Source organism: Amblyomma maculatum, chromosome 10 (assembly GCF_055883805.1).
Source record: "Amblyomma maculatum isolate TAMU_Amacu chromosome 10, ASM5588380v1, whole genome shotgun sequence".
In the NCBI taxonomy this organism is placed as follows: domain Eukaryota; kingdom Metazoa; phylum Arthropoda; class Arachnida; order Ixodida; family Ixodidae; genus Amblyomma; species Amblyomma maculatum.
In genome coordinates, this window is record NC_139353.1 from 37,460,573 (window position 1) to 37,601,468 (window position 140,896).

The following is a 140,896-nucleotide window of genomic DNA, read 5'->3' on the forward strand; positions in this document are numbered from 1 at the left end:
CCTGGTACGAGGCTGTCAAGATATATTGATGTGACTTGCCTGTTAAGGAGGTTCAGGTTGTCCGTAGGTTGTTGTGGCACAAACAAGGCAGTATGCACCACTGCACGACGCTCCGTGATGACCGTTGCCGAGCATGACGATGACGACTCGGAGGACTGTGTTCGCAATTTGCGCTTGGCCTTCTTGCTGACAACTTGCACGAATCCGTCGTCGTCGGCCGAGGACTCATCGCTTTTTGCCGAGAACTCATCACTTGCTGCCGAGGAGACATGTTTGTCCAGGCTGCTCGATTCGCTCATCTGGTACACCCGCTTTCTCTGGGCGTTCGCTGCCGACGCACTGGGAGTCAAAGGAGGCCCAGTGGTCTCCACATTCATCGCTGTGGCATAAAAGTGCGAAATCTGAATTGTTATGGCACAAATATCCGAAACAAAATGCAAAGCTGTGAAGCTAGCGTTCTGGTGCAGAACAACTTCTTCCTCTCCCACGGGTCGTGCTTTCGGGACGTAAGTGGCAAACATGCCTGGTGTATCTTGAAGACATGATAATGTTTTCGGTCACATTTTAAGAGCATCTACGCCGTTTGCTAACTGTGTTTCAGGCCATACGATCTGCGGGTCTCACACTAAAACCCCAGAAATGCGACTTCGATTACGAGGAGCTACAGTTTTTAGGTCACGTAGTTAGCCAAGAAGATGTCCGGCCTGATCCTGAAAAGCTCTCCGCAGTCGCCAAGGTCCCAACACCTACGGAAAAAAAGCCATTGCGGCGCTTCCTGGGTCTTTGCGCCTATTACCGTCGGTTTATTGCTGGCTTCTCACGAATTCTCTGGCCATTAACTGCACTGACGTGTGACAACGCTGTCTTTCGCTGGAATGAAGAAAAACAACACGCTTTCAATGAGCTGCGGAGGCGTCTACAGACACCACCTGTCCTGGTACACTGTGATGACGACGTCCTTCACTGCTTTATACGGATGCCAGCAACGTGGGCTTAGGTGCTGTGTTGGTGCAGCGCCAGGATGGAGAAGAAAAAGTAATTGCTTACGCCGGCAGGACTCTATCTAAATCAGAAGTGAACTGCTCGGCCACGGAAAAAGAATGCTTAGCAGTGGTGTGGGCGGTTATGAAGTTTCGCCCTTATTTGTACGCTCGCCCCTTTGAAGTCGTTAGCGACCATCACTCTCTGTGTTGGCTGACGAACTTAAAGGACCCTTTAGGGAGACTCGCGCGTTGGAGCCTCCGATTACAAGAATTCGACATGGCAGTTATTTAAAAATCTGGGAAGAAGCACACGTATGCAGATTGCTTTTCGCGAGTGGCGGTCGAGCCTTCCACTATGACCGACGAAGTTACTGCGTTTTTAGGTGTCATAGATGACGCAACGCTTTCCCAACAGCAGCGAGAGGATCAGGAATTGCTCCCTCTTATTGATTTCTTGGAGAAGCGAACTGTGGTTGTGCCTAAGAATTTTGCCCGAGTAATTTCTTCATTCTTTATTCGTAACAACGTACTTTACAAGAAGAACTTCCGTCCTGGGGGAAACAGTCATCTACTTGTCGTCCCATCGGATCTCCGCACTCAGGTTTTGCAAGCCTGCCACGACGAGCCAACCGCCGGTCACCTAGGCTACACCCGCATTTTGGCTAGAGTACAGCACGGATACTACTGGCGAAAACTGCCGGAGGGAGTGAAACACTATGCACATACGTACGTGTATAGACTGCCAACGCCATAAATCACCCCCTGTAAAACCAGCCGACCTACTCCATTCTCTTCAAGTGGCAACGACACCTTTTAAGCAAATTGGCATGGACCTACTCGAACCATTTCCGACTTCTACTGCTGGGAATAAATTGATAATATTCGCCACCGATTATCAGACTCGCTACGCGGAGACCAAAGCTCTGCCAAGGGGTAACGTCGCCGAAGCAGCTAGGTTCTTCGTTGAGAACATTGTCCTGAGGCATCGCGCTCCGGCACTCATTATAAATGACCGAGGAACTGCATTTACGGCCGAACGTTTGGAGACCGTTCTTCTCCTCAGTGGTACCAGTCACCGTAAAACTATAGCCTATCACCCTCAAACCAATTGGTTGATGAAACGCCTCAATAAGACCATCGCAGAGATATTTTGCATGTCCTTCGACGAGAATCACAAGAATTGGGACGAAGTGCTTCCCTACGTCACGCTCGCCTACAATACGGCTCGCCAAGACACCACTCGCATGACACCATTCAGCCTCCTTCACGGGTGACCAGTAACAACTGCGCTGGATGCAATGTTGCTCCCAAATGCCGACACCGATGATCTTAATAAGAACGCCGAGGAATTCGCTCAACATGTAGAGGAAGCTCGCCAATTAGCGCGTGTGCGGATCAAAAATCAGCAGGAGCATGATGCACGACGCTACAATCATAGACACCGAGATGCAATGTACGAACCTGGCGGCAAAGTGTGGGTCTGGACGCCTATTCACCGCCGTGGACTCCCCGAAAAGTTATAGCGGTGATACCTCGGACCCTATGTTGTTCTGCGACGTTTATCCGACGTCACTTATGAGGTACTGCCAGACGGGGTGTCGACATCATAGCGACGCCAGTACCAAGCCGACGTCGTCCACGTTGTATGTATGAAGCCGTACCACTCGAGCTGACCTTAACCTCCTACTTCCTTTTGTTCTCAACAGGACGATGCTTCCTGAGGAGGGGGGCAAATGCCTCATAGAAAACGACGCAAAAGATGACGACTGGGACCACATGCGCGAGCTTGGAAGAGAAGGAAGCTTGAGCGCAAGATTCGTTCTAGTCGACTAATAAAACCGTCTTATCTTTCGGCCCTCATTGGCGTTCTATCGAGACGTGAGAATATATTTAAAGCATTTGGCTCTGGTTGACTGGATTTCAATATTTTGTTTTTCTCTATGCTACGTTTCGTAAACTCAAAAGTGAATCTGCCATCCAAAATAGGAAAATACAAAGCAACAGAAGAAAGCTGGCGCGTACATTGTATGCCAAGCAGTCTAGGTCTTTCCTTGATGATACCACAGACGGCCTACAGACGCATTCATCTCCTGCTTTTGTTACCCGGAAATTTCCATGATTTCCTCATTAGACCTTTATGGCGGGGATTCAGAACTATAGTCTTGTGGTTGTGGTACGGGAGATAGAGACGTCATTTCGAGTCACAGTGTTTGAAATAAACTAGCAATAAAATTTCTCCCTTTCGAAATAATATTGATTTATTTCTCGAAATCAGGAGTTTTCAGCAACAGACATTCCAAGGCAGCATTATTCTTTACTAAAGACGACCAAACTAAGAATAAGAATTAATTCAGCACAAAGATGCTAGTTTGCTCCTAGAAATTTTAAATACTTTTTACTATGAAGAAATGAAATTATTTTTATAAACCTGAACTCTACAGATTGCGTGAAATCTCTCTTAAAATACTAAGAAGCTATCTAAGTGACATGTTAAAATCATTTAAATAAAATAAAATAATTTAATAGTTGGCCTCTTTTATAAACAGTGCAGCAAGGATCTAATTTAAGGTCACCTAAATTACACAAAAAATATTTACAGCAGCCACTGACACCAAGGAAACAACAGGCGATGTTTTTATGCTCATCACCGTAAATGACCAACCTATTTAACGAAATTATCGGCACAAAAGTGTAAGAAAACAAAACAAAACAAAAAACGAATGCAGCTGGTGGGATGTGAAATGCGAAGGTCGTTGACTCAAACCCCCTCTAGTGGTATGTTGTCGTTTTCTGTTCCACTTTGTAATCGATTTGCTTAATGAATACACTATTATTTCAAATTGATTAGCAGGACAAAAATTTATTATACGTTCCTCAGCAATAGTTACTATGGCTTCATTTTTAAGTATATCATAACAACGCCTCGTTTTCCTTCCATCGCCTGGCTGATTAGCCCAACAATTAATTGAACAACGGCCTCATAGATGCCTGCCTTCATGTGATTACCAACTTTTGACGGTTATCACAGAGCGCACACTCTCCCCGTTACATCCTGCTCCACGTGACACTCCCGGTAACAAAGGAGGTTGAAGAAAATTAAGGAATATTCTCAGCTGAACTTTCAATATTAAACGCGTTCACTAGGGAGCTCGTTCCAGTCGTTAATCGGGTTAGAAAAAAAAGTGAAAACTCTAATACATTAGTACGAAACTCATAAGGATCTTAGTTTTGGCTAGTTGGGTCATAGTTTTTACAAATTAACACATTGCAAAGAAACCGGGCACGAGAACAAGACAACACACAAGACGAGACGGGCGTCTTCTCGTGTCCGGTTTCTTTGCAATGTGTTAATTTGTACGTCCCTGATAGGCTGTAATTTTTTTCATTGTGGTATTTTCTAGATGAGACGTAACGCGGCTCCTTAATAAACATTGTCTTGTCGATAACAGATGTATTTTCATGTATATTGGGAAGAAATATATGCCTTAGAATTCTTCTGCGTGAAGAGAGAGTTTCCTGTCCAACCCTTCCCCTATATAAGACGCTCTGACAGTGTAGCAAAAATTTGCCGTTACAAAGCGTGCTACCCAGTTCTGCACCCGTTCCATTTTATCTGTTAAGCTTTTTTTTTGTGTGTGTGCGTGCAGATCCTATGCTACGCATGTATATTCTAAAGTAGGTTTCACGCTAGACAGGCAGAAATGGATTCCAATGAAGGAGAATTCTTGAAATTTCAAAGGAAAAAAACAACGGAGAGAGTAAGCGTTGTGGGCGCCACTGACGACAGCGCCCCAAGCGGCAAGCTAACCAGGCGGACCACCGGGAGACCCCGGCATGGGAGACCGCGCCAAGGAGGGCAAAAACGGGTGCCATTACCTGATGCATAAATAAGCAGTTTTGCTTGTTATACCGGCTACGTCTACCACATGATGGCAGCGGTGGGATAACGAACGCAGTGTGACACCCAGAAGGACAGCAAGCCCAACGTAAGCGCCGCAGCGTCATGCCAGACACTCGCGGCGCGAACGAAGAGCGCGCGAGCCGCACTCCGAGAATGACGTTCAACCCGCTCGCCGTGGAACTGAGCTCGATTTCCGCAAGCCCGAAGATTGGACACGATGGCACCGCAGGTGGGAACGCTACCGACTCATCTTCGGTCTGACAGGAGAGGACGACACGACGCAGATCAACACATTACTCTACGCCATGGGCGAAGAAGCGGAGGACGGGCTCGTTCGCGACAATTACGTGAACATGATAGGACCAGTCAAGCGTTTCAGAAACTGTAGCTCCAAGGTATCTGTGGTATTGAGTAAAATATTTTTTATGCTATATGAACTGGGGAACTTTCCATTTTTTTTTGTGAACTGCACTTGATAAAATTTTTCAGTATTCAGAGTCATATGCCACCGGTTGACCAGATAGACACTTTTTGTAAGTCGCCCTGCAGAAATACATATAAGCGCGATATACTACTAAAAGACACATGGGGGGACGCAACAGTCGGCATACGGTCTAATTGTAGATTTGTGGCCTGCTACTGAATAGTTTATATAAACCAGACATAAAAGTGGCCCAAGTATAGAGCTCTGCAGCACTACCGATAGCCCATGTACTGGAGCCGATGTCACCCACTTTAGAACAATCTGTTGTTCGCGCATCTGTAAATAATCCGTTATCCAGCCAATAATATTTTCAGCAATGCTCAGGAATGATAATTTTATGGAATGCAGATTGTGTGGGACATCAAATGCTCTCCGTAATCAAGGAAGAGCATGGCTATTTGTTCCCCTTGGTTCAAATAGGCTGACACGTTATGCGTGAATTCTGTTAGTTTCGTTATACGAAAAAAAAAGGAGCAAACTCATGCTGAGTTTAGGTAAAAAGGCATTATACCTGAAAATACTTCATCAGGTATGAGTACAGGACATGCTAAAGCCGTCTTAAAGCAAACGGAAGTTAAAGGTACCGGCCTGCAATTGTCTACGTGTGGACGGTCACTACCTTTAAATACAAGCGTTACGTTGGCTTTCTTCTGCAGGTAGCTTTTGAATCTGTAGTGATTTGTTGAAAATTATAACTAAGAAATGCGCTCTCTCTCTTGGGCAGTGCTTCAAGGTATAGTTACTTTCATAAGCTTAATGCGGGTTCAGATTATTTACCAAAGTTTCTACTCCAGCCTCGCTCACGTTTTCCATTTCCGGTAATTGTATCTGAGTCTCGGAGATGGCTATGGTACAGGGTTCTGTAAAAACTGATTGAAAGTACTTGTTGGAAACTTCTGCTCTAGCTTCATCTTTGATCAGTTTTTTTTGGTTAGCAATCGCGGGAATGTCACTGTTATCCTTCCTATTGTTTGTAAATATACTTGCTTGTTAATAATAATGTGTCTTGTTAATATACAGGCAGACTTCTTTCGGATTCGTTTTAAGTTTTTTTTGATAAGGCTGATAGGTATGTATTCTTTGCAACATTGAATTCAATGTTCAGTTTTGCGCTGATATCCTTTAAATTTGTGTACAAGCTATGGTTCTTTGTCTAGCAATATATTTAATAAATCCGATAATTTTCTTTCTTTAAAAATGAAGGTAATGCCCTATTAATCCAATGTTTTTGTTTGTGGCGCTTTTCCGAAACCACTTTAGACGAAATAACTTCTGAGGCCAAAGAGAGCCGTTTTGCCTGAATATGACCCAGAGACTGCCGATGCTCTTAATCAAACATAATGCTCAAATATCAGAATGAATTCATACAGCCCATTAGCGATGACAGCATAGTTACCCCCTCCATAAAAGAATAACTTTCTTGGCCACAATATGGCAACTTGTATTTCCTTGCAACAAATGCTGCTTGCTATAACTTCATGATCACAGATTCCTGGTACTGGCGGAATCGACTCTATGATGTCAAAATTAATAATACAATCAAATCAAACACAATTCAATCTGTAAATCGAAAACGTGTCGGAAAATCATCAAACTGGATGAGCCCGTAGGTTATTATAAGCTCACAAAAAGGCATACTGAAGCAATAACCTACTATTCTGCGCAGGACATCGATCACGCCCTATAGCATCTGGCACTTCGAAATCACCGCCAAGAAGTATGATTTCAGATGACAGTGCTGATAGTGATCGTGAAAGGCTGAAGAATTGTTCAACATGGTTCGGATTCAGTGGTCTATAGAAAGAACTGACCATGAGGGTGTTTCCGTTTGAAAAACTTATCCTGCAGCACACTGGATCCGATTCACCTGGAAGTAATGGTGCACTTTCAATTGTGTCGCGTACGACCCCCCCCCCCCCCCCCCCTTGCGATCATTTTGGTGTCTTTGGTATGCAACATAGTGTGATGGGAAAACCTCACAATCAGCAACATCCGAATCTAGATAGGGTACGATGGGAATAATTTTGTTGGGCTCTGAAATCGACAGAAAGCCTGCGAAATCATCTGTTTATGTTCTTCAAGCTTTGGCAGTTTATGGCAATAAGACAGCTTTTCAGCCATATCTCTAGTAATATGGAAAGAAGTCTGTTATAGTTGCTATCGGTTACTAACCTGGACAGAATATCTAGAGGAGTTAACATTATACATTTTTCTAACCATCATGACCTTGTTATAATTAAGTGCGTACTTTGCTTTTCGTTCCTCAACTTCTGCGTGCTGGCGGTTCCTTGACTAACGAACGTATGTAGATAAATCGTCGTTTAAAGAAAAAATTCTACCTTTTAGTTTAGATGCTGCTACCAAGATCATATGTTTATATTTGAAAGCCGTGGACTTCACTATCATAGGTCTCTTTTGGTCAACCGTCTGTCGGCCATTCCTGGGGCTCATCTCTAAGAAGAGGGATTCATTTCTATGTCAAGGTCTGCCGCACAAAGAGAAATCACTTTGGACTTGGACTCATTTCATGTTTTTGTTTTCGGTGTCCTCCAAACCAAAGAAAAGTAAATTGTTTCTACGAAGCTGGTTTTGAATGTCGTCCTGGTTTGCTAATGTATTCCGTACAGTATCAGCCAGCTTAACATTTTTTGCTTGGAAATCTCCTTTTTCACTGCTCTTGGTCAGAGCTTCCACCTATTGAAGTTGTTCTTGCAGTGTTTTCTGCTGCAAACCTAAGTGCAACACAGAGGCCATAGGTTTGGGTCCTGCTGGCGGCATGTGGTTCTTTTTTCTTGTACTTTCTAATTGATTATGTCTATGAATACTTTAGGGCTTCTCCTTTATTAGCGCCAAAAATTCTCTATGCTTCTCTTGGCGTGAGTGGTAGTTGGATACCATTGTAAGTACATCCCACAAGACCTCTTCTTTTCGTCCATACTGTTTTGCTATTTGTATGTAGATGTCCGATATATGTACAGCATAATAAATATGTGCGTGTGTATACCGTGTCGTGAAATTCATGATATACATAATTTATTTATATACAATGATATGAACTTTTTTGTTCATGTCATGTATTTTGGAGATCTGGAAATAAGTTTAAATGCTTAATTTTATTTCTTCATGCTTTTAATCTGTGAGTAAGAATAGTATTTTGTGCCTTAAGCCAGGTATTTTGTACCCTGTCTATCCTGAATTTGATTAAATGCTTAATCAATTCAAATGTAAACCCAGTGCAAATCCAAATAAGTGACTTTATAGCTAAGAGTCCACAAGGCGAAGAGAATTACCTAATTAGAATACACGAATATAGATTTTGTGGGCTTCATAATTTGAACATGCTTTCATTCACTGCACTGCAAAAGTTTGCAGGTTTGCATATTTCATCAAATTATTTAAAAGTTTTGCGCCACTGTTCTTTGTTTTTGGGGATTTGGAATAGTCGTCTTTCAGCTCCCGGTATATGGCCAAACAGGTTACAGAATTTTGTTTTCTTTAGAATGCCCTAATCGGAACTGAAGTTTCAGTGAAAAAGAAGACTCCCTTCGAAAGCAAAGCAAGAACTCAATAAGTCAGATGCAGTGCCAGCGAAAACTCATCTTAGCACTGCAACGCCAACGCAAGCTTTAAGAAAGCGGAAGAAAACAAAACGTTAGCCATCTTTGATGGGAAACGAATCGGATTTTACACTCTCACGAGACACTGTACCTGTTCACGATACGGGCGCTGTTAAACTTGTCCTACATCTCCCCTCCCCTTTTTAATTTCAAACTATAATCTACTTGCTCTAATCAGACTTCCATTTATAAGGCACATATAATATGATGAGCTACATATACGTCTAGCATTATTGTAAATATCCAGATATACGGCTCAATAAGTCGGAGACTTGACTCACTCCTGTGAGAAGTAGCCTATTTCCTGTGTTCTAACGCTGCTGTGACATCTGCTCAATAACTTGGTCTATCTCATGCTACATCGTAATTTTATAACTACTGTTTCTTATTACTCGCTTGCACGTAATATAGCGCCTATGCATGCTCCCAAACTGTATACTTAGGACTCGGAAACTGCAAAGCCGTCGCCTGCTTGCAGCAGAAGACTGTGCTTACCTGACGCCAGGAAACGCAGGGTAATTTGAAGCTTGGTTTCCGCATGAACTCCACTCAGCATTACCGTTTTAGGTGCTCCATCCTTGGCTTCACATGGGCCAAGAGCTGGCGAAACTGTTCGCTGCTGACACGAAGGAGGCGCATATACTATTTTGGGTCAATAGCGAACAGCTCCTCATAATGCCGATTCTGGACTCCATGACGTTTTTGTCAGTCCATTGTTTCACCCAGCACTATGTTTTGCTGTACGAAAAACCAGCTGCGTATTTATCATCTTCCTTGATTTCAAGAATTACAGCCGAAGCTGCAAATTTGGGTCTCCTGACGCTGTTCATTTTGGCGCCCTTCTCAAAAACGTATGCGCCCTCACGTATTGGCGCCGTTATTTTCGAATAGTAGGCACCGTCGCATAAGGCCTTTGGAAGCGAGAGTATACAGCCGACTCATTTGCGTTGTCTGTTTCCTCCCATCATGTGAATGCACGCCACGGACGGGAGGATCGCACGTCAGAGCTTATGTGACCGATCGCTTAGCGAACCGTTCCATCGTGTGAATACACCTACACTGCAAAGAAAGAAATATATCAGGTGACTATTGTGTTCAATAACCCATTTTTAAATTTCGGGTTCGGTTTCTGCGTGGTAAAAGAAATAAAAATATATGACAGCAAATAATCAAAGCTGATCTAAATAATTTACACATTTATCAGCAAAACATATTTTTGTCTTTTTAAATTTTGGTGTCACGTCAAGCCTTCTTGGAGCGATTTTAGTTTTTGTTTTTAATTTTTTATAGTTTACTTTGATCGCACGGTCTACTTTGTGTGTATTTGATTACTTCGCTCTCGTACTTCTGTGGTGAGTGTAAATGATTTCTTTCGTGCTCTGCGTCCTGTGCTGTTTTAATTTTGACGTTGTGCAGTGATTAGCAAGGTACAGGGGAACTATCAAATCACCACTCCTCACCGTTTTCTTCCGCAGATTACTGGTTTATGCTTCAAAGAAGTAAAGATAGACACTCATATCTTCTACATATCACTTTTGCGCAGCTCAAGAGGACGCCTGACAGCCGCCGGCAAAACAGCCCGCCTCTATACCCGAAGGCACGGATGCGGTAAACAACCAACGTTGCGTCAGTTCATGGCGCTTACTCATTTTATGCGCTGCATCCAGTGGACCTTCCCACGCTATATAAGAAGCCTTCTCCGGCCATGCTGTTCAGTTGGCCGTAAGGACGGCAGGTTGCAAGAGACTCCTAACGCGCTACGCAACTTCCTTCTTCAGGTGGGTGGGGTTCAACTCTCTCTGCTTATATATATATATATATATATATATATATATATATATATATATATATATATATATATATATATATATATATATATATATATGATTGACCATGCATTTAACACTTCAAAAAAAAACGCCTGAAAATAAATACAGAAAACTTCTAGCAGTGGTGACTGGAAAGGAAAAGTATTTTGCCGGATTGTGCGTTTGTAAGTGAATATAGTTTCGTCTATGGAAGCGAACGAGAGGCACCAAAATTAGTTTCATATCGGCAGAATTACCGAAAAAATGTAGTGGATGTCATTGCTAGTTGCATGCAGCTTTCTAGGTTTCTTGGGCTTCTCTAAACGAAACGCCATTTGTATACAATATGTATTTGTTATCCCGAAAGTAACTAGGAATACCCCAAAATTTAGTACCTGTACATGAACTCTGTATTTAATACTGTATGAACTTTTACAATAATTTTTACAAGTTTTGCGTGCTCATCTAAGACCGCGCCCTTCCTAGAAAAACAAATAAGATCGTGCTAGAAAACTGTTTAACTTCTATGGGAAATTATTTTAACATAGACACGACTGCTAATAAATGTCCAGAACAAGAACTGAAAATAAAGAATAAACCCGCAAGCTCACGAAGTGCGATAAATAACTTGATACACGTAAGTCCTGCACCTTTTTATATAATCGATATTTTGATCACTGTTTATATATATTCATAAGCGCACCTCTTTTTTAAATATTAATGAAAACAGAGCTGTTCTTCAACCCACCGTGGAAGAATCGCACTGAACGCATGCTGTCTTTGCCAAAAGTAACCAGGCAGCACGTTTTGCTTCTATCTTGTATCATAAAGGTAGTAAGGATTCCCATCTTATCAGAGTTAGTACATATTTAGAGCACCAGAAGTGGTATAAATCTGGTCCCACATGGCTGAGAAGCAGATCCTGCAGCCTGGTTACTTTTGCCGAATTTTTTTACTCACAAAATATCTCGAAACTTTCAAGAGTAGCACAGGGGCAGAAGATCAGATAATTATTGCAGGCAAACGGTGACTCACATACTATCATGTTTGTGTTGATGGCCACATGATGCGTTTTAACATATTAACTAAGTTTTTCTACCCATGAATAAAAAGAGTCAAAAATAGCCTCAAGCATTGCATGCACCCATTAGGTCTACCATTTTTAAAAAAGAAGCATGAAATGTTGGGTAAGTTTATACGCCTAGTGCGTCTGTACTCTTTGCCAGTATAGTGAAACATTCAGCAACCATTTGATCAGGTAAGTTAGTTGACCTGGAGACGACATACAACTGTAACTTATTTCCTCTATGTTTATTTGAATATATGATCGCTAATGGCATTGTACGATAAAAACGAAAAATCAAAACAGCGTACTAACCAAGAGCTCAGGGTACTGCGCTTTACCAATGTTCTTAATTTTTTTTTCTCTGCTTTAGGAGTAGCTCTTACAGCAATGGCTTCTGAAAATCTTCCGTCTATAGAAAATAAGAATTCTTCTCTGAACCGAGTATGTCGCCTCTAATATGCTTTATTCGAATGAAATTGAAAACAAAAATTCCGAGAGAACTACAGAATCTGCAGTGAAGAAATGCGAAAGCCTGACACAAAGGCTCCGAGCACGTTCGGTACAGGCGATCTTGCCGACATAGCCTACTAATATTTTCGCATTCAAAATGATGCGTTTATAGACTTACAATGCCTCAAATCGAATAGAACAATGTCTTTGTTTTATTGGAGTCAACCTTAACTTTTTACATGGCGTAGTTATAAATAACGGATTTAAATCAAATGCAATACTCTTTATTTCGCTCTAGAATGCAACTTGATTCAAAGTAATTCTTCTGGAATATTGTATGATTGCTGTAACCCATCGCAGGTGGAGTGTTCATGACCATTTACATCAAAGGCTACAAGTTATTAACGTTTGCGCCATGTCAGGAAAGGGTTGTCGAAACCCTTCGGAGAAAAAAAAAACATTTTTGAAACAAACAAAAGCAATGACAAATAGTCGGTGATTTTTCGAAGATGAAAAAGAACAAGCGTCTATTGCAGCTAAAGCGAGTCTCATATTAGTGTTAATTTATGGAATTTTGAATTTGTAGTGTGAAAACTCAAACACCAGGTGATACTTCTTTCCTGAAGAATCAAACAGTGCGCCGGCTGGCGTAAACTTCATTCTGTTTTGTCTATCAAATGAGACAGCAGCGTGTTCCTGGCCAGCGTCGCAAGCCAGTGCTATATATAAGACTGCGTAACCCCCAGCATGTCTTAAGGCTCTCACCTGTTGGTTACGTGCGACATCGGAGATGTCCCATCGCGCGTAGCTGCTCAAGAATGGTCCACTTGAGGAAGGCGAAGATTTAAGCCAGAGACGCATTTCCCTCATGCAAAACCCCCGCGTGCGCTATCCGAGAACTACGAACGCAGTTCGAGGGACGGGCAGAGGCTGGATGTGCAGCAACAATCGGGTCGTCTTCCTATTCTCTGAAATCCGGGCTTAATAAATGCCCCTCTGTATGGCACGGATTATGTGGATTATGAATGCAGACAGCTAGCAGAGCGAAATCACATATTCAAGCATAGTGCGCTCGTTTGAAATTCAACCTCTATAAATTGCGAAAGTGTCTTAGAAGAGGTGATCTATTTCTCGCGCGGCGCGGACAAAGACTCTATATCAAAAACCATAATTCTTCAAAAACGGAACATCTAAAAAGACATGTGTGGTCATTGTAAAATTGGTTGCAGTTTTAATGCTTATTATAGAAAGTGTATGTGAATTCTGAAATGTATATTTTATTCTACGCATTTATATGACAGCGTTTAGAAGAATAATTGATATTCATGGCCCTATCATGGCTACCAGCAGTTATCACGCACAGATGAAAATGTCAAAGACGGTGCTTTTATGAAATAGTGTAGTGGTTATCGATAAAACTCCATCTTGCCTACCTTCTTAAAGGGGCTGGACTGTATAAGTAACGGACGTGCTCATTTATTTTAGTGGCCTTAAGGGCTCTCTAAAACTAAATTGTGCATTTAAAAGGCAGCATTTAAAAGAATCATCAATATCTATAGTCCTACGATGTCTTCCAGCAGTTACCCTATACCGAGATGAAGATTTCAAAGACGGCAGTTAAATGAAATAGTGCAGCGGTTTAAAACTCCAGCCTGTCTTTCTTCTTCAAGGGTCTAGACAGTTTGTGGTATGCTGGAATGGGATATGCTAGACAATGAAACTCTGTCCGTTAATTTTGATTATTATGCATGCATGACCAGATGCTTTAGCTTCTTTATCATATACGTGCTCATGGTGACAAGATATATTCATTGATATTTGCCATTCCAATTTAATATGAATTCCAAATTATTTGCTGTAGCTAATTAGGCAAAATTCTATAGTTTTCATCCGATAAAAATAAATTGCTTTAACAAGGTCAACAGAGAGACAACACACGTCATATTAGCTCACAAACCAGTTCCTTTCATTTCTTTCTGTTAAACTAACGAATACAGGGATCATAATTGTGGTCTTCTGGTGTAATGATGATACTTAAATTAGCTCTTACTACAGAAATAAGAAATAATGGGAAAAGCATCCCATGATAAATTCAACTCTGTTGTATATTATCCTTCTCATCCTTCTCAATTGCACTAATATCGAGGTCCTTCAGGCATTCATCGTTCTTTGCATAGATGTCGTGTGCTACGATGTCACTGAATCCCAGCATACGCAAGACCAGCTTACTTCCTATCATTGGTTCATAGGTATGATCTCTCAAAATAAAATATATTTTGCCCATTAAAGCGATCGATACGTCTACTGGACCTTCTTATTCATACATTCAGGGAATTGTGATTATGTATGTGTATATGTATAACTTTATTAGGGAGCCGGCAAACGACGGGTTAAAGCGTCGTGACGCCGGCCAAGCGTCTACCCGGGGTTAAGCCCTACTCTGCACTACCTCATTTTGCCCGTTTGTGGTGGGTTGTGAGGCTCGTGCTTTTCGAGCGCACCCCGGGCCTGCTGGACGACCCATAGTTGCATGTCCTTGTCTGTATTTTGCACAGCACTTTGAAGATTCGGCGGGTATGTCCTGGATGCAGCTTCGGTCGGGAACCTGGCACAGTCCCACATGATGTGCCATTGGTCCGCCGGACCCACTTGACATACACTGCACATATCACTCGTGTAGATGTCTGAGTGGAGGACGTGTAGCATTGCCGGGGCTAGGAGTGACCCGGTTTGCATTTGCCTTAGGATGACCGCCTCCTCCCGACTAAGTGCCGGGTGAGGCGGCGGCATTGTCCGTGACTGTGGGTAGCTTTTCTTTATTTTTCACCCGAGCTGTTTTGTGGCAAAAGGGGACATAAGCATTCTCACAATAATTCACGCATAGACTCTTGTGTATAGATTGCTATATGCATAAAAGGTGCGTCCCGGGAAAAGACCTTTTGCATGCCTGATTCGCTGTCCCCTTTCTAACTTCCATACAGCTTCGCGCGTTTAATGAGTGAAGTCTGCACAGCTGCGGTGGAGTCATGTACAGGCCGTAAACAGAGTCATTCTTTCTACATTGGGGGATATTTACTCCTGCACCTGCACCCTGGCTGCCGCAGCGTAGACGCAGCCTCGCACTATCAACCGGAATACCTAACCTAATAATATCCTAAACACAAGGACATGTAATCATGCCAGAGCTCGTTGGCCTGAGACGCCCTTGCGCCATTAAAATTCATCATTACCGTAAATTATCCCGCTGAGTGTTTAGTTGGCTTTTTATTTATTTCAAAAATTTGCCATAGGCACACTATACAAAATCATGTAAAGCGTTTTCTTCCAGACGTCGGTGAAGGCTCTTTCTTGTAGTGTTGCGAGGAAATCAACGGCGCACGTGCCGCAACTATAAACTCTCTTGTTTGGTTTGGTTCGGTGTATGGGGTTTAACGACCCAAAGTGACTCAGGCTATGTGAAACGTCATGCGCTACTTTACTCCCTTATAGCCTGAGTAGCTTTGGGACATTAAACCACATGACCCAAACCAAACTAGCTGCGGCAAGTGTAGCTCTTGCGAATAAAGGAAAAATACTTATTCGAATAAATAAATAAAATGAAGAAATAAACAATATTTATAGCTGTATATATATATATATATATATACATATATATATATATATATATATATATATATATATATATATATATATATATATATATAGAGAGAGAGAGAGAGAGAGAGAGAGAGAGTTTGCTTGCCCCCGTCTCAACTCCGAGCTGCAGACTTATTCGCAGCCAGTGCATTACGATACGTGTATTCATAAGCAATGAGCCTACTCCAAAAACACGCTCAGCAGTTAATGGTTTTTTGTACAAGAGCAGTAACGTGTACCTCTTCGGAGAAATCGGAGCATGTAGAAGTGAGCCTCCAGCCTTAGCGACGAGCCGTTACTCTTCAACTCAGTCCGTCCTCCACTACTTGGCCGGACGACCTAAGCTTATCCAAATCAGGCCTTACATCAGTATATAGAATTCCCCCCCCCTCCCCCCGGCTGCTACCTTCAGTCCACCGCTCTGCACGATCTGGAAGGCCATTCGCGTCTACTCGCCCATAGGCCTGCGTTTTTGATTCCGGATGTGCAGAGGACATTGCTCCTCATAATTTCACCTTAAACAAAGCCTCCTTGAGCAGGAGCCCTTAGAGCACTGTAGTGAAAAGGGGACAGTGAAACCGAGATTTAAGTTGCAGTAAAAATGCACATGTCCTCCAGACCTACTGGCGTGCGGCTTCCAGACAGCCATTCAAATCCCCCCCCCCCCCCCCCCCCAACCCCCTTCACTAGGTAGGAGGCTTTACACTTGCGTCGCCCTGACCAACCACCGACCCCCTTCATTCGCCAGAAAATTACTGCGCGTCTGTGGAGCCTCATATTGGGACAAGCACTCAAAACACTTGATGCATCGATATACTTAATGAGAGCTCATAGAAACACTCTTTCATATTTGGTGCATCAGGTATGTGATCGCCCCAAAATAGTCCTTTCAGTTTCTTTACTAAAGCATATGTCCGTCGAGTTGTGTGTTATTTTTCTGGTTGCCTCTGTTATTATTTGGGTGCAGCTTATGATTATCTTGCAAGGCCAAGACGTTTTCTGATTTTCTTATCTTTTAAGGTTTCCCAAGATATACCGAATCCAAGATGCCGGTGACACCGGGCCTGCTCCTCCTTGTTGTCATCCTCTCTGTGTTGCTGCTCATGTAAGCACAGGTTGGGAGCCATTCAAGTTAGCCTTGTTTGAGCATAGGATGTTATATTACCGAGTAACGAGCAGGACAAAGATTCCGGTCATATCCACACTGCAATCTGCTCCTGATTTAACAGTTCGGAAGGAGGAGCATTTTTCTATTTTGAACGCTCTATTTAATTATATTCCTATTGCTATTCTATTCAATTTCTATTTAAAATCCTGCAGGACACACACACACACACACACACACACACACACACACACACACACACACACACACACACACACACACACACACACACACACACACACACACACACACACACACACACACACACACACACACACACACACACACACACACACACACACACACACACACACACACACACACACACACACACACACACACACACACACACACACACACACACACACACACACACACACACACACACACACACACACACACACACACACACACACACACACACACACACACACACACACACACACACACACACACACACACACACACCCCGCCGGGGTGGCGCAGTGGTTACGACGCTCGACTACTGTTCCCAAGGACGCGGGATCGAATCCCGGCCTCGGCGGCAGCTTTTCGGTGGAGGCGAAAAGCAAGGCGTCCGTGTGCTGTGCGATGTCAGTGCACGTTAAAGAACCCCAGGTGGTCGAAATTTCCGGAGTCCTCCACTACGGCGTCTCTCATAGCCTGAGTTGCTTTGGGACGTTAAACCCCACAAACCAACCAACCAACCAACACACACACACACACACACACACACACACACACACACACACACACACACACACACACACACACACACACACACACACACACACACACACACACACACACACACACACACACACACACACACACACACACACACACACACACACACACACACACACACACACACACACACACACACACACACACACACACACACACACACACACACACACACACACACACACACACACACACACACACACACACACACACACACACACACACACACACATACACACACACACACACACTTTCCAAGTGCAGTCCGACAGCTGTTATGAAGTCTCGGAAAGGAAAAACGTCGATGATAAACATTCCTGAAGAGTCCTAGTTATATAAGTTTACGTGAACAAGGCGTTAGAGCTAAGATGCACTATGATTTAAAACGAAAACTAAGCGTTCTTCTCAATCGGAATCATGTATTAGCAACCATGTAAGGTACCCACTAGTATTTATTGTTTTGTGTACTTAAATAGCCGGTTACACGACTGGATCATTTGTTCATAATTGCTTTAAATGTAAATGTGTGAAGAATAACATTGTCGACAATGATAAATATGATCTGACTTAGGTGCTTCCGGCGACGAAGCCATAGCTGTTCGTTTTATCGGGAGAAAATGAAAACCAACGAATTTAAATAAAAACTTACCCGTGAGCGTACACTCCGTGGGATGAAGATCTTTATCACTACACTCATATCTATCATCTGTGACTTCATTCACCCCTGCCACATTTTGCGCCGCTCAAGACAAAGCTTCGCTTTGCTGCTTGTTGGCGCAAATGTGGCAGCGGACATTAACGGCGGGATTTTCTGGCGCGTTTTCTGCAGGACTGGCGCTATCTCCGAGCCGGCGTTAATGAAAAACTCTGTTCAGGGTTATTGCGGCGCAAATTTGATAGCCTTTTACTTCCAGCCTGGCAGGCGAACAACAAGGCAGCTTATTCACCACGGCGGATCTAATGCTCATAATTACACGTTCCCACAGAATAAGTTGTTTGATTTCAGAATGTGATAAAAGGAGAATATGTGCAGTGACGCGTAACTCTCTCCTTCCTTGTTTCAGATGGCGATGGTGGCACTTTTCCTATTTCACAAGACTGGGCATTCCCGGCCCAAGGCCAAATATTCTGTGGGGAAATCTGATGGAGTACCATTCTACGGTTAGATCATTTACTCGGCTTTAAAAAAAAAAGGTTTTTAACCCTAGTTTGTGTCGCAGTGACTGGCTTAACAAGGTGGAAAGGAAGCGCACCTGCCAGCGTGTCAAAAGTAGGAAACTCACAAAATATGTTCATATCTGCAGTCCTTCTCTTACGCAAAAACAAAAATAATATATATAATAAAAATTAAATAACGATGACAGAGCGGAAATTAGTGGGAGTGTTACCATGTTAGATTTTATTTGTGAGTGAGTTTCTTTGCAATCTTGGCTATTCTAAATGAATTTATGAAGCGTTCACGAGGACTTAAAAAGATGTCTCAGCAAGCCGCATCAATTCATCTATGTAATTACCTGAGAAAACACAGTACTCACACAATCAGTGAGTTTCAGCGCCGAAAAGAAGATTGCTATGAGGCTCTGTAATTACCTGAGAAAACATAGTACTCACAAAATCAATGAGTTTCAGCGCCGAACAGAAGATTGCTATGAGGCGCTAAGAAGGCAGGACATACAGTTTGCAAGAGTCAACGTACGCTGCGCTCACCCGCGCCTGTTGTAAGCGGAGCGGCCGTCCTCATCATAAATATTAGCTCTCCTGGTAATGACTGTTTTTGCCGCAGTTTTGCAAGAGAATAAGGTATACTTCACGAAGCGCTTGCCTCAGATAATTACATAGCAGCCTGTAATTACGGAATACAGCGAAAGGATAAATGACTGGAGTATTCAAGAAGTGATCTTTACTGACGTGGAGTATGAACTGTTTTAATTTTGAAAATGTGCGAACCGCTACATGGTGGCAATATACCATTGTGTCGTCATGCTTGCAACTGAACCTTAGGCTCTCTTTTTGACACTTTTGACCAGTGAAACCCTAAATTCCGTGGCGATCTGCACACACACAGTGACAGATTTCTCTTTCTTTTTTACAGGACCTGTACAAGGTAATCGGACGGTGGATAGAAAAATATGGTGATATGTTCGGGTAAGTCCTATAAACATTATTGTTTCTTCTTCGTACTTTAGGAACTAAAGCCACCCTATGCTGACTGAGTCAGTTTCATTGGAGGTCGAGTATTGCGCAACGCCGACTAGCAGCTTGGCAAGCAAGCTGCAATCTCGGCCGTGAATTAATCCAAAATCTTGGACGATAGACTCCACGGCTGTACACTTCTAGGCAAATATCACGTAGTCTTCTTCGGCAGTGTAATCAGGAGTTTTACCGACAGCCGTAAAAAATACTGCATTTTCAGATTCCTTTTCGGAGATGTAAACACTGTTTTTACTACCGAACTATGTTTGGTAGAGTCACAATGAGTGAAGCAATAATTTATTTTACATAGATGAAAAACAAATACTCCTTTTCGGCATCTATAATATACAATATAAAAACAAAAGTGAAACCTGGTGTATTTGCGCAAAAATATATTGCCTGTGCTGGAAGCGATAACTATAGGTGTTATTTCCACTAGCGAAAACACCTTTACTTTGTTTAGCCGGAAAACAGCGTAGCAACAACTATGGACAAGACAGGAAAGACCCTAAGCTCATATGGCGGGTCCAAAGCATGTATGTATACATGTATATGCGCAAAAGGAAATAGGAACGTACAAATAAACAGATTGTAGTGAACTACACGAGGATATACGAAGACGAGGATTAAGTAGGTGAGAATATCACGAAGACGAGGATAAGGACGACGAAGTGCCGCTGCGCTGCTCGTGCTCGCTTGTGGAGACTGAGACTGGCTGTGTTCTTGTGTGGTTCGCCGTGAAACTTCGACAGGGCTATTATCCCTGTTAAAGCACAGTAAAAACCCCCTTTCACTTCCTTATCCTCGTCTTCGTGATATTCTCACCTACTTAATCCTCGTCTTCGTATATCCTCGTGTAGTTCACTACAAGATAAATATTGCAACGCGCCGCTCTTCCTGCAATACTGCCACAGACGGCCTAATAATGCATTCCCTCCTGCCCGGCTATCTCGGAAGTTTCCAGGATTCTTTTTTCCACGCCGCGCTGGTGGAGAAGAAAAACTGTCGGTCGTATCTTTGTACAGGGGATGACAAGGCGGTCTCCGAGCACACTTTATGGAATGGACAGCTAGTTCGCTGTCTACTAATGCTCCAAGCACCTGCAGGCATACATTAAGACACCTGGCCATTGGACCTATAAAGCCCTCAATTTCTAAGTGAAATATCTTGGAAAATACCAAGTATTCATAGAACCAAAGGATCACATTTTTTATTGGTGTACATAGAAATCTAGTTTAAGGGCAGCTCAGTTTGAACAAACTCAGAAAGTATTTCTTTTTTTTTTTCTTCGTATGAACTAGGATAGAACCTTTTCGAGATTGTGCGGAAGCTTGTGCAGATACCAAACCAGTGACATCATTTCTTCTCTTCTCTGTTTCTTTTATCTGCCGCTTTATGTAGGTGAAAGATGGCTCACTGATCCTGCCTTCTAAAATGCATGCATTAAGTAACAGAGACTGCAATATACTTCTGATCTACAATTGCCTCCAAACATGCCGCCAGTATTTAGATGTCAGCGCTAGTCCAGTCTTCTTTCTACGCTCTTGTCTCGGTTGATGCGCTGTTTTTTTCTACCATTGAATGCTCGCATGAACTAGCATTAGCGCTATTAAGTGCCCTATTCTGTGAGCTAGTGAGGAACGAAGCAGGATCACTTATTTCGCTTTCATTCCTTCGTCCCTAGGAGAAGTATGAGCAGGAAGCTGACTTGCTTGCGGTTAACACAGCTAACCGACAGTGCTGTTTTCACACGCAGATTTTACAACGGAGACGTACCATTTGTCGTGACTTGTGACTTGGACATGATCGAGCAAGTGTTCGTGCGGAACTTTAAGAACTTCACGAATCGGGGCGTAAGTACTAAAAACCATGCAAAAACAGGAACTGGCTTGTCGGACAACGAGGGGTTTAGTTTCGTCAAACGAGACCCAAACGGTGAACTTCGGCCTGAGGGAGTTGCCTACCTTTAGCCGCTCCATAGGTAACATTAAATATGCCAGTTCGGATGCTCTCAAGTTCAGCACTAATAAAATATCAATTTTCTTTAGCCAACCATTTCGAGTTCTGAAACAGCGGCTATCGTATAGAATCCTATTACAGTACCAGAACTGAACACCAGTCCGGCAAGTTTGTCAGTAAATCTATCCTTTTAATCTCAATTTAACCAATCTCGATTCAACCTTTCGCCCTTCTTCGTCCTGGCAATATTACTAGATCTCCTCTTGTACCTTATCCAAGAACGTTCGTCGATGTGAGGGGTTACTCTGACGCCTGATATTTTAGCTGGAATAAGATTATGAACGAAATTTAGGCATTTACATTTCATGACCTACAGCAGAGTAAAATCTCTTGCCCTGGAAAAAAACTTAATGGTCATCGGAAATAAGAAATGAAATGCAATAATATACGTGGTTTCATGCTTAGTTTTCGCGCCCTTAAAACACAGAGCCTTATAGGCCGATATTTGCTGCTCTTCCCAGTTATGGCAACGCAGAAAAGAAAAACGTAATATAACTATTTTTCAAGGAATGAAAAAACATAAAAATAAAACAGGTAGTTTAGTTAAACTTCGCTCGTTTTTTCAGATCTTCGAAAAGAATACTGATACTTGCCACCATACTGATACTTGCCACCTTTAAAATGTTGAAAGGTTTGAAAGAACGGATAATTATCCTTCCATTACATAGCATCAGCTACGCCTAGGTTCTCAACAGTAACAAGGCGCCAGCAGAATATAACTTAAAGTACACAAACTGGGGCATAGTATTAGGCTATCAAACGTAAGCAAACATTTACTGCTTTTTTTGTTTTAACTGATATCAGACGGCATTCACACCGAAGCGATACAGCCAGTATTACGAGATTGCTTATAGAGCTCGCTCGGTCGGCCGAAAGACGTCGGAGTCTGAGTACTAGCAGCTGTCGGCACCGAGTGTCGGAAATAATCGAGGGCTGCTTATAAAATCGTGTTAAGGTAATTTGCAGTTCTATTTAATGATGATTGATTGGTGTGCGATGTATGATTACATGGTAATGAAATAATTGTAATTGAATGATCGATGTTTAAGAGAAATATAAAATAAAAACCGGTTTTAAAGGGGTAAAGAAACTCAGGAGGAAAGCCAATGCTTTATAATGCTAATTAAAAACATGTAGTGCTTGAATTTGAACAAGAGATTATTGAAGCAATTGAAAACTAAAGAATTGATTAAAGGGTGTACAAATTGTCAAATTAGTGAGAATGGAAAAGACAGTGCTTGATTATGCTAATTAGAAAATTTATATTGTAATTGACCAAATATTAAATTAAAATATTTGAGAAAAAACAATTGCGGAAAGGGCAGATAGGTGTCAAAATATTTATAATTAAAAGGCAATGCTTGGTAATAATAATTCAGTAACCTAAAGTGTCATTGATCAATATAAATAAATAAAAAATGAAATCGAATTGCTTCGGCTTAGCTCGGTTAATCGTGGTTATGCAAGTGAAAGATTTGTTTCGATGAATTGGTTATGCTGGGTTGCTTAGCCAGATTAGACCCATTAGATAACGTTGTTTAAAGAGCAGATTCATTTCATTCATTTCATTTATGAATACTGTCAGCCACCATAAGGGGCTGTAACAGGAGTGGAAAATACAAAACAAAAAAATGAGCAATATAGAAGACGATGAAAATCAATAGTCAATCAAAAATTGTCTCTGAATACACACACAAACAAAACAAAAATGAATTACACAGGAATCAAAACAACAGCCATCCTACACAACAGCAATAGAACCTCATCACCCTGTGGTAGAGCCATAGATGAAATTTTCTAAATGGCGTACCAATTCAGATAATGATGATGAACGAACAGCAGAATCTGGAAGAGAGTTCCAGTCCTTACAAGTTCGCGGGAAATAACTAAACTTGAAGCAATTATTTTTTATAGCCGGCAATGGAATGAACCTACTATGACGATGCCTTGATGTCTCATTAGTTTTGATCTCAAAATAGTCTGATTTATTAATTTTTAGGTAATTATTGATAATGAGGTAAAGAGTTTTTAGTCTTTCATACCTGGTTCTGCTTTCTAACATTGGTAGTTGGGCTTGTTGGCAGAGGTCTGTTGAAGAATGGTTACAGCGGTATTTATTATATATAAACCTTGCAGCGAGCCACTGAATCCTATCTAGCTTGTGAATGTTAGTTGCTGTGTGAGGATCCCATACTACTTTGGCATATTCAATAATTGGTCTGACTAGGGTTTTGTAAGTCAGGCACTTTACATCCGGGGTAACACTGTGCATTGTGCGCCGCAGGTACCATAGTGTTTTAAAAGCTTTGGAGATGACATTTTCAATGTGGGTATTCCATCGTAGGTCTGATGTAAAAGTTAAGCCTAGGTATTTATACTGATCAACTCTTTCGAGCATGTAACCATTTATTTGATAATTGAAATTAAGAACATTCTTTTTCCTAGTTACTGACATGAACACAGACTTTTTTAAGTTTAACTCCATCTGCCAGTCGTTACACCAATTGACTATTCTTTGTAGGTTTAAATTTAATTTAATCTGATCATCAATCGTATTTACGCTACTGTACAACACGCAGTCGTCAGCAAACAGTCTTATTGGAACATCAATGCTACTTTGCAAATCATTAATAAAGATGAGAAAGAGGAGTGGGCCTAAAACGGTACCCTGCGGCACACCAGAAGCAACAGGAAGAGTGCTAGATTCACAACCTCTAACAAATACATACTGTTCACGAGAGGATATATACGCGGAAAACCACTGTGTGAGTGTTTGATTTTTAAAGACCGCATTAACCTTATATAAAAATTTTTGGTGTGAAACTTTATCAAATGCTTTCGCAAAGTCAAGGTATATAATGTCTGTTTGACCACGTGAATTTATTGCTACTGCGAGGTCATGAACTATTTCTATTAGTTGGGTAGTTGTGGACAGTCCCTTTCGGAAGCCATGCTGGCGATAATACAGGATATCATGCTGGTCCAGGTAGTTGAGCAGGTGTTTAGATATGATATGTTCAAGCAACTTCGAAACTGTACTAGTGAGCGAGATTGGGCGATAATTGCTAACAGAAATATTTCCGCTTTTATGGATAGGTATAACTTTTGCTCGCTTCCAGTCAGTTGGGAAGCATCCGCTAGTAAAAGAAGACTGAAATATTTTGGTCAAGTATTTAGATACCCATTCAGCGTACCTATATAAAAACTCGTTAGGGATATAATCTGGACCTTGGCTTTTCTTGATGTCAATATGTAATAGCAGATTTAGAACACCTTGCTCATCAATTTGTAAGTCAGTAATAGGAGACCTTTCAGTTTCAGCATTAAAAGGAGGCAGTACTCCATTATCACGTATGTAAACAGATGAAAAATATAAATTAAAATCTTCGGCACGTTTATGGGCGTTCCCCTCGGTCTCAGCATGGTGCAGAACCTTTGACGAATTTATATAGCGCCAAGCATGGTCAGGCACGCTTTGCTGTGGTATAACTCTTCCATCTGCATCATATGGGCCACTGATCATGCCTCCCTTCCGAGCAACGAGGGTGCGCACAAGCACGTGCGCACCGCTTTCCGGGCGCTGTCGAAGGAAGCGGAGGAGGCAATAGAAACAGGGGCTATCTTGTACGGCTCTGTACTCTTAACCTACATCACGCAATATTACCGCGCTCAAAGAGTACTGCCATCACCTCTACCAACACTCACCAAGGCCGAAGCTGGGGCGGGGCTTCGGCTACAAGCTCATGCACCCGCTACCCAGAGAAATGACCCTGCTGCCAACAATACAAAGCTATACTATATCGTTCAACCCCGTCGGAATGACGCAGTGGTTACGGTGCTCGACTATTATTCCCAAGGATGCGGGATCGAATCCCGGCCTCGGCGGCAGCTTTTTGATGGAGGCAACAAGCAAGGCACCCGCGTGCTATGCGATGTCAGTGCACGTAAAAGAACCTCAGGTGGTCGAAATTTCCGCAGTCCTATACTACGGCATCTCTCATAGCCTGAGTCGCCTTGGGACGTTAATCCCCATAAACCAACCAGCTATGTCGTTCAGTTTTGGGCCTATACAACATCATCCGGCGGCGTTCCACCTATACTTCTCCCCACTTCGTCCTCCTGGGAACAAGCTTTGGCCAGCACTGAGCTGACCATCCTGCACGGATTGTCGAGTGGTCTGATAGATAGATAGATAAACTAAACTCTAATGTCCAACGGATAATGTGATCTACCGATCCCCCGACACGCAGGTCACGGGTCGGGTGCCGCCGCCTCAGATGCAGGTTGGGAGGTCTTCGGTCTCAGCAGCCTCTTCAGCCAGTTGGACGAGCAGGAGCTGGAGCTCAGGGTCCGAGCTGCGCAGCAGGGTCTCGCAGGTGTCTCTACTGCCTATAGTGCGTCCCCCTGGGAGAATACAGGCACTCCCATATTATGTGGTCTAGGGTTCTCTCGCCCCACAAAATTTACATTTATCACTCCTAGCCTCAGGGAAAATGTGGTTCACCATAACCGGGTGCGGATATGTATGAGTTTGCAGTCACCTACACGTTACTGCTTGTCTGCTATTTAATTTCGGGTCTGGCGGGGGTACCAGTCTACGATCCAATCTATAGTGCTGCTTGAGCTCCCCGTATTTTAGCAAGCGCTCTCCGCTCCTTCGGTCATTTCTAGCGGCTCGGTAGTAGAGATCTCAAGCCAGCTTGTGGGCTACCTAATTGCCACGGACGGCATCGTGCGCTGGAGTCCAAATTATTTGAATTTTCCTATCCAACGTTTTCGTGCCTAGGATTCTGGCTGCTAAGGTTGAGATCCTGCCCTTGCTAAAATTTTCTATGGCAGTTTTGCTGTCACTGATGACAAACTTCGCTTCCGTTCCGTGGCAAGCTAACGCGAGCGCAGTTTTCTCGGCTATTTATATGCTCCGCCCGCGCAAAGTGGCAGCTGTCATAGGATTGCCCCGGCCGCTCACGTTGTTACCGTGAAACTGCCACCACCTCCCGCCGCGTCTACATAGGCCACCCCATGTTCCGAAATTTCGCCGAATCGAATGTCTAATGCTTCAGCTTGTTTTCCTCCGGTCTTTGTTATATTCCGGGTGAATGTTTTTTAAGAGAATAGTGGTGGCGGACGGGACTCTGGATTGAGAATAATAATAATAATAATAATAATAATAATAATAATAATAATAATAATAATAATAATAATAATAATAATAATAATAATAATAATAATAATAATAATAATAATAATAATAATAATAATAATAATAATAATAATAATAATAATAATAACAATAATAATAATAGGTTCACCGGAAGGGTAAGGCGCAATATCTGTCACACTTGTTTCCGTAGACGCCTAACTATAGCGTAAGGGAAGGAAGGAAAGTGGAAGTGAAAGTCTAAATAGACAAAGAGGAGCCTTAGTGGAAGACTACGGAGTAATTTCGACCACCTGGGGATCTTTAACGTGGGCTGAGATCGCACAGCACGCGGACGCCTCTTGGAGAGGTTCCTGGCCCTACGGGGCTGCGACAGGTAGGTCAACGCCGCTTTCGGCGGGGGCTAGCCTGCCACAGAATTTTTATCTGTTGTAGGCCGTCATTACACACGCCACCGCTTAGGTGGTGGACGATGGCTGTTGCGGCGCGCGTCTTTCTTTCCCTCTACTTTTGCTTTCTTCTCCACTTCATCTCTTCTGACCACACGAGGCAGCGGTGGCTCATCTACAGCCCCGCCGGGGTGGCGCAGTGGTAAGACGCCCGACTACTGTGCCGGAGTTTCCGGGTTCGAACCCGACCCCGGCGGCTGCGTTTCGATGGAGGCGAAACGAAGTGGCGTCCGTGTGCTGTGCGATGTCAGCGCTTGTTAAATATTCCCAGGTGGTCGAAATTACTCCAGAACCCTCCACTACAGCTCCCCTTTCTCTCTTTCTACTTTCACTCCCACCTCCCTCCCTTCCCTTAAGGCGCGGTTCAGGTGTCCACAAAGCAAATGTGACAGATACTGCGTCTTTTCCTTCCTATAAATCAATCAATCAGTAGCTGCTCTAGAGGACCTGTAGGCTATAGCGGGAGGCGATATATGTAGCCCTAGACAGAGGATTCCGCTCAGGAAGAAAGGGATATGCGCAATAAAAGTTTTTAAGACGTTAGCTTACTACCTAAATTTGCCGGTTTCTCATGTTCTTCTGTCGCTCTCAGATGCAAGATGGCTTCCAAGTTACGGCATCATAGCTAAAGCATCCACAATAATTTCTATGTTATCACGTGACCACCCATACAATGGAGTTCACCACCTAGTACACCATGGGCGAAGTCATATTTCTCCAAAGCCCAGTTAACCGGAATACTGCTCTCCGCTAAAGAATTATATTACAATTTTAAGCAGATTTTACACCGATACGCCACTATATTCCTCCTTTCCGTCTATATTGTGGTCAGAAAGGTTAGTGTAGATCCAACTAGCTTCCTCTCGAGTAGCTGTTTGTTTGCTCACAAAAAAGTACCCGAGAAAGTTTTTTTTAACTGTGCTTGAATGATACGCTTTGAATATGCTGCTTTTATCAAACACTCATATAAATACGCATTAAAAAAAACCTCTATAACGAGGGTATTCGCAGAGTATTCCTTCAGTAGAAGATGTGAATTTTGTTTATGTACATAGAATGTCACTTTATTGGGTGTAGAAAGTCAGCTTTAGAAAGGTGTGTTAATGCAGCTCTCAACGGCGAAATTGTGTTGATAAACAATCCGCATCACTAGATTTTTTTCTCAAGCGGTCAGATGAAGTTAGCACTAGATAAACGCTGCAAGCGGAAACAAACAGAGGTGTTAAACCGAACTCGGAGCGGGAGCTTTGGTTGCGGGCGACCGAGCGTTGCATCGAACACAACCAGCGTTCCGTCGAATGCATCAAAGTTCACCAGCGTACTAGGCAGAATTCACTTTCATTCCCTTGCATGCGATGCCGGCTGACGCATTCTTTCTCCATTCGGCCAGCTCTCCGCGGCGGCGCCCACATCTACTGGGACGCCACTAACCTCCTCCTCCTCTCTGTAGCGACCGGAGCGGCGGTCCTCTTTCTCTCTTTCCACTTTCACTCTCATCTTCCTCCCTTCCCTTACGGCGCGGTTGCCGTGTCCACAAAAAAAACAAGTGAGACAGTTACCGCGCCTTTCCCTTCCTATAAAATAAAATCAATCAGTTTTTTAAAACGTGAACCCCGCCGGGGTGGTGCAGTGGTAAGACGCCCGACTACTGTGCCGGAGTACCCGGGTTCGAACCCGACCTCGGCGGCTGCGTTTCGATGGAGGCGAAACGAAGAGGCGTCGTGTGCTGTGTGATGTCAGCGCACGTTAAAGATCCCCAGGCTCCGTAGCCCTCCACTACGGCTCCTCTTTCTCCCTTTCCACTTTCACTCCCATCTTCCTCCCTTCCCTTACGGCGCGGTTGCCGTGTCCACAAAAAAACAAGTGAGACAGTTACCGCGCCTTTCCCTTCCTATAAAATAAAATCAATCAGTTTTTTAAAACGTGAACCCCGCCGGGGTGGTGCAGTGGTAAGACGCCCGACTACTGTGCCGGAGTACCCGGGTTCGAACCCGACCTCGGCGGCTGCGTTTCGATGGAGGCGAAACGAAGAGGCGTCGTGTGCTGTGTGATGTCAGCGCACGTTAAAGATCCCCAGGCTCCGTAGCCCTCCACTACGGCTCCTCTTTCTCCCTTTCCACTTTCACTCCCATCTTCCTCCCTTCCCTTACGGCGCGGTTGCGGTGTCCACAGAAATCAAGTGAGACAGTTACTGCGCCTTTCCCTTCCTATAAATAAATCAGTTTAACGTGCACTCCCCTGATGGGGCTAGGGCAGGTGGGTCACCGCCGCTTGCGGCGGGGTCTAGCCTGCCACCAAATTTTTATCTGTTGTAGGCCGTCATTGCACCCGCCACCGCTTCGGTGGTGGACGACGGCTGTTGTTGCAGCGCGCGTCTTTGTTTGCCTCTTTCTTTTATTTCTTCTCTATTTTCTCTTCTGTCTGCACGAGGCAGCGTAGGTGGCTCAGCTACGGAGCCAGTAGCAGGCCCATGCATTTTCTTTTCCTTCTTCCTACTGCCACAACAACACCTTGGAACGGCGCAGCTGGTTACCATGTTAAGAGCGCACGCGCAGTAGTGGCTTTTGCCCGGCTCCGTGAAATTCGTTTCTACCAGCCTGTGTAGCTTTCGCTACAAAAGAAAACTGGGTCTTCAGTTCCCAGCAGGTGCTCAGGACATTAAGGCATTAGTAAAAAAAAAAATGGTGCTGAGGTTTATCGTGATGAATTGTAGTTATAATAGAGAGGGGTCTGCTAAGCACGGCTACACATCAGCCTGGCGCCTGCACCGAAGCGATGATGCTCTAGGACTGGCACGCACCTCAAGCATAGCGAGACCCAGCAACCAAGCGTGGCCAAAGCAGCTGCTAAACCACAGCCTAATTACGTGGTCACTTTACAGTAAATAACCCCAGCTGGTCAGAATGTACGTAGCTCTAAGCTACATTGTCTCTGGTCTCAATATCAAAAGCAAACGTAAATGACCTTGGTAGCCGCAGTAAGAAGAGCAGAGTGCACGCTCTAAAGTTGGACGTCTATGGTTCGTGCTCTGCTGTGGGCTTATATAATGGTTTAATGTTCGTGTCCCCCTAGCGGAAATCTGAGCTTCCTCTTTTGAGAGCCATAACTGCAACTTAATAACTTGCACTTTTAGTTCCATAATTCTGGACCGTGGATAGTTTTTCACTGCCTCATGATTATTCATGCTTGTGAACAACTGTACAAGGTACGAATATTCGTAAATATATTCGATTCATATGCGATTTCTTACTATTCTTCTTTTATTCGCCCATGTTAGGTTTCGGAAAAGGCCAACGCTCACACCGTATGCAACTTATTATATTATATTAGTATTATTCGTATTATTGTATTATACAAAACAATTATTTCTTGCTCGCTCACTCGTACTTTGAGAAGGCACTACATTATTAGCAGCATGCAGCTGGGCGTCAATTATATAGGCATGCCTTAATAATTTATCGCCTACTGTAACGTGCCAAACTGGCAGCCATCTGATTTTCTAGAACCCAAAAGCACCAACAACTATTATATTGGAAACCTGAATTTCACGAACGATATTACAAAGTTGATTGCAGTATCACCTGCCACATCAGAGGATGTACGCCGCAGGATTACTTAAAGGGACACTAAAGAGAGAAAGGAAGTGGGTTTGCATCGATAGAATGCCAGTTCCTGATTACAAAAAGACCACTCTTACTGAAAACAGAGCTGTTATAAGGTAGTAAAGAAGAATAACAGAAATACAGGTATCGCCACCACAGCCAAACGGCCGAGGCTCGCAACTACAAATCACGTGACGCGCTAGGGATCCCGGAGGCTGACAAATGCGAATTACGTTGCATGTTTGAATGCGGCAGTACGTTTTTTCTCAAACATGATAACACGCTTTTATCGTACGTAAACGACGGCGAAAAGACAACGTAAACGTTGCAAGGCAAATACATAAATATACTTGGAGGCGCCACAGGCGCCCACTTCAGTTTTGGTTATGTTTCGGCTCAGGCATTTCGTGCGCACTCGGATAGTTTGTTTGAACCTGCAGCGCCTGAATTACGAGCTTGGAGCAGCAGATGCGCCTTGATGGTTCCCATTTGAGCATCCGGAGGCACGAGCGAGCGAAATCCGCTACCGCCGACACACTCCTTCGTTCACACTTCTGCGCCAGCAAATCGCCGCCGTTGCCGCTTCGACTGCGACCTGATTGCTTGACTGCAGCTCGTACGCCACGAAAAGCATACATATGCTAAGTACCGAAGGAAAAACGCATTATCATTCACTTGTTCACTAAATCATGGCACATCTGACCAACATATACTGCGTCAACAAGACCTTCGACGTGCTATTTGCAGGCGTCGTAAACAAAAGGGGCATACTTGCCGCTCATACCAAGGAGAGCGTCGATATATTGCGCTCGTCGCCCGGCGAAAAAAAGGGCCTCGGGTAAAAAGTAAAAACTAAAAATAACGAAGCACCAGAAATACATTACAAAAGATAAAAAAAAATCAATTTGTAAAAAAAAAAAAAAAAAAAAAAACCGCCAGAAGCGGTGAGACTCGACTCGAACTCGCTACTGCTTGGTACGCCGCCCCACAAGAACATTGGAAATATTTCGTCTTTATGTCATGGCCCCATTTACAATAAAGTGTTTCTGCTGCCGGTCCAAAAGTTACAACTTCTTGATCATCGGCGCATGCTGCCTGCTCTCGCGTCTTGCAACTAATGTTTTGGATGCCTATGCGCACTATATTGTGCACTGGATCCATTTTAACATGTGGAATTTCACAGCGCTGGCAAATGTAGTGGCGCCGGCACTTCGGTCATGTTCTGCTATCGTGGACGTAATTTTCGCTGAACACGGAGCTGTAGCACAAACCTTGAAGGAAAAAAGGTGCGACGAAGCTTCAAAACTGACAAGCGCAGCAGCGAGGACACTATTTTGCTGGTAACTAAATCTTATTTGTATGTAAACATGTCAGGAAGCGTTGCGATGACCGAGGGCTCGGTTTGTTTATACACAGTGCAAGAAGGAGCGCAAAACCTTGAGAAACATGTAAAGTATTGTGCATTACAAGCGCTCTATGTTTTTTTTTTCTTCCTTTATGGACCCATCGCTCGGTAAATTACTCTCTTCATCGTTTTATTTATTTCGGCTGAGGCCGTCATTGCGAGTACGTTGTTGCCAAGTTGGCCCTTGAGGGATGCGACGCCGCGGGCCGCGCCGGCTCGCTAGTTATCACGGAGTCTCCGCTTACGTCATAGTGTGCGTCACTCAACTCCAACTACGTAGTTGGAGGCCACAGTTTGAATTAGACCGGCGGGAACAAGAAAAAACCTCAACTTCTTATCGCAATATCTCAGCAATTATTCGATCTTTTGCTGCCGGATATGCGGCGACAGTGTCACCAAATGTAGTTTATTAGATTTTCATACCATCTTTGGCTGTCTTTAGTGTCCCTTTAATGCGTAAGAAAAGCTTTAAGGCACAACCCTGTACTGCTGAGTCAAGGACCTAATTATCCAATCAAGAAATGATGGAAGGATCTGGTATATTGAAATTTTCTTACCCTCTGCTTGAAAGTCGTCGAGCACGTTTTATTTTAAAAATGATAGAGAAAGCATTGATCTAGTTTTCGCTATGAACCTGATAAATTTATTGAGACAATTTTAGGGATAGATTGCGAGACCCCGAATGGACTGACACAAGCGTCACGCCTTAATATAAAAATCTAAGTATATACGCGCACCCCCGCTCCCACCCAACGCTTCCCGGACACCTCACTGGATGCCTGGCTCCTGCTCATTAACTACGTGAAGTTCTAAATGCTCTGACAGACATAGCATATTATTGCTAGAAATACATTACAAAACTGAAAGCAAATTGAGACAATTTGGTGGTTACTATCACTGATTCCACAAACACTCTGCAATAGCAGCTGCCTGGTTCTCACTTGTGTTCGCGCCCGATGACTATTCTTTTTTTCAGCTGACGATGGCAACGGTTCAGCGGCATCCGTATTTGGGTAAATCAATCTTGAATGCCACTAATCCCCACTGGAGGAGCATACGAAGCGCCGTTGCCGGTGGCTTTACAGCAGCGAAACTAAAGCAGGTAAGTAAGCGTTACCTTGATAAAATATTTTAGGAGTATTACATGGTGCCGCCCTTGGCTGTTCAGGAAGTGAGACTTAATGGGAGAAAAGTATGAGCGAACTAAATATTCTTAGTACGGACTCTCTGTAGGACAGAATGGAAGTTTTGGAGTGGAACAGTAGTTGGGACATTCTGGGTCACACAATGCATCAAAAACACAATTCAAAGCTGTTCATTCCGCGGCATATGCTTCGTTACGACTAGAGAACTTCAGGGCGTTTCACACGAAAGGTCAGCCTCTGTGAGATGCCTATTCTCTGGCGCATGATAACGTTGCTGCTTTTGCGAACGGGGCAGAAAAAAAAAAACACATTTACATTCAAGTTTCAAAGTTTATATAGTTCTACTACTGAAAATGAAAACAATTCACCTTTTTATGGTCTACATTTATTTATTATTTATTTATTAGCACTTCAAGGGCCCACGAGGAGCATTACATGAGGGGTGGGCTAAAAAGAGGTGAATGTTATTTCTTCAATGAATAACTTGAAATGCGTACACTGGCAATGAATCACAGCTTCGGAAAGGAAACTCGTCAAGTTTAAACAAAATAATACTTAAAAAAAGACTTCAGATGTACAGGTGTAAATACTCGAGGGGGATGGACGGCTTTTGGATGGTTTAGACAGATGAGTGCAGATACGCACGGGTGATAATGGAATGATTGTGAGGTGAATAATAAAACCTATGATAAATCTTGTTATTTTGCACCCAGGGCCTAGACTGAGAAAGTTAGTTTTATGTTTCAAAAAAGTACAGTTTTTGATTTGAATTGTTTTGACTTTTATTTCGCGAGCACAACCACATTGATATATAGGAAAAAGCTGCTTTTGCAGCTGACAGGGCCTGGAAAACCTATACAAAGCAGTGGCATCAACATGTAAGGGAAATACTACATAAGAATGATTCATGAAAAAAGAGATGAAAATACACACTACAGAATACGTGGAATAAATACATTCGATAATTGTGTTTGTTTGATGTAAACCATGTAGGCTCACTTACTACAAAATTAGAAGAATGAAGTAAGAGAATGTAGAAAATTTCCCCGGACATGCTGACGGTTCTCTGACGTAGTGTAAAACAGATTTACATTCATAATATTCAAAATAGATACATCAAATAGTACAACACAATCAAAACTATATAGAGAAATGCATAAAATTTGATCTCTACATGAGTGTGTACCCACAAGATCAAAACCAACAAAAATACAAATATCTCTCTGCTTAATAATATATCGCCGCCATTCTTTGAATTTTAAACTTGCACTGTATTTACATTTGATGAGTGTGCGAGGAAGGTTCTAAAAAGTTCTAAAATAAGGAAAAAGCAAGTATTGGCGCTGCTAGTATTAACAGAAGTATGTTTACCTACTAACGGCGCTGTTTCACCAATAAAAGCCTTTTAAGAGCAGTTAGAGGAAGAACACACAGGTTTATCAGCTTTGTATATGTGTAGTTGTTCAAGCTTGTATGATATGAATACTTCTTAAAATGTAAAATGTATCGCTCTGCTTTGAACCAATTCGAGAGTGTTTGTGAGGTTCGTTTGTTCTGGGTCCCAGATTGAGCAGGCATATTCAAGTGTATGGCGTGCTAAGGTTAAAAATCTAACAGGTTTACACTAGATGGAGCAAGCCTTATGGTTCGTTTCAGATAACCAAGAGTGCGGTTAGCTTCCTTGGTGACGTCGGTGAAATGAGTTGACCAAGAAAGATATTGTGTAAATGAGATGTCAAGGTGTTTATTTGTAAACGAGTTTTGTATTACGGTGCCGACGCTTATGTAGCTTGCAGTGTGATATGATGAATGGCGGTGAAATGTGACTATCAAGGTCTTATAACATGTGATAAGCGGTACATTACAATATTAAAATGACACAGTTCAGGGTGCTTCTTCTGTTCTTCTTGAGCAGTCATTCATTACAATCGTACATGACCAATATACCATTGTCTTTCCGTTCTATGGCTCTTCAGATGATGCCAGATCTTGAAGAAGACGTCACCGTTTTACTGCGATCGCTACAGAAGTACGCCAACTCAGGCGACGAAGTGCACATGATGAAACTCTACGAGCCCCTGGCCATGGACTTCGTTGGAAGACGCTGCTTTGGGACTATAGAGCGTTTTCAGGACTACCCCGACCACCCGCTGATCGCTCTCGGCAAACACACTTCGTGCAACGCGATGACTGGCGCCGTCCATATGCTGGGCCGTAAGTGAGCATAGCACGTGGTTAATCGTGCCTTCCTTTCGAGTCACCTGGGAGTCATCTATGGCTATTCGTTTCTCCGCAGTCCTTTCCCATCATCCTCTGCTGTCGATCATTCCTCCCTGTTAGTAAACCGTACAAAATAACCGCACGATATAGGCAAGCCTGAAAACAATGCTCTTCGCAAACCGTGCTTTCCGCGCACAAATATGTGATGAATAATCGGCAATGGCTGCTAATTTCATGTTTCGAAATAACCTTCACGGTGGTGGGGTGGTGGATTGGCGAAGCATGGTCTACCTGGGCGTGGACCGGACTGAATATGATGACATCAGGGTGAATAGCGGCGTCACCGCGACCAGGTCGTTTGTGCTAGGGATTCGTAGTTTGCTTCCCCTCTCTCAGTAAGTGCGCCAAAGTCTACCTCACGGCAAAACATCAGCCAATACTGAACTATATGTAAGAGTTTATGTCACATTATTGCTTTATTTACTATTGGTGCTTGTCAGTATTTATAATCATAGTGCTATACACAGGGCGAATCGATTAGTACGTAGCCCTACTTAGCAGTGCAGGGTAGTACTGTTGCTTATGGTGTTCTAATATTCCCTATAATCCAGCCATGCAATGTATGCAGTTGCTGCTAAATGTGCGGTATAAAGTGGTCGCAAAATACCACAGATTAATGAGCGAATTTCATATAACTCCCTAATTTTGTATCACCTAAGGCCTCTGCTGCTATCGCACTAAATTGTTATGAAAAAGAAATATGAAATATTATAATAAAAGAATGATATAATTTAAACCTCAAATTTGATTTCGTAATTGTATCCCATAATCAGTTCGGGGCACACTTGCTGGTGAAAGATCCTGGTCACGGCACTCGTAAGGCAAGAAAGGCTTCCACCTTCAAAATGGCCTCGAAATGAAACTTATCCACTCTTTCCTTCTGTCACCTCAATCATCTTGCGTTGCATTAGGCTGTTATTTGGTAAAATAAGTACACCAACCATAAAATAGCAGTAACATTCCTGCTTACAGCAAAGTTTTGGTTACGAAAATGGAATTGTTTGATTTCGTGGACACTCAAACCAAAACGGAAATCTCTTCTGACTCTTGTCCTACAGCTTTTGTTCTTCATCAGGATACGTAATATTGGGTGCGAGGACATACCGTGGCGCCACCTCTTGACAGCACCACGTGACGCAGTAAGTGGGATAACGCGTTGAACTGCTGCTGTGTGATACTTTTCAAGGCAGTTTAGTTGCGCGTTATTACAGAATTTATTATTTTTCTTTAATATGCACTTCGGTATAGGCCTGTTGAAGACTATTGGTTGATTAAGCCAACACTATCCGGAAAGAAGGTATTTCCCAGAGTGCGTGAACTGTCGAAGCGTAGCCCAACGAGTTTCAACTACTACTATCTTACACCTTTGGCAATGTTGTCGCTATTCTTAAATAAAGTGAGCATGTTACACATCCAGTAAGAAATAAGCGGTGACAAATCATGGTAATCATTTTGAGAAAATTACGCTCGGCGCCGCTACATCGCTGCTTTGCTCGGGAATCAAATTTTTCTGCTAGGTGAACGGAGCGATCAGGCGGTGACAGATGCGGGGCACTTCGCACAGTGCAGGCAGAAGCGGCGCCATTCGGCTGATCTTTGAATAGTCAAGTTTTAAAGGGCGGATGACGTGAAGAAATTTTTTAAATCAACTGTGCAGTGCAGAGGCGCGTTCCTTCTGTACACACTGACCGCAATGATTGCCGCTCGAGCTTGGAGTAAGGGCGTGTTTTCCCGCGTAGCTTTTATTTTTTACCCCTACGTAAGCAGATCATGGTATACGCATGGTTATTTGCTTTCTCGGCCATTTGAAATTATTGCCAAAGTTGTCTGAGGCGAGTCACAACGCTTACCGCTGCACGTGGCAGCAGAACCGTTTAGTTTCGGGCATCAATGCCTTCACGGAGAAGAAAGTTGACGCCTGCCCGCTTTCAGACGAACATTCCTTGATCTGGGTAGGTACTGCTCGGCGAAAAAGGCAAAATATTTTCTTTACCGCTAGCAATTAGATTTTGCTAGCTTCAAAGGTGATAGGTGAAAAAGCATAAACTCTAATTAGTGTCAGTCCTTCCGCCGCACCCCACGGAACTCTTCAACTTCATATAGCTGAAATCTTAGCCGATGAAGCGCATGTTGCACACACAAGAATGGCCACTAACTTTTTTATACATTGGCAACATGTTTAACCAAACTTTCTTCAGCTAATTTTTCTAGTAGAAATGGGAGCTTGAGCCGGGTTCCATCGCGTATACAGAGCAGTCGCAGACCATCATCATCATCATCATCAACCTGATTATACCCACTGCAGGGCGAAGGCCTCTCCCATAATTCTCCACTTCACCCGGTTCTGTGCTAGCTGCATCCACTTGACCCCTGCAAACTTCTTAATCTCATCCGCCCACCTAACTTTCTGCCGCCCCTGATACGCTTTCCTTCCTTTGGAATCCAGTTTGTTACCCTCAGCGACCATCGGTTATCCTCTCTTCGCACTACATGTCCTGCCCATGTCCATTTCTTCTTCTTAATTTTTACTAGAATGTCGGTAACTTGAGTTATTTCTCTGACCCACTCTGCACGCTTTCTATCTCTTAATGTTACCCCTACAATTTTTCGTTCCATAGCCCTCTGGGTTGTCCTCAACTTAAGTAGAACTCGCTTGGTTAGCCTCCACGTTTCAGCCCCATAGGTGAGTACAGGCAAGATGCAACTGTTGTATACTTTCCTCTTGAGCGATACCGGTAAGCTGCTAGTCATAATCTGCGAGTGCTTGCCAAATGCGCTTCATACCAATCTTATTCTTCTTGTTATTTCCTTTTCATGGTTCGGATCTTCGGTTACTACCTGTCCTAAGTAGACATATTCGCCTACTACTTCCAGTATTTCGCTACCTAATGTAAACTGCTGTTCCTTCCCGAGGCTGTTGAACATTACCTTAGTCTTCTGCATATTGATTTTCAAGCTTACCTTTCTACTTTTCCTGTCTAGGTCATCAATCATTATTTGCAGTTCATCCCCCGAGTTGCTTAGCAAGGCAATGTCATCAGCAAATCGCAGATTACTGAGGTATTCTCCATCTACCCTTATCCTTAACTGCTCCCATTCCAAGTCTCTGAATACTTCCTCTAAACAAGCTGTGAATAGTACTGGGGAGATTGTGTCTCCTTGCCTAACACCTTTCTTTATGGGAATTTTGTTACTTTCTGTATGCAGAACTATGGTTGCTGTGCAGCCACTATATATATCTTCCAGCACTTTCACGTACGGCTCGTCTACCCCCTGATTTCGCAATGCCTGCATCACCGCCGAGGTTTCAACTGAGTCAAATGCTTTTTCGTAATCAATGAATGCTATGTATAAGGGATGGTTATATTCCGAGCATTTTTCTATCACCTGATTGATGTTATGGATATGATCGGCCGTACCGTTTCCGAAACCCTGCTTGATCCTTTGCTTGATTGCAGTCTAAGGTTGTCCTGATTCTATTAGCGATTACATTAGTAAATACCTTATACGTAACAGACAGTAAGCTGATTGCTCTGTAATTTTTAAGGTCCTTAGAATCCCCTTTTTTGTGAATGAGGATAATGTTTGCATTCTTCCATGGTTCCGGTACCGTCGATGACACCAGGCACTGCGTATACAGGGTGGCCAGTTTTTCTACCACGATATCCCCCCCCCCCCCCCCCCCCGTCCTTCAGCAAATCTGTAGTTATCTGATCCTCTCCAGCTGATTTCCCCCTTTTCATAGTTTCTAGTGCTTTCTTGATCTCGTCCTTTGTCACTGGTGGAACGTCTGACTGTTTTTCCCTACCGCCAATCTCATTACGATCCTGACTACTTTGGCTACTGTAGAGATCTGTATAGAATTCCCCGGCTACTTTGACTATATTTTCCATATTAGTGATGACGTTGCCCGCCTTGTCCCTTATCTCATACATCTGGTTTTTGCCCATGCCCCATTTCTTCTTTACCGCTTTAAGGCTTCCCCCGTTCTTTACAGCATGCTCAATTTTCTCCAAGTTATACTTCCTTATATCGGCCACCTTGCGCTTATTGATTAGCCTTGATATCTCGGCCAATTCGATCTGGTCTGTTGGATTGGAACCTTTCATACTCTGGCGTTTCTTAATCAAATCTTTCGTCTCCTTAGACAGCTTACCGGTATCCCCTCTAACTATCCTACCGCCTACTTCTACCGCGCATTCAATAATGATATCTCTGAAATTATTGTTCCTTGCCTCTAGGGTAATGTCGTCATCCTCAGTTAGAGCTGAATACCTATTCTGTAGCGAGATCCGGAACTCTTCTGCCCTCCCCCTCACCGCTAATTCGTTGATGGGTTTCTTTCTTACTAATCTGTTGCGTTCCTTCTTGAGGTTTAGGCTAATTCGGGACCTCACCATCCTGTGGTCACTGCATCGCACTTTCCCGATTACCTCTACATCTTGAATAATGGCGGGGGTTGAACATCTAGGTTATGAAGTCGATTTCATTTTTAGTCTCCCCGTTAGGACTTTTCCAAGTCCATTTCCGGTTCTTCCGTTTGCTGAAGAAGGTATTCATGATCCTTAAGTTATTGCGCTCTGCAAACACAACAAGTTACTCCCCCCTGCTATTCCTAGAACCAATGCCATAGTCACCTAATGCCTTGTCTCCTGCCTGTTTTTCCCTACCTTGGCATTGAAGTCGCCCATTAGTACAGTATACTGCGTCTTCACTTTTCGCATTGCCGATTCTACATCTTCATAGAAGCTTTCAACTGCCTGGTCATCATAACTACATGTGGGTGCATAGGCCTGTACAACCTTCAGTTTATACCGCTTATTAAGCCTAATTACGATGCCTGCAACCCTCTCATTAATACTATAGAATTCATCTATATTACCCGCTATATACTTATTGACCAGGAAACCTACTCCTAGTTGTCGCCTCTCTGGTAAACCTCGGTAACACAGTACATGCCCATCCTTCAGTACAGTATATGCCTCATTCGGCCTCCTAACCTCACTAACACCCCGCCGGGGTGGCGTAGTTGTTACGGCGCTCGACTACTGCTCCCAAGGACGCGGGATCGAATCCCGGCCTCGGCGGCCGCTTTTCGTTGGAGGCGAAAAGCAAGGCGTCCGTGTACTGTGCGATGTCAGTGCGCGTTAAAGAACCCCAGGTGGTCGATATTTCTGGAGTCCTCCACTACGGCGTCTCTCATAGCCTGAGTCGCTTTGGGACGTTAAACCCCACAAACCAAACCAAACCTAACGTCACTAAGCCCTATGACATCCCATCTCATGTCCTCTAGTTCCTCTAAAAGCACTGCTAAACTAGCTTCACTAGCTAGGGTTCTAGCATTAAACGTTGCCAGGGTCAGTTTCCAATGGCGGCCTGTCCAGCGGAGCCAGGCTTTCTTAGCACCCCCTGCTGCGTCACAGGTCCGACCGCCGCCATGGTCAGTTGTTCCGCAGCCGCTGGTGACTGAGGACCGGGGTTGTACGGAGCTTATCATAGGAGGTTGCGGCCAATTACTGCACCAGGGTGGCCAGCTCCGGTTCTGGTGAGGGAGCGCGTTGCCGGACGTGTTCACCGGCATCAAGTCGCACCCCAAACCTGTTTATGCAATTCCATCGACACGCGGATTTTTTTTTTTTTTTTTTTTTTCATCCGGTGGAGAATTGCGCGGTACCGGGATTTGAGCCCCGGTCCTCTTGCATGCGAGGCGGATGTTCTACCGCTACGCCACCGCTGCACCTCGCTGCTGTCGCAGACCATGTCAACAGCTTAAATAATCTAAATCAACAGCGACGACGCACGATGAAAGTGTGAGATGCTGGCACACATCAAAAAGCAAAACTGCAGAGATAACCGCGACTTTTAGCTTCTAAAACACACAAAATAAATCCAGCGCTTGCTTCAGCAGCAGTAGGCGGAGTCACGTGATCCCACTTGCTGCCCTAGGTCGACACTAGCGCTGCCCGCTCCAGTGGTGGAGCGCGCGGCCAAAAAATAAAAGTACATCAACAATAAAATTGCAGTAACAGTCCTGCTTACAAAAAAAAAATGGGGTTACAAAAAGTGAGCTATTTGATGTCGTGGACACTCCTAACAAAACGGAAATCTCTTCTGACTCGTGTCCTATAGGTTTTTTTCTTCATCAGGATACGTAATATATCTAGCATTCTGCTGCAGCCGCAACACTATTTGTAGCAGGTGTTTGATGTAATCGTGTGTTTTGAGGGGATTCCCCTCCATCTTTTTGATGCAGCACTCGAAATCTTTACAATATATCGATACCACTCACCGCCAAAGCCTAATTGAATGATCGAGTGTTCGGGATCCGCGTCCACAGGATAACTTAGGAAGGCGTAGCAAAGTGTCTAAACAAAGCTAAATTTTGCGGACCGTTGTGTATATCTCACTGCATGCGACCAGTATGACCGTGTGCCCCAAAGAGAAGGTGATCCATCCCTGGTAGCATAGAAACAGCAGCTTTTTTTTTTTTTTTCTCGGAGTGGGGTTGTAAGGATTCACAATCCTTCTAATATAGAAGTCTCTGTTCGAATGCTCTGTGCGTTTGCTGTAAGAGTTCGTGTGGGAGCCGACTGACAGATATGGTGCAAAACCCCGCAATACTATAAACCAAGATACTTTGTTGGGCGAGTTGGTACTTATTCATTATTAATATAAACAGCGCGAACACGAAGACAAAGGACAAGAAAAACACAGTACAAGCGCTGACTCACAACTATGCCTAAGCCCTTTACTCCTAGGCCCAGAAAAAAACAAACATGAAGAAAACGAAACAGTCGCGTGAAACAACCCCTGGGTTCACCTGCTGCACAAAAAATCAATTAAATAAGACACCTATTCCCTTGAAAGAGCAAGAGAAGTCTTGCTGACACACTTATTGTCCGTTGAAATAAAATATGATTCAACTATCTCCCTCGTCATCTTCTCTTTGTGGCGATACAAAATCCTAACCTTGTCGAACTTAGGAGTGCACTTCTTCTTTTCCTTCTTCATTATTTCACATGAATGGCCATGTGATACCAGAAACGTTTTGTCCTTTCCACTTTCCAAGTTGTTCCGGTGTTCCTGTAGTCTCTTATTAATACATCGTCCTATTTGTCCTATATAACTGGCTCCACAAGAGAGTGGAAGCCTGTACACAACACCTGTCTTGCATCCAACATATGGGTTTCTATGTTTCACCCCACATTCTTGCTTCTTCGCTTCTCTTTCCCTTTGAATGGCCGGGCAGATCCTGTTCATCTTGAGCGGGGCGGTCATTGCTACGTCAACACCATACCTCTTGCCTACATTTTTGAGGCCATGCGAAATTCTGTGCACATTCGTGTTCGCGCTGTTTATATTAATAATGAATACTATAAACGGAGCGTCTTCGTTTGGCTCAGCTGCTTTGTCACTCGTTCGCAAATGGCAACGTTACAAATGTTTGTGGCATAATGAATATTTGCAAATATCGATATTTGCAATATTGTCGATATTTGTTTCTTGGAACAGAAAAGTATAGTAATTCCCATGCCTAGTGCCTACGGCTTTTGATATGGCGTCTCCGTTGGCTATTCAAGTTCTTTGAATTATTTGGCCTCTTGTATTCTTATAATTCAAAGGAAGTGTAAGGGCACTGAACAAAAACAATGCCTCTCTCTAACAGAAGAAACTAAAAAAAAAAAGTGTTAACAGACGCAATGTGTGGCCTTGCAAAGGAGAGCCAGAACCTTTCGGTCACGCCAAATCTGAAATGGAAAACGTGAAATTCCGTACTACAATCATTTCGTTCCTACTGGCAACTTTGCCGAGTACAACAGAGACTGCTCCGTCTCTGGGATGTCACCTTTATGGTTTCAGTTATCGGTGGAGACCTGACTTATATTCTCCATATCGTTCGTGTTCATGGTATCGATGAACAGTTCGACCGAAGCAGTCAGCTGATGTTAACGTTCGCAACCTCTCCAATAGTGCAGAAATGCACAGGTTGTGATAAGAATTCCTAAATGGCTATTGCCAAACAGCTATTAGGAAAACATGATAATGTCCAGGAAGCAGAAAAATGCTTCAGCTCGCGAACAAAGGCGACACCAGCTACAAGGCAAGTAAAACGTACAGGAATCAATGATGGAACATCACGGACGCCAGAAAAGAAATACAGACGTAAATTATTACGGGGTGCATAATTTTGTTATGCGATGACAGTCCTTAGCAGTAAGTCTTCTGACTCGTAAATTGTTCCATTATAATTCCCATCGTTTCCTCATATTTCGCTATAATGTTTGTCATGAATTTATTTGCTCACTAAGGTATGATCCTCGTTGCGTAATTCTTTGTGTTTTTTATTTCTTCTGAGTCGTTCGTTCTAGTTTTACTTTCCGCTGAGTTGTTCATAGCCGCTTTAACCTAATGGAGTTTTTCTCAGTCATTATCATCATATATAAAACCATCAACAGCCATACTAATCTCCTGCAGGGCAAAAGCCTCTCCCATAATCCTCCTATTAAACCGGTCCTCGGGTAGCTGCATCCCTTCACCCCTGCAAACGTCTAACCTTATCCGCCCACCTAATGTTCTGCTGTCTTTGCTACGCTTTCTTTCAATTAGAATCCAAGTTGTTACCTTTTAGCGATCATCGGTTATCCTCTCTTCGTAATACATGTCATTGCCACGCCCATTTCTTCTTTTTGATTCTAGCTAGATTATTGTTACATTTAGTTTCTTCTCTGTCTAATCTACAGCCTGCCGATCGCTTAAGGTTACTCATCATTTTCCGTTCCTTAGCTCTCTCTGCGCTGTCCGCAATTGGAGTACAATTCTTTTCGTTAACCTTCAAGTTTCTATCCCATAGGTGAGTACAGGTGAGATGCAACTGTTGTTTACTTTCCTCTTGAGGGACACTGGTAAGCTGCTAGTCATGACCTGCGAATACTTCCCGCGCCTCGCTCCCGATTTAAAACTGCTGGTGCCTTCTGATTACGCTGATGTCCTGCACGCTTGTTTGAGGCCTACCCTTCTGATTTGCCTGTCTAGAGCATTATTATTTCTTCAAAATCATCCCCTTAGTTATTTCCTAGACAACGTCATCAACAGATCGCAGTTTACTGAGGTATTCTTCATCAATCATATCCCTAAGCTTTCTCATTCCAGGTCTCTGAATACTTTCGCAAAGCAAGCACGGAAAAGTAGTAATGGAAAAACGTGTATCTTTGTGTAACACTTTCTTTATGGGAATTTTATTACTTCTTAAAGGAGGATTATACGGTCGTTTTGAGGTACTATAGATATGATTCAGTGCCTCCACATTTGGCTTATCTGCACCCTGATTTTGCAGTGCCTGTAGGATGCCGAGGTGTCGACTGCGTCAAATGCTTTTACGTAATCAATGAATTCTTTATAAAACGGTTGGTTATATTCTTAACATTTTTCTATCACATGACTAATAGTGTGCATATGTAGCCTCTACAAACTTCTCTCCGATCCTTTGGTTGATTTAAGTTTTTTTGCAATTTTCCCCTACCATTCTGAGTCTCCTTTTTTCATTGTAAATTCTCCAAAGTAACTTTTTGAATCATAATTTTTCTGGCCAAGGGCTTGGCTCTCCGCAGCAACCTCCGGGCCTGTCCTCCTGCATAAGTGGAGAGGGGTTCTATTTCACTCCCATTAGCCAACAGCTGGCCATCAAAGATCTAAAGTGGTCCATTCACAAAGCATTGCAAAGAGCGCAGGACGCCAGATTTTCTTTTCCATGAGATTTTAATGCTAAATCTTTAATATATGCCCACACGCAACTGAATAGATCACCGTGTTCCTCTTTCTGAACGCAAACTCACCCATTGTAATGGGCGACCTCTAAAACGCCCTACGCATTTGCCGTTCCTGGACACTAAGCCCCACTGCCTCCAACGGCTGTTTCTCTCGTAGTCTCTCTTTCATTCTTATTTTCATTCGCGGCAAGCGATAGAAAAAAAAGGTAAAAAAAAATATATATTTTTCTTTCAGAGAGCATCGCAAGTTTGGGGTCGTTCATGAAGCCTCTCTGCTTCGTTTCGCTCTTACCTAGACGTTTTCGCCCTACGAAGCTGCAGATAATGAAGACAATCGAAAAGCGAAACAAAGACCCTTCGGTAAGCCAAGATCTAGAGCTTGTAGGCCAAGTAAGCCCCTGAAGCTGGCGGTAGCAACGGCTTTCGTAGTGCAGGCAAATGCCGTGATCGTCTACATAAGGTTTGCTTGTTAGTTATTTTTCGAGCATATCTTGCGGTAGTCTGACAAGTTGTGGAGGGGGTGACAGCGCTGCACGTTGCGAAAAAAAAAAAACAGCATCACTTTCTGCACTTTATTACGACAGAATAGAGGTGAAAGCTGTGTGCCGTGTCTATAGAGCACAAGAACCACTTAGACGACGGATTGCCTTAACGGCTAGCGTTGCACTTTTGCGTTCAAATTTCATCATTTCATATGGAGGTCTTAATCGTCATTTTTCCTCTTCGCTCGCATGTCTCCAGGCGCTAGGGACAACCTTAAAAGTAGAGAAGCCTGTGTAATCCTTCTGTGAAGCGAAATCCCCGCTGGCTAGCAAAACGCCGTCTTAGCCGTAATAAGTTCTTAGCAGCGGAGGTTCCTGCCCCCGTTCCAGCCTGCGTGCCAGGAGCGCGGATAGGGGGCCTCCTAAATCGGTGGAAAATAAATAAATAAATAAATAAATAAATAAATAAATAAATAAATAAATAAATAAATAAATAAATAAATAAATAAATAAATAAATAAATAAATAAATAAATAAATAAATAAATAAATAAATAAATAAATAAATAAATAAATAAATAAATAAATCGCGTGATAAGTAGGGCTGAAAGAAACGCATGAAGCTCGGTTACACTTTGTACACTTTGCGGCGCTCTTAACATTTGAAGCGTGGACACCATATTTCCTGTGCATGCAATATTAAACCGAATAGAGAGTAGTGGCTGTCAGATCTAGCTCTACATCAGCTCTGCAATTCGGCGTCAGTTCAACCTATACAGAACACTAAAGCTTCTACTAGTCACCCTCGGCGTTCACATGGACCCGCGCAGGTTGATAGTGCAGAAATAGCTTAAACGTGCTTTGGAAGTAGCGTCCCTCGTTGACTGAGTTGCCTTTGAACGTTAGACCCCACAAACCAAACCTTAATTCTGAAGTAATCAGGGAGAAAGAAACACAGGGCAAGCAAGATTTTTTTTTATGGGTTGCATAAGAAAGGAGCCAACAGCCGCTAACACAAAGGGAAACATAGTGGTTATTTCCTACTACACAATTTTCAGAAGTACATAGTTCACGCTTAAAGATCTGTTCCGCATGTCTGGAACGCAAGCCAGGGACCTGTGATCTTTTAGAATGACCTCACTTTGCTTCTTTCGCTTTCGTTTTACACAGCTCCGCAAGCCAGACATCCTTCAGAACCTTACTGAGGCAAAGTATGTCGAGCGCACAGCAGTATCCAGAGGCAATGGCGGACAGAGCGGTAAGTTGCGGCAAATTCTGACCAGTCCAGTAGTTCAAATTAATTTAATTAGGCTCATTGTAGTAGGTTACCCCGTAACATCTTCTGCGATATTAACTTTTTGCCCCGCTACTCAACGTCATTTACATAAATGAATAAACTTTAGGTATGGCTTCTATAAATATGAGTCCCAGGTCTTCTGTGAGCAGGAGCTTCTAATATCTTTCCAAAATTTCTGAACCTTATTACTCTGTGCAATTATATCCAGTCTCCAAATAGGTTCGCATAATTTTTTGTATCCATCATGATACCATTAATAGTAAGCCAGGTGGCTGTTGTATGCACTTATGTGACACCAAATGACTTCGGCTTTTGAATTGATTTAACGTTCTGATTCCTAGGCATTCACCCGCAAGCATAAAATAACAAACAATAATTGGTGTCATGAATGACCACTGCAGGCTGAAAACGTACCGAGTCTTGGCGACGGTTATTATCCTAAAAAAATAGGATGCGCAAAAGGGGCGATCGCCTAAGAGGAGAACACAGGACAGGCGCCTGTCCTTTGTTAAGTGATCGTCCCTTTTGCGCATCCAATTTCTTTCTCAGTATGAACCAACTTGCCCAACAGCAAGTTATAATTAATATCGCAATATCGGGTTCATGCTAACTAATCATCAGAATACTTTACTATCGAAGGTTTACGTCATGTTCAAGAAAACAGCTGCCAAGAGCGCAGATAAAGAAACATGCGGGCACAGAAAATTATTTAAATAAATGAAAACATTCTTACCTGCTCTTCTTAGTTGAGCAGAGCATATATTTCAGATCTTTAAAGTGCACTAGTTCTAAAAAACAATTGACGATTATTCCTTAGCTACTCGCCGAGTAATCCAGCTGGTAGATCATTCGGACCATTCGTTCATATTAGGGTCGAGTAATACCAGATGAGCACTGAAGTCCTAAACATGTTTCCTGCTCTATGCAGGGCCCGAATATTTCAGCCTGCAAATATACATTTTTTTTTTGTAGAATCCTGGAGTCCCCTTTTCGGTGTGGGACCCTCCCGCATAGTTCAGAATTTGTTACGCTTATTCGACACCGGCAACGATTGCGTACCTTTGCTTAGTGTCCCGTATTTTGTCTAGGAGCCATCCCCGCTTCTCATTCCCCATTTTCGTTAAATGGCCTCTGGGAGAAAAACTCATCAATGTGGCCGGCAAGACGGGCTGGAGGCCCCTGCATTAATGTTCAAGTGTGTATTTCACGCGAGGTCATCGTTGAAGCGGCAATGCGTGCATTCCCACCCAAGTCATCGAGCAAAATGAAAGGGGTGCAGCGTATTTAGAGCAAACACACAGGTGCCCCGATTGATTACGATGATGATCGTGTTTTAATATTTTTAATGGCACCTCCAACTGTACCTTTTCTACACATTAATGAAACGGAAGACGAGGTCAAGGGAAGCATTCTGCCCTTTCCGGAAATCCTTAAAGAGCGCCGCACAACAACCATTCCATAAAACTGGCATTGATGTGTGTTGTATTGCAGATACATGTGAGTGAAGAAAAATAAGATCAATTTTAACGGAAGATGTGCGTAGGTCTCATTACATATGAACGCTGTCTTGCTTTTAAGTTTCTCGCGAACATTATGCCGCCAGCATTAAGCCATGGCGGTTGAAACGAAGCTTTTTTCTACGTATTTGTTTTATACTTATATTTTCCAGGCAAGCGTTAGATGTCACATTGTTTGCTCAATTCGTACCAGCCAATTTATGCGCTGAATATCGTTATCTTTACCTCGACAGATATCCCAAAGTCAAGGGCACTAACCATCGACGAAGTAGTGACCTGCGCAGGCACACTCTGTCTCGCTGGGTAAGACACGAGCAAAACAAGTTTGCTCATTGAACCAATCTACACTAGTATGCTTTGTGTCAAGACAGCACTGTTGATAAGGCTCACCTCCACTGACTAATCATCGCGCACTTATCAACTATTAGAGAGGAGCACTTTCAGTGAAGAAAGGATGTTATCAAAGATAGAACAAAAACAAGAAATTACATAAATCTATCTTTATCATCGCTATCATTGGCTGCCGTAAAAAAGGAAAATGTGATGACGTGGGTAGTGCGAAAGAACATAGACGGACGCCAGAGCCAGGGAACGGTCTTGGATATTGCGTGCCTTACTCTACAGAATGCTCCGCCACTTCACCACATCACAGGTCACATGCTCTGGCGCGGGTAGTTTAAACACACCTCTCGCAAGGTATCATCGTTCTAATCAGGTTAAAACGGAAATTATTTGTTTCGCACTTACGTCATAGGCTAGCCTGCATCAGATATATTCTTGCAAAGTATTCGAAGAGTCCACTATGTTGTCCACGTCATCAGAATATTGATGCTTTAAAATGGGCACCATAAAGGCTATATGTTCGAATAACATTACGGAAATATGTAGTAGCATTTATATTGAGTGTCCGTATAAAGCGGCCGTTTATACCGTTAAAAATGTATTATTTGTACACAACCAAACGGTCTCCTACAGCGTGTAAATGATGCCGTGGCAAAAGTTTCTGGCGATCGACACCAAAATATTTTGGTGCATCTAATGAGCTGTGATGAAAAACAGAGTCTGATGATGTCACCACGAAGTAAATGAGCCGAAGACCATGAATAACAGTTCATGGAAAATAGCAGTAAATAGAATCGTTTATGGAAAGTTTTTATGAATTGACGACATCTTTAATGGACGATGTCCAAACAGCACAATCTATTCAAAGGCCCTTCCATACGCAGGTTTGACACTATGGCATCATCGCTCAGCTACCTCACGTTTACGCTCGCCCAAAATCCAGATGTGCAAGAAAAGGTGCGCCAAGAAATAAGAGAGGCAGTCGGCGAGAAGGTAAGCGAAAAACTACACGCATCAGTTCATGTGCCTATCTGTGAATGAGTGGCAACAAATCTGGAGACTATTTATCCGTCATCGTTTTACCCACAAAAATGGCCTGCTATTTATTATTCTTCTATCTACAACGCCGGTTGGACGATGACAAATGACAACAGTTCCAGAGCTAACAACGACGGATGAAAAGGAGGCGTAATGCAATAGAACTTTCTAATTATCTCTTCTCGGCTACCATAATTTTGTAGCGTCCACAGCGTTACTAATGAGCGAGGACAGTTTCTATTCTGTTGCGGAAACAGTTCTAGAGAATAGGGGAAACGACATACTTGATCCCTAGTTGTGAAAAACAAGACCCGAACAGCTCGCGTACAAAAACAAATACATTTTCGTCGCTTATTAACGTAAAGTTTTGTTTGGTTTGGCCGTTTAACATCCCAAAGCGACTTAGGCTGTGAGAGAAGCCGTAGTGTAGGGCTCGGAAATTTCGACCACCTGTGGTTCTTTAACATGCACTGATATCGCACAGCCCATGGGCGCCTAGCTTTTTGGTTGCAGGGAATAGCGGCCGCCAAGGCCGGGATTCAATTCCGCAACCTCTGGCACAGTTGTCGAGCTCCATACCCACTCCACCACCAAGGCGGTGTCAGCGTTAATTATCATCATCATCATTAGCCTGATTATACCCACTGCAGGGCGAAGGCCTCTCCCATATTTCTTCACTTAACCCGGTTCTGTGCGAGCTGCATCCACTTGACCCCTGCGAACTTCTTAATCTCATCCGCCCACCTAACTTTCTGCCGCCCCCTGCTACGCTTTCCTTCCCTTGGAATCCAGTTTGTTATCCTCAGCGACCATCGGTTATCCTCTCTTCGCACTACATGTCCTGCCCATGTCCATTTCTTCTTCTTAATTTTCACTAGAATGTCGGTAACTTGAGTTATTTCTCTGACCCACTCTGCACGCTTTCTATCTCTTAATGTTACCCCTACCATTTTTCGTTCTATATAGCCCTCTGTGTTGTCCTCAACTTGAGTAGAACTCTCTTGGTTAGCTTCCACGTTGCAGCCCCATAGGTGAGTACAGGTAAGATGCAACGGTTGTATACCTTCCTCTTGAGCGATACCGGTAAGCTGCTAGTCATAATCTGCGAGTGCTTGTCAAATGCGCTCCATCCCAATCTTATTCGTCTTGTTATATTCTTTTTAATGGTCCGGATCTGCGGACCTAAGTAGACATGTCCAAAGTAGACATATTCGCCTACTACTTCCAGTACTTCGCTACCTATTGTAAACTGCTGTTCCTTCCCGAGGCTGTTAAACATTACGTTAGTCTTCTGCATAATGATTTTCAAGCCTACCTTTCTACTTTTCCTGTCTAGGTCATCAATCATTATTTGCAGTTCATACCCCGAGTTGCTTAGCAAGGCAATGTCGTCAGCAAATCGCAGATTACTGAGGTATTCTCCACCTACCCTTATCCCTAACTGCTCCCATTCCAAGTCTCTGAATACTTCCTCCAAGCAAGCTGTGAATAGTACTGGGGAGATTGTGTCTCCTTGCCTAACACCTTTCTTTATGGGAATGTTGTTACTTTCTTTATGCAGAACTATGGTTGCTGTGCAGCCACTATATATATCTTCCAGCACTTTCACGTACGGCTCGTCTACCCCCTGATTTCGCAAAGCCTGGATCACCGCCGAGGTTTCAACTGAACCAAATGCTTTTTTGTAATCAATGAATGCTATTTATAAGGGCTGGTTATATTCCGAGCATTTTTCTATCACCTGGTTGATGGTATGGATATGATCGATAGTAGAGTACCGTTTCCGAAACCCTGCTTGATCCTTTGCTTGATTGCAGTCTAAGGTTGTCCTGATTCTATTAGCGATTACCGTAGTAAATACCTTGTACGTAACAGACAGTAAGCTGACTGGTCTGTAATTTTTAAGGTCCTTAGAGTCCCCTTTCTTGTGAATGAGGATAATGTTTGCATTCTTCCATGGTTCCGGTACCGTCGATGACACCAGGCACTGCGTATACAGGGTGGCCAGTTTTTCTAGCACGATATCCCCCCCGTCCTTCAGCAAATCTGTAGTTATCTGATCCTCTCCAGCTGATTTCCCCCTTTTCATAGTTTCTAGTGCTTTCTTGACCTCGTCCTTCGTCACTGGTGTAACGTCTGACTGTCTTTCCCTACCGCCAATCTCATTACGGTCCTGACTACTTTGGCTACTGTAGAGATCTGTATAGAACTCCTCAGCTACTTTGACTATCTTGTCCATATTAGTGATGACGTTGCCAGCCTTGTCCCTTATCGCATACATCTGTTTTTGCCTATGCCCAATTTCTTCTTGACCGCTTTAAGGCTTCCCCCGTTCTTTACAGCATGCTCAATTTTCTCCATGTTGTACTTCCCTATATCAGCCACCTTGCGCTTATTGATTAGCTTTGATATCTCGGCCAATTCGATCTGGTCTGTTGGATTGGAAGCTTTCATACTCTGGCGTTTCTTAATCAAATCTTTCGTCTCCTTAGACAGCTTACCGGTATCCTCTCTAACTATCCTACCGCCTACTTCTACCGCGCACTCAGTAATGATATCTCTCAAATTATTGTTCCTTGCCTCTAGGGTAATGTCGCCATCCTCAGTTAGAGCTGAATACCTATTCTGTAGCGAGATCCTGAACTCTTCTGCCCTCCCCCTCACCGCTAATTCGTTGATGGGTTTCTTTCTTACTAATCTGTTGCGTTCCTTCTTCAGATTTAGGCTAATTCGGGACCTCACGATCCTGTGGTCACTGCATCGCACTTTCCCGATTACCTCTACATCCTGCACAATGGCGGGGGTTGAACACATTATGAAGTCGATTTCATTTTTAGTCTCTCCATTAGGACTTTTCCATGTCCATTTCCGGTTCTTCCGTTTGCTGAAGAAGGTATTCATGATTCGTAAGTTATTGCGCTCTGCAAACTCAACTAGTCACTCCCCCCTGCTATTCCTAGAACCAATGCCATAGTCACCTATTGCCTTGTCTCCTGCCTGTTTTTTCCCTACCTTGGCATTGAAGTCGCCCATTAGTACAGTATACTGCGTCTTTATATTTCGAATTGCCGATTCTACATCTTCATAGAAGCTTTCAACTGCCTGATCATCATAACTACATGTAGGAGCGTTAATTATAATATGTGTGAAATTACAGAACTACAAGCTTTTTGTCCGCATTCCCTTGGTATTGTATTCACTTGAGTATGGTGAATCTCAAAAGTGAGTTTTCTATAAGCCAGGAGCCGCCTGATTACAAAAAAAAAACAAAAAAAATTGGTGATAAAGCTAGCGGTTCAGGGCGTCAGTTATTTTGGTCTCATTGTAGTTTGCCGCCGAAGAGTCTGAATAATAGAAAGCCCCGCGTCTTGACGAGCAACACCGAGTGTGAATTTGCTTTTCGACCCTGTTATCACTCGAAAAAAAAAATGAATTCTGGCACTTTCGCGAGTCTAAACAAAGAAAGCGTCCTCCATTGCTATTATACTTACGTGCCGGAAGTTGAGAGGACTTGCATTTTGTTTAGCAAGCCGAATGATCATGTAGCGCTTATTCCTAATTGGGCTCAGAAGTATTAACTAGACCGCTAGATGTGACGCGATATTGCTTGTGCATTTTCGTATGTGGTTTTGGTGCGTTAGTCATGCTTAGTGCACGCATAACTGGTATTTGGTGCGTCAACTTCTAGCATCTCACGAGCGTAATCGCGCACCGTAACCGGAACCGTGTAACTTGTCATTTTCTTCAGTGCTACACATTGCATAACAGGGTACTTTGTCATTAAGGGCACTTTGGACTACGACACCGTGATGAAGAGGCTGAATTATTTGGAACAAGTGATGAACGAGACTCTACGCCTGTATCCCCCGGGGCTCACGTGAGTGTGCCAGCGGTTTATTTCTAAAAATGGTGCACGCGCTTTGCATTGATTCATTATGATTCTTCACTTTTGCTCAAAAAGTGGAAGCTAACCGTTTTGCGAGGTCGAGAAAAATCCTGGCTTTACGGCGCGCCGATGCCAGCCAATAGAAACTTGACTGAGTTCTAAATGAAGTTCTTTTCTTTTTTTTTTAATTCTCAGGGCTGAAGAGGATTACTAAACAGACAAGGGAAGTAACAATTCAAAGTAACCAGGCCGAACACCAGAACTGAAAATCGTAATAAAAAGTGTGCTTCGTGGAGGGCAAATGCTCCGTGAACGTTCTTTATAATGGCGACTGCTCCAAGTGGTTTAATGCGTAAGCATTAAATGGCTATTTTGGAGGAGTTTCTCACCAGAACGTTGTTGGCAGGATTGCGCCTAAGCCAGAAGACATAGGAAAAAGCGGATATTTGCAATCGATTGAGGAGGGGAAAATGCCGTCAAGGAAAAATGTGGTGTAATTTAAGTGATTAGTTACTTAATTAGAGCCAATTAAGTCAATTAGACACCCGAATAGCCAAACGAGGTAATACCGACATCCAAAGTGATCCATGGTACCTTACTTCCGGCTACATGACGTATGAGGACGTCGTAATAGTGACGTAGTTATGTCGACGTTGAATGTGACGTCATAAAACCGGAAATTGGCATGTTTGCTCATGAAAGAGCCGATTAAACTAGTGACAGCGATCAGAAAGTGTATAAAGGGTGTCAAATATATGCCGCCTGACAAAACATTTGTAACATGAGCAGTCATTACTTAATTAATTAGAGTTAATTAAGTCAATTAGACGCTGAAACAGGCAAACTGGTAACGTCGCTGTCCAAAGTGATCTGTTTACGCATTCCTCGCGTACAGGGGGCCGCAGATATCTCGAAGTTTTTCTCAAATATTATCATTGGCGGGGCTCGCGCCGATCGTCTGATACTCCTTTCCTATTGGACCTTCGTTACCGCGGCGTATGGCAGACGTTATGCTAGATTGGAGTTCTTAATTGATTCGCCAGCAGCCAAAACATCGTGTGCAAATGACTGCAGATATCATAGCCTCCAGCAACCCCTATTTTGAATGTGAGCTCTGCCAGTGGAGCCAATGAAGCTAACTTCGATCGCGCACCGGATGCAGGCTAGATCACGTCACCCTTCCTGCTGAGGGAGAATACGGTTTCGGAAAACTTCCAACGGTTTAAAACATCAAGATAACGTCGCACTCTTCCCTTTACGTCATTAGCGACCTGTTGCGGTGTACATCACAGTATAGCCTCGTACAGGCAACAGCGAGCACAATATTTATGCTTCTGTAACCATCCGTGCGCAATGCAAAAGTACTCGAAAGAGCTCATTAAAGCTCTTTAATTTCATCTGAAAAATGCCAAATCTGAGGCAATCAAATTAATAGTGGGCAGAAAAAAGGAACTTGACTCCCACCTTTGCACAAAAAACATTTTAGCAAGTAATGCTAGCTTCGTCAAGTGCCCTGCTAATACTTGATAAGTAACAGCCGATGCCGGAGCAGGTGACTAAAACAGACGTTTGGTGTTTAAACATTTAGAGATCGCTCTCTCTTTCTCTCATACAAGTCCTGGTATGGTCCCAAGTGACATACCCCCATACTTCGTAACATTTGTAAAATATGATCGAAGATAGAGCGAACAATTATTACGTGTGCTGGCACCAGATCCTGGAAAATCCCCTTTGTGGGTATGTTCCATGTCTTTTGAAGCAAGAAGATAATGGCATCTTGATTTTGTTACCTGTTGCATGAGCTCTGTATTACAAAAATAATTGAGAAATAGACATATTTCATTCCAATTTATCTCTCGTGCGCGACCTTTGATGCTTTCTCCAGGTTTGTTACAAGGACGGCCGAGGAAGGCTTTGAGTACAAGGGGATGAAGTTTAAAGCTGGAACATGCTTCATGGTGCCGCTCTACCAGATACAGAGAGATGCACGCTTCTGGCCTGATCCCTTGGACTTCAATCCTGACAGGTGAGAGATCAACCTTTTGACACGGGACTGCTGAGCGCCCCAAACCTCTCAACTGACTTGACCACTTAGGTTTGTGGCTTAAGACCTCTTTTGAGCCCAGTCATGTTTCTTGCAGCTTATGAATTGCGATAACCGCCATGCGATTGTTGTTGTTGTTGTAGTGGTAATTTTATTCTGTATACGAAAGGAAGGAAAAGATGTTTGCCAGCCCCGGTATCTGCTATCCGATATCTGAAGCACCTGAACTGGGGCGGCGGAAATAAAGGGATAGCGATGAAGGGGTACAGGAAATCAAAGAGCTGAGCAATAGGGAGAAAGGAAAATGTAAGTAAAAATAAAAAGTAATATATACACTATGGCACAATATAGAGTATATTGTTTGCTTCAGGCCCACCCGAAAATGTCTTAATTCACTGAGCAATCTGCACATCAGCGGACCTCCGCAATAGCTCTGCGTCCAGGCAACTGTTCACTACGCACACACTTGCACACTGTACAAAACACTGACGGCTGTCGTGGGCGATCAGCCGTTATTGTGGGAAATAGCACACGTGGAGCGTTCAGTCCCAGCGCGCACTATCTGGCGAGGTGAAATAGGCGGGTCATCAAGCCCGCCTGTTCGATGTACTCACACAAGCTCACGTGAGCTCGCTCGCGGACGCGCGCACAGCCCGGCGGCCACAGGAGCACAGCTACGCTGTCCGGGATTACCCCCTGCGCTCTGTAAGCCGCCAGCAACTCACGTCGTGGTTCGGCTAGCGCGGTGCAGCGCAGTAGAAGATGTTCGAGAGTTTCTACCTCGCCACAGCCGTCACACACGTCACTATTGGCAAGTCCGTGGCGCATCCGTCGTTCCCCAGGCCACACACATCCAATGCGTGCACGGAGGATCATTGCGCGTTGCAGCCGAGTCAGCGAGCGGCCGCTGACACTGTGAATGCACTCACCTCTTGCGATGCGTGGGTACCACGCGATTGTCCACTATGTGAAATTGCTAGCACGTCTTTCATGACATTAGCATCAAAAGCTTGTTTATGTCAGCTTCTTCACAACACCTATTTAGCGCTGAGTTAAATACTTTTGTTACAGCAGGCATTGCGTCTTTTTCTGACCAGACCATGGGGAAAAATTCTTAAGAAGTGCTTGAGATTGGGCTAGTTGTAACATCTCACAAAAACTGCGCTGCTTAGTTTTACACGGACAAAGGAACTGGACAAACACTGAGGTTAAGCGTAATCTACCAACTGAAGTTTTGTTTCTAGAAAAGAAAAAAGGAAAAGGAACTGGACAAGCGCTTAACCTCAGCGTTTGTCCAGTTCCTTTGTCCGTGTAAAACTAAGCAGCGCAGCTTTTGTGAGAAGAAAAATGCTTGGCTTACGCCCATATGATGTGACATGTAGATTGGTAACAAGTTTTTAGTAAAGACATCGTTTCCTGAAGAAGTACTGGAGGGGGATTAGCGATATGATATGATTAATACTGTTTTCTTTCAAACGCTAGATTTTCCCCAGAGAATGAGGACAAGCTTAACAAGAGGGCCTTCGTAGCGTTCGGCATAGGACCACGCAACTGCGTTGGCATGAAGATTGCCGTGCTCAACCTGAAATATACGATGGCGAAGCTGGTGCAAAAATACAGATTTCACCTCGGGCCATCGCAAATGGTAAGAACCAGATTCGGTCCTGCATTCCCATGTATTTATCTCACTCCTTTGCTAAGTAATAGTCAGAAGCAGTAAGATTTATCTAGCTGATCTATCGATCATTATGCCCATTTTCTCGCCGTTTTTTCGCGCTCAACTTCCCAGTGATGTGGAATTTTGTAAAAGCCTTAAACCACGGCTTTGTTGCAAACTGAACATTTTTCATGATAAATCAAAGTGGTTATGCCTTACATTACCACGCATCATTGAACTGTACTGTACTGAACTCTACTGCACCGCTCATTATCATGCTGTGTTGTACCGCACTGTACCGCACCATAGCGACCCATCATGTAGCACACCACTCAACCATTTGTTTAGGACAAAACTGCCAGGTCGGAACAAGTGAGCGATACAAATCACTAGCTTTCTGCAGCTTAGTCCTCGGTTGTCAATTTTAGCCGCGTTATCGGTCTGATATGGATACTCCACGCGTCGTCTTAAAGTGCATGACCTAATCTTACATGTGCTGTGTACACCGCTGGGGTTGCCTCTATCATGTAATATATTCCTTTGGATCACGTGGCTGCAGAAGGATTTCAGAAACTAGTGGCGAGCATTTTCTAATAGCATACACTACGTGAAGATATCTTGATTGATTCACAAGATGAGGAAATTTCAATATGTGCTTGCATTTTAATTAGCCTTGTTTCTTTTTCCAGGGAGAAATGAAGTTGGGCTCTCATGCAATGGTGTCTGAACCCAAAGAAGGACCATGGGTCATATTTCGACACGCTGAGTTCTAACGATGAAAACTTTAGCAACTTGTTCAAAAAATGAGTTCCAGTCTTTAGGAAGGAGACCAAAGCGCCGCGATCACATTGCTGCTTTATCTTGAGGGGCATTTTACTGCCACAATAAAAAAAAAAAAAAAAAAAAAAAACTGCGGTACCCTTTTTTCCTGCGTTTTCGAAGTCCTGTTGGTTTCGCGTAAAAGGTACAATAACCTACAATAACCTGCTATAACAACAGTAACATATGAAAGGAATTAGATGTTCTTGCTCCCAGCGCCACGCAAGCAGCCGTTTAGTTTTGAGAATGATCGATTCTGTCCCGACTATAAAAATTGCTTTGTGTTTTTCGCTAAGAAACCCTGAGTGATGTACAAAAAGAAGGTTAAGTTGATAAAAAACGTGAAGAGAGAGAGAGAGAGGGAATGCGAGAGAGAGGAGAGCACAGGAAACACCTGCTCCATTCCAACAGCTGGATATGTCTGTGTTCATTGCGGTTCTTTCGTTTGGCGCTTCAGTGTATGGATGGACGAAGGAACAGGATCGAGCATGTGCTCTTCCCTGCAAAATTACCTTCAAGAAACTCATTCTTTCCTATTTTCAGACTTGTTTATTGGTTAGTAAATATGGACTTTAAAATTACATTCAACAAATTTAAATTTGTGCATAACGCCATTATCGCGTATTCAATCTTCCTCTTTACTATATACTTCTGTTGTCCAATATCTGAGGCAGTATTTACAATTAGTGTAATTATAGTTAAGGTTGGTTTTCAATGACAGCGTTTTGTTTTCAGAATGTTTTCGTCTCGTGCCATTCACTTCCCGAGTGTAAGCCCCTCGCTCATAGTGGATACGTGGCTTTCATGCTAACCTACTTGACAAGATGGGGCTTCAGGGTTGAGCACGGGGAGTCTTCGCTGTTAAAGCAGTAAAAATCATTTTCTCAAAAAATAAAAAGCGGACAGTGCTTTGAATAATACTGTACGTTACTAAGGTTCACTTAACTTCAGACCTCGTTTTCCCAAGTTAACTTTCCCCGACAGTAATCATGAAAGCTTAGAAAGAAGCAACGCGGTTGCCCCTAACGACGTTAAAAATAAAACGTGACGTTTTATTTATTTATAATAGCCCGATAGAAATCGTAGACCCACAGCAAATTAATCAACGAAAAATACAATCATTATATGAGGTGCGCTGATGGTGACTTGCATTGCGCAAAGGCGTTGAAAAAAACTGGCTTGAATGCGCATATTAGTTTATTTTGTTGCTTTATACTAGAGTAGAAAGCATTTAGCATCTATAGATGCTAAGTGTTTTTCTCCCAGTGCCCTTCATTGCAGCTGTTTCTCTTTGTATTGCCCTCTGCACACAACTTCACAACATATATTGAAGTATACGGCTGCGAACGGCAGTCGAGATTAATTAATTGCTTCAACGAAGTTGTTAATTTACTTACTAAAATTTGATCTTTTTTCTATACACTTTTCTTATACGTGGACGCTATTATCACATAGGTCAATCAAGCATCAAAAGGCTACATTCAAGAACGGCTACAACTAGCCGCTGAGGTATTCCAGAAACACGGAGGAGATTTCAGACTCATATGCACGTCAGAAAAATCAGAACTGCTGATTCCGACCTTCCTTCTTAAGGTAACTTCGAATTCCATTAATCATGAAAGCTTAAAAACAAGCTCTATGGCTGTCCTCAGCTTGTCAGATATGAACTTTGAGGCCTTAAGCACTCGCAATAGCCAGATTGAAATCGTTGCAGCACGCATAATCTGCTAGCGAGAACACGGCCATTTGTTGGGCAGTGATGGTAGCGGAATTTTCTCCTTAAATGAGCTCGAGCTGAGCAGAATTTTGGGTTACGCTTTTTCTTTTTTGTTTTGTTTTGGAATCCATGTTATGCAGGGGTCTCCACCTATTCGTTGCTATGCCAGTCGGCAGTGCAGTCATTTGTACTGGCGTCGAATTATGGCACTGAAGGACCTCTTCAGAATCTTGATATTTGCTCTCTCTGATATGAGCGCATGGAATAAGGAGATGGCGCTTTAGGTTCTACGGTTTGGTGCCATAAATATCATACCCCAAATGCCGAGGATTTGGGGACCAGAGATTGAAAGAGGAAATTTTATTTTTTCATTTTCATGCATATCGCGTACTATGGTTAAGTCACGTCCAAGCAGGAAGGGCACTATGTGTAACAATTACAAAAGGAAATAAAATTCTACAGTAAGCAATTCGCAACCTTAGCAGCATTTAAAGCATACAGTTTGCCACGTAATAAGTCCATGAAACTTACCAAGAATAATTAGGTACAAGGGAAAAATTATACAGGGCAAGCGAAGAGCCTGTAGATCAAAAAGATTTCATGTTCAAAAGCAGCCACGAGACATAGCACAAATTAAGAAACATGAGCCTTAGTTCATGGTGGCGTAACTAGACCTGGACAAACAGTTCCAGTTAGCCATGATGCGGTGAAAAAAGAAAACTTATAGAGGTTAGTTCGAACAAAATAAGGCAATAATAAGTCAGAATGGTAGTATCGAGTGCTTCTCGCAAGTTGCAAAATTAAATATCGGGGTTGATCAAGTCCTAGTTTGTTATTAAATAGCGAAGAAAGAGATTATAGACGAGCATTTATTCGCTCATCTTCAAGACGTGGTATGTAGTGAGGTACATCAATTCCATAATGGAATCGGATTTCAGAAATTTCGACTACACAGACCTGATAGCTTTTCCTTGCATTGATTCGAGTCTTACTGCGAAAGCAAAACTGCTAGCAATTCGAGCCTTTGGCGTGTCGTGGCGCCTCCATACATGACCTTTCATGGGACCTTGTGACGTCACGCCAGACCGAAAGACGGGGCCCCAGCTCGCGCCATCGGATGGTGGCGGTGAGACCTTACAGGAGCCGCAGCGGTGACGTCAAGCCATTTTCACGTGACCATGTGACGTCACGCCAGACCAAGAGACGAGGCCCCAGCTAGCGCCATCGGATGATGGCGGCGAGTTCATACATGGCGCTGTGTCGTAGCCGAGAGAGGGCGCTCGCTGTTTGTGACGTCACGCTAGGAGGATAAATGGGGCTGTGGATCGGCTCCTCGCAGTACTCAGGGCGCAGCCACCGAACAAGGCGCAGCCGAGGGTATTGCTTTCGCAATCTTCCAGGCTTAACCGAGCTAAGCCTTCAGCCAATTTTTTTCTATATTCGATGTAGTATACGGGCGCCAATGCACACATATTAAAGCTCAGGCCAGTTTAAAGATAGCTGAGATATTTTACGTCAGCTGGAGAATTACTGAGCCTACGCTTGCGGAAACAGTTTTCTAAATGCTGCTGTGCAGATATTGTCGATGTGTGTATTCCAGGATGGATTCCTTGTACTTGTCTCGTCCAGGTATTTGACAGCAGGGACTCATATTAGATCAGGAGAGTTGAGTGTGTATTTGTATTTTATGGAATGATTTTACGTGTAATATGAACGAAAACAGTTTTCTCCTGACTAAGCGCCATCCTACAACGGCTGTACCAGTGGGCAATATTGCCAAAGGTAGCGTTGAGATCACGTTAGTCTTGTGTGTTACCAATTTTCCGAAAGAGTATGCAATCATCGACATACAACCGGATATCAACACCAGGACATGCTTCTTCTACAATGTCATTAATATATACGCGTAACAAACACTGGCTTGGCTGCAGTGCATTTTCCTGGGGCACTCCAGACGTGACGGGAAAGGAGCCCGAATGATGCCCATCATGCGTGACAGTTAGCTGTTGGTTAGTAAGATAGTCACTTATCTCAGAAATAATTATTTGGGCGCGACCTATTCGTTTTATTTGGTTATTAGGGTTTTGTGGGGAACTACATAAAAAGACATGCTGAAGACTAAGGATATTATGTGAATTTGGCTCTTATAGTTGAGTACTGAAGCAAAGGACTGAAAAACCTTACAGGTCGTGTCTCAGTCGAATTACCTTTCAAGAAGCCGTGTTGACAATTAGATAAGGTTGAATTACGTCTTAAATGTCATGAATGCCAGTGGTGATAGCATTCTGCATAAGTTTGTTACACGACGAAAAGAAGGATATAGGGCGATGGTTGCTAATATAAGAAAATTCCTGAAATGCGTCGCATGCCGTTCACCGCCGCGTCGCACTAATAAAAAGGCTTGATTGTCATACACAGTTTTAAGAGAACAGCTTGCTACTGCAACTGAAACTTGGTAGAACTTCAAAAGTAAAATTGGAAGTCTATCTGCACTGAAAAAGCTACTGTGCAAATTTGAAATTATCGTAGAAAAAATGTCTTGCTAGAACGATAACCTGCTGTAAAAATCTCATAGATACTGACGGCAAATCAAGCGTCTGAGTTGCTGACGTTTATACTAGACATGGCTGGAAATAAGATCAAGAACTGCACTTGAGGGTGCCGCTACTATTGCCACGTTGTCCCAGGCACTTACAAAGATAGGCTGATTTCAGAGAGAAAAGAATGCGACAAGGACGTGCGTTGCTTGGATATTGCCTTTTTCAACAGGTTACAGTGGATCGCTACAAGCTGATTTCAGTAAATGAAACACAACTTTGTCAGGTCAAATGAAGGAGAAAAGCTTGCTCGGAAGCAACCAGGGAGCCAAAGTCATTTGCACGGCTTCAGAGAAGGACATTGATAAAAATGATTGGATGGGTGAAGCTGCTGGCCTGCGTAGTATACACTTTGCAGGTTTAGAGCGGTACCGCTGCTCCATAGAAGCCGATACGTCGAAAACATGGCGGCTGGTGGTGCGGAGGCAGCTCAGTCTTCGAGGAGTGAGGCGTAGTAAACAATGACGTCATAACAAAGACGCAAAACCTGTGACCTCATAACTGAACGGAAGGGAGAAATAGCTCAGACGGACGTGACATGTAGAAAGGCGAGACAGACACATCCTGTCTGCACATGTCCCGTCCGTTTAAGGTGTTTCTTCCTTCTGTTCAACATGAACCAACCAGCTCGACAAAGCCCTCTTCTTGACCTCATAACTACGCGCTTCGTGGCCGTAAAAAGGTGATGGAACGCCGCAAGGTACTTAGTGACTGACGAGACAAGCGCGATAAATGACGACGTGAGGAGAGCGGACTGTCAAGAGAAATTTCAGATAGTCAGCGCTTGTTGTGTATTCCTTCTTCGCATGCTCCTCGTGTGTCGCGCAAAATATTGTAGTGTTTAAATACAATCTAGCTCGGCTGCTTGTTTCAGCTCATAAGCTCTATTCGAGCGCACTGAATAGTTTCCGAGCAATGAGCTGTAACAGGATTCTGTTTATTGTGCTTTTCTCATAACGCGAGAACATAGTAGACCGACTAAAAGCATTTTGTCATGAAAAAACAATAGCACAGTTCACATGAACGATAGTTTGTACCGATATATAATGACAAAAAAAAAGAGGTTGCTTAAGTAGCACACGAGAGAAGTTAAAAGTCTAGAAAATAAAAGTTACATTGCAGCTTTTTTCTAGAACATATGAAAGACATGTTATTTCCGTCAGTGCTAGCAGCGGCTAGGAATATCAAATGAGACAGAAATTGAATCAAATAGTATTGCAATCACGAAGCACGAGAAGTGACGTGTGAATGAGGAAAAAGAATAACGAAGTTGTAGTCGGGAATAGGTTTGGTTTATGGAGCTTAATGCCCCAAAGCGACTCAGACTATGGGAGACGCCGTAGTGGAGGGCTCTAGAAATTTCGGCTCCCTGGGATTCTTTAACATGCACTGACATCGCACAACACATGGACGCCTTCTTTTCACCTCCATCGAAAAGTGGCCTCCGCGCACGGGATTCGATCCCGCATCCTTGGGCACAGTAGTCCAGTGCCCTAATCACTGCAGCTCAGCAACAGGTCAGTCGGGAATATTCAGGGAAGAACATGCTCTATACGCACCCAGGAAAATTTAAATGAGACAACCTAACTCAATAAATACTACTATATTCTTAACGCAAAGAAAGAAATAGCATCTCAACACGAAGATTTTGAGAGAGAGCAGACATTGACCCGTTGTTTACGACTCTCTATGCTCTGATCTACTCTAATAATTCAAGATAACACTACAGCACAAAATCAACAGCATATTCAGAGACGTCAGTGGAGTAAAAAACATTTGCCGTCACAGACTCCAGTTTTCTAAAACGTAAGCAACATTAGCGTTTCCGGTAAAGTTACTATGCGGGATACGTGCTTACAGATGTGTCCGAAGTGTTCTCCATCGCTAATAGAATTAGGAATAATAATTGTCGATTGAGTCACCCTAATACGCAGCATGGCAAGTCATGTTCACAATATATCAGGCAACACAGTACTTACCAGTTACGTTAGTCGTTTCTTTGTTTCACCATCAACAGAAGAAATCCTCACACGTCATTCCTCTCATACAGCCAACACAAATCACAACCTTTCGTTTTATTGCGGTTCAAGGAAATGAATACAATTCATAACACAACATACTCTTTCCTACACACTACCAAGTGGTCAACCGAACGTTCCGCCAGGCACCTCCATAACAAGCTCTACCAGACATCTTTCTTTCTGTGATATGCATCCAGTGACTGCTGCACACCGAAGTAGCTGTAATGCCCTGGAGTCGCAGTGCGATATATTATCAGAGCAGGTCGCACTTTAATGGCTGGCAAAGAATTATCAAACTAAACTTTACCTCCAAGGCCAGTAGCTCGAAACTGTGCGACAGGAATTACGGCTTGAACGGCAAGAATCATGAAGGAAACGAGACCGTAGAACGACGACAAAACGATCGAAGTTGACGCCAGTAATCGCAAGCAACAAAGCCACGACTTTGAGACGCACACCGGCGGAAAAGAAAAGTCATGGTAATACAATACAGGAGCGGTCGTCGCCGCCTTGCCGATGACGTCATCGCTAAAATATGCAGCGAGGGAAAGTCGCCGACAATACTCGCATGGAGATGGCGCTGGCTGCGCGCGTGTGCAATGCACTCGAATGCAATGGTATCCATCCGGAAGTTGATGCAGGCGCAATCACTGTTCCTGAAGCTCTGGGGTTTAGAGATAACAGTGGCCGGGTGAATAAACCGGCGGTGGAAACTAGCAAAAAACGGCTGGAAGATTGGTGGCTTAAAAGCAGAGAAGTGACATAATGTTAGTAATGTAGGAGCAAAATTTAATAAATAGAATGATGGTTTAGTTAACAATTCTAAATCAATAATTAAGATATACGGAGAAAAATGAGCATGATAGCTACTGCTACCACCCCTTTTCAAAGGGGACGCTCCTATATTCCGTCCATCCATTCATCGTCATAAGGTTCAAGAAGGAAATGCAGTGATATGCGAGATCGCCTTTAGCGGTGCGGCACGTCCCTTTCAAGCGTAGACATTTCTTTAATATGGCCCGCGTGCCGAAATACTAACATCTTTTACAGGGGCAGCCTTTGGTTTCGAGCTTTGCAAGTTGACACCTGCAAATGCGTGAGTGGCCGCTCGAAGCTGAACAGTGCAGTCTTAAATATAGCAGAAAAAATTAAAAAATACTTTCAGAAGCTAAATAAAGTTCGCCACAACTGTCATTCCTAAGCATTCCCCAATTATAAATAAACTACACCGCAAAGTACTGCTTCCGAAAATAAATGGTATCAAGTGACTATTTCATCTGAAAAGTATCGCCGTTACCGTGTAATTATTTTTAGCTTTCCATGACGAACAGATGCCAAAAAGAAGCAGGACTGTTATTTATTGATTTGGCGGTCTATTGACTCAACGACCACACCTTGCGATCTACAATATCTGCGCCATGCGTGTTTCTGACACCCGCACCAGTGCAATGAAGATGAATGTAATCTGGTACTTTAGTGCATTTTCCTGACGCAACATTTATTTCAAAGTCTTCAGAAAAAATTACAGGAATTTAATCTCAGTTATATTCTTCGCCATAGATTAAGCTCAACATACGCAGAGCACCTGCTGTCGGTGTAACGTGTACTGACAATATTTCACTACTAGCCGACACCTAAAACGACCTACGACTTGATGCACACTACTGGAGATGAAGGGCAAGCTTTACGCGTTACAGCTCAATTAGTCTTGAATTACATTATTTATTTATGCTCGCATTAAGTGGTTACAATACATGGCTATAAGCTGGCCAGCACCGTGCTGTATAGGTAAAGAATAATGGTACGAGGGCTTACAACCTTGCATGCAGTTTTCTTCCTGCTGGGAGAAGGAGGAGAAGAGGACAGTAGGATAGATATTTTCTTCTAAGAAAATACTGAGCTTTGGGCGGGGTTCTCAGTCGTGACTAAATTAGCTATTGACGCTCGCTGAGTCTCGTGGGTCTCTTGGAGGGTCCTCCTGACCCGTGAAATTTGGTTCAGTCTATGTCTACCGCAATTTAACTGTGGTGATATCAGTGGCGATTAGAAATTTAGGTGAACCACCCGCGAAGTTTCGCCGCCTGGAGCGAGGAAATTTGATTTCGTCATCTTTTACTCAAACTACTTTCCGACCTAATTTGACTATGACCAACCAAATGGATCATTCAAAAGTTACGTGGATTATGCTAAAACTCTGGTCCACCGGACACCCTAAATTTTACTCCGAACAAATTTGATCAAAATTTATGTCCAGCCTAATGCGGATATTGCTAAGTTGTTCCTTCCAAATTCAGTTGGGCCACCCCAATATGTATTTCGCGTGGAGCCACAATATTTGAATTCGTCCTAATCTGACCAATATTGGCGTCCAATGTAATTTGGACATGACCAATTCAGTGGTTCCTACGAAATTTAGCTGGGCCAGTCTTAGAACATACCCCACGCGATAGTCACGTAATTTGATTCCTCCTAATTTCACCAAAACGGTTTCTAACCTAACGTGATTATGACCAACGAAGTTGTTTCTTCCAATGTATAACATATTCTTTCTCGTATTTCTGGACATTCTCAGCGCCCTGTTTTTTTCTCTGCAACCGTCTGATCGTTGTATGGTATAGCGTCCTCATATAAGACGTATTTGTGATGAAACGACCGAATTTGTTCGCATAAAGCAGTAGATTGGCTGTACTCGGCCGTGTAGATTGAGCGTGGCCAGCGGTTCCCTAGCATTGTATACTTAGAAAATGATTGCGAATTATACTTGGAAGTTATCTAAATGAAACGTTCCTTAAAGCTTAGACATTATTTTGGACGTTTAAAGCATGGAGTGGAATTCAGCAGCGCTGTTAATCGTTTAATAAATCACACTTGAACAATAATTCTGCTTTTTATTTTTTTTTTTATCTACGTGAAAGCACTTTCCAAAGTTCCAAATGCCCATCTCAACGTGCATGACAAGGAATTGTCACGAAGCTCACTTTATCCCCAATTCTCAGCACTGAAGCCATAGGAGGGGAGAAGATTAGGCAACATACGGACTTCAAATTTGATTACTCTTTTCTAAACATAATCGGTGGATAGCAGCTCTGCGAGGGATTTTTTTTTTTACATTTTAATGCCAGTAATAAATCAGATGTAGACAAGAGGACATAAACATAAACCTAATATGGCAAATGTTTAGCTCTTGCGAAGACCAAATTTTATTGGCAAAAGCACATCATTACGCATATGCTTTCTGAATTTAGCCTTCGTTTCCTTGGGGTAAATACGTTTCTATTTCTTTAGCCCAGTTAGCGGCTAAGGTTTTGTTCTGAATTTAGCTGTATAATGATAAACAATCACATCTCGGAGTTCAATACATTTTATTCACAGTGCTCAAGTTTATTGATCACAGTCCACACTCGTACCTTGGCACTGGTGGATCACTCACTTCCACAAACACAGACCTATTATAGGTGAAGTCGTCTGACACCGCTTTAAAACTATTCGTCAGTTCTTGGCTTTCAAAAGCGACATCTTACTTTCAAGCAGACCCGTGTTTCCATTGGTACCGAGGCCGCAACAACATGTATATCTTCGTCTCTTTCACCTTCTTGACATCAAGGTTCTTGAGAATCTATTTCGCATATATTAATCACCTTCATTGTTGGGAGCGTTGCCCGGTGGCAAGAAGAATGTGGGAGGTAATGCTGCCTCTGCTGAAAATCAATATTCGTGAAACTTTCTGCGAACGTACTTTTGAGAATATTTGTTATCCTTAAAATTTTATTTATTGTCATCACATTTTCGACGTTTTCCGCTCCCAACATAAAACATTGCCTAAATAAAATCATCGCAATGAGCTTAGAACAGGCGCCTCAATTTTTTTTTAAGGCATGGCAACAAAAGCTGCTCTGCAGTATTTAGCAGTACTTTGGTACCAGCGTTTTTATCTTCTTCGCTGACTCGAACATTATTTACAAAGTGGCAGAGCCTTTAAATATCAGGCCTTGGCGCGACTAAGGATAACCCATGGTCCTTCGTTAGGTTCAGACACCATTGCATGGGAGTCTAACCACATTTGACCCTGAAAAAGAAAAGCAAAAACAAGGTTAAGTTCAAATATGCGCTTTGATGCCTTCAGCTACCTCCAATATGAAAATGTGGCAAGTATTCGTACTTTATTAGGACAATACTTGGCAGTATTTGGTAATACCCACGGGTCATAAATTCTTCACACTATTAAGAGATGCGACGGCAACAGTACCAGGTCGCATTTGTTAGCCTTTAGATATCTATCTCACATGCTTTGAAGGAGATGAGTTCGAAATATAAACTTCAAAAATGGGCTATATAGTGTGAGGTTGCCTATGAACTAGTATTTTGAATCGACCACATGACCGTCTGACTGTGTAATTATACAAAATTACTTGTATGGTGCGATGTCACGTAATAAGATGTAATAAGAAAGTGCCGCGTGCGGTATGATATGGTACGACGAAGTATGGTCCGGCATGTTACAGTTATCATCATCAGCCGGACTATGCTCACTGCAGGGCGAAGGCCTCTCTCATATCCCTCCAATTAACCCGGTCCTGAGCTAGTGGCGTCCACTTGACCCCTGAGATCTTCTCATCCGCCCACCTAACTTGCTGCCGCCCCCTGCTACGCTTTCTCTCCCTTGGAATCCAATTTGTTACCCTAAACGACCATCGGTTATCCATTCTTCGCACTACATGCCCTACCCATGCCTGTTTCTTCTTCTTGATTTCCACTAGAATATCACTAACTCGAGTTATTTCCTTGACCCAATCTGCACACTTCTTATCTCCTAACGTTACCTCTACCATTTATCGTTCTATAGCCTTCTACCTTATCCTCAACTTAAGTAGAACCCTTTCCATTAGCCTCCACGTTTTAGCCCCGTAGTTATGCAGGGCAGCAATATAACAAAATAGAAGAATATGTCGTTTTTAATATTTAGAAGCTGATCAAATTTTGGACCGAAGCCATCGTTGAAGACTATCACCGCATCTCGCAGCAGATTAACCGTGTGTACATAAAGGCGTTTTTTTTTTTTTTTTGGGGGGGGGGGGGGGGGCTCTTTTGCATATCTATTGCTGAGCGTTGAAATTCAGGAAGAAACGGGCATGGGCAAGATGCATAAAACTAAGGCACAATAACCGATGACCGGCCCCTAAGGGCAACTAACTGGATTACAAGCGAGAGAAAGCGTAGCGGTCGGGGTATGGGAAAGGGAATTTTGCGGATATTAGGCGGACGGAACAGGGTTTACAGCTGGTATAGAATCGGGTTGCTTCGCAGACATAAATAGAGACCTTAGCTTGCAATCGTGCTGTCAGACTGATGATTACGAATAATGTATCTGATTGTAACCTTTGTAACCAAAGGCAAAAAAGGGATCAGCTATGAGTTAAAATATCTCGCTAGCCACACTGCCTGGTTGCGTGACACAGAAATAGATAAGCAGGTCTACCCGACGCTGAAGCCAGGTATTTGGTTCTCACCATTTGCGATGGTCCCAGTTCAAAGCTGTACTTTAATACCAGCTTTGCTATCGTGTATTTCAAATTCAGGATGGCGACCTTCATGCCAACACAGTTGCGAGGTCCAATACCGAACGCTACGTAGGCCCTCTTGTTCAGCTTGTCCTCATTCTCAGGGGAGAACCTAGGGTTGGAAAGAACAGAATAGCAATTAACACCACACCTAAAACATTTTCGTTGCTCTTTACTAGTTCAATTCAGTATAATGAAGAATGCTTTGCAATTTCTACCACTCTATAAATAGGCATTTTAGCCCATGCTCCATAAGTAGGCGGCGTCTAGTGCAACATTACGTCAAATATTCGACTAAATGCGCCAAAAATCACTATTACCCGTTATGCAGATGGTTATATGCAATAGAAACTCAGGTATTTTGGAAGCATGATCCCAGTCCTGCTAGCACTCTGAGAGCGCAGAAGGACGCGATGGTTATCAGTACCGAAGAGCTGTCGGATGATGATTGTGGTCGAGACATCCAAATTAAGAACTTCAAGTTCCGGTTCCTAAATCAAAGCAAAAATGTAATGCGTGAAATCATTTATTATCACACGTTTGTTCTCTCACCTATCTGGATTGAATTCCATGGGATTGGGCCAGAAGCGCGGGTCCGTGTGTATCTGGTAGATCGGCACCATGAAGCATGTTCCAGCCTTGAACTTTATTCCCTTGTACTCGAAGTCTTTTTCGGCCGTCCTCGTGACAAACCTGCAACAAGTGCCCAGAAATGACAACTAGTAGGCTATAATGGGCCATTCGTTGTTGAGAATTCAAACCCTGAGCATTGTTTGGCAGGTTTAGGACGGGCGAGCACTAATTTGTCCAGCTAGCAGAATACGACTTGGCCCCAAGGCAACACGTTATGTAGCTTGCAGCGACAGCTGTAATTGATTTAAAACATGATCCCACAGGAGGTTGTCAGTACGCCCTCTGTGCTACTGGCATCAGCCGCGTAGATCGAGAAGACTTATACTCACGTGAGACCAGGTGGGTACAGGCGCAGAGTCTCGTTCATGACTTGTTCCAGATAATTCAGCTTCCTCATTACAATGTCGTAGTCCAGCGTGCCCTGGATGACAAATACTCTGTTATGTTATTTGACGAGAAATATTATTGACGAGCTCTGATGCATTCGATGCGCTGTGAGCATAATATCAACAAGATAAGTATTTGGCCGAGTTGGTGACGATGTTCCTTATTTACAGAGCGATAAACGGGACAAGAAGAAGAAAAAAGTAAATATAAACACAGCACTGACTGACAACTCTTATCAGTCACATATCTGGTTGTCTTTACTGTTCCTTCAACTTGTTCCATTTGTCGAGCTGTTACTGAAGCATAATATCCCTACGCGTGCACACAAGAGGTGTGGGTATTGGCATCCGCTTGTCATTATATCGTTCACCAGAATGGAATATGATTAAATGGAAAAAATCGTTACGTCTACAAGAGCAAATCCATCTATAAAGACGTTCTAGTACATCGTTCAAAAAAAAAAAAAAAACTATTGGGCTGTAACGATTAGATTTTTTCCTTACCTGCTCGCGGACAGCCTCAATGACTTCTTCGCGCACCTTTTCTTGTACATCCGGGTGCTTGGCAAGTGTATATGTGACGTAACTCATAGACGTGGTCATTGTTTCAAACCTGCGTAACGAGGAACCCTTGAATAGAGCGTAGTATTTAGGCGATACTGCTTTGGACATATAAGCGTCTTATGAATACTTTGGTTTTAAACTTTATAGAGTTTATAATTTGCGTGAGCTGGTAATCGTGGCTTCTACATTTGGGTGCTTAGCAAGTGTATACGTGACGTAACTCAGCGACGAGGCCATTGTTTCAAACCTGCGTAACGAGGAACCCTTAAATAGAGCGTACTATTTAGGCAATACTGCTTTGGACATATGCGCGTCTCATAAAATGCTTTGGTTTTGAACTTTAGAGTTTGTAATTAGCATGAGGCGGTAATCGTGGCTTCTACATATTTGTCTCGTGGTTAAACCACTATCACATTCTTTGATATCACTGTAACATTATGATATTACAAAACATTTTTATGACAGATTCGCAAAATCTAGTGACTTGGCAAGTATTAAATCCTGCAGAGTACGAACTGGTTATTTGCACAAAATTGATCCCGCATGAAACCGGACAGGCAAGAAATACACAATATGAACACGAGTTCGACTGAAAAAGGAGAGTCTTTGTCATAGCAGCTCTATATGCATGGAAAAATACAGCGGAACGAGATAATTAATTCAGTCGTCCGGCCAGGGATATGGATGATGGATACCCCAAGGCTGCGTCACCCGTGCCTTCACTTCGTTGAAATTTTAAAACAAAGGAACTATCTAGTTTCACTGCACTATTTTTACAGGCTATTGATACGGGGTTGGTCCCAAAAAATTGGATAGGTTTTTTGAAATATCCGTAATCTTAAACTGCTTACCTATCTAGTCTGATGAACAAGAGACTTGTGTCATTAGCCAACGTACGTCGCAAATCACTGAAGCAGGCCCTTTCTTAAGACAATTTGTTCAATAAATCGATATTGGCAAACGAGAATATCTCTTAAATGTTTTTGCAGATTAAGCCGCGCGAGTGAGGAATGGCCCACAGGGCGCTGTTTTTTCCTGCCGGATCTTACCCAGCAAGGCAGAGCGAAGCCGCACTGATCAACACTTCGTCAAGGGTTAACGGCCTCGACTTGGGAATTTCTGGTGGGAAGAAAAGAAACAGAAATCCAAAGGTAAGTCATACATGAAAAAAAGGGTAGACAGCAGCTACATTTACGCTCGCCCGTATGTCATCGAAAAAGAACATTACTTTAGCATAGCGAAGGCGAACTAACGTATACTACCCTAAAAGCTTTACCAGAAATTTTCCGCGTGCGCAAAGTGGCAGGCAGGGCTGGAGTAAGGTGTGCTTACTAAGCGGGCGCAGGAACCGCTCTGTATACCCCGGCATACTTCTACGCTAGTACATTTTCGCTACGCTAAACGTGTCTAATAAATGGGCGAAAACGCTTTCTGCATTCCATCACAATACTGAGCGGAGCCGCCAACTCGAAATTTGGGTAGAGAAATGGGGCACAAATAATTATTGCAGAAAAGGTTTCAAGGTATGCTGCTGGAAGGGGCTCCTAGAATCTTTGGGGCTTATTGGCTTCTATAAGCTTGCATTTCGCCTTTTGAATCCATTTATTCACCTGGAATGTTTTATTAGTGTTAGGTGTTGAAGATGCTATTTTGAAGCGTCCGGGAACAGTAATGGAAACTTTTGGGAAGTGACCGGTGGCTGCATCCCGCAGCCCATCGATTAGCCGGTGTTGCCGACCAGGAGCAGTTGCTATCGCTGACTTTAGGAACCGCTGTGTTGCTACCTGTTTGACTGGCCACTTGCTGCTTTTTTTGTTTAGTGGAAGGTTATAGAGTATCTTTCCTGGTGTCTCGCGGAAGGACAGAAGCCACAGCTCACCCTTCTCTCCATTACTCGCTCCGGAGCCATTAACACGATCGACATATTTCGCCTCAAGCAGGTTTTGAAGGACATCTGGTTTTCGGGACTGTGAAAAAAAACAAAACAAAAGGAGGTAACGTGAATTAATCAGCAGCTGATTCGTACACATGGCTCAGCATAGGCCACGCTCGAAACTTCTCAGCATGCATGATTCGGATCTGACCATACAGCATAGCCCGTTTAACAAACACATGCTGCTCATAATTTGTGGGGAATATTAAATCTGCGATTACGTTTTCACATAGCTACAAGGGCAGTGCTAGTCCCGCTTTAAGTGGAATAAGGGCACTTTAAGCGGGAAAAGAGCGAACAGGGAGACCTCTGAAGTATATAAATATCATAGCGCAAGTACAGAATGCGGCATGTCGCTTTGGTCGCGATTAATTCGCCATTACAGCCACTTAAATGCATAGGGTAAGGGCTGCAGCTATAACCACTTCTTTAAATGTTTGTTTAAATTCTGTTCGTCTGAGATTTCGTCTCGAGCGTTTGGGATCATGAGAATGACAACAATTACTAGGCTAATAAACGGACCCGTTGGTGTGCTGAACCGTGCCGTGCTGAGAAAATGCCGTGTATACCTTGGTTTACTATACCGTATGGGCCAAGTTTCTGAGCTTTACTAGACACAGCTAAGAAAGAGAAATGTGTGGCTGGACCACATTTTGTGTCACTGCAATAAGTATGTTAATAATTGTGCTCTTTTTCGGAGATGGCACTCGCGTTTGGCCACCCCGTAAAGCCCTCAAAAAATAGCCAAGAAATAAATACGTCAGACCTTGCAGAAGGAGCGAAGTAATAAGCTGGATTAAACAAATATCTATTTTGTCCACGCGGTAAATTTTCACCGGGTTTCAGGGCTTAGTAGGATAGAAATTATAGAGAAAAGCGGGCTGTAGCAAGAGCCCGTGGGGAGCAGGTTGCTTTATTATACTCCTGTGACCAACTGTAGGGGTAAACACACTTAACTACACTGTATTTAACTCTATGATAGGGACACTGAGGCTCACTCCTACCCATTTTCGTTCGTAGAGGCTCATTTAAGTGCGCCTTCTCCGCACGTTGACTTTTGTCGGACAGCTACATACGGAATTACTGGTGAGGATATTCAGTTACGACGACCGCACACACTGTTTTTCACACATGCGATGAGTACACAGACAAGGCTCGCATATTGGGACGGTGCTAGTCGTGGAGTCCACAATCGAGCATCGCATCCCAGTTGGAGAAAACTACAGAAAATATTCTGATGTTACGACAGAATTTCTGTGCGGTTTTTGACGGAAAACTTGTGACACAGAACATTCTGTAGTAACATCAAAAATTTTTGTAGTTACAAGTGCTACAGAACTACAGACTACAGAAATATACTACACAAAAACCACAGAACTAAAGAAAAGTACTACAGAACTAAAGAAAATTCTGATGGTTACGACACAACTACAGGATATTTTGTATTTTTGACACAGTTCTGTGGTTTTTTTCGACTGGGATTCCTTGAAGAATTGAACAAGCACATATTTATAATTGATAGTTGTTTATGAACGCCACAGGTTTTTAATCCAGCGCGAGAATGCGCTATCACAAGTATATATCTGTAGTTAATCTCCCAGGGCACATCATTTTCTTGTGCTTAGTTTACCGATAAAAAATCCAAAACTTTCTTTTGTGTAGTTTTTAACTAATGAGAGCAATCTAAGGACAAAAAGAAAGCGAGACTTTATTATATATCGGAAGGTTACGACATTCCAACCAGTATGTTAGTCACAAAATGCCTTACACTATTGCACATGGGTGAAAATGCAGTCAGAAATCCGGTGCAAGTAATACTATCATATTTACTTTCCGCTCTGAAGATTGCCCTAATATATGGTTTAACCCCACATTTGGAGCGCGCTGTTAAATCAATATTAGACTAAGAACGCGGCGAATACATTCTCGTGACGCTCAACAAATTGAGATGAATAACTAATTGCAACAAATGTTTGTGGAGAGCTTTCGGAGTGTGCTGCTCAGGATGCAAAAAAGAAAAGACTGCGAAAACGTCGGTTACACCTCAGTGCTACTTGTTTGTCAAGGCTAATAATTCAAATTTTATTTCGGATATTTAAGCATAATTACCTTATTATTAGGCTCATTCTGACTGCACATCTCGAAAAGCTCCTGTCATCGAAATTCCAAATATATTTCATTGCACGTTTAAAATTAAAGTGCCACCCCGCCGCGTCGCACAGTGGTTAGGGCGCCTGAGTATTCAGTTCAATCCCAGCCATGCAGTTTTTCAGTGAACGTGAAAGGCGAGTTAGTAACCTTTAAGGAGCCCATGTGATCCTACATCTCCGAAACCCTTCATTTGGGTGTCCCCAAAACCTCCGGTCACTTCGCGAAACTCCATGTGCAAAACGAGACAAACAAAAAATTAGGAGGCGCGATGTAAGAAAGTGATTTGGCGTCGCAGTATCTATAAAAGTGGCAATGTAAGCATTTTTCACGCGTTTAAGGCCTTAGGTAACGTAAAATAACGTGTAACGTTAATCTATCTGTGCTACGTTCATTATGGGAATCATTCTGCATGCTAAAGCTCGAAAAAACCTCACAAAGAGAAGAAAGAAGGAGGAAGAAAACTGTACACATGGCTAAAGATTTTATTTTTCTCCAGCGGTAAAAAAGCATCAATAGGACTAAAGGAGGCGTACTACATCCGAAGAAGACGCCCGCATTGTGTAAACTAGCTATTTTCACTACTGTTTGAATAAACGACCTTATTTTTTGGTGATTCATAGTCTTGGCAAGAGGTAAAAAGAGAAGCGGCAGGGCTTGTTCTGGATGCGGGTTCAGTGTGTCAGAGATTGTGTAAACATGTAACCCTTCGAAGTGCTCGCGGAGATGCGTACGGCTTTTTTTGCGTCATGTGACGCAACTGGGTAAAACGTTTGAACTTGTCCAATAAAATATAGTTGCTAATGAGAGCGGTTGTCTGGGGTCTCTTTCTTTCGCTCGTCTGTCTGTGACGCTATACCCCCCCCCCCCCCCCCCCCCTCCCAATCATCTTTTACTATCGCGCCCACCAGTTAATCCCTGTTTTGAAAATCCTATTCACCCTAATCTAAATGATAGTGGAATTCAAACTTAAAGAGAGGGTGAGTGCTAAGTAAGCATTATTAAGGGGAAAAAACTTTCTGAAATAAAAAAAGGACTAAACACAAAAGGTAAGACCCCCAGCACCGGGAATTGAATTGAACACACTTTCGCTCAATCCTCGGAGCATCCATCCATAAATTCATAAAATTACTCTCTAAATTGCTTCCGTGCATAACATACACCTAGCCAAAAAAATATGAAATGAGGGATGGAAATGACTGGTGTGTATACAGACAAATCGTGTCGCAGGAACACATAATTGCATGGTCGTTATGAGGCGGTTCTGAAATTTTCTTTATCATGACATTCGAAAAGGCTCAGCTTACCTTAGGATTGTTGATTCTATTTTCAATTATCTTGGTTACTTTACGTCTCATGTGCCGGCTGCGTAGAAGTACGAATGTACAGAAGCAGAGAGGCATCATGAAGGGCCCCAAACTTGCGACACACTCTGGAAACAAGGAAATATAAAATAATTATGAGCCTGTTAAGCGAACCCTAAAGGTGAGTGTCATAAGACTGCAAGTACCGAGCTTCTGGATCGCCGAAAAGAATCTTCACCGTGCCCTTATGAGGGCCCAGAAGATGCGCACAGAAAATGGAGTGCATACATCGCTAGCAGAAAGCAGACTGTTTCTCTCCGCTTCAAGATGGTAGAGCTTTTATTTTTCTCTTTTCCTACCTGCTTATTCCCCACGTGTATGGGTTGGGTGCCACCGAGAAGAGGCCAGCAGGAGCCATTAACGACACAACTGTCAGCAATAATCACAGTGAATGATAACGGCAGTTGTAGATGCACTTGTTGCGGCAATGCGCCTTAGGAAACTTAAAATAATGCGGGCCGAAATTGCAAAGTTAGTGGACTACCGCTGCTTACGTGACGTTAGAATTGCTTAGTCCTCTTGTATAAACAAGAGCTATAATTCGCCAAAGCAGGTGACAATCCAGCGCTTCGACTGGGCTTTCGCATGGTCTACTCAGCAAGGTGCCCACAAGAGATGGAGAGGTGCCCGCCCAGTAGAGATAAAGCGGTGGTTTGCATTTGGCGAGAGCAATCCCTTCTGTCTTTTCTTTTCAAGGCCAAACATCGCGTTCTCCAAGTTCATCTAGTATTTTTTGTTTACTGCACTACAGCTTCTCATGTAATCGGCTAGCTGAAGTGGACGGTGTCAATGTTCGCCTCAGAGGCGATGCCTCTACAACTTTTAATTCCTATACAAAAAAAGAAAACTTTCGGGACGGGTAAATACCTGACGAGTTGATTCGATAGCATTGCTGTATCAGCATCATGCATTGATGATCAGTGATATACTTTGCAAGGTGCTAAATAGAGTCCTCATTTTTTAGCGCTAAATATACTACTTTTAGGCTGTAGGCCAGGTAATAAAAATTAGCATTGCACGCTAGTCTTACTAAATAGAGCAGCTAAGAATTAAAGGTGACTATTCTTGCTGTTTTAATGCTGATTGGCGGTCCTAACTGTATAACGCAATCAGGCAGTCCCAGAAGGCATCTGAAAAATTTCATTGAGCGAATGTGCCTCAGTGGCGTGGGACTGGCCAGTCCTCATCCCGTCCTTGCGCCGAGTTGCTTGTGCATTCGATTAAAAGGGTCCCGGGTTCGATTCCGCCAGCTAGTCGAAGTTATTTGGAACGTATTACTCTGGCCATCGTACTGTCAAGCCATATGGGACGTTCAATCCCATAAAACAAAAATCAGCATATCGTAATGCTACTTGGCCTAGATAGCGACCCTGGGTACGATTTGCTGCCTTGAGGAACCTCCTGCTAAAGCACTTGTAGAATGTCATTGTTAGATGCCCTGAATGTCGGCGCACCTTTTAGTGGTTTTTGGCACTGGCATACTTTCGGTACGTTATTGGGAACCATCAGCACAAAGAGGGTAACATATCCGTAGCCTAACAGCGTCAGAATAAAATAAAACCTTTGAAGCATACCATAATTAGACCTGCTCTGAGTTGCTGACCCTGGAAACGGGAATGTACCGGCCTGCTACAAAATCCATGAACTGCCAAATGCAGCGAAAAATAAAAAAAAAAGGAGAATTATACTGTCCCTAGGTTCGTTGTTTTCGCGAAGATAGTGATATATCTCCTCGTCCCATATGTGGTGCCACATCTATCATTGTTCTTGAGAGCTACTCACATCCCTTGTATCAACTTTCTGTCAGTTAGCTTTATAAATGAGGATGCCGGCTGGCTAACGAAAGATGCATGAAAATAACTAACAAAAAGGCTTTCTCCTTTATTGTTTCTGTACAACATTTCATCTCATCCTCTGTGTGAATCGAGTGCGTAGAAGTACCTTGGTATTACTACACAATAAAACTTCAGCTGGTATAAATACGTATTAAAACTTTGCTCATCAGCATTTAGTAAACCCTGATTTCTAAAACATAAACTAACTTGCTGGGCCCAAACATAAAATACTGTCTATTTTTCAATAATATGGCCATCACTAGAAACTTCATGCACCGTCTAACCTAACATCGAAGCACTTGAATTGATACAGCGCATAAACCTTCAGTTTTAATTTTTTCAAAGTGCCGCGTACTGACCTACAAGCTATCCACATTTTAACTCACGAGATTCAAGCCTTACAGCTACGCCGAAAAATCCAGATTAAAACTGCTTCTTTTAACGCAAACTAATAAGATGTCTGCGAGTCAGACCCATTTCTTACACCTAACATAACTCGGCAAAAAAGGAATCGTCTTGCTTAATCGTTAACGGCTTACAATACCAAGGTTGACGTGCTAAAATGCTCATGTTTGCTCAAGATAGCGGAATAAGCCCCTACTAAGCTTTCTAACCAGTGTCGAATGTTGATACGGCGAATTATTGATAGTGCTTTTTTTTTATTACAGACATATTTCAAAATTTTATTGTGATATTTTCGCCTTTGTATTTTTATTCGTATTTGATATTTTAAATTATTTATACTTTGAACTTGAGGTGTTTTACTAATCCCGTTTTTAATACATTGATGACATGTTTTCATTCTTTATGCTTGGGCCTACTGTAAGGAACTGCGCTATTATTTAAATACAAATAGATATATAAACAAGGCTGAAAATGGCGCACATAAGCCGAACAAAAATAAAACCAGCGACCACCCTGATTTCTCGCAGAAACAGTAAACGACCTCGGGAGAAGATGCAAGAATTTCTGAGGCCGAAAAGTTTTTTGCGATGTCTGCCTGCGTAGCGTAGTGCGGACTTCAAACGAGGCTGCAGGGAGCCCCGCAAGTCGGCCGCTTGATTTTTAGAGTTATAGCGATTACTTTATTTTCTTTTAACGATATTTATTGCCCCAGGGCATCAGTAGGATATTACATGAAGTATGAATAACTGATTAAATGAATGGATAAAGGTTGGCTGATTTTATGAAGTCCAGGAGTGAGCGATGATGAGGTCCCTGCGCCCAAGCGATATATGAGTATTGGTTGTTGATTCTCAAGGATTGTCTCCGGTAGTTTAGTATACACATGCATTCGCTCTTTGGTAAGCTGAGTATACCTTGATTGCCGCGAGTCAATCATTTAGCTCGCTGGCTGATCAACAGCGGTGCTGCGTTTCCTTTTGCTATGCTGCATACAAGAATTCTAGACAACAGAAAGACAACTCTTAAGACGTCTCCTCTCTTGGTTCGTGCCTCTTTTTTCAGCGCCTATACTTAGCTGTTGAAGGAAGTAGAGAATTGGATGACCTTCCTTGCATTAACACCAGTCCCATGACTTAAATAGGACACTGATTCACACCGCTTGATTCACTCAAACCTTCCAAGCATAGTTTGTAGTGGCTTTAGATCTACGAACATGACAGCGGTAGAGGAACGGCTTGCTTTCTTTGCCTTTTTGACAATATGTTTGTTGTTTTGTGAGATAAAAATAAAAATGAATACAAAAAGCAGGTGCAGGTGCTCCGTGCATCCTACATTCAATGTTGTAATGTTACATCTATTTCTCATTGAAATTTCACACGACGTAAATCGTTACTTAAGCCACGTCAGGTGACGAGGCATGCGGCCAATAAAGGGCACCCCTGGGCCCGTCGTGGAGCTGCCGAAAGCCACTTTGCTACCGCTATCCTATATGCAGAGTGCATCATGAGGAAGGCCGACCTGGACGAGTCTTCAGCTGGAGTGAAGATTGCTGGAAAACGTATCAACCTTAGATATGCGGATGATACCACTATAATGGCAGACAGTGAAGTGGAACTCAAGAGACTTCTGATGCGCGTACAAGAAGACAGTGAGAAGTTTAGGCTTAAACTGAACATTAAACAGATAAAGATCATGGCATCTTGCCCTATCAAGTCCTGGAGCATCAATGGACAAGAAGTGGAAGCTGTGACAGATTTTCTGTTCTTGGGCTCCAAGATTACCTCGGAAGGAGACTGCAGCCATGAAATTAGGAGACGCCTGCTTCTGGGAAAGAGAGCAATGGTTAGCCTTGACCGCCTAGTAAAGAGCAGAGACATTAGTCTGCCAACCAAGATCCGTATAACTCGTGCTATGGTCTTTCCAGTTGTGATGTATGGATGCGAGAGTTGGACTGTGAAAAAGGCTGACCGCCTAAGAATTGACGCGTTTGAATTGTAGTGCTGGCAAAGACTTTTGAGAGTTCCTTGGACTGCCAGACGATCAAATCAGTCGATATTGTCGACCATAAACCCTGACTGCTCATTGGAGGGTCAAATTCTAAAGTTAAAGCTCAGCTACTTTGGTCATCTGATGAGAAGAGAGGAGTCGCTGGAGAAAGATTTGATGTTGCGAAAAATTGAGGGTCGCCGGAGAAGGGGTAGGCAGCGAACGCGATGGTTAGATGGCATCCTCGAGGCACTGCAGATGAAGTTATGCGATGTTAGGAAGATAGTGAGAGACCGGAAAGCGTGGCGTGACATGGTCCATAGGGTCACGAAGAGTCGGACACGACTGAACGACTGAACTGAACCGCTATCACATCCAGTCTCATCATCATCATCATCAGCCTGACTATACCCACTGCAGGGTGAAGGCCTCTCCCATATTTCTCCACTTAACCCGGTTCTGTGCTAGCTGCATCCACTTGACCATTGCGAACTTCTTAACCTCATCCACCCACCTAACTTTCTGCCGCCCCCTGCTACGCTTTCCTTCCCTTGGAATCCAGTTTGTTACCCTAAGCGACCATCGGTTATCCTCCATTCGCCCTACATGTCCTACCCATGCCCATTTCTTCCTAATTTCCACTAGAATGTCGGAAACGAGTTATTTCTCTGACCCACTCTGCACGTTTTCTATCTCTTAATGTTACCCCTACCATTTTTCTCTCCATAGCCCTCTGGGTTGTCCTCAACCTAAGTAGAAGTCTCTTGGTTAGCCTCCAGCCCCATAGGTGAGTACAGGTAAGATGCAACTGTTGTATACTTTCCTCTTGAGCGATACCGGTAAGCTGCTAGTTATAATCTGCGAGTGCTTGCCAAATGCGCCCCATCCTAATCTTATTCTTCTTGGTATTTCCTTTTCATGGTCCGGATCTGCAGTTACTACCTGTCCTAAGTAGACGTATTCGCCTACTACTTCCAGTACTTCGCTACCTAATGTAAACTGCTGTTCCTTCGCGAGGCTGTTGAATATTACCTTAGTCTTCTGCATATTGATTTTCAAGCCTACCTTTCTACTTTTCCTTTTTAGGTCATCAATCATTATTTGGAGTTCATCCCCCGAGTTGCTTAGCAAGGCAATGTCACATCCAGTCTGCCGAGGCTCAAAAGCCATGGCCCCTCCCCCAATCTTTTTCCCGTATATGGCATTAACGGCTATTAATATCGAACAATGTGTCAAAGGACCCGTCGTATTCCGTTACCAACCGGCGTCGCCGCTTATCCACAGCACGTGATGGGTGTGGGGTGTGTTTTACTGGTAAATTTGGCCTGGTTCTGGTTCCAGCAGAATGACAACACTGCCCATCTCGTACTTAACGAGAACCAGCAATTCACAGCTTCGGTGCCTAAAGAGGGACTTTAACTGTCGCCCACTTCATTAAACTCCCATGATTCAAAAGGAAATCAAATGGGGCCACCTATAAGAAGCTCACTCACGGGACAGCATGTGGACGGTGCCAGTCATCGCGTTGTAGGCGGTGCTCTTGATGAGTTCGAATATCTCGTGGCCGGGGTCGTCTTGAAATCGTGGGTCAGTGCCCAAGCTGCGTCTGGCGATTAGGTCCATGGCCAGGGGCTCGTACTTTTCCATCATGTGCACTTCCTTGCCTGTGTCAGCATGCTGCTCAAGGGACTTCAGAAAAACGCTGACGTCGTCTTCAAGTTCCGGCATCATCTGAATGCCATGAAAAGTAAACACAGTGGTATATCAGTCGGTACCATTTATTAAGGAAAAGTGATGAACCATATCTCGATGAGCACGTAGTGCCCTCATGCTTATGGCCCAGACAACAGCGTATAAGTGGGAATCGCTTCTATGTCTAATATGAGATTATCATAAAACTGCGCATGAGCTTCGTGCTTGTAATACCGAAAGTAAAAGAAATGGAGAAATTTTCAATGCTAACTTAATTTACTGTTTAAACGTGTACATTTCCTGTAGTTTTAGAGTTTTGGACATCGATAAATCCTCCCAACTGTGAACTGTTTACAGTTTTCTGAATTGTGTTGCCTAACAAACTTCCCATGTTTTTTTTTTCATATTTAATTCATCAGTGACCATTAGCAATGAAGGCCTGGGGCCTGATGAAATTTATGAATCGGTTTTTATGTTCAGGGCCCTGAAAATTAAAGTAGCTTTTTGGGGTGACATGACGCGTTCCCAGCTTAGTACATGCGGTCGAATTTGATACACATCCGTAGAGATTGTCACATGACTGCACTGAGTCTCACTTCATGAACTGCAAAGGCGGGCACAACGTTTAAAACATTCCACACCGCTGAATACGCGCTTACCTGTTTCAGTTTGGCGGAAGTAAAGCCGCCGGCCACAGCACCTCGGGTGCCCTTCCAGAGAGGAGTAGAAGCATTCAAGAGTGCTCTTCCCATGTAAGGATGCCGCTGAAACATTGCCATCGTCATCTGTGTGGAGAGAAAAGCATAGTAAACGCACAAACACGAATTAGATTAACAAGGATTTACTTGAAAAGTGAGCAACATAAGAAAAAGTAATATTGAGTACTAAATAGCCGCATCTGTTCAGCTGCATGCGTTCATGTGTTCTAATTCATGGATTACTGGGTGATACGTGCGAACGTAAATCGAACTTTGAAACTTTACGCATGAAGCAGTGAAACGAGTGGAAATGGGCATGAAAAAGTTTAAGGCTCGAGCTCGTATTATCTGGCCATTTACGTTTACCACGCTCAAAATTTTTATAGACTCAATAAGCGAGGCAAATAGGATATATATTAATATCAATATTCGGGTAAGCGCTTTTCCTCTCTTTAAACAAATAGAACTCTGCACATCTGTTTTATGCACGCGAGAAGGAATGTTAAAACACAAAATAACTTCACAATTTCTTGACTTCATAAACAGTACGCCCTCACTTCAGAAGTAACTATTTCTGCAGCTGGGGTACAGTTGTGGTGCAGCTTGTAGAATCTGTGACAGAGTTTCTCTTCTTGGGCTCCAAGATTACCCCGGAAGGAGACTGCCGCCATGAAATTAGGAGATGCCTGCTTCTGGGAAAGAGAGCCATGGCTAGCCTTGACCGCCTAGTAAAGAGCAGAGACATTACACTGCCAACCAAGATCCGTATAACTCGTGCTATGGTCTTTCCTGTTGTGATGTATGGATGCGAGAGTTGGACTGTAAAGAAGGCTGACCGCCGAAGAATTGACTCGTTGGAATTGTGGTGCTGGCGGAAACTCTTGAGAGTTCCTTGGATGGCCAGAAGATTAAATCAGTCGATATTGTCGACCATAAACCCTGACTGCTTATTGGAGGGTCAAATTCTAAAGTTAAAGCTCAGCTACTTTGGTCATCTGATGAGAATAGAGGAGTCGCTGGAGAAAGATTTGATGTTGGGAAAGGTTGAGGGTCGCCGGATAAGGGGTAGGCAGCGAACGCGAATGTTTAGATGGCATCCTCGAGGCACTGCAGATGAAGCTATGTGATGCTAGGAAGATAGTGAGAGACCGGAAAGCGTGGCGTGACATGGTCCATAGGATCACGAAGAGTCGGACACGACTGAACGACTGAACTGAACTGAACTGAATGGCTCATTCTGGAGAATGGAAGATATACTGCATACAATGGCAAGCAACTCGCAACCACCCTCATTTGATTTCACTGTGTTAGAGCACTCCAGCTGTTATAAACGCATGACCACATTTATCTCAGGCTAAGCTTATGATTTTGTGCCTTGAAACTTTCGTCATCTAGGCAATGTGTGAATATATTTACATTTATGAAACCCGACGCACTATACACCCGCAGCTTAGAAACGTGCGCTGTGCGAAACCATGCCAAACTGTCCGCCTTTTTTTTTTATACAGAGGTTTCAGTGATCACTGTCCAGAATAACGTACTTACTCCACGATTCATAAAGTTCTTAAAGTTCCGCACGCACACTTCTTCGATGAGGTCGAAGTCACAGGTTACGACGAATGGCACGTCCCCGTTGTAGAAGCTGCGTGTAAAATTATCACAGTCAGAGGCAGCAATTCCTGCGGGCAAAATGCTCCCTGTTATTCCTCTCTCCATGGTCCCATTTAGTGAGAGCTACAGCAGTGGTGCAACCACCGCCTTCCTTCAACCACGTAAAGGGGGAGTTTAACCGCGGCATCTGCTTTTGAATCAAGATCAGGTTGCCCAAAATGATGCAACCCTTTCGAAAATCGTGCTTTTCAGCCGTCTGATATATATATATATATATATATATATATATATATATATATATATATATATATATATATATATATATCAGATATATATATATATATATATATATATATATATATATATATCAACTTATAGTAACAGAAAGATTTGAAGTACCAACAGAAGTTTCTACTGCCGTGTATTATTCTAGTAGTGAAGACGTCTATCTAAAATCTGTAATAGACCAGCAAAACATATCAAACATTTTTCGTATATTTGGAATGCATTTGTCATTTTTTGAGACTAGGGCACATACAAACTGGTGTATTGGGGCAATACTTCTGAAGTCTGAAGCAGTTAATTTTAAGACTGCCTGAGAAAATGTTCAAGTATTTATCCATAAATCTATAAGAGCATGCTTAATGTTGCTCCAGAGCACCTTGCAGGGACGATTGAGAAGCGAGAACTCCCTACAAGGTGTTCCTCCGTCACTACGCGCTGCTCTGTAGCAATTAATCTATAGCAATTAGTGTACTTAGCTTCTCCAGCACATATCCGACATTCCAGATGCTTACGGGCTCATATATACAGAGATAAACATTTACCCTTCAGTTGTAGACGCGAGCAATATGAGGGTAGAGTACCAGTCACGTAGACAGATCGGAAACATTGAGGGAGCCGCGTCAGGAATATAAATAGCATAGCTGAGAAAACAGCAGGGAATATCTTAGAATAGAGAAACCCAGAGGAGGGCTTAAAATTAAAACAAATAAAGAATGACTAAGGTAATGCACTGAAAGTTTCGAGAAATAGGCCGTAGGAGAGGTACAAATAGCGCGTTCTGCACAATTCAACCTAATGACCATTCTGCATAAGGCAAAAGATAGATGCAAGATAACGTTAGAGGCTGTTCATGAAAAGTCAGATTAGATATTACAAAAATACTGTAGCTCATAAATATTATCGACTTTTACCAACCTCGCTGTATCATTACCGTTAACGGCTCCAAGATAATCGTTTTTTTAAGTTACATGCCACTTAGCCTGGTATCAGAGGTTCGAGAAGAGCCTGTGGGGTCTTCATGTAGGTTTTATTTAGAGGAACGTTTCAACTTCCGAAAGATCACCGTAACTAGAAGAAGCATCTGTCGTATTGAAGTATAATATGTAGATAGGGTGTAGCTTAACTGTTAATAAACGTATGAAAGAAGAAAACATTCATTGTACTTACCCAAAAGTGTCGCCGTATTTTTTTAACCACTTGCCGATCACCCTGTACAGGTCCTGCGGAGAAGACACACGCAACTTACGTGTATGCCAAGGAGCTCAGAACACTGCGGTTGTTTGCATTGGTTTGAACATTTACAAAATGTTAACCCGTCCCCGTAGGCATCAGTAGCAATATTTGCTTTTTCGTCCGTATTTATCATGCTTTCTATTTCGGCAAAACTACTTTGGTCACATATTCTCTCGTTGCGTCCTGTATACACAGAAAGCTGTGCTATCAAGAAAGACGAGCACTTAAACGAGTTAGCTGAAATGCTCGGATGCAATAATGACGTAAAAAAGGCCTGTCCAAAGCAGTTCTTTCCTTGATGCTGCGTACTTGTTTCCCGAATCTGCGCGATTGTTGTTATGCTTTGTTATGTCAAGCAAAGACCAATAATTCCGCAAACCTCTTGTGCGACTGTATTTTGGACTACGTAAAAGAAGCAAAGAACCGATTAGAAGTAATAAAATGCATAATAAAGCGCAAAAAGTAAATAGAAACTACTTCCAATACATTGAAGAATTATTGAAGTTTTCTTTTGATCTAGAAAAGCCCATCGCCGCTCCGGTGCTCTATCCCCCTTTTAAATTCACAAGCCACTCAGTCATTCTTACAGTGGAATGGTACTCCGCGAGGTTTCCCCACAGAAGGCTTGGCTGAGGGCCCGGTATGCCCAGTCTTCTGAAATACGAAAAGTGCCACCATCTCCATCTGAAAAGAGAAAACAACAATGCTTGTTGCAGGTGCTCTCCCCAAATTGCATTCCCGGACAAACGATTTCTCTCTCTGCTGAGGACAACGTTACGCATAAGACGCTCTGCGGTGGCTTAGTGGATATTCTCTTAGCTTAAAGGTATCGGCATTGAATTCCGGCTACATTTCATTGGAGGCAAAATACCAAAAGCACCCATGAACCACACGAAGACTCCGCGCATTACTAAAACATATAGGCTTCAGACAACGGGCGCCTGCTGTTTCGCCTCTATGAAAACGCCTCATGAGCGGCCAAAAGCCAACTAAAGTCTCTGGGCTCAGGACTCCAATATCCTTGGCTTTGAGATACCGAGACGAAGGGAGGTGAAAAGAAAAGAGAAGACAGTTTTATATGATACAAGCGGTTGAATTGATGCTGCAGCACCAGGAACATCGTGTTCTGAGCTAATAAAAAAATTTAATTTGTTGAGACAGGTCACGTCTCCTTTCGATGTCATCAGCATCTTCACCAGACTACTCTCAGGGATTAGGTAGTCAGGTTAGGAGACTTTATCACTGGGTTGTGGTAGGTCGCTGAGGTTTGTGAAGACAGCAGACTCAAGCGAATATTTGTTTAGGCTTTTAACATTCTCAACTACTACCTGAAGCTGTGGCCGGATTGATTCCAATTAAAGTTTGAAAGCCGGCTGTTGGTGTTGTATTAGCAAACTTCTTACAAGGAATTCGATTATGAAATACGTGTGATGTTTCATCATATATATATATATATATGGATAGGGTTGAAGCTCGAATGGGTACGGTAGACCATAAACGTAAAGGAGATGACACATAAACCATAAACTTTAATCCAAAGTTTATAGTTTACTGAATTAAAGTTTACTGTTTATATTTACTTGAGTCGTCGTTGTTAAAGTACGATTTATTAACGCCAGGTGTGCGTTTTAATGTGGGTCTCATCGAAAAATATAGTGATAACCTTAATTTTGTGAAATAAATGTTTGTACTTCACCCGCTTCATAGGAGCGGCGTATCATGGACATGTCTTCTTAAAATGGTGTCGACACTTTCCTGCCAGCCAGTTTCAACAGCTGTAGCCTAAATGTTTTTCGACAAAGCCAGCTTTTCACGTTTTCCAGCAATGTTGATATCGGTTCTAGCCTTGGACACTTTTTTTTTTTTTGCGCTCTCATTAGAATCGCAGTGTTGACTTGCGTATTAATCGATTCCGTAGCCCCGCAGGAATAGCCAAGTTGTCTTTTAACCCCGCAGTCCTCAATATCAAAATTCAATTACCGTGCGCAGTACAGAATAAGGAAACATGTTGGTGTCGAACCGGACAGAGTTAAGTCGCTTGGAACTAGAAGGGCGTTTGCCCGCTGCTCATATGCACTGCATGATAATGACAGCCGCTCAAGCAGAGACGACTTGAATAGCTTCCACATATGCTTACATAATCAGCACCACCGTTAGAACGACGACAAGAGAGAGCAGGTCAGGTGTCATCGTCATTTTTCAGCGTATCTTGGCCAACCTTGAAAGAAAGAGAGAGAAAAAAGAGTAAAGTACATATTAAACGCCATGCGACTATGCGAGCGCTATATTATAGTCAGCTAAAGAGCAGTAGGAAAGAATAAAAAAAACAGAAGACGGCATCAGCACGCTTAGGTAAAAGAAACATTCAGGACGACCAGTTATGTGCATTGAATTCAAAGTTTATTTCTCCATAAACCTATTACAGGGGGAAGAGGAAACACTGGGAAAAAAACTGTATAATTCAGCTTGAAGTAGCACCCAGTATCCGTTAAAGATGTTTGATTTACCCTGAATGATCAATTCGATGTTTTTTTTTTATATATTAAATAGTCGTGCTAACTGAGTTTTAACAGACGCAAATGAATTTTCCTCAGCAGTAAATGTAATGTTGTATTGCGGTTGTTAGAGGGTGAATGGAGAGCCCTGATATAAGTAAAACGCCAGAGAGCAAAGCGTGCAGTTAGAGAGTCGCTTCTCCTCGCTTCGGTTGGAAGCTTAATTTCGACATGTCTTATTTTTGAGAGGTACAGTAAAACTGCCTCCGCAAGGTAACACTAAAGAGTGCTACCTTATGCATCGCGTCTTTCCGAAGCATTTATTTTGGCATGAGCACAAGCATTGCAATAAACAGGCTGTTAAATAGAACACCCAGCTGATGAAAGTATAAATGCTAAACATGAGATAGGAAAGCGAGGTCTGGAGTAGCTATTTGGAGCAGCGCCTCTATTCTTAGAGGCGCCACAAAGGGAGCACTTAGACAGAATAGAGACGACAGGGCATGCGGCTACTTGTAAGAGTTTATTGATGCGAGAAGCGGCTATTTGTGTATGGATGGATGGATGGATGGATGGAATATAGGAGCGTCCCCTTTGAAACGGAGTGGTAGCAGTAGCTATCATGCTCATTTTTCTCCATATATCTTAATTATTGATTTAGAATGGTTAACTAAACCATCATTCTATTTATTAAATTTTGCTCCTACACTACTAACATTATGTCACTTCTCTGCTTTTAAGCCACCAATCTTCCAGTCGTAATTTGCTAGTTTCCACCGCCGGTTTATTCACCCGGCCACTGTTATCTCTAAACCCCAGAGCTTCAGGAACTGTAATTGCACCTGCATCAACTTCCGGATGGATACCATTGCATTCGAGTATAATATGGTCAATTGTTTCACTGGAGTTTCCGCATACAGCACATGCGTCATCTCCATTGTTAAACTTCTTTTTGTAGCTGCGTGTTCTAAGGCACCCTGATCTAGCTTCAAAAAGTAGGGCACTGCCTCTTGAGTTATCAAAGAAATCTTCCTTCCTGATCTGCATTTTCCACTTTCGGTATAATTCCACACTCTGTTTCTTTTTTCCATCGAATTTATCCAATTTTTACCTTCTGTGTTTTTCACCTGTTGCTTAATGCTCTTTATTTCTCCGTCCTTGTTACTAGCATACTTACTAGTTAGTTTCCTAGTTCTTTTCCTCCATTGTGAGTCAACGCTTTTTAGGTACAGTTATTTAAATACCTTAGCTGCCCATCTGTTACCGTCCAATTTCCTCAGGCGTTTCTCATATAATATTTTACTCTGAGCTTCCTGTACTTCGAAAGATGCCCAGCCCATATCTCCCTGTACCGCCTCATTTGTAGTTTTGCTGTGGGCACCTAGTGCTAATCGTCTAACGGATCTCTGATTTGTTTCTAATGTCGACTGTACCTCTGATTTTAGGCACAAAACCGCATTTCCGAAAGTAAGTCTGGGCACCATAATTCCTTTCCAATTACCCCTCAATACCTCATACCTATTGTATCCCCACAATGCCTTATGCTTCATTATCCCGGCATTCCTTCGCCCTTTGGCCTTAAGTGATTGCTCATGCTTTCCAATGTATGCCAATCCTTCGTTTACCCATACCCCCAAATATTTATATTCTCCTACTCTAGGTATTTCAAGGCCTTAAATTTTAAGACCCTGATCAGTTGAGCCGTTGAAAATCATCAGACCCTACTTAACTGCGCTGAAACTGAAGCCTAGAGCGTCCCCTTCGTCTCCGCAATACTTAACTAGAGTTTGCAATTCTTCCAGACTCTCAGCTAGCAGCACAATATCGTCTGCATACATCAAACCGGGGAGGCGCTGCTCTACCACCTTTCCACCTAATCTGTATTACAGGTTAAAACCTAGGTTACTGTCTTGTATCCTCCGTTCCAGGTTTATCATATAAAGCATGAACAGCACTGGTGATAGAGGACAGCCTTGTCTTAATCCTTTGCATACTTTGACATCCTCCGTACTTCTTATCCCTTCCCACGTAATTTCTACTTTGTTATCTCGGTATATTTCCTGTAGGAACTCTATTATCGCATAACCGATACCTTCTTCTTTTAATATGTTCCACAGGAGTTCCCTGCTTACGTTGTCGTACGCCCCGTTTATGTCCAGGAAGGCCAAATACAAAGGTCTATTTTCCACTCTAGATATTTCGATGCATTGGGTAAGCACGAACAGGCAATCATCTAAGTGCCTACCATTTCTAAAGCCGTTCTGAAGTTTTCCGAGTATCTTGTTACTTTCAACCCATGCTTTAACCTTTAATTTCACCGCCTGCATGGCTAACCTGTACATTACAGATCTTATGGTAATCGGCCTGTAGGATTTTATGTGCATCCTTTCTCCTTTCCCTTTATAAATAAAATTCATTTTACTCCGCCGCCAGCTGTCCGGAATTTGCTTATTCGCTATGACTGTTTCCAAAGCTTTTAACAACGTTTCCTTACTTTTTGGACCAAGTTCATTAATCAGCTTGATCGGAATTCCATCTATTCCTGTAGATGTGTTTTTAGGAATATTTTTTTCTGCCTTTTTCCAGTTTAGATTGGTCAGTTCTAAGGTGCTTTGTATTCTGCTACCTTGTGTTGCTTCTTGATTTGCGGAGATTACCTTATCATCGTTCTTAAATGACTCGGCTATAACTGATGTAATGTAGTTCACTGCGTTGTCTCCCGTTAAACAATTTCCCTCGTTATCTTGAATCCGATCTTGCTTTCTTTGATTCTTCTTCCCTAGCCAGCTTATATGGTTCCAGAATTTTCTTGCTCCGCCTCTAGAGGCATCGTGTATATCAGCCATCCAGCGATCGGTGGACTGTCTTATTTTACTTTGGACGAGGGCCTGCACTTGAAGTTTCTTTTGTCGATATGATTCCCATTTTTGATCGATTTCCTCCTGAGAAGCCTGTGCTTTCTTTGCCATTCGGTGTTCCCTTGAAGCAGCCCGTCGTTGTTCAATAGCTTCCCTGATTTCCTTATTCCACCAGCTCCGTGGCTTCCTCTTTCCATTCCAGCGGTTTGCTACTTTAACCTCCTGAATTTTACTCCTTATGACTAGTTCTACCTGTTCATAATCCCAGTCTTCCATGTGGCTTTTCTCTATTGCTTCCTCTATGTCTGCTGCTATCTGCGCTATTTGATCGTCGTTTAATTTTGCGTTTACGTTTTGTCTAAGTTCCATTTCTCTTTGCATCAAGGGCCCCATCTGCAGGCTAATACGTTTGTGATCACTTCCCAGACTACACGCCCCTTCTTCGTCTATTTCCATTTTTGTGACCTTGCTATAAATTTCCTGCGATATTAGACAATAGTCAATGGTCGTCTGCCTGTTGCGGAATTCCCACGTGATTTGGCCTTCACATTTTGTTTCTCTATTTACTATAACTAGATCGTGTCACTCGCAGAAATCTAGCATTAGCTTCCCGTTACAATCCGTGTATCCATCCAGATCGTCGATGTAGCCGTTCATGTCCCCCAGCAGAATAATATTGGCCCCGTTTCCAAACTGGCTTATATCGTCACTGAGACATTCAACAAGATCCCTTTTTCTTGCCTGCATTGATGTCCTGTTCCTAAATAAACTACCCCTAGCCATGTCCTTATGCCGGCAATGGTTCCTGAAACCCAGATATGTTCTTTACAAGATGATTTATTTCTTTGCCAATTTGTTCCATGGTGTATAAACATACCTACCCCTCCACCCTTTCTTTCCGTTCTCGTTCTGTTGCACCCTTCCCAGACGTAGCCTTCTATAAACGGCAGATCTTCTAGATCCCTGAGATGAGTCTCGCAAAGAGCGTACACACCGATTTTGTCATCCTTCAACTGCTGTTCTATCTCTAGCCATTTCGCTCTTTTTCTACCTCCTTGCATGTTTATGTAGCTGATCCTAGTGTTAAATTTCTTTTTTGTACTTTTCTTTCTCGACCTACTCTTTGCCATTTTTGGGGGCTCAGCCTCCATTATTACACTTTCTTCTGCTTCACTTCTAACTACCGTTGTGCACGGAGTCCTCGCGGACCCCCTAAAAAAGCTACAGCCCTGCCTGCCAAGCGCCAGCCGATCTCTGCTCCGACCCTTCTGTTAAAATGAATGCCATCTCGCTGAAAAGCCCTACCAAAACCTGCTTTATGTACCTCCCTGTTTACCTCAACCACTTCGAAACGCTTCTCCAGGCTTAACTTTCTTATGTCCTGATTAACTGTCCCCACGTCATTTTCCATCTTTCCGTTCAATCCTAGCACCTCTGGTACTGTGCATACAACTATCTGCGTCTGCTGTGCTATCTCCCTGATCTCGTCAACTCCCTTAGCTAAACTTTCCACCACTCCTGCAGCGTCACCATTTAGGACATCGTTTAGACCTGCGACTACTATTACCATACTGCGCTCTGCGGAATCCTTCAACAGCCTATTTTCACTCTCTTTTAGTACAGCCCTCATTGTTCTCCCTGGGAAGGCTCCAACCAACACTCTCTTATCACCCTTTACACGTTCCAAGATATCTCGCTTGCACCTGTTCATGTTAGAATCTCCGGCGATAAGCACCTGGGCCTTCTCTCTCCCTCTCCCAACTGTTGGCTCCTGTTTTTGGTTATCTGTGTCCTTATCTCTGGGATTTTCATTCTTCCTTACTTCTTCCTTTTTTTCCGGTGTCTTAGCTGCTCCTAATTAACTCTGACGGTTCGGATCCGCCTGACCTACTTTGCTTATGCCTTCCATGCCAGTGCTGGCCCCAGCCACGTGGCCCGCATTGGAATGTTCGTCCTTGTTGGTTCCAAGGACAAAGTCGGCCCCTTTCTTTTCAATCTGAGTAGCTGTCCAAGCAGTTTCTGATTTTCCGTCCTTAGCAAACGTACTTCATTTTATAAATCCTCCACACGAGACACTAAACTGCCCCTTTCTTGATCAAATCTATCTAGACGTGCATTCAGTACGCAGCAGCGACACAAAAAGTCGCTGCCTTCCGCTTCACGTACAGAATATTATCATCATCATCATTATCATCAGCCTGGCTATACAAGGCGGAGACCTCTCCCATATTTCTCCAATTACCCCGGTCCTGTGCTAGCTGCATCCACTTAACCTCATCCGGCCACCTAACTTTCTGCCGCCCCCTGCTGCGCTTTCCTTACCATAAACATATAACCAGCCGTTTCTGGTGTCGTCTATCTGTGTGCCGTCTTTGTTAATAATAACGCACAGAATAGATGTTGGAAAAATGTTTTCGATTTTTGGGTCTTATTTCGTATAAGCAAACCATATTATCATGACCTAACATAGCAGGTAGTTTGCTTGCGTAAGATTTCAAAATATTTCAAAAGCAGTCGTTTTCCAAACACTCCATTCGTTTAACACTAACGTGTTGAAACTGAGCTATGACGTTTTGTTTTAGCATCCCACTTCTTAGTAATAAATCTACTGCATAACATGCATTAATATCACTCCAGGTTTCAGCAGGTTAGTATAATGGGATTCATTGTGAACTGTTCTGCACATGTGTACTTTATATTATCTGACAAGAGCGCATGTATACGAGAAGCGTGCGCCTGAGACGGAGCTAACAAAGAAGTACTTCGAGAGAGTATTTTTTTGTGACTACATGAATTAATTCATTGATTGTCAGTTTAGCCAGCTAAAGTCTGTTCTTCAATTATTTGCCCAAGATGCCGGATATTTAGCTCGTGATTCGTCTCATATAAATTAAATGCAATCTATAAAACTTTTGTGCTATATAGAGTGGGTGTGAAAAACTAGCAGCGAAAAATATTCTGCCAATGTGGAGATTGCGCTTCCCTTACTTCCTGGAACCGGCTTCGTGGCCGCAATAGAGTCCTGTCAATGAATGCGCGCCACTGTTCAGAAGTTGGGAAGCTGCCAATAGATCAGAATTACAAGAAGACTTCGCCGGTGAACTACTCGTCTTATTTATATGAGAGAAGCAATATGCAACGACGCTGCCGGATGTATGAGGGTAGGAATAATTCATGTTTTTCATCCTTTCCAGACCAAACTCTATGGCTGATGAAAAAAGAAGCAGCCACAGTGATTGCTTTGGACATCCTTGTTACAATTTTAAGACAACAATCTCAACAGTTAAAGCAATATTGTCAAGAAAATGCGAAAATATGTTAAACTAAGTAAACATGCAACGGAATCTTTATTGCAAATAAGTAAATATAAAGATAATGTGAACAGTAGCCTTATGAGAGTCACGTATCAGATATAATTAAAGAGGACTTCTCGAGCGACAGGAAATACACTTTGTCAACCCGTCGTAAAGTCTTGTACTCGAGTGTTCTCGCAGAATACATTTCAACATATAAAAACCAAAATGAATACTATAATGCTTTCCTAGTATCTTGTAGTCTAGGGTATGTTGTTTGGTGCACAAAATGGAATCTCAATGAAAAATGGATCATTTCATGCTGCAACCATTTTTAAAACCACGCAAGCCAATGTTTATATAGCAGGGTAACCAGAGTAATCTTACATACTGTTCGGGGAAGATTGGGCTATCACAGCAGGAAATTGTAATGAAGTTTTATCGTAATTGTAAGTTAAATTGTGAGTATCTTTTTATCGCGAGTCGAAAACGAAAGCATGTTCCGTATAGTTATATTTCGGTGTACCAAATAATACCTTAGTGCGTGCAAAAAACAACGCGCAGAAATGATAAGAATTGCTCTCACGTGAAAAGTATATTTATAGCAAGATATGATACCTATAAGATAACAATGGCTTGTGTAGGCGTTGCTTGTACTTAAATCCCAAGGCATTGTCAGTATAAAATCTTTTCTAACGTGTAATGGGAAATGCATGGAGGTACTTGATTTCAGTATCACAGAAAAACCAAGTTTTTAATATAAACTTACTTAACTTTTGTCGCTGAACATTATTGTCGTTGGTTTTCTCCTCGTCTTATTTTTTTTTTTAGAGATAGTGAATTGAAGCAAAAGCTTTCCGTGAAATTACCGAGCACTATTTTCGCGATATTCAACAGCCAAATGGGAGAATGTGAACGGAAACAATTCCCATTAACCACGTATAAAATGCCGATTGTCTCGGCGTTTTTTTCTTATAATATGGCGGATATATATGATCAATGATATAGAACTCAGCGCTTGCCCTACGGTACACCAGTTTGGTTTTGTTTGTTTGAAAGGTTTTGATGTCCCCAAGCGACCCAGGCTATGATGAAACACAGTGCAGAGCAGCGTACATTTTGATAGCTGCCCGTTATTCTCCTCTCTGTTTGTCCCAAGTAGCCGCGCTGTTTTTTATTTTGATAGCATAGCGTTTATTATTGTGCTTTGCCCTCGAATAGTACGCGACGTCTTGCGTTTCGCCTCCATCAATGAGCGGCCGCTGCGGACGAGATGTGGCCTCCCGTTATAAGGTTCAAAAATCGTGTGCTCTAAACACTGAATCACTGAGGTGGGGCTCTGCACCATTTTAACTTTGTAGGGCAGTTTTGGGGCAATATAACACTTTTGGTCAAAAACAAAAGCATATAAGTGTTCATACTGTCAAGAGGGGGGCCATAGGAACCATAACCTTGTTTATTAAACAATATTAAGGTTAAGCATATCGAAATCTGTAGTAAAATATATCTGAATTGCAAGTGTAACGCTTAGAGATTCGATATTGCTTAATTCGCTCTGATGCCGCCTTGAGTATTCAAGAACTTGTTCATGTCAAATGTGCAAAACAAGCTATTTATAACGCAGCGCTATTTCCTGGAATTAAGAGCACAGAGATAAGCGCTCAGGCTCTATGGTGAAGGAAGGCAGCAAAATAAATAGCCTGGAATTAGAAATTATTTCTTCATCTCTTTTCGAAAGTACCTATGTTTAAAGCTCTTTGTAATCAGCAAAGCTATTAAACAACGGTGTGTATGTGATGGTCGACCCTACCCTCGTATGCCCCAGGCGGCGAATATTTTCCAGTGCTCCCTACCGCGGCCTGAAGCCACCCTTCCCTTGACGATTTTTCACGTGGCATGCAGGAGAGAATGAAGGCACCAGAACCGGCATCTCAACTTCCCTCCTTGCTGCTGCAAAGAGTCAGCTAGTCCTGTATTCTGATATATTTTATGTTAATTTACACGCTCTACTCATCTGTAAGTAAAACTATCTAAAACACTTCCGCAAAATATTTCGAGATGTCATAAATATAGAGTGACACTGAACAGCAGTAAAAATTCAATAAAAACATTGGTCAAGTGCAGCTTCGCCACGCAAATTTTTTCTGGTACATCGAAGTATAGCTTGTCATATGTAAGGCAAGGCCACAAGCTCTCACCTGCTTAGGAGGCCTATAAACCGGTTAGTAATAATTTTGAACATGATGCTCCACTAAGTTAGTTTTGTTTTGAGTAATGAATAACTGATACGCTCATTACAAAAAGACACTTACCACATTTGTACAAAAATACGCTCATAACTATGCAATTCAGACAACCAATTCATTCCAAGCAAATTATTAACTAGTTAACAGCAGTTAGAACTACAAAAAATGCAATGAAGAGGAATTTATAGCGGTTTATTAGCTACCCACTATCCCACAATGGATTTATTTTCCTAATACCTTGTTTCGTTCAGGTCAAATCACCTCTACATTTTTATTGTTTCAGATGATTCTTGCCTACGTGGCAAGAATTCATCCAGTGTATCGACTTTCTAAAAACATGGGCTCTCCCAGCACGCTTTCTGTATGGCAAGCGAATTTTCAGTTACCATCAATGATGTCCACTAACTGAAGAACCATGCTTCTCGTTTGATAACTGGGGATTTATAAACTTACAAAACGTGCGTGACATTGATCTGGCGGAACATGCTGACGAAAATATTGGTTCCACGTTAACGCGAGAATGTTAGTAGCCCTTTGTCGCAAATATATTCTATCTTGCAGTTGCCGGCAGCGGCGACAGTGCGAGGCCTGATAGCTTCGAAACATCACATGCATTCCTTTGGCAGGAGGCAGTTATTGCGAAGGTAGCAAGGCTTGGAAGTGACTGTACGCACAGTTATGTATTGTCACGAGACCGGATGACATGATCATGTTTAAAGGAGCCGCCATTTCAGGCATCTTCTTCATATCGAAGGGCTAGATGTGAGTAAACGCGCTAGGATTTTTGAACCCCTCGCCCTCCTCCCCCCTCTCATCTCTGATTGGAGCCTCGGAGCCTTTAAGAATACTGAACATGCCTCAGGCAGGTTGCAATTGGCAGGTAAAATGGCTAGAAATGGATTATTCGGAGGCCTCGTACAGTGATATTGCCAAAGTACAATAAACGATTCTTAAACGAGCATTAAAGTGCACGTCATTTCATTACATAGGTGATAACAAGTTTATAGAGGATTCTGCATAAATCTTGAGTACTTTCTGATGGCTAATCTGCAACAGGTGTTCAAGGCTGTACTGAAAGCCTAAATAATGTTCTGATTTCATCGTTAAATCCATCATTTGTTTTCAATTTTTAGTTTGTTCAGGCGGGTAGTTTTCTCCAGCTACGGCAGTGTTGAGCGAAATGTTTATTTTTTGAGCTCACAGTTTAATATTGAAATTAAAAAGTCATTACACTTTTTTCCTAGCCCCCTGATTTCAGAGGTAATAAATTTTCCCTTGTTCAAGTGTAGCTGCAAAAGTTAGGCTAACCTCAACAGAATGTCACCGAGCCCTCATATCAAGGTCAGTATATTCTCCGGTTTCCAATATTACGTTAAATTTAGACTTGACACAGCGATGGCAAAGAAGCAGTTACGTGGTTATTCAGGTTTTACTGTAGAGCGTAAGAAGCGAGGTGAATAAAAAAGTGGTGGTGCTTACCGACAAGTACCAGATAGATTAAACGACGTGTGTTCAGGTTGTGCGCTGCAGTTGAATTAATGCAGGGAAAGGAGTGCCAGCCGTTTTAAAGGCTGCTTATCAGAGGTGGGAGAAACTGGTTTGTCGCAGAATATAAGTTGATTTTGTAGAAAACCCACTGCCGCTAGGCAGGAGAGGGCAAAAAATGTATTTTGACTCTGCTGCGCCATTTATGGCTAACTGAAAACCTTCCACGCTGCAAAAAGGAGAAGGAACAGTTGACGCACTTTCTCTTCTCGTGGCGCTCCAAAATTATTTATTCTGTTCTTTGTTTACACATGCTGCACTCTTGCTCAAGGCTGTAGCATGTATGGGGCTTATACATAAGAATGCAAGTACACAAATAAAAGCAGTATCATATCAATTTAGGTGTTCTTTAAATGATGATAATTAGTTATATATAAGTTAGTGCTCATTGAAGATTTTCCTGATGGTTATGGCTTGTGGAAATTATAGTTACCTAAATAATGATTAAATTGAGCCGCCTTAATGTACGGTGATGGGCGTTGTTTTGTTTATTAGTCGAACAAGACAATGAAGTAATAGATGTTAAATTGCAATCCCCTGCTATTAACATGAAAAGAAAAAAACGTATAACCATCTCCAAAAACATCACTTTATTTCGCTTACTGAAGGAAAGCCAAGTTGGCGAAATAACTCACTAGCAGAAGCAGGTAAATAATTTTTCAAGTAATTATTTTTCATTTTATTTTGTATTTTAGGTGTTAACTGTTTTAAAGAGAAACGCTCAATTCTCTCCTGAGTGGCATAAGGTGTGAGTGTGGGTAGAAAGCTTGAGCCGGAAGTGATCAGAAAAATATCAAGCGAATTCTTATAAACATTATGATGCAAAAATGTTTTGGGCACCGTTAGGTTTTGCATTATACCACTACGCTTCTTATTTAGCGTTAATCGACTAGTCACGTTAGACGCTAGTTTTCGATAGGAGTAAAAGCCGGTGACATACGCACCTCCAATTGTATGTCGTAATTTAATATAAACAAGCTTCCTTTTGCGGAAGACACACTTTGACACACTCTCTGGGAATGTTTCAATACTAGGCCCTCATAACAAACAGTGCTTTCGCCTGTCCTAATCGGTTGAAGCGGATTTAAATACTGACTATTACTCACGTTAGCGCTGGATAGAAGTGGCGGGGGCCGTACTGTTGGAGAAGCAGCTGGCAGGATCTAACGACTAAGAAAAATAATTGGAGGGTTCTAGCTGTGAATCTTTTGTTGTGTTTTTTGGTGAGATAAATAATTGTTTACCTAGTGATCGAGGTACTTATAATGCACGAATCACGAAAAATAATGTTGTTAGGGCTGCGAGTAACACAAAATATTTCTTGTGCGTGCTTCTTATGAATACTGAGCTTTCAAAATTATTTGTCGTTTGACACTGGTTCCTTTATGCTATTCACATTTGCATAAAGTTAATATACTGAATCTAGAGCGAGATGTATGCATCTAGAACATTCATTAGAGTGATGGACGTCCGCATTATCTACGCCATGATCAAATGACTCAATGCTAAGACCGGCCTATGAACGAAGTTTCAACCCGCGAACGTAGATCGTGATATGATAGTGGTGTGCATTATAGTTGTCTGTTGCTGTAAAAATGGGCAATATTGTCGGGTCTGAAGTATTTCTGGTGGTACGTTACGTAGCGTACCTACTGCTACCTCATAATGACATAATAGGCTTTTGTGTTGTTATCAGAAGAGCAGCTACCACAGCAACTGCATTTTTCGCGTTCATTTCATTCATAACGCGTATACCGAGTGCCTGAAAACACGCAGCAAATTGCTTTGGCGCAAGAAGACGAACACAATATAAAAAACGGTTACGAATTCCACAGCAATGGCTGCCTAGCTTATTCTGGATGGCCTGCACTGCATACAAAAAAGCTCAAACGGTGCTCGCGTGTGTATTTATTGATCACTTTATTTGTCTTGTGTTCGCGCTTAAATAACGGCTAAAAATGCTGCGAGAAGAGCAGCGTGTTCTGGTTTGGGACAGTGGTGATCTCGTGGCGGTGAAATACTTCTTCAGCTGTTCCTTATTCCTCTGAGGAAATCTGTGAACGAAATGTTCAATTCGCTTAGTGTTATGCGCCTCCGGGAGGTGTTCGTTCGCACGCATAGCAGTCCATTGTTCACGCATAGCTCTCGCTCAGCAACGTAAAACCTACAAGGAAATTTGCAAATGTACAATGCGGCACGTTTAGTCACAGTTCAGGCGATATACTTTTAGAGTTCACAGCACACGAAGATTTCATCGCAATGCAAGATAACGCAACCGGCGGTTTGTAACAAATAGCCTCTACTGCAAGCGCATTGACATTGCTAATGTAGGCTGAAGCGACACACGAAAACGGAAATTTCAAACCGAGACTTAAAAGGCGTCTTTTCTTAAAGAAAGTTGGCACATGTCCTACATCAACTTCTTATGTCCCAAAGAGTGCCTAAACGATCACAAAGTATGCCTTTATACTTGAGAAAATCCTTGAATATTTGTAAATTTATGTATCTATCACACGTTTCAAAACTACAGTTGAAACTTTGCTATTTTTTTTTTACTCACCAAAAACAAGCAAGAACAAAGGTAGCCAGAGTGATAAGTTTCATGACACCGGTCACGAGTGCGGCATATATAATGGGTACCTTTTTTTCTATTCAGTTTTACCTCTTGCTTACTGAGAAACTCAATGTTCCTACTAATTTGGTCATAGATAATAATGGCGCCTTAAAGCACCCAGTTATCTGCATTAAATTTAATATAATGATGAATATTATGATCACTGTCATATATAAGGAGCATGAAAACAATATGCCCCAGTACGGACCTATGGTAAACACAGGAAAGGAGCTGATGTCGGTCTGATAAACTATATTATCCAAGCCAAAATTTTCAATGATTAAATACCCCTATTTTGGATGCAGCTTGCTGTGCAAAAATTTATAAAAGGTTTTAGAAAAACTGTAGCCTTTTTTTTTCAAGCTTGCCATAAGGCATATTATAAAATCTCGTGCCAATTATTTTCCGTAAGGAACCAGAGAAGGCTCCTGCTCTTATCGTTGTCGGTGAGTCATTCGGGGAAGTCGTCTTCCCTTGTTGCGCTTAGTCCCTCTTACTGCAGAATCTGTGTCCCTGATGCCAGTGTCCCTGCACAAGTCCACAGCAGATGGCGAACATCCACTTCTGTAGCTGGTATGGAACACTTCGTGCAAGTAGTGGGTCCGATGTTTTCTTGACATTCCCATTGGCGTGTTATTGACGGGGTGAGGGCCGCCCCAGTTCTTATCCTTCTAACGGAAGCCTCTTCCAATTTCGTCAAGTTATGAGGGAGGGAGAAAGTATACGAAGAAATCAGGGCAAGTGTACTTTTCCTTGCAGAGGATGCTAAGATTGGAACAGCGGAGCTGTCATCAAAACGGAGCCTGGGGGGGGGGGGGGGGGGGGGGGGGGGGGGGGGGGGGGGGGGGGGGGGGGGGAGATTAGTGTTTGGAACTTCGTATGTGTGGTGGTCAATCTTTCTCTGCTCAGAGTTCTCAGCATCGTCTTGTGTCTAATGTATCTGGATGCGTATCTTTTTTTTTTTTATTGAGTGCTTGGATTTCCTGGGTTACACATAGTGTCTTTGTTACTTTGTTCAGTTGTTTTACGGCGGCTAAGTAGTCTGCATAGATGTGGGCTTCGATTATGAAATCTATTTTATATATAGCCTCCATAGCCTCGCGAATTGCATAAAGTTCGATCATAAGCAGGTCTGGGAATTTTGAAACATATCCATATTCACATATTCACTGTGTGATGGGCTAGTAGCTGCGGATCTGCCGCCATTTTCTATAATTGTTGCGTCCGCATATGCAATACAGGTACCTGGAAGTACATGACCCAGAGGTCGAGATGCCAGCTTTTGTTTAAGACGATGTCGAGTAGACATGTATTCGCGTGGAAGGGGGTCAGCCATTGGTGGTGCTTGTACTGACAATCCGTTATAAAAGGATGCTATGGGCATAACGTACTTCCGCATCATATTCCTTGTTTCTTCTCTTTGTTCAATTAAGTTTGTCAACGTATTCAGCTGTGCAAATTCTTGGAGAATAGGGATAGGGATAAGGTTTGGTAAGGCCGTGATAGTGCGCATTGCGTTTCTATTTATTGTTTCCAATTGCTCTCACTGCCGTCCCGTGAGTCTTTGGAATAGCTATATAGTATCCTGATATAGTATCCTCGGCTGTAATACCGATTGTACAAGACGCCTTGCCATGTAAGCTCGAGCTCCTCCTCCACTAGACGAAATGAGCTTTATCTAGTTTAAGGAAGTCGAAACTACTTTTTTCGCCTTATGGAGTCGTTGGGTTTCTTTGCCGGAATTTGGAATTTCGAGGCGAAGAACTCCTAACTCTTCCACCTCTTTCAATGCCTGATTTCCAATCTTTAGGGTGACTCTTTGCGTTGCCAATTTTTTTCTTCCATTCTTGATTGCAACATGAATGTAGGTGGATGTTTGATATGAGAATTCCAGACGTGCATCTTGGACGTACTCATCTATGGTATTTAGAGCCTCTTGCAGATACTGATTCTGTCTCTCAAGTTCTTTTTGAGCAGACCAAATCGTGACATAGTATGCGTATATCATGAACTGCACTTCTGGTATTTCAAGTAATTTCCACGCCAATGCATCAGTGCGATATTAAATAGCAAAGGTGCTGACACTGATCCTTGTGGCACTCCTCTGTTCGAGGTGCAATTGCCAATGTGTTTTCCGGTTATCCGGATAGAAAACTTCTTGTCCCCATACATTCCTTGTTGCTAAGAATTTTTGCATGTAACAAGTTATCGTATGCCTTCGCCACGTACGTCGCCACTACAATGCGCACAAGGTGGTACTAAGGCGAGCCAGTCCATTTTCTGGGCTGAGGTTTGTTCGGAACCCAATTTGTTGAGCATGGTATCGTTGAATACTTTCAACCACCATGACAGGTGCGTCGCTATCATCTTTTCATAAATCTTGCTAGTTGTGAGTGTTAGCGAGATAGGCCGCAAAGATTCTAGGGTTGTGGGAGGTTTGCCAGCCTTTGGTATTGGGACCACCACCTAGTGTTTCCAGCCGAGTGGAATCTCTTTTCCTTGCCATACCTCATTTACCACTGCTAATAAGGTGTCAACTGCAGTTCCTTCTAAATTCTTGAAGATTTCATAAGGAACATAGTCATGTCCAGGTGCAGTTTTACCATTTTTTTTCTATAGCAGCCAATACCTCCAATTTGGTAAATGGTGATGGTATTCCTGTTTTATCAACCGCATCCACTGTCGGTGAAGGCGCCGGTTACTATGCACGGTTCGGGAAGAGAAGGGCAGACGCCTGATCTGCAAACTCCTTTGGTGTGAGCGGTAAAGCAAGTTTAATACTTTGCGCATACTATTTGACCTGCCGCCCCTTTTCCATGGCACGGAAAGTCCTCCAGAGCGCCTAGTTGGTTGTTCCGGAGCCCAAACGACTGCACCAGTTATCCCATCTTCTATAAGCCAACTGTGTTTCATATCAGCGTGCCTGTGTCGTCACTCGGTTTACCTCAATGTTTCTTTGCACGTCTTCAGGATGCTTACCAGCCTGTATCTCGGCCCGTTTTTGGTGTGCCCAAAGTTTTAGTAGGTGAACGAAGGAAGTTGGCTGATCTTCGTTCACTGTAGTTGTAATTGTGTGATCCTTGAGTACAGTTTGAAGGCTGGTAACAAGAGTATTCGGGCTAACTGAAGGAATGGGACTATCCTGGCTACACCATCCACGTGTTACAGAAAATTTCTTTCGCATTTTCTTCATATGTCCCAATGTAAGAGCAATACTAATGGGTGCATCGACCCTACCCTACCCATCTAATTCCGCCTGCCGATATGGTGCATCAGGGCCCTTCCACCACGTCAAGACTCGTAAGTGTGTTTCCATCTGTATGTATATTTTTCCTTTATTATGTTTGCAAGGTCATGAATAGCGTAATATGTGATAGAGTATCGAGTAGATAGTTGGATGTCCGCACGCGAAACCATGTTTAATTTTGGGGGGAAATTGCAATCATCGAGGCATTCGGTCTAATATTTATGAACGTTGTGCTTGAGAATATTTACAGAGTTTAAATTAGAGAATTAGGCCTTTACTGAACAAGAGCTGCATTACATGTTTGGGCTGAATGTTATATTGCGCCAGTTTCCCCACCTTTCGGTTCAAATTGCTTATCATTCGATGTTTCGTATTTGTGAGATATTTCGCACAATTTTCTACAAAACATTTCATTCAAAAGACTTCCAACACAGTCTGGTAAAGATGTTTAGTGAGATGCTGAAAACACCTGCCTGAGGAACTGAAGAAATGGATGGGCAACGAGGTATCCGACAGCCTCGCTCGTGAATGACTGTGAGGGGCATCCATCATGATGTGTCCCACAAAAATATAAGAGATTTTGAGCAGCGCGGCTCAGGCATTTCAGTGGTGTCCATTCATCAAGCCATGGGAGACCAATAGACTATTCTGATCTCAACTCAATTTACTACTCATGTGGCCCGAGGAGAGATTGAAAACATTATCACATGTGCTTCCGAAGTAACACGTGTGAAGATGAGTTTTTCCACTGCCCTAAAGAGGCAGCGAGCACTACATGCCTTTCCTGAAGACATTGTTTGCTCAGAAGGAGAGCCGTGGTATAGTAACGAGGCTTCTTCTCTTGCTCTAAAGTTCCTTCGAGACCCAGATCAAGGCTCAAAACGATGTAGAAGCAGTTACGTGTTGTGGATGAGTGCGCACATGGCAACGCATAATCCGCCAGGTCATCGATATGTGCCTCATTTGCGAACTGTAATATCTAATTTTTGCTAATGCGAAATTATTGGCAGCAAATATAAAGCATCAAGACATTCAAGGCTCTAGACCTGCCAACAGCAAAAGTAACTAAAAACCACCAGCGCTGACCAACATTTCAAGCGGCGTTTGGAAGGTACAAGTCTAAGCTAATATTACATTTTTAGGCATAAAAATGATATCAAACAGAAAGGAAATGGAAACAAAATCAATAACACTGGAAGGACATAACCTGTAGAATATTATCCATTGTTACCCAGAAAGCATCAAATGAAACATTGAAGAAACAAAAACTAAAAAAAAAATCGCCAGTGGTAGATAATTAAGTTTCTTCTTTGTTTTTGTTTTTCTATTATAAATATTATTTTGCTCACAGCGCCATTCTTTTACTTTCAAAGGGCTATTTGCATGCTATATATATGTGGGCCTGGCAGAGGCATTTTCTTCATATCATTTACTATGGCCTCGCCATGAAAATCAGTTCAGATCAGAGTCCTCAATGCTAGTCCGACCAGAAGTCGCAACAACCCAAAATTCAAGCAAGCTAGCCATATTTACGTACAACATTGTTATTTATAAAACACTCGAAAATGTATGTCAAATTAGAATGTAGGAATTTGTACATTTTCATCAGAGGCACAGCTTCAGTGTTTTCACTATATAGCTGGAATCTGCGTACACTGAATTCGAAGGCAGCGCTGCGTACAGTATTAATTGATAGACATCGGCTATATCTGTACTGCGACGCTGTATATGTTGTTATCGAGAACAGGTACAATATAAGAATTGATGGCTTTATGTAGCGTAAAGCTACACTACGCGGGTCAGAGCCTAGCTTCGCGTGAGTGTGTGCGGAAATTTAGACCACCTAGGGTTGTTAAGTGCACTGACATCAAACACAAGACAGGCGCTTTAATTTGGTCCCCGCTGAAAAGCAGCAGCCGCGGCTAGTGTCGAAAACATGTCGTTGGTTTCACTTATAGAGCCGGAACTGAACCACCGGGGCAGGGAGAGAGAACTTTCATGGGTCGCACAAATCGCCTGATGCCATATTAAATTCGAGCCTCGTGACAGCCGTTCCTAGAACCAGTTTCATCGTATAGAGCACATCCGAGATTAGCAGAATTTGTAATCTCGGACGCGTCTCGAGGGTTTTGAAGGGATGCCGTAGTGACGACGAAGTTTTGTTTACTGCACCAGATACAAACGCTTCTGCCAGAGACAAACGCGTAATTTTTATCTCACAACACCGGGAACGTCGGCACTTTGCACTAAGAAAATTTCCACAGAATTTGCTTCCAAACATCCCGCATTAAATTGGGAGCAAAGAAAAAGCAAACCAAGTGAACTCGAATAATTGCTTTGCGTGTTCAAAAAAATTACAATACTATGCTAAGTCTGCTTAAAACCGCAAACGGCAATAGCCACTGTTTTCCCCAACGACATCGTCATTTTCATCCTTACTCCCATCATCACCATCACTATCGCTAATATTATAATTATCGCTATCTGCATTGTTATTTTCGTCAATATCTAACGCTAGAAATGAAGAAATATAATCTCTTTCTCACAAGCCAGGCATGGAGTATTGGCTAGCGTGCTCGACTGGGAATCGGAAGGATAGCGGTTCATTTCCCTCGAGAGGCAGAATTTGCGGTTGACACTTTTGGCGTACACTTCCCGGCTAACAGGCACGAACAGAAGTGGGCTAGCCGCCTCCTTGAAGCGTTTGGAGAAGAGGCCTTTGTCGGAGCAACTGCTGCTGGGCGCTTGACAGGACAAGGGGAAGAGTGTCCAGGCAGTGCGTGCTCTTTGGCGTTTTTTGTGCTCCAGCGGGCTTGGTTCGCGCTTGTGAGGCAAGCTACTGTGTCTGTATATATATTTCATATGCCTTCTCCCACATCGTCACCCATCATGATCTTCTTTCTTCTCCCCTTCCCCTTCCCCAGTGGAGAGTAGCAGGCCTGATTTTAATTATTCCGGCCAACCTCTCGGCTTTTCCTTTCAATAAATCCATCTATCTATCTATCTATTAACATTCAGCGCTCATACATTGCGCCACAAAACCACCGAAAAATAGTGCACTTAAACGCGCTCCATTCGTTTTCACAAATTTGTCCGATTCGCCTCTAGCCGTCGTTGCTCAACCGGAAGATGTGGGAATGGCGATTTAAATATTCTGCATATAACTTGGCTGATCCGTAGCTAACCTAACTTGACACGTGCTGTACAGTCAAACTAGGGCACCGCGAGGGAGCGATGACGCATTAGCCTTGTTGGGGATTTGTACTCCTGCCTTGTTAAATGACGCGCTCTGTTTAGTACCCTAACTGTTATTTCGAGACTTCGCCTTCTTAGCAGTTGAAAGTGTAAGACCTGAACGTGTATCCCGCATTGCTCTTTTAATAGATGTTTAAAGAAATCTCTCGCACCGTAGAAATCAAAACAGCGCGGTATTATGCGCGTATATTACGCGGGTACCTCTACTCATCCTGTATTACGCATCTTACCTGTACTCACCTATGGGGCTGAAACGTGGAGGCTAACCTAGAGAGTTCTACATAAGTAGAGGACAACCCAGAGGGCTATGGAACGAAAAATGGTAGGGGTAACGTTAAGAGATAGGAAGCGTGCAGAGTGGGTCAGAAAAATAACTCAAGTTACCGACATTCTAGTGGAAATCAAGAAGAAATGGGCATGGGCAGGACATGTAGTGCGAAGAGAGGATAACCGATGGTCGCTTAGGGTAACGAACTGGATTCCAAGAGAAGGAAAGCGTAGCAGGGGGCGGCAGAAAGTTTGGTGGGCGGATGAGGTTAAGAAGGTCGCGGGGGTCAAGTGGATGCAGCTAGCACAGAACCGGGTTAAGTGGAGAAATATGGGAGAGGCCTTCGCCCTGCAGTGGGTATAATCAGGCTAATGATGATGATGATTACGCGTGTACAGCTACTAAGGTGATGGTGTTGTCTTTTTTCTTTTTTTTTTTGTTATAGGGAAGAGTCCCACTCAATATTTTTTGCTTGTTATTGGTACCTTCGCAGATTTTAGGTGTGGAGTTAACTGGAAGTACTGCCACCTAACCGCGGATTAGTTCGCTCTGTATAGAATATAATTGCCTGAAAACAATCATTGACTGTCCCTTTTAATAAGATAAAATTCTAAACCTAGTGCAGCGGTCAGTTCCATCGGAACTGGTTGATTTTCATAGGTGCGATGCTTACATAAACAGACATCAGAGTTCAAGACGTCTCGGAGTATGCATCTGATTGGAAAGTAATTCCAAATGTAGTCTCGTCTGATTAGTATTCATCTCACAGCCGGGTTTCAAGATCAACAGTACCCAGAAATTCAGGAGAAGCGCATATGCAACAACAAATTTGCTAGAGAGTCAATAGTTTGCCTATAGGTACATTGCACGAAAACAACGTGAGCTTACCCTATCGCATAGACGTCAACCATGACGCACTATTCACACCAGCGCGATAAATAATAAATGTGAGGAGCTTAGTTGCGGATTCTCCAGCGTCGCGACCTTCAGTTGCAGAGCTACTGAACGCCGCGCAAAAAAAAAAAAAAGAAAGATAGATCTTCACAAACTGTTTAACGAATCCGATGGCGATACTGGCCTCCACTTCAAGCGCTCTCGCTGTTAACCTGCGGCTCCATACGTCCCGCAAAAAAGAAGCCCGCTGCTACCCTTTCTCTCGGAGCCTTTGGTTAATTTGCTTCTACAATGAACTTATATGACTCAAATGCCTTTAACGAGAAGCCGATATAATACTGATGTAGTCTACGGATTATAAAATAAGTAAAATTTTCTCTATGTAAATAAATAATGACTTTGTGAAACTGATCACTGGAAGATCATGCTGCATAAAAGTTCGAGTAAATGAAATGAATGCAAAAAAGAAGACCTGCGAATGGTCGAAAAAAATTTCACTTTGGAGAAAATAGCATTAAAAGGAAACAATGAATATACTGCCTTAAATAATCATACGCATAAACTATTAAATGCTGTGCGACCTAAGGAGAATCATTTAGCAAAACAATAATAGCCACTAACATTGTGGTGTTATTGCAGGGCTGGCTATTATTATTCGATATACATACGAGATACTAGGAGCACTCGTTTCGTATGTCTGTTCTTGGTTAACTGTCATGAACGGTTTTCGGGTGACTCAGGAGTTCCCCACTGTTGCGGGGGACTCGAAAGAACAATTAAAGGAAAGAATATAGGAACCCAATTATTTCCCTGTTATGGTAGTTTAATTAACGCTAGTTTATTCCTGCCCAAAAAGAGTAATAAATTGACTGTTCTTCCATTGCGCTTGATCTAGGAAATGTAACGCAATAATTGTTTGCTTTACAAGTATATTAATCATACATGATTAATAAATATTTGATTCATTTATTCATTCATATTTAATCTGCCTTCGGTTTTAAATATTTTTTGTGTTCTGTTGTTTTTGTCATGAATAGGGTTGGTGTCGTGGAGAAGCTGGAAAACGACCGCTCAAGTGACAGTACTCGCTATTGGGCTGTGAATTATGAAGGCTGTCCTGGGAAACATTCCTTTTAGGAGAAACATCTGCTCATGAAGTCGACATTCGAAGTCTGAGTGTGTCGCGGTATGCCACGTGTGTTTGTTTCTATGTCGCAGTCTGCAGCAATAGAGGAAGTTTTATAAATTTTAAGTACCAACTTTATTTTTCCCAATATAGTCGAGGTGCCGCTATTCCAAACTAATGCCTCACACGATTTTTAGCTTTATTGCCTTTCTCATAGGTACTCTGTTATATTATGTTGGAGATCACGTAACGGCACCAAGGTGTTGAGTGCTTGTAGCTTATTTCAAGGTCTTGATTTCGCCTTCTCTTTCGGCTCCTAATTTTTTTTTTATTTTGGATATAGATTTATTCCTGGTTGATATTTTTGACATCATGGTCCTCCAACGATGCAGTAAAATTTATTATTTGCAGTAAAAATATTGATAAATTTAGAGACACGGCGTAAAGATCTGACATCAGGGATCAGTGGGTGTAAAATAAGAAAGGGTGGGGGGTTTGGTTCCCCAAGTCACAAAAAAAAAAGGTGAAGGAAAATATGTTCAATTTTGGAATGTGCGGCACGCATAACAATTTATTTGCTTTTGTAGCCTGTAATTCATTATTTTTATCTTATTCTCAGTTTTACACAGGCGGCAAAGAATTCAATTTCAACCACAGCCTAATCCAGAGCCGCTACCTGCTGGCCAGAAAGAAGAAACGACGCGTTTGGGGTCATCTAAGTGCAGTTTTTACGTATCGTTCAATGCTGGCAATAAATGTTTTCCAATCTAAATATGGACATATTCTATGATTACCAAGACAAATGCAGGTTTTTGTTACCGCTCCTGCTATAGCACCAGCTTTGTTTAGGTGGCGTCGTTCTTCATAGCAGTCTTTCTCTTCACTTTTTTTTTCTTCTCCCTCTTCTCTATTCCTTCAATTCTTTAGCAGCCTTCTGTTCTTCTTACTGTTGCTTAATTTTTCGGAGCAGATGTTTAGGAGTGCAGAACGGACAGGATAAGTGTTTCAGGCATGCCTTAAAAGAACCAATTTCTATTTGCAATTTTGAAATTTGGTGCGCCCATGCATAACAAAGGCTGGAGCGTATTGCACAGGGTTCTTAAGGAACAGCATAGTGACCATATTTAAGCGATGTAATATAGATTAAGGTGATTACTTAGCTGGTACGTTGTGCTCAATGTTTTCCTAGGACATAATCTGAATGTGAAGGCTAGGCAGGGTAGACAACATATATGAGAGAACTGGTCACCCTCAAAGTTGACGAACCGCCATCTTCTTCTCACGCTTTTGTCAGCAATGAACTCGTGAATCTTTTGGGGGTTTTGCGCATGCTTTTAGTACGCGATCAGATGTATTACGTCGCCACTCCCAATCTGAGCAGAGAAAACAGCGAAGTCCGCATTGGCTACGTGAACTGGTCTTTCCCTCTCTCTCAGCGACAGCGACAGAAGAGGTACGCACGGCCAACAGGAAACAAATCGCCCGTAGCGATCGCCGGCTGCAGAGTGTGTCGCGCTGGCTGCAGCTCCCGTATAAGTAGTGCATATATCGTCGCCTTTTTGCTGGCTCTCCAAAATACTTCGCTGTTCAAGCTGAAGTTCTCTGTAGGAAACAGTAAATTGAGGATGCGAGTTGTTCTTCTACATATCCCGATGCTGGAAGTCCTGCTCTGCTCAACAAGGTCAGAACGCGCAGAGCGCGTATACCGAATTTAGGTTAGCCTAGTTAATCGGTAGTTGTTTCTATATCAATGTTATGCACTTGAACTCTTAATTTGGCGAGCAAGGCGGACCCCTAGGCATTCGCAGAACTCGGCTTCACGGGACATTTGATTAGTGTCCTCCGTTCGGCCGCTGCGAACTCCTACATATGCCGATTGGAGGGAAAGTTGTTCTCGTGTTTTTCTGGAGACAGGCTGTCTGTTTTGGAAGCAATAACTACTGAATTGGTTACACGCGTACTTTATTGTAGCTGCATTTTGTGGAGGTTTGTCACAATGCTTGTACAGTTTCCTAGTTTCTGGGATCCAGTTTCATTTCCTTACTGGCGTTGCTTGTGCTTGGTTGTATGTAGATCGCATTCGAGCCTGCCCATCCGACCAGTCTAAACTGATGTCGGAGCAACGAAGAAGCCCTCAAGAAGCGATCGCACTGCCTGTGACGTTGAACTTGCTGTTACTGCGCCACTATTGCCTGCGAAATTTTAGATGCATCGCCTTGGAACCTGGAACTGCAATGTTCCTTACAATACATTGTCCTTATATAAGGCATATTAGTGTATTTCTTGGTACGAATGGTTACGCGGCTTAGAAGAGTAAAAGGGAATTAGTTGATGATAATTACTCGGCTAGCTGGCACTGAACGTGAGAAACATAGATTTTAAGCTTGTAAAAAATTTACCAGCCCCTTCGATAAGTCAGTGCACTGTTATGATATATATATATACATATATATATGGCAATGGGCAATGGCTTTGAGGAGCATGGAAGACCTGAAAACAAGTTTTAGTGACGTTTATAGATAGGCGGTTAATGTGGCAGCAGCGCTCAATACAAATGAAGTATTTTGTAGGTTATGCATGGAGCTCATTAATGTCCTGGGGCGATACTATCATGGTAAAGTCATCTGCGTATAGTATGCTATTGCAATGCTTTAAACGGGACGGTAAATCATTAACGTAGGGTAAAAACATTACAGGGCCTAGAACAGAACCTTGTGAAACACCCTTGTTAATTAAAGCCATGTTAGATGTGTAGTCGTTAATAGAGACTGTGCTCTCCCGGTCACAGAGAAAGCTCTTGAAGAGCGTAAGGGGAGGTCAATGTGATACCGTATGATTTTATTTATTTTGTATAACAAGGGGTGGGGAGTGATCGTGAAAATCAAATTCTCTGCTAAAATTTATGAATAATGCTCCTGAAAACATTCCTTTATCAATAGCCAGCCTAACGTAATCTCTGAGAGTCGCTATTGCAGTATAGGTCAATAGTCCGTGCCGAAAGCCGTGCTGAATATCTGTCAATATGTTAAATTTTACGTGACAAAGGTATTTCAATTAGTTTTTCTAAACTTTTGTCTAAAAAAAAGGAAGAATTGTAATCTGTCGATAATTATTTGGCAGAGCTGGATCCCCTTTTTTGAAGACCGGTATTATTGTCGCTATCTTGAGCTGCTTGGGATAACTGCGCATTTAAAAACGAGATTGCAGATTAGACTGAGGACTGGTGCAAGTAATGATCTCATAATGGTCCCATGCTTTCTATAGATATTGTCAACGCCGGGTGCGGAGGTCTACAAATTAGAATTTCGTCTGGACAAGCGAAGGGGGGGGGGGGGGGGGTGTAAGCGAATATAGGCATAACGAAGAGGACGGATAATTACAGGATTTGAAAAAATAAATGCTAAATGCATTCGCCATCGCATCCGTGATCAGAATAAATAGCACTATCATTAAAAATAGATTTAATAACATTAGGTGACTTCCGAACGTTCAGAAATTTGTCAAGAAGGTGTCATTTTCGTTTAAAATTATTAGAGTGCCTGAACAACTGGTTATGATAATAATATCCTTTTGTTTTCTTTAGAAGCCGTGTCAGTATACTGGAATGTCGTTTATATCTCAATTTAAGGCGAAGATTGAACGGCTAACGCTTAGTTTTCTTATATATTTTTTCTTTTTCCTCACAGAGTTTGACAGAGCAGTAGTTATCAATGGGGAAATGGGGTGTCAGATTTCCTCGTGGATGATTGGAGCGATGCGCAATTCTTGATTGCTGATGTAAATATTTTTGACAGCTCATCTGCAGCCGCTTCTGGATTCGAGAGACTGAAAATGGGCAAAAGATTAGTGTTAGACATTGTTTCATTATATTTTTCTCTATCAAAAATTACTCCTTTGTAGACATGCAGTTACTAGAAAGAGAAGTGATAGTGCATAAAGAAATACCGGAAAATGATTAGTGACAACGCACTCTATCACACCAACCTGAGGAGCTGTGGGAAACTTGGAGAGATTATGATCAACTAATGAATGCGAGCCTTGGTCAGCACAAGGCGTAGGGGTGGTAATTAAATTAGCATAACCACAGATGTAGAAACAGGTGGTGTAGTCGATGCAGATGGGGTTAGTCAAGACTAGTGTATAATAATATTAAAATCCCCCATAATGAAGACAGTTTTATTTTCGAGTGATATTTTATGGAGTGCTAGTTCAAAATCCCGACAGAATTCAGACGCAGCATCAGAAGGGGACCTATAAATAGCGCCGTATATAATCTTCTGTATGTCACTAGTAGATCGCAGTCAATTTCCATCCAAATGAATTCGCATTTATTCACATTCAAACACAGATTAAGTCATCTTTTGTTGGCAATGTGCTTTGAAATGTATATAGCCGAACCGCCATAGGGGTTAAATCAACACAGTGCACGTATTCACATGAAGAGTCAGGAAAAGCGTACAGATTTTTATTAAGCGATGATAACCAAGTTTCACAAGATGAGACGATGGAAAATGGATGCTCAAGAGAAGTAAGCAAAGTGGTTATGCTATCCTAATTCCTCCTTCGATGTCCACAAAAGGCCCTTTAGTTTTCCTTCTTGTAATGCGATGGCGAAAACTGCTGACCGCTTGGGGTGAACGGCCCGATATCAAGAGAAGGCAAATGGTAGGAATGCGGCTGAACGTTAGGATAGGGGGATGAAATTAGGGAGTTCGCAGATATCACGATTGCCACAGCTAGCACAAGTATTGACTAATTTGAGGCATATTGGAAATGCGTTTGACTTGCACAGGGTCTAAACTTAGTGGGTGTGGTGATGATGACAAATTAGGTGATTAACGCTGTGGCGCATATGACAAAGCTTTCCAATTATACTGCAGCCATATTTAGGAAACATTCAAGACTGAACAGAAAAGTTAAGAAATGGGATCTTAAAAGCAAATAGTGAAATAACTTCGAGCACAGAAAAATAAAAGAAATGGATTGTCGCTGAGGCCAATGGCAAAGAGAGCTATAGCTAACGAGAGATAACAAGATTGCAGATATTAAGAAAGACGACGAAAGTGAGATGCACAAGAGGCTGGGAACCTGCAATAGGGAACATTTGTTGAAGGACGAAGATAGCGAGAACGTGGTAGAAAGAGAGGGCAGGACGCAACAGCTTCAGCAAGCCTGCTGCATGCCGCGAGTTGCGCGTCTGCGCGGCGAGTGCCGAAAACAGATAAAATTATTCCATCAAGACTGGCATTCCGTATAAGCAGAGCACAACTTAAGCCTAAAAGAAATAAAATTGCTTGCCCACAACGTGGATAAAAATACGCGTCTCTCTAATCAATTGTACTCAGCCAAAAGTATTAAAGGTAAGATATCAGAGAAAACGTCTTGAATGTCACAGATGACTGCAGTGGACACGCAAGGAAAAGGAGGAGGAACAAAGACCACTCCCGAACAAGCTGGGGAATACTGCGCCACTTTATGGACAGGGACAGTCTATCAAGCGCAGTATTCCCCAGTTTGATAAGCCAATTCTGACCCCTTGTTTGAATTGTTGGCCCCGAACAAGGTTGTTGACAAGACCTGACGTTTAGTTTTCAGCAGCTCACAGTCCCACGCACTCTTGCTAAAAGTGGTTACGCCCGTCCTCGGAAAACGAGGAGAGCAAGTTTTCAATGTCCTACCAAATGCAGGTATTTATGCGGTAGTAAGAATTTAATAAAAAAAAGCTTGCTTATCTCGGTTTTGCCGCCGTTGACCGTTAGGATTCGAGATTGTTGAAGGAATGGAACGTATTTTCCTTGGGGGCTTTCCAGCAACAGCTTCTTTTTTTAGAGATGACGCAGATAACTATTCGCAAGGTTATTAAATTAAAAAAAAAAAACTATCTGGAGGCACTTAAGCCCCCTTGCGTGTACTAATGTGAAAGCACCACAGTCTTGCACGTGTACACTGTTTCGAGTGAGGTTCTCGACATGTATTAGAGTTCGTTCATTCCGAGTGCCTTTTCATGTATAGAAAGGAAACTGATCGTGTTCGATGGCCATATTAGCTGAAATGCCGGCTTGAAAAGCCACGGATAGTGGCGCTATCGCGGTTAACTCAATGAGGAGCGTGTCCTAAAAACAATTAGGCAAAATTTTAACTCCACTAAACTTGCGCAACCACAGCGAAAGCGGTAGCCCGCTTTACGTTACCCAAATCGCTTCGTCTCTGCGCTGCAGCCTCTCGGAGAGCGACCTCCACTGCATGATTATATTTTCGGCACGTCGCCTTCGCAACCTCTGAGACGCAGAAAAATTCTAGATGCGCTTCGCCTGGATCATCCGTGATGACTGCTGCATTTAAATATTTGAGAGCTGTTGCCATCCGCTGGCACCCGCAAAGAGCATTTAACCAGCATTCGAAGGTCCGTGGTTCATTCTTGGGTTTCGGCACCAACAGGTATGGCGGAATTAAAGAAGAAGGCAATCAACAGTAGTGTGGCCATTTAGGGAAGAAACACCCGAGCTCATGCCCAATCGCAGTAGCTCGTGCTGAGGGGGCGCTTTGTCTTTATTTTATTAGCATCGGGAGCTATCTAGACAGTGTGAGCGTCATGGATCCTGCGTAGCTCCGGTTGAGTGACATCATGGTTGTCATGTTACTAGGCGAGCGCGCTATCATCTCGGTTACGCTATTCCTCGGTTTCGGCGGTGGCGTGGCCGCCAGCGACAGCGGCTGAGTGACGTCACTGCTACCATGTGATTTCTCCACGGTTAAAGGTCAAAAATCCGCACAGGGTGATTAAGCTACGGAGGGGAACAGAAAAAAAGCTGTTGCTTTAAAAATCACTGTTCGTCTCCCTTCTGACCCAGCGTCACGGTGTTGCAATTAGGTCGAAGAGCCTACGCTTCCTCTTGCAAGTTGACACATTTCAGGCGAGTGTATTACATGACTCCACTAAAGTATTTGTTCTTTGGCGCATCAAGCGTTTCGTAAGGTTTTGATTGCAGTTGTACATATGTCATTGGTCCGAATTCCCTTAGCAAGCTATCCTCGAAATCTAAAGCCACATGTAAGCGGCCTATTAGTAGTTTTCAGTCACGGATGTGCCGAGGACCGCTTCTGGACCAATAGGAGGTATAGGGTTGTGGGTGGGGGGCGCGAGATTCCGTTCTCTCAACGGTACGGATAGATGGATGGAATATAGGAGCGTCCCCTTTGAAACGGGGTTGTAGCAGTTTCTATCATGCTCATTTTTTTTCCTGTACCCTAATTATTGTTTTCGATTGTTTAACTATCATCATTCAATGTATTGAATGTTTGTTTCTACATTACTAACATTATGTCCTTTTTCTACTTTTAAGCCACCAATATTTCAGTTGCTTTTTGCCAGCTTCCATCGCAAGTTTGTTCACCCGGGCACTGGTATCTCTAAACCCCAGAGCTTCAGGAAGAGTGACTGCGCCTGCATCGACTTCCGGATGGATACCATTACATTCGAGTATAATATGGTCAAGCGTTTCAGTGGAGTCACCACACACTGCGCAAGCGTCGTCTTCATTGTTAAATTTCTTTTTGTAGCTGCGTATTCTAAGGCACCCTGATCTAGCTTCAAAAAGTAGGGCACTGCCTCTTGAGTTATCAAAGAAAGCTTCCTTCCTGATCTATCGTTTCCACTTTTGGTATAGTTCCACACTCTGTTTCGTTTTCATCGAATTTATCCAAGTTTTACCTTCTGTGTTTTTCACCTGTTGCCTAACGCTCTTTATTTCTTCGTCCTTGTGACCAGCATACTTACTGGATAGTTTCCTAGTTCTTTTCGTCCATTGTGAGTCAACGCTTTTAAGGTATAGGTATTTAAATACTTTAGCTGCTCATCTGTTACTGTCCAACTTCCTCAGTCGTTCCTCATATAATATTTTACACTGAGCTTCCCGTACTTCGAAAGACGCCCAGCCCATATCTCCTTGTACCGCCTCATTTGTGGTTTTGCCGTGGGAACCCAGTGCTAATCGTCCGAAGGCTCTCTGATTTTCCTTGTACCGCCTCATTAGTGGTTTTGCCGTGGGAACCCAGTGAATCGTCCGAAGGCTCTCTGATTTATCTGTAATGCAGACTATACCTCTAATTTTAGGCACAAAACCGCTTTTCCGAAGGTAAGCCCGGGCACCATAATTCCTTTCCAAATACCCTCAAAACATCATATCTGTTGTATCCCCAAAATGGCCTATGATTCATTCCCCTGGCATTTCTTCGCCCCTTTGCCTTATAAGTGATTGCTCTTGCTTTTCAATGTATGCCAATCTTTTGTTTACCTATACCCTGAGATATTTATATTTTGCTACTCTGGGTATTTTTGGCCGTGTACTTTATTACCCTGATCAGTTGAGCCATTGAAAATCATCAGACCCGGCTTAACTGCGCTGAAACTGAAGCCTAGAGCGTCCCCTTCGTCTCCGCAATACTTAACTAGAGTTTGCAATTCTTCCAGACTCTCAGCTAGCAGCACAATATCGTCTACACACATCAAACTGGGAGGTGCTGCTCTACCGCCTTTCCACCTAATCTATATGACAGGTTAAAACCTAGGTTACTTTATTGTATCCTCCGTTCCAGGTTTATCATATAAAGCATGAACAGCAGCGGTGATAGAGGACAGCCTTGTCTTAATCCTTTGCATACCTTGACAGCTTCCGTACTTCTCATCCCTTCTTATGTAATTTTCTCTATAAACTCTGATATCTCATAACCGATACCTTCTTTTAATATGTTCAACAGGAGTTCCCTGTTTACGTTGTCGTACGCTCCGTTTATGTTCAGGAAGGCCAAATACAAAGGTCTATTTTCCACTCTAGATATTTCGATGCATTGGGTAAGCATGAACAGGCTATCATCTAAGCGCCATCTAAAGCTATCATTTAAGGTAGGATCCTATGAGCAGCGTCACCTGGCGACAAACAACATAAATATTGACAAAAACGATTAAGAGCGCATTTTAAGTCTGCCGGGCCACGTGTTTCAGTGGCGCATTTTTTTTTTCTTTATTGCCGGTCAACAAAGTACATACGGACATGGAAATCACTAGCCTACCTTTGACTTAAGCGACGTATTAAAACCTTTTCACTTTGCTCAATGCGTCAATCACATCCATCCACTGAGGCTGCTCAAGCTGACTGCGGAGAACATCACTGAGAAATGTGACACTTTAAGTGAAGTTGTCCCTGACCGATCGTACATAAAAAAGAAAAGTTTCAGTGGCGCAATAGATTGACATTGCTTACCTGCGCCCTTAGCGAATAAAACATCTGCTCGAATCCTTTAACTCTTTCCGGACTTTCTTTTAAATCACAATGTTAAAATAAGCTACTAAGATCTTTCCGGGAAGCTGTTCCCCTTTAGGTTGCATTATGTGATGATTTTAATTCTTAATAGACATAAAAATAGTGAACAGTTCCACGACGGGACGGCATGACAAAGGTAACGCTATTAAATTAGCTTCACCGTAATCATTTCGTGCCTTCAAAGAATGTATGGGACCTTTAGGCTGCGTTCAGATGCACCTCTCGGTAACAATCGCCGTTTAAACCGCTCCGAGGCAATCAGTGATGAGAAAAAAGTTGCGGGACTACCGTTGAAGAGAAGGAATTACGCGGGGGCGGCCGGTGGGTGATCTTGTGCAGCGGTCTGGTTCGGGCTGCTCTTGCACATCATAGAGCATTCGCAGAATTCGACTTTAGTGAAAGCTAAACTGGCCTTAAAAAAAGTAGTTGTGGTTTAGCTCCGGTTAGCCCTAGTTGAACTGCGAAAGCAATGGCGCAAGCTTCTTTTACCTGCTACATTATTCCCCTATCACGCCCTATCAGCATAAGCGCGCTGCATTATTGGGGACACTTAAGCTCATCCTTTAAGTGTATGACGCCAGAGCCTAAGCTAGCTACCAGCCCAAATATAAAAGGAGAAGGCTTCAACGCAGCTGAACCGAATGTGAAGGGAAAGCAATAGCTGCGGATGACCGAGCGTGCTTCTTCTTTGCGGCCTTTCAAAGCCATTCGTGATTACGGCCATGGACTACGCGACAGGCCGAAACCGTGCGTACTATTGCTTTCGCAGTAAACTCACACATGATAAGCCAGGTCGCCACGACCTGCAGATGACGTGGAGAAGAGTTGACGCGTCGGCGCCGGTATACGCATGCCGCTAGAGAGGTTCGACTCCTTGGATATCGTTTACGTAAACGTAAACGATATCCTCACCACTCACTGGTCGGAGAACCGAGGCGCTTTGCGTTGCAGCCCCATCCAGCAGTGCAGTCAGAGCTCGAGTTTCACCGATGCGAGAATTAACAAACAATGTAGGACGTATTAGGCGATCTTTCGCTCCTTCTCGCTTACGTGCGCTTTCTGTTTCCACATTCATTCGCGTTTATTTCACTCTGTGAAATGAACGCCGCATTTGAACCTGCGTGCTTTTAATCCTGCAAAATTGTGTCTAGCAAGGCCACAGCTATTACGCGACCACTCGTTGTTTGTGTGAGTGCAAGGTGGGCCCAGGCCCCGCAAATAACTCCTCCCAATTTTGAGAAGAATACAATCAGAAATCTTACAACACCACCGGAGCGCTGCAGGACAAGTAGCGACACACGCACGCACGCACGCACGCACGCACGCACGCACGCACGCACGCACGCACACACACACACACACACACACACACACACACACACACACACACACACACACACACACACACACACACACACACACACACACACACACACACACACACACACACACACACACACACACACACACACACACACACACACACACACACACACACACACACACACACACACACACACACGCACACACACACACACACACACACACACACACACACACACACACACACACACACACACACACACACACACACACACACACACACGCACGCACGCACGCACGCACGCGCACACACACACACACACGCACGCACACACACACACACACACACACACACACACACACACACACACACACACACACACACACACACGCACACACACACACACACACACACACACACGCACACACACACACGCACACACACACACGCACACACACACACACACACACACACACACACACACACGCACACGCACACACGCACACACGCACACACGCACGCACGCACGCACGCACACACACACACACATTATATATAAAAATGAGCGACATGTACAAGATTCGTAAGCAAAGCGCTAAAGACGAGGAGGGGACAGGACAATAGCGCGTACTTTCAACAAATGTTTATTGCTATTCCGGAGCATATGTATACACTGCAGTATCACAAAAGGACAGAAGTAAAAACATATTTACGTGCCGCCTAAGCTTAGAAATCCAGCTCTGTTTTTTATAGAGCCATCGACGGTTTGCTAACGCATTCATCCCCTGATTGTGCTATCATCGATGCTTCCACAGTCTCCCTAGTCAGGTTTGTGCGGCGGCGATACGAAGCAATTTTTTTGCCGAACAAAGGATAGCAAGGTGTCTCACTGTAACACTTCACAATGCGCAGCTAACTGTTTCTATTGACCCGTTTGTTAGCAGTCATCCGGAAGAGTATTTTGCTCTCAGAGACCCAATTGTCTCGCGTAGTTTAGCCTCTTTTTATGCATGTTTTAAGTCACTCACGTTCACCACCGAATTGCCCGAGCAGAGTAGCATTAGAATTTTGGATTTGCGACTGTCTTTTAAAGATCACGCGTGTTTGGTTTATGAGCCAATGGTTAACAAGCCTCCCCTACTGTATAGTTCGTCGCATTCTAAGCTGGTTAAGAGGAATATTGTGCTGTCCTTCTTGTCAAGTGCCAGCTATTAGTAAGTCATGCAAGCACACAGTTGATGAGAGTTTCAGCTCACGGGTTGCTCGATTGGAGGCGGCAGGTTACCCCAGGCACTTGATAGTTTCTGTTGCGGAGGCCCTGAATCGCAAACGGAAATCAGAGGCGAGCCTGAGTAACGAGCAGACAGCAGAAAATAGAAGAGAAAGACGTGATAAAGAGGAGATAGCTGTCATTCCGTACGTGCATGGTTTCTCGCACAATCTGAAAAAAGTAGGGCTACGATCCGAAGTAAAAGTTTTGTTTTCCACACTAAAGAAGCTTATGACCCTTTGTAGGTTAAGGTGTCCGACAAGTAAGCAAATATCAGCGTGCAATATCAAACATAGGGATCCCTTGGTACCTTTCCAGATGAATATTGTGTACAAAATCCCGCTTTCGTGTAGTACACACTACATCGGCCAGACTGGAAGATATATGAACGTCAAGCTGCAAGAAAACTCTAAAAAGGTCGGCAACATTGCCATAGGCTGATAGCACGATCAGGCGATGAATGTGTTAGCAAACCTTCGGTGGCTCTATCAAAAGCAGAGCTGCATTTCTTAGCCTAGGCGGCACGTGCATATGTCTTTCCTTCTTTCCCTTTGTGATACTGCAGTGTATATATAAGCTCCGGAACCGCAATAAACATTTGTTGAAAGTCGCGCTATTCTCCTGTCCCCTCCTCGTCCTTTGTGGTTTTTAGCGCTTTGCTTTGTTGACGATGAACCAACCCGCCCAAATATTTTCCCTTCTGTATAGGATTGTCTAAAATAGCAGTGGCATCGGTCGCAAATGACCGCCGTCTTTGTCTTTGTCCAAAGTGTAGAGCTCAAGTTGTCTGCTTCTGACCCACTCCATGCAGCCTGTAATGCATTTCCAGTGTTCCTAATCTCTTGATAGTCAGAAGATTTTTTGTGCAGCCCTCTCCAATGGGAAGGGCCTCCAATAATGATAAATCAGCGTCACTACACGGCACAGAAGTAGATACCCTGGGCTCTACACTTTTGGCAAAGGCTGTATCTGTAGGTAACAAGTCGTGCATCACGGATGCTCTGCTGGTCCTATGCGTCATACAGCTGCTTGAAGGCGTAAAGATTTCGTATTGCGGGAACAGCTTCTCGTTATAACGAGGTCGAGCTGGTTTTCGGGTGGCTTACTCGGTTTTGCCTTTGAAAAGCGCGGGACAATTTTATATTGGGGTAGATTACATTTGTGCGAGGGCATCTCACAAGTTTATTATATTTAAGTACTTCGGTGACCATTAAATGTATAACTCCATTATTTTTCGAACTTCGGGGCATCTAATGGTTATTCCAACTAGACCAGCCAAACCGCGAGAGTACAGGTTTAAATTTAAACTCCCAGCTTGACTTAGAAGATTACAACATTTTGTGTTTTTTTTTCTGTTGGAACGCGTGCTCGTGTGCAGCTTTTGCAGCCGACATCTTTCACACAGCCGGAAGTGCGTCTTGCGCTGCTCATTTTAAAGGGGGGGGGGGGGGTCGTTTTGTTGGGTACCATGTAAGTTATTTTGGACGATATGACTCTCAACCTACCAGTGTGCTTCAGAGAGTTCAGTTCAGTCGTTCAGTCGTGTCCGACTCTTCGTGACCCTATGGACCATGTCACGCCACGCTTTCCGGTCTCTCACTATCTTCCTAACATCACATAGCTTCATCTGCAGTTCCTCGAGGATGCCATCTAACCGTCGCGTTCGCTGCCTACCCCTTCTCCGGCGACCCTCAACCTTTCCCAACATCAAATCTTTCTCCACCGACTCCTCTCTTCTCATCAGATGACCAAAGTAGCTGAGCTTTAACTTTAGAATTTGACCCTCCAATGAGCAGTCAGGGTTTACGGTCGACAATATCGACTGATTTGACCTTCTGGCCGACCAAGGAACTCTCAACAGTCTTCGCCAGCACCACAATTAAAACGCGTCTATTCTTCGGCGGTCAGCCTTTTTCACAGTCCAACTCTCGCATCCATACCTCACAACTGGAAAGACCATAGCACGAGTTATACGGATCTTGGTTGGCAGACTAATGTCTCTGCTCTTTACTAGCCGGTCAAGGCTAACCATTGCTCTCTTTCCCAGAAGCAGGCGTCTCCTAATTTCATGGCTGCAGTCTCCTTCCGAGGTAATCTTGGAGCCCAAGAAGAGAAAATCTGTCACAGCTTCTACTTCTTGTCCATTGATGCTCCAGGACTTGATAGGGCAAGAGGCCATGATCTTTGTCTTTTTAATGTTCAGTTTAAGCCCAAACTTCTCACTCTCTTCATGTACGCGCATCAAAAGTCTCTTGAGTTCCACTTCACTTTCTGCCATTAAAGTGGTATTATCCGCATATCTAAGGCTGTTGATGCGTTTTCCAGCAATCTTCACTCCAGCTGAAGACTCGTCCAGACCGGCCTTCCTCATGAAGCGACTCATAAATGTTGTGTACATCGCAATGCCGCCGCTTTGAACCTTGTTTACGCAAGATATTACCTATTGCCTGCTCCGAGCTTTTTTAATTTTCTTAGCACTCCGTGTCTGCTGTCATGCAGCTGTACACTGTCAGCGACCGACACTCGCTGCTGTATTCCTCTCACTGCAACATCCCCGCCTGCTTTCGGGGAGTTCCCAGAAACCTTTTTCTTTACCGGACAGATGCACCTCAAGGTCTAGTTTGCGTTTGATTTTGATCAGGGCTTTTAACCGATCGGGTCTGTAAAAGGCTGGAGACGTTACGGAATGTTTATAGAAATACAACGCCGATTCTGTAAACATTATTCCATCTTTGTTCCAGCCCCGTACATTTGCTTGTAAATTTGCAAAAGTGCTGTTTCCTTTTTGTGGGCCGCAAAATTTTATTTTTATTTTCTGCATTAAACATCACTGCACAGCGAAAGCAGAATGTCAGCAAGCACAAATGTTTTATCATGAACCAACTCTTAATCAAGACTTGAAACTTGGGGAGAAGAACTTCACAGCTACAGCATAGTGTCGCTGGAACGTTAAGTCCATGCGAAAATTCAGAAGTGAACCAGCCGATACATATCATCTGCCGCACATTATAGCGCAAGGTGAGAATAATGTTCACTGTGGTGAAAATAACATTTTATAATTTAGTGAAACTTGGCGAATAATCATGGCCACTGTGTCAGAAGAGCAGTCCAAGTTAAAGCAATTCTGCGTACCGCCACAGGAACTTGGCCAGACAACAACATATTAAGCTAAATAATTTCGGCACTTTCTGTCTTCATTCTTGCAGTCAAACATTAGAAAGGCAATTACGTTCTCGGCTTTGATTGGCCAGTGGAGTAACAGAGAACCTCGCTCCGCGGCAGAATTTTCGAACTTCTAAGTCTCTAGGTTATAATCTATATGTGCTGCCTTTAAATCACGTCTGCTATTTATTCTTCATGCTGACTTCATCTGAAATTGTGAACAGGATGTCTTTATGCGATATATCTATTAACAAAATATTCATGCTACCAGTTGTTTGCCGGTTATTTTGAGATTTTACAATTGATTGACATTCGCCAACAATTCTCCGTAGTTCAAATCTTTTATTTTTGTTTGAACTACGGAGAAATAAAATTGTGTTGTAGGCTGGAAAACATTTAGTATCAATTAGAGGCAGGGTTGCCAAGTCAAAAAAAAGCAACAATCGCCAAAAACTACAAAAATTACCCAGAGAGTATTCAGCTGGATTAAAACGAATAGAAAGTACCCAGAAAGAAGTCATATGGTAGCTAAGAGAAAAAGCCTGAACATTTTTCGTTTCGTTGAAATCTCGTTTTTTTTTATAACTACTTGCCCAAACAAACCTCAGATATGCATGGTTAACAGCAAAGCCAGTTGGAAAAGCTTCTTGGCTATACACAACTGTGATACCTATAGAACGCAAGTAAATAAATTCACATCTGAAACATATCCATTAATGTGCAGGCTAGTGTGTCGATCTTCAGGACTCTCCGGAAATGGACTATTTCACCACCTCAATTATTTTTGGGAAATTATGAACTCTAATCTTGTGACCTTTCTCAATTGCAATTTAATCTTGATGCTCAAATGGCATACAGGCAGGTCATCTCCCATTTTATCTTTCAGCTCAGTTATTGTTAATAAAATAGGTGAAAATACTCGCTCTGTGTCACCGTTTTATAAAGGGAAAAATGAAAAACGCGCCTTAATGGCTACTGCTGAAAGATGCTTCAAGGGATTAGTGACAGAGGGATGTTTGTAGTTGTTAAGTTTCGTCAAGTACTGAAAGGTATTTGCTTTGGAGCTAATGGCTTCAACTCGCTGTAAGTCCGTCACTTCGCGCAACAGTTGGCTTTGGGAGTAACCAAATATTTAAAGCGACATATCTTTGAGCGCTTTCTTGGCTTAGAACCCAAGGACAAAGTGTGGGGGTGACGACCCGCAATGTTGGAGTAGTGACGAAATGTTTGGCGAGCGTGTTTCGCGTTCACATATGAAAATTCGAAGAAGACAAAATGCCTTTGCTTCAGATTTTCTCCTCTGTATTCAAGCTAAAAATTTACTCTCGTGTGTGCGACCTCAAGGTTTAGCAAAATGTGCTTAATGTTCGCAAATTCAAGGAAGATCAGGCAGATTTTATTACGTTGTCGTAAGACATAAGAGTTGATTGCAATCAGCAGACTCTCAAAAAGCATTTCTAATTATTCAGACAGGTCTATTGGATCAACATTTTGTACTCGCTTACCAATCTCACAAAAGTAGGCAAAAAGTAGCCGAGTCGCCAATCTGAAATTTATACAGCCAAGAGAATTCAAAAGCAGTTATTTGGCGCAAAATTGCTAAACCTAGCAACCATGACCGACAACACGGAAGCAATGATGCACGCAAGATATGTAAAAAGCCCTGTAGGTTCCCATACAAATTTAAAAGTAGACTGTTATTTTATATGTTTTATATATTTTTATATTTACATAAATAGTTATTTGTTTCATATATGTTATTTTATAGTGAATTTTTTTTCTGCGTTACCGATAACCTTTCATTCCCTCCTTTGTCATTCCTTGATAATGGTATTATCTACATTGTTATCATTCTGTATAATCGTATTTGTGCTTATACTGACATTTGTTCATACATTCCTTCCCTTTTAAAATTTTCTTTTACAATTTAGGTCCTGTTTGCGCACTTATCTTCTTTTGCTGTCTTATATTTCATTTCATTTCATTGCATTTTATTACTTTAGAGGCCCCTAAAGAGGGGTGTTGCATAAGGGGTAGCAAGAGTAAAAATACATAATCTTAATAACAGGAAAGTTTTCACATTTTCAATGAACTTTGGTGTGCAAGTGATGAGAACAAGGTTGTTCGGAAGGCCGTTCCAGTCTACAGCTTTGCTAGGAAAAATGGAATTTGAAAACGTGACGGTACTTGAACGTGGGCGGGCAACTTGTTGCTGATGGCTGGTGCGATACGATATGCGTGCGGGGGTAAGAATATAAAGTGCGATGCGCATAGGGTTGTGAAAAATTTTGTGAAATAAAGATAGGCTGGTAATGCGACGACGGAGCGGTAACGGGGATAATCCGGATGCTTATTCACAGGAGGCTCCCCTGACGGTTTTTACCTTGGGGCCTCCTTTTGTAGAAATTCATTCACATGCCTAATATGTACCACATCAAGACAAATAAAAATAGAACAAAATCAAGTATGTAGAGATACAGTGTTTTCGAGTATTGTTTCTCCCAGAGCGTATGATACATATGCTATAAAAAGGGGCTTTCTTCTAAGTAAATTCAAGGATTGTAGAAAGCCTTGAGCGAGTAATGGTGGCAATAACTGTATTATTTTTCGCAAATCTTTCTGCATATTTTAACCACTAATTTTTTGTTAGTGGGCTTTGTCTGCCTACATAAACTATTTCACTTGCCCAATAACCGGGTTTTTCTTTGCGAGCAAAGCTACTTGAACTTTTCTTTTCTTCTCTTTTTATTTTTTCAAAACTGTGGAGGCGTATTCAAGTATATTAAAGCTGCGTTATGAAGTCCGCGCTGTTCTTATCAACGTGCAGCACTTTTCCTTTGTTTTTTAAACATTACAGTAGGTTTTGCTTCGTGCTGGCGCTTTGAGACTCATGTTCTGAGTCACTCAATTTTATTGTTAAATTTACGAGATGATATTCTTGATTTGAAAGAAGTCACATTTCAAAATCGTACGGGGAAAGTAAGCACAAACAAAGAGACAAACACAAGAGAAGAGACAAGACAACGCGCTACTGGCAGCTGATTATTTTATTGAAATAGACGCACAATATATAGGAACATCGTCACACCATCTATCCGCTCCCTACGCGTCAGAAGGCAATATAATCTAACATAAAATTCCATGTTCAACCTAGGTTGATCTAAATCCGAAAAAAACACCTTGCCAGCAGCGCGTTGTCTTGTCTCCTCTCTTGTGTTTGTCTCTTTGTTTGCGCTTACTTTCCCCGTACGATCATGAACCAACCAGCCCAGCAACAAGTTCTACTGCAGTGTCACATTTCAAGCCTTACGCTTTTTGCCCTGTGGAATCACAACACGAAACAAGCTCCTCCTTTATTCTTTAGCTTTGACTGAGCTTTTTATGCAATTATTCAATGGCCTCTAAATTAAATGACTTTAGAAAATTTCAGTCGCTCTGCTTTGTCTTCGCAGATTTTATTTCGTAGGCTACGTCCTTCAAAGGCATGCAACACCTTCAATTCTTCGTGAAATTGGTCTTTACATTTCAGGAGACCGTTACAGAACTCTACATCTTACTTCGCTGTAATGGTATACAATCTTGACCACATAAACTTGTAGGCTTAAAGTTGAAATGCCCGGCGCTAAAAAAAAGAAGAACAATCTGAGAGAGTTGAATAGTACCCACACTAACCTGTTGAAGGGAGTTGCGGAGTGTGTTAGAGGTCTCTTGCAAGCTGCCGTCGTTACTGCCAAGTGAGCAGGCCGATGTGTGAGAGCTTCTTAATATAGCTTAGGGAGTACCACTGAATACACCGCATAAAATGAATAATCCCCGTTAACTAATCACGCCTCTCAGTGTCGGTTGTTGGTGACATCAATGCCGTCGAGTAAACAACCTACGTTGTCGCTTTGCCGGTAGGCGTCACCCAGTCTACTGAGCTCGGCAAAATCGAACTGCAGAATGTTTGAGTGCTCAGTTTTTTTACTTCTTTCAGAGATCGAATAGGAAATCTTAGGCAATAGATGGTAAAGAAAAACGAAATGAAAATTCCGATATCTGCTGTACACATCACTGGGAAATATAAATATTTACTTTAGAGAATATCAGATAACAAAATGATTTGCACTGTGATGAGCAATATGACAACGAAGAAATAATGCACATCAACAGTAAAACGCGCACTGATACTATAAATTAGCAAAACAACAATACAGCAAGGCGATTTAATATTCTGACTAAATGTAAGAGACAAAAATTTGTCTTACTAACGAATCTGTCAATTATTAACGCCAGCATTGATTGTTAGCTTTCAAATATATAATTTCTATTTATATTGTTAGAGAAGCTATACCTGCCATCAAAAATGCGTTATTCAAAACAGTGTAAAGCTTACAAATAATGCTTCTTTTTACCTTAAATAGTTCACGCTTTTGGACAAACATTCTTCGGTTCACTAGACAAGAAAGCAGTTTGAAAGGATGATATATGCAACGTCTTGCGCGCTATGCTGTTGTAACAAAATATGCAAACCAGTTTTTTTTTAGATGTGTTTTATGTCGGTCTTCATACGGTCAAGTTTCTGGTTCTGCCATGGTAGTCCTCAGTAGAACAGTGTTATATTTAAATAAATATTGAGCAACGTCTGATAACGGCTGAATAGCGGAAGGTGTAGTGCCCTATGACTTGGCAGAAAAAAAAAAATGCATGCGTGTTACATAAACTATTTTAACGAATAGAGTAAAAGGCTGGCGGTCAGGTATATCCCACCAACGTTTCTACTTATGTCTCACTAGATTTTAAGATGTGCATGTTCGATTGTATGAACTGATTGAGACAGATATGTCAAGATATTTCTGAGTTGCTACATGGTGCAGTTTTGTGTTGGCGGAAATTTGGTAAACCGTTTATTGAAATGGAGCAATGGTAAAGGGGAATATAAATTGTCTACTACTTTTAGGCATGCTTAAACTAAATATATTCGACTGATGATAAGCATGGAGATATGCCAAGTAAGCAATTTTACTTGTTTCTAGATAAAGAAAAAGTATGCCGCTACGAAAATACTCGTACATCAGAGCGCATGATTAAATCGTAAGAGTCAGAGATTTTGAAACATGGAATTCCTTTATAGACAGATATGTTTAAGAACTTAGGTGAAGCTAAACAACATACTTGCAGTATCCCTTTCGGAACGTAGAAGCTAATATATGCATTACTACGTTTAACACAAAGTAACCTGACGGTACAGTTTCATGTATTCCGTATTGTTTGGCTTGCAAAAAGAAAAAAAAAATACTTCTATACTTATACCAAAATACTTTTCAGGTGTCTATATATGAACTGAAAAAAAAAAAAAAAAACGTATCCCTGGCAAATTTATTATTATTCCTGGTTGTTTCCATAAAGGAGAACAGAGGTTTCTTGGGCGGTGCATTCCTTAGGGAACAATCGTAAACAATGTGACATGCAGCTACCTGTCGCATCTCGTGTACGAAACAAACAGAAAACAACCGTTCTGCATCACCACCGCAATGACATCACCGGGAAATCGCGAATGTTTCCGGATGAAAAGCCGCGGAGATGAATGCATCTGTAGGCCGTCTGTGGCATCAAGGAAAAAGCTACGTTATTTGGCTTAGACGGCACATAGCTGCTTTATTCAGTTTATTTGTATTTTTGTTTTCTTCTGCAGACTGAGGTGCGAACGATCGGTGGCAAATGTTTAACAGACGTGGACGCCCAGGAGAAAAAATAATGAGATGCAGTACACAGGGTTAATTACCTGAAATATCTAAAAAAATATTACGTGAGAGACGCACAAGAAATTGATTCTCGTCGGTTCAGGCACAGTGCAAATAATCCTTCAGCGCCGTCAAGGTCAGGAAAACGAGGTCTCCTTATCGTCCAGTGGCTCAAAGACTGTTTGTATGGTTTTCAACGCTAGCCTCTCCTTAAAAGCACAGTTTCACAGTGTAAAGTAGAGGGCGGGTGATACGGCTTCAGTCGAATGCATGAACCATATCGAAGCCTGGAGTTATATTGGACTACTTAGTATGCAGAGGAGGAATTACGTTCGTGACTTCTATGACTCGGCGCAAAATACGGTAACGTTCTTTGCAGTGCTGCTGAAAGCTTTAGAACAAGAACATCAGTTTACGAGATCATTATCAAGCAGAATGAGAGGTCTGAGACCGCAGGCCGCATCATGGTGACAATTGTTGTAAAACCATTTCCGGACAGCTTAGGAAAGCGAGAGAGCGTGTCACCTGCGAATCTACGGACAGCCTCACCGCGGACAATGGGGTCACGAACATATTTACTCTGAGGTCCGCTGCAGGTTAGGATCTGTCGAAGGACAGAAATGGATGTCTTTCAAACAGCAGCTACAAAGGAGGGTACCCAGTCGCGTCTTTGAGGAAAGCGTAGTAGGTGAATATCATCGGCCTTGGCTACTTTATTAATACTGCCTCTGTGCAGCCTGACGCGACTCGGCAACTGCTCGCGAGCCTGAGAATCACAGCACCTAGGGCGGATGGTCTTATATACAGGATGCTTTTGAACATTGATGACGGACCATTAACTACCCTGACTATTTATTTTAATGAAGTGTGGTGGGTCGGCGCACTCCCTCAAGAATGGCTCCAGTCTGACATAAATCTCATTCCTAAACCAGGCAAATCGCTGTCTCTCGAGAATCTTCGACCTATATACTTGACGCCGTGAATCCGAAAACTACTGGAAGACGTCGTGCTGAACCGGCACCATCCATAACTGGAGAAAAACATGTTCTTTACTGACCTCATGTTTGAATTCTGCCCCATCTCTCGACTCAAGGTGTGCATCATCAGCTCAAGGAGGAAGTAAAAGGTCATACAGAGAGGAGCCGGGCCCGTGCTGTTATTGCCTTAGATCTGAAAGGCGCCTTCAAAAACATGTCGAATGATGCCATCGTGGCGGTCCTAGCAAAGTCGCATTGTGTCCAGGGAATATATGACTATGTGAGGGCCTTCCTGACGGGTCGAACTGCAACCCTGGTAATCGGAGACGTGCGGTCTGAAGCGATCTGTATGAGAGGGAAAGGCACCCACAGCGCTCGGCACTGTCGCTCACGTTGCTCATCTTGGCGATGGCTGAACCCCACCACTGCTGTCAAGAATTCCTGATGCGCATCATGCCCCTTATGACTCAGACATGACGTTATAGATGACTAAAGGCTCGGACGGTCACATCAAAGACAGTCTACAAAAACAAAATCCTTTAAAGTACCGCAGCACTACGTTACTAAGGGTGGAATCACATCCGCAGATAAGTCCGAACTGCTCATCATTCGGGCTCGAGTGAAGACCCAAGTTTTCGACCTCGAAATTGACGTTCGCCTAGCAGGCATTCTCATGTCCAGAGGGAAGATATTAAGGGTGCTGAACCGGTACGTATTGCCTAACAAAAAAGCGAAATACGATGTACAGCTGCTGCAGAAGAAATTCGCGCAGGTGGCGCACTTTAGCCGCCGACTTTAGGGTGCCTCGATACCAGCGCCACCCTAGCCGACTTTCCAACAGACAGGGGGGTCTGAAAAAACGCGGCACCCTGCAAATCGTGCAGGCGCTTTTAAAGGGCAATTCACACGAAGGACAATCGAATTATCGGCCCTCGGTCTGGATATTATGTGTTCACCTGTCACTATTTCGACGCCACCAAGCGCACTCGGCTGGCCAAGAATAAAAGTAGCTTTTGTCCTCGCGCACTACAAGATCACAGATCTCTTATGTCCAACTGTCCCCTGCGCACCCCAGTTCCGAACAATCAAACTATACTCTATCTTACAAGCTGCTTGCAGCACTGAGAAAGGCAAGGACGTCTCGGTCCGATCAGGATAACGAGCAATATAACAGGTAATTGTGCTCCTACGCACCTCTCGCGCCAAAAAATTGGTGGGAGGGGGAGGGGAGCGCCAATAGGAGCACATTGTTTTTAATAATCCAGTGTAACCGCACGTAAACGCACAGTTATGATAAGGGAGTGATTGCTCATTGACACTCTCCCAAGCGCAGCCTTTCGGCTACAAACAAAGCTATACAGCTTTCTCATAAAATTCGTAGTTAAAGAAAACTTTGTCCTGGTTCATGCACCTAGGGATATTCGCTTAAAATATTCGATCAACAGCACAATTATAGTGCTCATAATCCTGAACGGGGCAGGACCGGACCTCAAACAGTAGTAACGTTTTAACACGCAATACACGCTCCGAAGACCAACGGTCTGTCTTGTGAATTAGCCCTAATCAGCCGAAAGACGTTTCACGCGCCCTATCAGCGGCTGAATCACCTGGACATCCTTCTGTGGTCGGCTGTCAAGATCATCATAAGACTGCCCCCGTAAACATAAACAGACGGCTTGTTTGAGTTCGGCCTTCATAACGCAGTAGAAGGGCTGTTGGAAACCAAAAGGACCGGACATCTCTCGTGCCTTTCTGGAAACGAGAATGGGAAGGGCGATGCGGCCATACGCAGATGTCTATATATTAGCGGAGCATTGGCACTGGCTGTTACAGTAGCCAACGGCTGAGTTAGAATAACGGCCTCCGTTCGGGGCTCAGCTGAAGCACAGCGGCTGAGGGGATCGCAGAAGTGGTGGCACTGCCTTGCATACACTACATGGATGCACATGAACACTGCACCGGTCTGACATACGAGATAATCAAGCTTTCGCAAATTACAAGTAGAGTCTTTCGAAGAATGTATTACCTATGCACGCTGTGCGCGTAATCCTACGAATACACAATCTGTACAGTAGCAAAAGTTTGAGCCCCTGTATAGACCTCCCCGACAAAGGGCTTGCGCATGCACTCGCCCGAGAAGCCACCTCTGGGCATTGTAGACGAAAGCGGAGGAAGAAGCAGACTCACCGGGTGCCTGCGCAGCTCTACAATTTTTAGCGAACGTCGCACAATACTAGCGTACACAGAGAACACTGCCACCTCCGCAACGAACACCAAGCTACACTTTATTATTTTGTTTGGGTCCGCAAAAACCCAGCCATTGGTGTTCCACCCATAAATCTGCCCACTCCCTCCTCTTGGAAAGATATCCTGTCCCGCTTAGAGCCGGCGCATTAACGCCGGCGAATCGAGCGCAGCGACCCAACTAGGCTGACAAAAGGTGCTTCGGACTAAGTGTTTGCAGTTGTTTCTGAGACCCATGCATGTGACCAGCAACAACCCGAATAACTAGCTACAGCTCCTCTGGCAGGCCTCCAGAACGTGGCGGCACATGAAGCCCCAGACTGAGCGTTCTACTCAGGAATGCAAGAAAAATACACAATAAAAGTTTTTCCCTCTCCTCCTCCGGAAGGCAGGAGATATAAATTCATGAAGAAATTCAAATGCCAGATTGATAAGCTATGCAGTGTTTCTTTTAAAAGAACTGCTTCATCAATATAAACTATATTCGAAGGATAGGCGGTCATTTACAAAGGTTATACAGAGACACATGAGCCGGCCCTAGCAGGGGTGAAGCTGTGGATATAATGGCTGCAACGAAAAGAGATTAGACTTTTGTCAAGCAATTACAAATAAAGACAGCCGTCCTTCGAACAGCGATTTTGCAATCATATAGTGGGGTGGATTTCAGAGAGATATGAGCGAAAGGAGAAATTGATAAATTGCTAAATTATGTTCATATTGGACTGCGACCGCGGTGGTCGTCATAAGAGAATAACGTCAAGAAGGTAAGAACCACTCTATGGCAGAAGAGAAGATAGTAACCAGCTGTACAAAATTATCAGTTTATTTTGTCGTTTTCAAAGTAGAGCAAATAAGAAATTCTTCATTCGTTGTTCCCTTCACATTGTTTGAAAAACAGCTTGAACGTTCTCGATGCTTTCATCCTTGCTTGCCATACCGTACTTCAAGATCGGTTTCACATATTCCTTGTGGATTATCATGGGCTACAAGGTGAGGAAAAAAGGTATATCTAATTTATTGATCACCGTAGTGACACCCAGAAATATATATCGGAGGAGCACACGCCAAAGTTACAAGACGATTAGTAGAAATTGTCACTTTAAGTTCACAGTTTTTTGTTGTTGCTTTGCCTTTCATTCACCCTCAGATGAGGCCTTTAAAGTTATTAGACACCCTGCCGCATCCTTCGCAAGCAGGTACATTGCATCTTTTTTTGTGCAGTATAGCGCGGTATTTCACATACCATACAGCTACAGCTCTATGTGCAGCTTGTAGACGGCAGTAATTCTATATCACCTATTTCACGCTATATTATGTTACAACAAAAATACAATACGTTTTAAGAAAATCTCATTCTAAATTCTAAAGTCATGTTGAGCTCCTAATATCAAGCATAGATCAGGACGCTTCAAGGAAATCTTTCGTCTTCAGATACAAATACACTTTGCCCACCTGAGCATCGACGCATGCAGCTCGTGCAGTCAGGGAAGACGTTTTCGTTTTGGGCACATCCACCGTACTGGAAAGGCCTGCAGTGCCCCCAATCACCACGGAAGTACCACTTCGGCTCATAACCGGTACAGTTGACAATATCTGCTTCTTCAAAGCATTCCGGAGGTGGCGAAAAGGCTGCGTTGGTAGGAACCACATCTTAAACGCACATTTAGAGGAATTTTCGCGAAGTGTATTTAAAGTGACTACACTGCACGGTTTCGCATATCGTTACTTAAATATTGTAAAACTGCATGAAAATAAACTATTTTCTTTGTAATTCAAGTGGGCAATTTTATTTTTTGGCTCTCTATAAATCTTTGCTTGCGATGCTTTTAGTACTTTTGCCCTAATTATGTAGTTTGGGAAAAGTTCGCAATTCTAATGCAGGCATGGATCACTTTTCAAGCAGGCGAAATACAGGCACGCTGGTTGGCCGCCGGTTGGCATGACGTCTCAAGAAAGCATGGCATAACTGAGTTGGCCCCAGCTGCGGACTCGAGTCCTCCTTGTGGACTTGAAGGCAAGACTAGAATCCAACTTGTGATACTCGCAGCTCGTGCCAGATATGCTACCCATAGGACACGCAGAACGTTTTTACAGCTGCACCTTGATTAATGTGGTCTTTCATGTCTACGTCAGATGGTTTCACTCAGTGAAAATAGAGGCCTGGTTACGGTAGCGTCAGCTGCTATATATTCCACTGTGCTTCTGCTCACTGTATTCACTCTTCAATAGCTTCAAATGTCTGAAGTGCTTTTTAGTTGCATTTGTTCGTAAAAAATTGTTCCTCGAGATAATGGGCTTCCTTTTCATCTAAGCCCTTAACTTGTGACTAACATATTTAGGCGCAGTTCTGTTCCAGGAATAGGAACGGGTGCATAAGCTACAGCGACAATTTAGTTTAGGGTATTCTGCGTGCACATATTGTAGAAAAAATTTATATTGATAATTACATGTTCAAGCATAAGGAAGGCGCCTCATCTAAATGCACTACATTATTGCAGAGTGCACACCACAAGATATAACAATTCTGAACGATCTAAAGATTGCAGGTGGGGCACCTAATATTGCGAAATGGGATAAAAATAATTTAATACATACATGTGAATATTCTGTAGCACACCATGGCGTAGCTATATTTAGGAGTGTGAGAAAATTGCAGAGATGTCCACGTTCTGTACATAGATTTGTGCCTCAGTGGTCATAGTAAACATCAACTGCTGGTCATCCTACCATAATAAGTGGAGCCACGTTTTTGGGAAAACGCGAATATAGACCTACGACAAATATATTTACCAATGAGGGGAATTTTGATTTCCCCCTTCTATCTACTCAGATGAATCAGTACAGAGCGTTCGACTGCTGAAATCACTCGACACGATATCAAATGCTGGCCTCGGGTGGTTCCTTTTTGAAGGGCGCAGGGCGCACGAGTTGTTCTCAATAGATTAAATAATGACAGGAACGTTATTTACTAAATCAATCAGCGTCACTTTATAATCGCAACTTTGCCGAGTACCACTAATCATTTCCTACCCGTCGTCGAGGACCAGGATGTGCATTTTCACAAATACAGAAGTTAACAGCTTCTCACAGGAAATGTGTCTCTCTGTTAGAATGAAAAGCAGGCAGTCTAAATGTTTGGTCACACCGTAACTATGACGTTTTACTAATTAGAAACGAACTGCTGAGGTCTCCACAGTACTCAGCTTTCATCTTCAGCGTCATAGACCTTACTAGACTCACTGTAGCAAGATTACTTCTCCCATAGTAGCCTAAACAACCTGTCACTTTGCCACCTTCGGCCATGTCGTCCCCGTAAAACGTGTTATGCTTACGAGCCGACAGTGTTCTTGCACTTTGTCGGTTCGTGAGTCTTTGTTGGTTTTTACTTTCTTGTTTGCCCAGAGCAATTATTGAATTTGCAATCTGAAATTTTACATCGCCCTCCATCCCGTTTCTTGTCAAATTGAGGTTTTATGCAAATCACCCGTTACATTTCAGATTCTATTAAATCACCAGTGAAAGATTAACAGCGTTTATCAAGTCTCATTAGAAGTAATGATTAATTGTAAAACGTACACTGCGAGCGCGAAAATTCGTAGACGGTGCTCAAGATGGGAAGGAAAAAAATATTTAAAAATACCCGCTTTTACTCCAAGGGATTAATAACGTGCCTCAATTTGGAAATATTAGGCAGGTTTTCTTTTTACGGGCAAAAGCAGTCGAGATTCTCTTTACCGCTTCTGAACTGTTGACATTATTAATAGGCATTAGTCTCATCTTGTGCAGAGCGCTCCAATCTTTCACTTCAAGGCCAAGCAGAGAAGACGTAATAAATTTGAATAAAAAAATATTTTGCTTCAATCTGTTCACACTTAGGAACGACGCAATATAGAAAGCTTTGCAGTCACATTTAATACTCAATGTTTTAGTTCTTTCTGTAACAAGTAACTTTATTTAACGACACTCAAGCGCATCACGTGGCATAAAAGTGGCCACAAACCCAAGGAGAAAAAAGCATAACGTAAATTATTTTCAGATAATTCTACTTGTGTTCTGCGAACTATGCCGGAGTCATTGCTATTGCTCACTGGTCGATAAATAAAGAGGATGAAGTGTACGGCTGCGGGCTGACTGCTACTGATGAGCTGCTTTTGTCTCCGGTGCACAGCTCTATTCATCCGATGAAAAGAGTATCGATAATTTCCGAGCTTCCATCAATTTGCCTCGGTTTAAGTTTAAAGATGGAAGCAAAACCTGCCACGCGGCATTGCACGCAAACGTTCCCCGCGTCTTCTTCGACGTGCAAAGAAAGAGCAGCAATGCAAAATACCGAGGCGACTGATATAATACAATTCACAAATTTTTAATTTCATAAGTTGACGCCGCTGGCATGTTAGGTTACGCAAATGTGAGCTCTACCTAACTGTGCCAGGACTCAGGAGGATGTGAAAGAATATTACAAAAGAATCGCAGTGGTGCAGTATTCTGATATATTGAGACTGCGTTATAACTTTTCAATTTATTATATATATTTATTTATTAGATATTAGATATATAGCGAAAATGATATCTCTGGAAATAACGGTACCAGTATACATGCAGAAAAAGTGAGAATTTTAAAATTATTCTTACTGCTCGCTGAAACCACTGCCATGAGAGGAAGCAGGAAAGCACACATCCGGAGGTACATCTTCATGCTCCTATTTTTCCAGGGAACACAACAATCACGACTGCACTTCTGTGGATGCCGAAGCAGGTATATATGGAAAAGGACAAGGTACGGTTCTATTACCTTCGCACCCCAGTGCTATAATCGCCAAGAGATTGACGTAACTAGTACGCAATTTTAAGTATCTTGCATCTGCTGGCTGTGAAGCACTCTTTTAAAGAATGACTAATTTTCCGGAAATTTGATAACAATTTGTGCTAGACGTCACTGGCTGGGTTGTTCAGAGGACTTGAATAGATGATGTCAGCGCAATTATATGTCCATTGTAAACGAAGCTACTTAATATGAGCGCTTAAAATCACCATTGTGCAATCTTCCATCTACCTTTCTCTGAACAACCTGGCGTTAAAGGAAGAGCTCTTCTACATACACAACACGTAAGCTGCCCTTGGTGTTTGTTTCTGGAGCGCCTTAGATGAGGTTTCAGGAACCGCTGAATTCAGTTGACTGTATAGATGAAAAGTGGGTCTTTTGGCGTCAGAAAGGAGAATAAAAAAAAGACGTCTCTATTTAATGGATAGAGCTATATCACATATTCGTTTTGCACGCAGTAATATATTATAACAAGTTCTTTTTTGCGCAAACCCGACGCCCGCATTCCTATAAATTTCTCGTGCTAAATAGGCTTCTGGTATAACTAATTCCCGTTCTTCGAAACCTTACAGAGGGCTCTTTTTCAAA

General features: G+C 42.8%; 2 protein-coding genes across 2 annotated transcripts; one reads left to right on the forward strand and one right to left on the reverse strand.

The window, feature by feature from the left end:
• The first annotated feature begins 16,971 nt into the window (after positions 1-16,971).
• On the forward strand, positions 16,972-59,014 carry LOC146176189 (cytochrome P450 3A14-like). The gene is made up of 14 exons (XM_084581274.1): positions 16,972-17,050; positions 18,922-19,018; positions 19,950-20,002; positions 21,807-21,903; positions 33,663-33,788; positions 35,808-36,045; positions 46,114-46,238; positions 47,530-47,617; positions 49,407-49,476; positions 50,400-50,508; positions 54,339-54,430; positions 56,325-56,465; positions 57,966-58,128; positions 58,830-59,014. The coding sequence occupies exons 1-14, from the start codon at positions 16,992-16,994 to the stop codon at positions 58,911-58,913; spliced, it is 1,542 nt and encodes a 513-aa protein (XP_084437400.1). The 5' UTR covers positions 16,972-16,991; the 3' UTR covers positions 58,914-59,014.
• Positions 59,015-69,139: 10,125 nt separating this feature from the next.
• LOC146176190 (cytochrome P450 3A14-like) lies at positions 69,140-100,043 on the reverse strand. Its single transcript, XM_084580931.1, has 15 exons — positions 99,997-100,043; positions 89,763-89,843; positions 88,213-88,309; positions 87,560-87,612; positions 86,042-86,138; positions 84,458-84,583; positions 83,600-83,837; positions 77,824-77,948; positions 74,315-74,402; positions 73,485-73,554; positions 72,376-72,484; positions 71,815-71,906; positions 71,405-71,545; positions 70,802-70,964; positions 69,140-69,360 (listed from the first exon to the last, which is right to left on the reverse strand). Exons 2-15 carry the CDS (start codon positions 89,819-89,821, stop codon positions 69,277-69,279), a joined length of 1,542 nt encoding a protein of 513 aa, XP_084437057.1. The 5' UTR covers positions 89,822-89,843; positions 99,997-100,043; the 3' UTR covers positions 69,140-69,276.
• Between the last annotated feature and the right edge of the window lie 40,853 nt (positions 100,044-140,896).

Coding starts and splice junctions, on each gene's coding strand:
- LOC146176189 (XM_084581274.1), top strand. CDS start 16,992: ATGCCGGTGACACCGGGCCTGCTCCTCCTTGTTGTCATCCTCTCTGTG. Junction 21,904..33,662: donor AGAACTTCACGAATCGGGGC/GTAAGTACTAAA, acceptor TCTTTTTTTCAG/CTGACGATGGCAACGGTTCA. Junction 36,046..46,113: donor CGCCGTCCATATGCTGGGCC/GTAAGTGAGCAT, acceptor TTTTTCTTTCAG/AGAGCATCGCAAGTTTGGGG.
- LOC146176190 (XM_084580931.1), bottom strand. CDS start 89,821: ATGACGATGACACCTGACCTGCTCTCTCTTGTCGTCGTTCTAACGGTG. Junction 72,485..73,484: donor GCTTCGCTCTGCCTTGCTGG/GTAAGATCCGGC, acceptor CTCGTTACGCAG/GTTTGAAACAATGACCACGT. Junction 70,965..71,404: donor ATGGAATTCAATCCAGATAG/GTGAGAGAACAA, acceptor TTCCAACCCTAG/GTTCTCCCCTGAGAATGAGG.